At 45.0% G+C, this 134,424-nt stretch overlaps 1 protein-coding gene across 2 annotated transcripts; it reads right to left on the bottom strand.

Annotated features, from left to right (window-relative positions):
- Nucleotides 1-42,594: 42,594 nt before the first annotated feature.
- LOC124048999 (ephrin-A5b-like) lies at nucleotides 42,595-103,917 on the bottom strand. Of its 2 annotated transcripts, XR_006841338.1 has the most exons (6): nucleotides 102,836-103,917; nucleotides 53,804-54,096; nucleotides 46,828-46,893; nucleotides 46,607-46,687; nucleotides 44,482-46,306; nucleotides 42,595-44,435 (listed from the first exon to the last, which is right to left on the bottom strand). XR_006841338.1 is itself a non-coding variant. In XM_046370259.1 (5 exons), exons 1-5 carry the CDS (start codon nucleotides 102,943-102,945, stop codon nucleotides 46,182-46,184), a joined length of 675 nt encoding a protein of 224 aa, XP_046226215.1. In that variant the 5' UTR covers nucleotides 102,946-103,917; the 3' UTR covers nucleotides 42,595-46,181. The 2 variants fall into 2 exon arrangements, 1 of the variants encoding a protein (XP_046226215.1); XM_046370259.1 differs by having other exon boundaries at nucleotides 42,595-46,306.
- Nucleotides 103,918-134,424: the final 30,507 nt, after the last annotated feature.

Genomic DNA, 134,424 nt, shown 5'->3' with positions numbered 1-134,424 from the left:
GGGCTGCCACCGGAGGCCTGGTACGTGGAGGAGGCACCGGATGGACCGGACCGTGGAGGCGCACTGGAGGTCTCGAGCACCGAGCCTGCACAACCTTCCTGGCTGGATACTCCCCGTAGCCCGGCAAGTGCGCCGGGTTGGAACAGACTGCACTGGGCTGTGCTGGCGAACCGGGGACACCGTGCGTAGGGCTGATGCCATATAACCCGGGCCGAGGAGATGCACTGGAGACCAGATGCTTCATAGCTCCTGGCTCAATGCCCACTCTAGACCGGCTGATACGAGGAGATGCGATGTAGCGCACCGGGCTATACCTGCGCACTGGGGACACCGTGCGCCTCACGGCATAACACGGTGCCTGCCCGGTCCACCTCTCTCCACGGTAAGTTGGCTCAGGTCTCCAACCTGACTTAGCCACACTCCCCGTGTGCCTCCCCCAATAATTGTTTGGGGCTGCCTCTCGTTCCTGATGCTTCATAGCTCCTGGCTCGATGCCCACTGCCGTGCTAACTCCTCCTCCGCTCTGCTTTGGCTGCCTGTGCCCAGGGTCCCTTTCCGTCCAAAATCTCCTCCAATGTCCAGAACCCTCTGCTCCTGGTTACCACGCTGCTTGGTCCGGTTGTGGTGGGTGATTCTGTAACGGTTTTCATCTTCCTCTTCTGAGGAGGAATAGGAAGGATCGGACCAATATGCAGCATGGTAAGTGTTCGTCATATTTTTAATTAAAACTGAACACTACACAAAATTAAAACGAAACAGTTCCGTGTGGAAAAACACAGACACAGAAAATAATCACCCACAACCAAAATGGGGAAAACAGGCTACCTAAGTATGATTCTCGATCAGAGACAACGACATCGACAGCTGCCTCTGATTGAGAACCATACCAGGCCAAACACAGAAATACAACATAGAAAAAAGAACATAGACTACCCACCCCAACTCACGCCCTGACCAAACTAACAAAAAAGACATAATAAAGGAACTAAGGTCAGAACGTGACAGCTGAATGGGGCCTGAGTGACAAACCAAAACATTACACAAAATGAGATGTTTATCGGGCGTCATTTTAGAATCATATGTTCCAGATTTAATTCAAACTCGTTGGATCCATTTTTCTGAGAATGGATAATGAAAATGATAAAACTCATTTGTGATGGGATCAGTCAGATGCTGCAGTTTGCGAGGTCAGCCATAACTCAGACATTAAAGCACAGTGGGAGGTGATGTGCAAGAGGAGAAGAGACAGGAAATATTCTCCCATAGAGGAAATGTCATTTATTTCTAAATGAAGAGAATGTTTTGTTCTCCATTCACTCCTTATCTTCCTCATCAAAATCTTTAATGTAAATTATATATTTTGTCATAATTACGATCATTATCATGCCCATTACTGTCATTATTACCCTCTTTATGGTCTTCACCATCTTTACCATCGTCATCATCCTCCTCCAAAGTCTCCCTATAGGACACACAGAATGTTGAAGTACATGTAAATGTTAAGGTAACTTATAGAATACATGGTTATGTTGCAGTAACTGACCGAATAATGCAAATATAGGCTTGGCCCTAATCTATGTACTCTCTGTCACCTCTGGGTCTGCATGGCAAATGTTGCAGTAACACGTGGAAAACACAAAGGACAATGATTTAATGACCAGTACATACCTACTCTGAGGGCACAAAATGTATCTCTCTTTCTCACACACAGTATCCAGATAACTGATTACTAGAATGTGTGATAGAATAATACTACTGCAGCCATCCTTGATTGAAAGCCTCGCTTGGTTCACCAACGACTTCTCTGATAAAGTTCAGTGTGTCAAATCGGAGGGCCTGTTGTCCGGGCCTCTGGCAGTCTCTAAGGGGGTGCCACAGGGCTCAATTCTTGGGCCGACTCTCTTCTCTGTATACATCAATGATGTCGCTCTTGCTGCTGATCCACCTCTCCCCAGACGACACCCTTCTGTATACTTCTGGCCCTTATTTGGACACTGTTAACAACCCTCCAGACGAGCTTCAATGCCATACAACTCTCCTTCCGTGGCCACCAACTTAAATGAAAGTAAAACTAAATGCATGCTCTTCAACCAATCGCTGCCTGCACCTGCCCGCCCGTCCAGCATCACTACTCTGGACGGTTCTGACTTAGAATATGTGGACAACTACAAATCAAATCCATTTTTATTTGTCACATACACATGGTGTCTGGTTAGACTGTAAACTCTCCTTCCAGACTCACATCAAACATCTCCAATCCAAAGTTAAATCTAGAATTGGTTAAGTAATCCCTCTCACCCCACCCCCCCTAAGTTTTAGATGCACTATTGTTAAGTGACTGTCCCACTGGATGTCATAAGGTGAATGCACCAATTTGTAAGTCGCTCTGGATAAGAGCGTCTGCTAAATGACTTAAATGTAAATGTAAATGTAGAATTGGCTTCCTATTTCGCAACAAAGCATGCTTCACTCATGCTGCGAAACATACCCTCGTAAAACTGACCATCCTACCGATCCTTGACTTCGGCGATGTCATTTATAAAATAGCCTCCGATACCCTACTCAATAAATTGGATGCAGTCTATCACAGTGCCATCCGTTCTGTCACCAAAGCCCCATATACTACCCACCACTGTGACCTGTACGCTCTCGTTGGCTGGCCCTCGCTTCATACTCGTCGCCAAACCCACTGGCTCCAGGTCATCTACAAGTCCCCCCCTTATCTCAGCTCGCTGGTCACCATAGCAGTACCCACCTGTAGCACGCGCTCCAGCAGGTATATCTCTCTGGTCACCCCCAAAACCAATTCTTCCTTTGGCCGCCTCTCCTTCCAGTTCTCTGCTGCCAATGACTGGAACGAACTACAAAAATCTCTGAAACTGGAAACACTTATCTCCCTCACTAGCTTTAACACCAGCTGTTAGAGCAGCTCACAGATTAATGCAAAGTACATAGCGCATCTATAATTTAGCCCAAACAACTCTCTCTTCCCCTACTGTATTTATTTATTTATTTTGCTCCTTTGCACCCCATTATTTCTATTTCTCCTTTGCACATTCTTCCACTGCAAATCTACCATTCCAGTGTTTTACTTGCTATATTGTATTTACTTCGCCATCATGGCCTTTTTTTGCCTTTACCTTCCTTATCTCACCTCATTTGCTCACATTGTATATAGACTTATTTTTCTACTGTTTTATTGACTGTGTGTTTGTTTTACTCCATGTGTAACTCTGTGTTGTTGTATGTGTCGAACTGCTTTGCTTTATCTTGGCCAGGTTGCAATTGTAAATGAGAACGTGTTCTCAACTTGCCTACCTGGTTAAATAAAATAAAAAAAAATAGAACTCTAATGCCATCTACAGTGTGTGGATGTATTATTTCTATGGTAATTTGTATCTATTTGTACAGAGTGAACTCTAAGTTACTCTATGCAAAGGGATTATTGTCTCTAGGAATTCTATCTTTTTACATTGGTCTCATCCCCCACACAAGCCTTTAGATGCCGTGACATCCTGTTGAGATTGGGCCTGGGTGATCATGTTACTGTAAACTATCGTTTGATTGGTCAATGGTGGTTGGTCTTGGTCTTTTACCAAATAGAGGTATCTTCTGTATACCATCCCTACACAACTGATTAGCTCAAACGCATTAAGAAGGAAAGAAATTCCACAAATTAACTTTTAATAAGGCACACCTGTTAATTAAAGGCATTCCAGGTGACTACCTCATGAAGCTGGTTGAGAGAATGCCAAGAGTGTGCAAAGCTGTCATCAAGGCAAAGGGTGGCTACTTTGAAGAATCTCAAATATAAAAATATATTTTGATTTGTTTAACACTTTTTGGTTACTACATGATTCCATATGTGCTATTTCATAGTTTTGATGTCTTCACTATTATTCTACAATGTAGAAAACAGTAACAATAAAGAAAAACCCTTGAATGAGTAGGTGTGTCCAAACTTTTGACTGGTACTGTATATACTGTATATAATTTTGTTATACGATCAATATTACCCCACTAAAGAAACACTTGAGTAATTGAGGAATACAAAGTATATTGAAAGCAGGTGCTTCCACACAGGTGTGGTTCCTGAGTTAATTAAGCAATTTACATCCCATCATGCTTCGTTTGGGTCATGTGTATTTTGACCATTATTTTGGCTACCATGGCTATGCTCCAATCGGATGACAATGCACCTATCAACAGGGCACGAGTGGTGACTGAATGGTTTGATGAGCATGAAAATGATGTAAACCACATGCTATGGAAGTCTCAGTCACCAGATCTCAACCCAAATGAACACTTGTGGGAGATTCTGGAGCGGTACCTAAGGCAGCGTTTTTCACCACCATAAACAAAACACCAAATTATTGAATTTCATGTGGATGAATGGTGTCACGTCCCTCCAGTAGATCTCCAGACACTTGTAGAATCTATGCCAAGGTGCATTGAAGCTGTTCTGGCTGTTCTGGCACCTATTAAGACACTTTATGTTGGTATTGCCTTTATTTTGTCATTTACCTGTATGTTGAGAAAAGTTCTTCCCAGAGAACAATATCAAACATCAAACACAAGCCCTAACAACCATGCTAAGGCTACATACATGTTTGTGGCCACACAGTGTCGGAACTAGAGTTTTATACATGGGGTGGCCAGGGGGTGGCCAAGGCTACTTCAGGGGGTCCATAGACCATGACAGAAAATGAGTGTGTAACCCTAACCTGGCATCTAAGGAGCATGAATGAATTCTATGATTTCTGATTAGAGGTAGAAGTAATTCACTTAACCCTGAGTTCCTCAATGTGGCAGATAGTGAAGTAACCCTTTTGGACCACAATCAAATTCTTTAACACACTATGGACAGTCAGTGTCTCTACCTCGGAACTGCAACTCAATGTATTTCACACACACACACACACACACACACACACACACACACACACACACACACACACACACACACACACACACACACACACACACACACACACACACACACACACACACACACACACACACACACACACACACACACACACACACACACACACACACACACACACACACAGAGAGAGAGGGAGTACTGTACTCACATACTGGAGAGACTTGGGTCACTCTGTTTTCATGAATATATTATCTGGGTCTGTAAGTGTTGAACATCCAAAATATTTTCAGAAAATAAAGCTCAAGCACCAAGGAGATAAGATTGAAATGTTTGTAGCCCACAAATGCTTATTTACAAAAAAAATGCATTTACAATAAATCACACTGCAATTTGACATAACAGGTATCAAGCAGAAATGGACATGAAATGTCCATCCATATTACAAACGTACAGTATCATATTTATGCTCATATATATTATGTTAACTAATAGCAAAGACAAGTTTTGGAATTGGCCTAATCAAGACCAAATTAAATCTGTGTGACATGATTTTCTTTGGATGAATCATTTTAGAATGTCAGTGTACTAGTTAGTACACAGTGCAGGTTTTAATCATGACCAGAAGGACCGCCTAAGTGCCAAATTATCCTAGGTAGATTGAAAATAGCAGAATTATGCAGTTCTGGTGAGAACTGGCTAAATGTTTCACAAACTCATACATGTTGAGGGAGTGTGCCCTTCTTGACTCAACACTGAGAATTCCGAGGTGACTTAACCTGTGATCAACCATTGTTGTCCTAAGGTGGGTTTTTATAATTTATCATTTTTCTTCTCTTGCAAGAATCACTGCTGACTGGTGTTACAACAGAAATCTTACAAAGTTGAAATAGCTCATGAAAGACCTATGTATAAGGTTCTAGAAAGACAACAAAGTCAATGAGAGTAGATGGTCTGTCCCTTTTCACTCCCCTATCAAGAAGCCTCTTGGTTTGATGAACCTCATGTTTGAGGTCCTCTAAATCTGACTCAAAGGTCTGAGCAAAGGAAAACAGAGGCGCCTCACTAAAAACTGTTGTACTTTTAGGGTTGAGAGACTGGACCCCTTGCATTATCTCACAATTCTTCTTTGAAAAATGCCCCTGCTGCACAGCTGTGAGACTGTCAAGCACCTGATGAAAGATAGCTGTTTGGAAGCTCTCACCATCACTCTGGTCACTATTTTTCTGTCCTACACTGCTCATCATCAATGAGTTGTGAATTCTTAAGCTGGTTTTAGGCTGTCTTTTACACACTGTTTGTACACTTGTTTTGCAGTGCTCTGCAATCTCTTCAACCTCTTTCCATAGTTCTCCAAAGTAACCCTCACTTCTGTAGTCCTGTAATGTGTCTGTAAGGGCACCTACTAGATCCACAGCCCATGCTAGGTCAAGAGAGCTTGATTGGAGCATGTCAGAAAGACAGTTGGCATCACCAAGCACTTTGCAAAAGGTCACCAAAAGCCCTATGAAATGTACATTTTTTCTGAGAACAAAGGCCCCTTGCCTCCACTGATCTATCACCCCTATTTTCAAGTGTGATATCCTGTAGCACTCTCAGAACTGCTGGAAGCCTGTCCCTCAGATTATAGCATGCCATGTATCTGCATGCCCACCTTACATCAGTAAATCTCTGTAGTTCCCTGGGCTGCTGCTGTGGATACAGCTCTTTCTGAACTGCAAGCCACTTGAGATGAACGTACAAGCCAGATACAAAGTTATAACTTTTTTACTCTCCTGCAGAAGCTTTAACTGCCTCAGGCACTGATTTTACAGCATCGACAATAAATAATTTCAAACAATGTGCATTACAGTGCACATAAAATGCTAATCTTGCACTGTTTTAATCCGTGCAGACACACCAGAATGCTTTCCAGTCATGACGGATGCACTGTCATAGCTTTGCCCCACAAGATTATTTCTCTAGTCCAGACCATGTTTTTCAAGACAATCAATTATCATTTTGTTAGACCTGCTGCATCTAAGCTTTCAGCTGACTGAAAGTGTAAAAGCTTCCGTGGATGGCCCCGTTGTAATAGCACCTCACAACTAAAGACATCTATTATTTTTTCTTTAAATCTTTGGTTTCATCGGCAATTACACTAAAAACTTCACATTCTTTTACTTCTCTTATTTCACATTGTACCGTCTCAGCTAAGCCCTCAAGAACTTCGTTCTGGATTTGGTGGCTTGTGTACTTAGCATTGCCAAATGCAATCATCCTTTCTCTATATGAATCGGTCATGCATTGCTGTTTCTTCTAAGATTGTTAAAAAAATGATGCTTGCTGTGAGAGTCATCAGACTCTCAATGACCTCTCTGCGCTATATTTTGAGTGGCAGTTAATAGGAGCACATCTGCAATTGTTTTAATGTAAGTACAGTTTTTCTCCACTTTCTTTTTCCGGTCCTCCTTTATGACATCTAACATTTATGAGTTGCTGTCAATATCCCTTTTATGCTGATTCCAAGCATACATAGCAGGGATATGATGCTCTGCTTTCGAATGGAGCTTAAACCCAGGATCTTTAAACAGCGCCTTTTTCCAGTTACAAAAAACCTGACTGTGATGTGAAGGCAGATTCAGGTGTATTGAACAGAGAAACCTGACTGTGATGTGAAGGCAGATTCAGGTGTATTGAACAGAGAAACCTGACTGTGATGTGAAGGCAGATTCAGGTGTATTGAACAGAGAAACCTGACTGTGATGTGAAGGCAGATTCAGGTGTATTGAACAGAGAAACCTGACTGTGATGTGAAGGCAGATGCAGGTGTATTGAACAGAGAAACCTGACTGTGATGTGAAGGCAGATTCAGGTGTATTGAACAGAGAAACCTGACTGTGATGTGAAGGCAGATGCAGGTGTATTGAACAGAGAAACCTGACTGTGATGTGAAGGCAGATTCAGGTGTATTGAACAGAGAAACCTGACTGTGATGTGAAGGCAGATTCAGGTGTATTGAACAGAGAAACCTGACTGTGATGTGAAGGCAGATGCAGGTGTATTGAACAGAGAAACCTGACTGTGATGTGAAGGCAGATTCAGGTGTATTGAACAGAGAAACCTGACTGTGATGTGAAGGCAGATTCAGGTGTATTGAACAGAGAAACCTGACTGTGATGTGAAGGCAGATTCAGGTGTATTGAACAGAGAAACCTGACTGTGATGTGAAGGCAGATTCAGGTGTATTGAACAGAGAAACCTGACTGTGATGTGAAGGCAGATTCAGGTGTATTGAACAGAGAAACCTGACTGTGATGTGAAGGCAGATTCAGGTGTATTGAACAGAGAAACCTGACTGTGATGTGAAGGCAGATTCAGGTGTATTGAACAGAGAAACCTGACTGTGATGTGAAGGCAGATTCAGGTGTATTGAACAGAGAAACCTGACTGTGATGTGAAGGCAGATGCAGGTGTATTGAACAGAGAAACCTGACTGTGATGTGAAGGCAGATGCAGGTGTATTGAACAGAGAAACCTGACTGTGATGTGAAGGCAGATTCAGGTGTATTGAACAGAGAAACCTGACTGTGATGTGAAGGCAGATGCAGGTGTATTGAACAGAGAAACCTGACTGTGATGTGAAGGCAGATTCAGGTGTATTGAACAGAGAAACCTGACTGTGATGTGAAGGCAGATTCAGGTGTATTGAACAGAGAAACCTGACTGTGATGTGAAGGCAGATTCAGGTGTATTGAACAGAGAAACCTGACTGTGATGTGAAGGCAGATTCAGGTGTATTGAACAGAGAAACCTGACTGTGATGTGAAGGCAGATTCAGGTGTATTGAACAGAGAAACCTGACTGTGATGTGAAGGCAGATTCAGGTGTATTGAACAGAGAAACCTGACTGTGATGTGAAGGCAGATGCAGGTGTATTGAACAGAGAAACCTGACTGTGATGTGAAGGCAGATTCAGGTGTATTGAACAGAGAAACCTGACTGTGATGTGAAGGCAGATTCAGGTGTATTGAACAGAGAAACCTGACTGTGATGTGAAGGCAGATTCAGGTGTATTGAACAGAGAAACCTGACTGTGATGTGAAGGCAGATTCAGGTGTATTGAACAGAGAAACCTGACTGTGATGTGAAGGCAGATTCAGGTGTATTGAACAGAGAAACCTGACTGTGATGTGAAGGCAGATTCAGGTGTATTGCAGAGAAAAATGCCTACATGCGAAACAATAAGTTGACTCTTGACTTACAGAATATTCAAGCCATGAATTGTCCTTATACCAGGAGCTTTTGAAAGCCCTTTTCCTAGTACCATGCTCTGGGAAATGTTTTCAAACATGGATGTTTTCAAAATTAGATCTTGAATGACTGAAATACATGTTAAATAATGTGTCATATCTCTATGGAAATGTATAATTATGTGATCCACAAGATTATATACTAACAGCTGCTAACTAAAATGTGTAGTTTAAAGTATAGGCCTGGCCTACTGTTGGGTCCTTCTGGAACAGCATATCTGGTGCTTGATGCAGTTGGGAGGGACTCGATGACATCTCCTGGCAGCTCTGGCTCACTGTTTTGCTCAGAGCCAGAGGTCTCTGTGTCATCCCTTGATACATCTAATTACATTAAAATAATATAATAACCATTAGTGTATAATCACAATAAAATGCCACAGCCATCAAAACAAGAACACACATGAATCAACAACCAACATTTTAAAGTGAGGCTTAATCTGACAAAATCATCTACTACAAACTGAAGCTAAACTTACATTCTGAACTGGGCATGTGACTGACTGCCTGGTAGATGCTCTGGTGGCGGTAGACTGGGTCCTTGTGAAGTCTGACCACACTGACTCTGACTAGCCTCAGGTAGGGAGTTGTTCTGGGGTCTGTTTGCACCTGATCTGCCTGTTTGTGCTTCTTTAAAAATAAGTCTCTCCCTTTCTTTTCATGTTGAATTGACCCTATGCAAAAAATAAGACAGTCTATGGTTACATCTAAGCATCCAATTACCCTTATTTTAGTCCAATCTCAATCTTAATTACAAATCACATGATCATAAAAGTACCTTAAAATCAACTACCAGCCTAAGTTAGTAGTTAGATCATGGCTAGCCCTACTTTGCAGTAAGTAACTTACTGCTATACATTTATTCCCCCTTACGATAGCAAACATTTTATCTGCAAATTGTGGTAATCTTTTGAGTAACATTAACAGATTGATAATAACAATCGTTCGATTTGAGTTCAAGTACGAAAATCTAACTGAGTTAATGGATTTCAAATTTCTGAATGTTAACTTGCTGAACACTGACAGCTGTAGCCTACTAGTTAACCCACATTAGCTAAACATTCGTATACTGTAACTTAAGACACTGCACTGTATATGCGTGTACAGTGCATTATGTAAACATAATGTTAGGCTCTCTCTTATCTGACTAACTGTCTGTTAATGGAGCCAAGGGTCTAACGGTAACTTACACAGAGACTCAACTTTCGTAAAAGCTGTTCAGGAAACCTAAACCCGATGCTAAGCTTTAAAACTTACTTCAAATATGATGCTTTCACCAATCGCGAAAAGAGCTTGTAGAGCCGTGGAAATATTCTCTCTTCTTCTTCTGTATGTTCTTCTTATTCTTATGTATCTCGCAACCAACATTAATATTCTCTCTTCCTCGTCCTTGATTTGAAAACTTCTAAATAAACGCTTCCTTCAACAAGAGGTGAAATGAGATGTCAGTCAACATCAAACTGCCACCCCGGGGAACTCAAATCAGATGTCAAGGGTGTCCAGTGCCACCCCGGAGACCCCTCTGGCTGGGCGCACCCCTGCCTCCACAGCCCCTAACATTGGTTGTGAAGGTCAAATGATCTTGCATTTCTGCTCACCAGTCGCTATTAAATGGCCATGACAGTCATAAGATACACCAATAGTTTCATTCTGGAGTTGTTTTCATACGTTTCTGATAAACGTTTTTCTCCCATAGTGTGTGTTAATGTTCACCTAAGGAGTCTGTACCCAGGAGCATACCAGACAATATGTGACAATAGGTATATACTGTAAATGTTCCCTCGTTTCATTTTAACCAGACCCCGCTAGACTGTTTATAAGCTTTTAAACATATTATGTCTGGGCCTAACTCAAAACATGTTTTTTTGTATCAGCTAACACAGTTGAGTGGCATTCCTGTGAAACGTTATTCTTCCTTTTGGAAGTTCACTCTCGGTCTACCTGGAAAGTGTTTTTTCCAAATTCTGGGAATGACCAGAGATACATGATCCCATTCCAGGCACTTTGTGATCTTCCCAGCCAAAATTAAGCTCTTGTTTTATGGATAAATAAGGGCCAGGCTTGCTCCACGGGATCACAGGAAACATGATTTGAGTTAGTTATTCGCAGGAAGAGAGGACATAGATACTGCTGGGGATATATGATAAGAGTAGAAATAACATTTATGAGGAAGAGCTAACCATACCGTACATTGTCAAAACCCTGCATAAATCAAGACAGATAAACGGTGTGTATTTGATCTGAATGGAGAGCGATTCTTGTGCTATAAACATGACAGTGATATCATATGAGCTTACAACCTAAAGTATGATAAATCATGGATCTATAGGGAAATGCATATTCATCATACAAAGTCAGCAATTCAGATAAAGGGAGTTATTTTCATTACTATTCGTATGTGAACAAGGGCCTCCAGGGCCCTTATACACCAGACCTGTGAGGGTTCCCTTGTCACAACCCTTTACTGTGACCCTCATTGCTTACCACTTCCTGTCAGATATTTTCCCACCACTCATGACCCGCTCACCCTGCCAGGATGACCTCGATGGTCATTTTGACGTGACCGCTCGCACCTCAATTAATCGAAACCTAACCTTAGTTCAAAGGTCAAAGTCATTTTGATGATTCCCTCTTTTTGGTATTTGGAATATAAACACTTTCCATGCCTTTCTCATGAAAACAGATGACAATAAACAAATTATTAAATGGAAATGGAACACAAACCTTGTGAAAATTGTAATTTGCAGATAAGGATCAAGTGTTTAAGTTTTACCATTGTTAAGATTGCAGGTGAAGTGTTTGTTCACAGGTCATTTCGTGGTTTACACATGGTCAAATAAACATCAAGTTGTAAAAGTGTGACCATTTTACCTTCATTTCCTCAGAGTTGACCACCAAAGTCAAACATGGACTAGACATTTTTTATGATTCCAGTACGCACTTCCCTTGTGATTTTCATATAGATATGAAGTATTGCAGCTAAATCTTAATGACTATGCATGATGAATATTTCCTGAAAGGAAGGATGTAAGAGAACTCTCGTTTAACGAGGCATTGTGTAGTTTAAGTGTCAAACAAATCACCTCTCTAGCCGACCACCAAATAGAAGACTCAGGAGATGTATGTACAAACATACAGTTGAAGTCAGAAGTTTACATACACTTAGGTTGAGTCCCGAGTCATTAAAATTCGTTTTCAACCACTCCACAAATTTCTTGTTAATAACAAACTATAGTTTTGGTAAGTCGGTTAGGACATCTACTTTGTGCATGACACAAGTTATTTTTCCAACAATCAGAAGTTTACATACACTAAGTTGACTGTGCCTTCAAACAGCTTGGAAAATTCCTGAAAATGTCATGGCTTCAGAAGCTTCTGAGCTTCTAATTTACATAATTTGAGTCAATTGGAGGTGTACCTGTAGATGCATTTCAAGGACTACCTTCAAACTCAGTGCCTCTTTGCTTGACATCATGGGATAATCAAAAGAAATCAGCCAAGACCTCAGAAAAAAACTGAAGACCTCCAGAAGTCTGGTTCATCCTTGGGAGAAATTTCCAAACGTCTGAAGGTACCATGTTCATCTGTACAAACAATAGTACGCAAGTATAAACACCATGGGACCACGCAGCCATCATACCACTCAGGAAGGAGACACGTTCTGTGTCCTAGAGATGAACGTACTTTGGTGCAAAGTGCAAATCATTCCCAGAACAACAGCAAAGGACCTTGTGAAGATGCTGGGGGAAACAGGTACAAAAGTATCTATATCCACAGTAACACGAGTCCTATATCGACATAACTTGAAAGGCCGCTTAGCAAGGAAGAAGCCACTGCTCCAAAACTGCCATAAAATAGCCAGACTACGGTTTGCAACTGCACATGGGGACAAAGATCGTACTTTTTGGACAAATGTCCTCTGGTCTGATGAAACAGAAATAGAACTGTTTGGCCATAATGACCATCGTTATGTTTGGAGGAAAAAGGGGGAGGCTTGCAAGCCGAAGAACACCATCCCAACCATGAAGCACGAGGGTGGCAGCATCATGTTGTGGGGGTGATTTGCTGCAGGAGGGACTGGTGCACTTCACAAAATAGATGGCGTCATGAGGCAGGAAAATTATGTGGATATATTGAAGCAACATCTCAAGACATCAGTCAGGAAGTTAAAGCTTGTTCGCAAATGGGTCTTCCAAATGGACAATGAGACCAAGCATACTTCCAAAGTCGTGGAAAAATGTCTTCAGGACAACAAAGTCAATGTACTGGAGTGGCCATCCAAAGCTCTGACCTCAATCCCATAGAACATTTGTGGTCAGAACTGAAAAAGTGTGTGCGAGCAAGGAGGCCTACACACCTGACTCAGTTACACCAGCTAAGGTCAGAAGGAATAGGCCAAAATTGTGGGAAGCTTGTGGAAGGCTACCCAAAACGTTTGACCCAAGTAAAACAATTTAAAGGCAATGCTAACAAATACGAATTGAGTGTATGTAAACTTCTGACCCACTGGGAATGTGATGAAAGAAATAAAAGCAGAAAGAAATCATTCTCTCTTCTATTATTCTGACATTTCACATTCTTAAAATAAAGTGGTGATCCTAACTGACCTAAGGGATTATTGTTAGGATTAAATGTCAGGAATTGTGAAAAACTGAGTTTAAATGTATTTAGCTAAGGTGAATGTAAATCTTCGACTTCAACTATACCTCCAGACTTACATATACTGTAGTTCTACTATACATCTGTAAGTAATGTACTTTGTAGCCCTTTCCTGCAGTCAAATTACATTGTGGCCCCATGAGTGGAATGTCATTAATATTATTCATAATTTCATAATTAATCATCTTTTTTTTTTACACCGAAAATCGGGTGTTTCTATGTCAAGCAGTTTTGTTATATTTCAGTCTTCTGTGATGTATATAAAGTTAAATATTTGAATGTATACTTTTATTTCAAAATAGATTTGTTTATGACTACTAAGAAACACTATGTGACCCTGATTTAGCCCACTTAAGAGTTCATTACAATGATTCACAGGTCTTTTCAATGGTACACTTTTGCTTGTATTAGACTGTTTCAGTGTACATGTTCAATCCACATGACAGCTATTCATCCACACCATGGCTTGTTCTGTAATATGAATATTCACATGTTAGGTTCTGTAGGCCATTACAAGCCCCCTACCCACCTCAGCAGCATCAATCAAACTAAACATTGAGTTTAGGAGCCCACGTGCTGATGGATTTTGTTTTTGTACATGCAAAAGGTCATTTGAAATGCTATAATCAAGCGACTATGACCATATCTGTGATTGTTGGTGTTGTTGTTGGAAGGCAGAGCTCTCCACTTTAGCAAACCTGAGCAGCCTATATTTAGAGGAACAGCATTGTAGGTAAAAGAGTGATAAATAGTCTTAGCGAGGACTTATTTCATGGGGCAGGAAATAGCAGGAAAAAGCTAAACGTTGAAGACTGTAATTATCCTTGGGGATAGATCACTCAATACAGGACAGGAAATGGATGGCACATGTATCATGGAAAAGCAACATGTTGAATTATACAGCCTATATTTCACATCGTAATGCTAATGTGCTCATGCCCAGTTTTCCCTAGACAGATGGTGGGTTAATACATATATTTGCTCGGACATTGGAGTCATGTAGCCATCTTTGGTCTCACATCAGCTGCAGATTGATATTATGGTTTTACAGTAGGACCTACACTGGAGGACGTGATGTATTACTCAGCCAGAAGAGGGCGCCTTTCTTTATCAATCAGAATGATCCCAAACAAATCAAATCAAATTGTATTTCTCACATGCGCCGGATAGGTGTAGACCTTACAGGGAAATGCTTAATTACAAGCCTTTAACCAACAATGAAGTTGTAAGAAAAAATGTATTTAAAAAATAATAGATAAGTACATTTTTTTAAAAATAAAAGCAACAAATGATTAAACAGCAGCAGTAAAATAACAATAACAAGGCTTTATACAGGGGGTAACGGTGCAGAGTAAATGTGCGGGGCACCGGTTAGTCGAGGTAATTGAGGGAATATGTGCATGTAGGTAGAGTTAAAGTGACTACACATAGATAATAAACAGATAGTAGAAGCAGCGTAAAAGAGGGGAGGGGCAATGCAAATAGACTGGGAAGCCCTTTGATTAGCTGTTCAGCAGTCTTATGTCTTCGGTTTAGAAGCTGTTAAAAATCCTTTAGGACATAGACTTGGCGCTCCGGTACCGCTTGCCATGCGGTAGAAGAGAGAACAGTCTATGACTGGGGTGGCTGCAGTCTTTGACAATCTTTTTGGGCCTTCCTCTGACACCGCCTGGTGTAGAGGTCCTGGATGGCAGGAAGCTTGGCCCCAGTGATGTACTGGGCCGTACGCACTACCCTCTGTGGTGCCTTGCGGTCTGAGGCCGAGTAGTTGCCATACCAGGCAGTGATGCAACCAGTCAGGATGCTCTCGATGTTGCAGCTGTAGCACCTTTTGAGGATCTGAGGACCCATGCCAAATCTTTTCAGTCTCCTGAGGGGGAATAGGTTTTGTCTTGCCCTCTTCATGACTGTCTTAGTATGTTTGGACCATGATAGTTTGTTGGTGATGTGGACACCAACAAACTTGAAGCTCTCAACCTTCTCCACTACAGCGCGTTCGATGAGAATGGGGGAGTGCTCAGTCCTCCTTTTCCTGTAGTCCTCGATCATCTCATTTTTCTTGATCACGTTGAGGGAGAGGTTGTTGTCCTGGCACCACACGACCAGGTCTCTGACCTCCTCCCTATAGGCTGTCTCAACGCTGTCGGTTAACAGGCCTACCACTGTGTCATTGGCAAACTTGATGATGGTGGTGGAGTTGTGCCTGGCCATGCAGTCATGTGTGAACAGGGAGTAAAGGAGGGGACTGAGCACGCACCCCTGAGGGGCCCCCGTGTTGAGGATCAGCGTGGCGGATGTATTGTTATCTACCTTTACCACCTGGGGGCAGTCCGTCAGGAAGTTCACGATCCAGTTGCAGAGGGATGTGTTTAGTCCCAGAGACCTTTGAGGGCACTATGGTGTTGAATGCTAAGCTGTAGTCACTGAATAGCATTCTCATTTAGGTGTTCCTTTTGTCCAGGTGGGAAAGGGCAGTGTGAGTGCAATAGAGATTACATCATCTGTGGATCTGTTGGGGTGGTATGCAAATAAGAGGTCTAGGGTTTCTGGGATAGTGGTGTTGATATGAGCCATGACCAGACTTTCAAAGCAAAGCATGGCTTCCGACATGAGTGCTACGGGTCAGTAATCATTTAGGCAGGTTACCTTAGTGTTATTGGGCACAGGGACTATGGTGGACTGCTTGAAACATGTTGGTATTACAGACTTAATCAGGGAAAGGTTGAAAATGTCAGTGAAGACACTTGCCAGTTTGTTAACGCATGCTCGGATTCACGTTCTGGTAATCTATCTGGCTCTGCGGCCTTGTGAATGTTGACATGTTAAAAGTCTTACTAACATCAGCCATGGAGAGTGTGATCACACAGTCATCCGGAACAGCTGATGCTCTCATGCATGTTTCAGTGTTACTTGCCTCAAAGCGAGCACAGAAGTAATTTAACTCATCTGGCATGCTCGTGTCACTGGGCAGCTTGTGGCTGTTCCCTCTGTAGTCTGTAATAGTTTGTAAGCCCTGCCACATTCAACGAGCGTCGAAGCCGGTGTATTTCGATTCAAATTCCTATGTTAACGCTTTGCCTGTTTGATGGTTTGTTGGAGGGGATAGCCAGATTTCTTGTAAGCTTCCGGGTTAGTGTCCCGAACCTTGAAAGGGGCAGCTCTACCCTTTAGCTCAGTGCGGATGTTGCCTTTAATTCATGGCTTCTGGTTGGGGTATGTACATATGGTCAATGTGGGGACGATGTCATCAATGATGAAGCCAGTGACTGATGTGGTATACTCCTCAATGCCATCGGAAGAATCCCGGAACATATTCCAGTCTGTGCTAGCAAAACAGTCCTGTAGCTTAGCTTTTGCTTCATCTGACCACCTTTTTATCGACCGAGTCACTGCTTTAGTTTTTGCTTGTAAGCAGGAATCATGGAATTATGGTCATATTTGCCAAATGGAGGGCGAAGGAGAGCTTTGTACACGTCTCTGTGTGTGGAGTAAAGGTGGTCTAGAGTTATTTTCCCTCTGTTTGCACATTTAACATGCTGGTAGAAATGAGGTAAAACGGATTTAAGTTGTCCTGCATTAAAGTCCCCAGCCACTAGGAGCGCCGCCTCTGGATGAGCGTTTTCTTGTTTGCTTACGGCCGTATACAGCTCATTGAGCACGGTCTTATGCCAGCATCAGTTTATGTTTGGAAATAGACAGCTACGTAGAATATAGATGAAAATTATCTTGGTAAATAGTGTGGTCTGCAGCTTATCATCAGATTCTCTACCTCAGGCGAGGAAAACTTAAAGACTTCCTTACATTTCGTGCACCAGCTGTTGTTGACAAATATACATAGATCACCACCGCTTGTCAGATCAAATTAAATCAAATCAAATCTTACCAGAGGCCACTGTTCTATCCTGCCGAAAATGCGTACATCCTGCCAGTTGCATGTTATTCATGTCGTTGTTCAGCCATGACTCGGTGAAACATTAGATATTACAGTTTTTAATGTCCCATTGGTAGGATATACATGATTGTCTATTGTATTATCCATTGATTTTACGTTGAATAATAGGACTGATGGTAAAGGGAGATTACCCACTTGCCAACAGATCCTTACAAGGCACCCAGACCTTCGTCCTCGATATTTCAGTCTCTTTCTCCTGCGAATGACGGGGATGAGGGCCTTGTCGGGCATCTGAAGTAAATCCTTTGCGTACGACTCGTTAAAGAAAAAGTATTCCTCCAGTACGGGGTGAGTAATCACTGTCCTAATATCTAGAAGCTCTTTTCGTTCAAAATACACAATGGCAGAAACATTATCTACAAAATAAGTTACAAATAACGCAAAAAAAACACACACAATAGCACAATTGGTTAGGGGATCGTAAAACAGCAGCTCAAGTGCCATTATCCGCCAAATACCACTGCCACCTACCTACATTGTCTGTGTTTTAAGTGGTAAAAAGCTTGGGCCCTGCAATTGTTATTTCGGTCCAAAGGCCATAAGGGGTATTTTCTCAGCAAATCTGTTGATCTGTGTGTGTGTGTGTGAGTGTGAGTGCGTGTGTGAGTGCGTGTGTGAGTGCGTGTGAGTGCGTGTGTGAGTGCGTGTGTGTGTGTGTGTGTGTGTGTGTGTGTGTGTGTGTGTGTGTGTGTGTGTGTGTGTGTGTGTGTGTGTGTGTGTGTGTGTGTGTGTGTGTGTGTGTGTGTGTGTGTGTGTGTGTGTGTGTGTGTGTGTGTGTGTGTGTGTGTGTGTGTGTGTGTGTGTGTGTGTGTGTGTGAGAGCAGCATAAGTAATGTGAGCTGTTAGGGTTAGCTTTGTGTTTGGCCATTGTCGCTCTGAAGTAAATATGAAAATAAAGCTCTTCACAGGAAGACCCTAATTAGTCTGTCACACCCTGCTTACCATGGAGGTTTTTGTCCTCCTCTTTCATTTTCCCCCTGTCAGGCGCGGTCACAAGTGTCAGATTTAATCTGGCACAGGGGTCGACTGAGCCCTGAGGTGTGTGAAGAAACCCATACTTTTTGACACTTTGGTGTGCGTGTGCGTGCATGTATGTGACTGTGTGTGTGATGGATAGACCAGAAAGAGTGAGGGATGTTGGGTAGTTAAACGGAAACAACCTGCTAAATTCAATGAAACACCATAGAGGAACTCATCTTCTTCCCCGAAAAAATATAAGGTTTGTCTAAATCTGTGCATTACCATTGTAAATAATTGACTCATTCTTTCTGGATAGTTTCTTGCCTGTTGTTTCACAAACTGAATCTAATTACAGGTGTCACCATCAGTCAGGGCCCTAGACAGGACAGATGATGTAGAGATCTGGGGGATTGATTAGTTGTTTTCAGTGAGATCACATTTATTACCCATAAGACAGACAGACCAACAGAATCCATCACTCACTCCCCAAAATGAGGCTCTGATCAGGCCCTACACCCAAACAAGGGCCCCATATCCTGCTACCACTGAAGGTCCCGCTCACCCAGTCAAAACTGTAAAGCAAACTCCCTAAAGGTACGGAGTCAATCACCAGGGAGACACCTGAAATGGGGTTTTATCAAGTTTTAGATGCCAGACTGTCCCACTGGATGTCTAAGGGGCACCAATAGGGGATCAGGGCCAGGAGAGGAGTATGGAGTTTGGGATAATATGACATAAGAAGCATGAGAAACAATCACTTGTGTATGTCACAGGGTCCAAAGCAACAACAAAACATGTTTAAAACATTTTAGGTAACATATGCCAAGTCCCACTCCAGAGCCCTGTTGACCTCCCCTGGGTGACAGGGGTAAGTGATGGGGGTGAGGCCGTAAGGGGTTGGGGCCAATGGCTCCCTCTCAAGGTTACAGGGGGCAGGGTGTGGGGCAGGGCTCCGATCTCACCCCAACAGGTCCGGTACTGAAGGGGGATGGGTGAGAAGGTGTGGACACAGCATGTTGCTACATTCTTTTTATAGGCTCAAATTGTAACCAGTGATCTAACCATATAAATAGAATCATGATTGTATTTCTGTGGATCTAAACATGCTGGATAAAACCATAGTTCTCCCTGTTGATGACCAAGCACAATGTTCTATTTTGACCAGCCCTTGGTCCTATTAACATCATCTCGAGAGTAAACTATTCATTTTTGTTGCAATAATGAACATTTTAATGCATTCTCCTTCCTTTTCACACTTCCTCCATCCATCCTGGACCAATAAGATCAGCTGTATGAACATACACTACCTTGACCTGTTCATAATCAATGCCCATCACATTAGAGACGTACACTGAGTATACCAAACATTAGGAACACCTTCCTAATATTGAGTTGCAACCCCACCTTTTGCCCTCAGAACAGCCTCAATTTGTCAGGGCATGGATTCTACAAGTTGTCGAACGCGTTCCACAGGGATGCTGGCCCATGTTGACTCCAATGCTTCCCACAGTTTGGTCAAGTTGTCTGGATGTCCTTTGGGTGGTAGACCATTCTTGATACACACGGGAAACTGTTGAGCATGAAAAACCCAGCAGCGTTGCAGTTCTTGACACAAACCAGTGAACCTGGCACATGTCATGGAAAGAGCAGGTGTTCTTAATGTTCTGTTGATGTGTCTTACTTATGATATCCAGCATGCAGAGATGTGCTCGCCCCGGTCCTGAGGGGATCAGTAATCGTCTGGAATAACTTCCAATTAATGAACCAGATGGTATTTTCACAGTAACACCTGGTATGTCCTGGCACTCACAGCCCAACAATTAATTTCACTTACAGTAATATTTCAAAGTGTGTTAGCCCCTACATCACAGTGTCTTGTTTTTGTACACTGGTTATATGAAAGCTGATAGATAGGTGCAAGGGTATTTCTAATACTCTGTTTGATCCGGCTAGCCTCGTTTTTTTGGCGTGTCTGGCATGTTTTTCCCCCTGTAATCCTGTTGAAAGACACAACTGTCTGCGATGACTTCCAGCGAACCATAGGGGCACAAAATGGAAATAGCAAAATTACATTTTTTGGGGTGCATATATCTTAATATGCAGCTCGAGCCCTGCAGTGGGGAGCTGCAGTGGCTGGCCCAGTGCACGGGGTCAATTGTGTTAGCTGGGCAAATACAGTGATATGATAGGAATACAGATGGAGTTAGAGTGAAATTTTAGTTTTGGTCTTCTACTCATATTCATTATTTTGTCTCCTGTAAAATGAGCAATTGCTCTTAAGCCTACTCAATTTGTCGATTACATTGGTATGTACCTATGAGAATGAACACTATTATGTTGCAGTTTACTTATAAGGGCCTTTATGTCATTTAATTCATTGTACTGTATGTAGTTGAGAGCAAAGTGAAGGAGGTACACTTAGAAAAAGGGTTCCAATGGGGTTCTTCAGCTGTCCCTATTTTGGTTCCAGCTAGAATCCTTTTTTTTCCAGGTAGAACTATTTTGGGTTCCATATTAGAACCCTCAGTGGAAAGGGATGTACATGGAACCCAAAAGGGTTCTACCTGGAACCGAAAAGGTCCTATCTGGAACCAAAAGGAGTTCTTCAAAGGATTCTCCTATGGGAACAGCCGAAAAACGCTTTGACGTTCAAGATAGTACCTTTTTTTCTAAGAGTGTACGTACTGTATGTTCTAGAAAACAGAACACCACTAACTGGCCTACATTTTATGGATGATTGACACTGTGTATGTCACAGGCGGTCAGATTGATTGGAGATAGGGGAAATGACCTCAGTATGGGTAGTATGTCAAAAACATTATAGACCAGAGAATATGGTGGAGCAAATGATCGGATGGAGCTCCCAGCCACAACGTTGTGGTTAGCCACTTCACTGTGAACTCTAGGGAGCCCTGCTGCATGTTCCCCAACCCATGGTGATTTAAGATCATCTGGCAGAGCACTGTGGGACAGTTTAGGAGGATACTATGAGAGAGACTTGGACGACAATGTAATATCCCTCTCTGAAAAAAAGGTCCGCAGAAGAGGTTTCAGCAGGAAATGGAGAATGAGTTTATGATGAGAACATCCTCCTGGCTTCTTCTCCTCATAACATCATTAAAGTTCTCCTTTGATATGAATCTCAGTCAGGGTCACCCAGCACCGTCAATTTGATTTGTCTAATGCCAGCCCTCCTACAGATGGCCTTAAGTATGTCTGTAATGGAACAGGGCAGGGGAAGGGGATGACTAGCCTGACATTTCAGTGATTAGGTTGTGCCCTAGAGTATGACTGGAATCCAACCATTTTCACCACAGCAACAGGATAGAAAGTTGGAACAGATGACTTACCTAAAGGTGATAACGGTATAATCAGAGGTCTTATGAAAAGTAATCTCCCACAGAATAATAATAGCTGGCTTTTAAGGTGATAGGCTGAATGATTGCATTAACTTTTCTCACACAACCACAGGCTTTTGAATGTATTACATTCACAATTTTATATAGCACGATGTCTTTGCAATTATATTATGTTCATTGTTGTGCAGAAAATGTGATCTCAAAACAGATTGATTAATAACTATGGACTATGAGTATTTTTCACAAGTTTTTCATCACCCACATACAGTAACGGCAATAGAAACAAGAAACTAGTATTGTCAGTATGGAGGGCACATGCACACAGCTCTTTACTTTCCTGTTCATATTGAAACAAACTTAGAGGCTGAATGATGTTATTAGTAGCTTGCTCTGGTAAGGATGAGGTTACTGTTGATCTAAGATGACCTCTGTCCATTAAATCCTTATTAACCAACATAATGCAACAGGTGATCACATGTGACCAATCCAGTGTCTGATGACCAAATATTGGTTGCCTCTGAGTGTCCAATAATTGATAGCTCTGGCTTTCCGTAAAGAGTGGTTAGTGTGCTGCGGCTTCCATAGGCTCGAAACGAATGGAAGCATGAGCTAAAGGAGCGTATGAGTCATTGAAGGACACAATATGTCCACGGACCGGTCATATGAGAGGCAGAGGAACCATTAGACGTCAACTCTGTTTCTCCGTATGTCACTCCTGAACATATTAGAGGGACATTAGAGGGACACTCCCAGGGTGGGAGGGAGGGAGGAAGTCGAGCTTTTTTCTCTACATTTATTTGTCCACTGTGGCACAACACAATACTGAACTTATCTGTACTTAATACAAGGACACTCAAATCTGACCTTTAAGTGATGTCCATCAAGCCTGTTTGTTTTGTTGAAATCGAGGCACAAAAATATGCATCTTGAGTACATGGATTTCCATGTACTTTGGTGCATTATTTAAAATGTTATGTTATGTACTAACTACATCCGTGTGACTCTGTAGAAGAGTCTGAGGATGTCCAGGTTTGTCTTCAGTGTCCCTAAGTGGTCCTAAGTGGTCCTAAGTCTGGCTCTGTAGGCACCATGCAGTGAAGCATGCTGGGAACCTGAAGCTTGGAGATTTTAATTAGAGAATGGTAAATAATATTGCCATTTAACTGACTTACTGTGACTGTACGGGGGGATGCCCAGCCTTTCAACAGTTTGAAAAAGTTCCTTGATTTAGTGGTTGGTTACACGTTTTTAATTGTGAGGATTGGCAAAGGAAGTTGACATCTTAAAATGCATCTGCATAATTCTGTAATTAAGTATTTTCCAGTGGATCCATTTATGACTGAACACTTAGGATTAATCTAATGAAGAATGAAGCTCTGAATTGGAAGTTGATACTTGCTTCTTACGAAAATGAACTGCTTTAATTGCAGTGCAGGGAAAATGCACTCATGTGGTCCAGAGATTGTTCTGAAAGCCCCACAATCTAGACCTCTCAGCATTTTGTGTGGCATCACGTTTCTCCCATTGCCACTCATTACTCATCAATTTATGGAAATGCAACACATCATGAAAATCTGGCAAATCAACATGGAAGATTGACTCAGAGTTAGGCTATTTATGAAAATGCTTTGCAGAGAGACCATTTGTATTGAAGATGGATGGCCATTTATTAGAGGGCATTTGTTTCAAGTGCATTTCAGTAATTTAGCAGTCAATCTTATCCAGAGCGACTTACGGGAACAATTAGGGTTCAGTGTCTTGCTCAAAGGGACATTGACAGATTGTTCACCTAGTTGGCTCAGGGATTCAAACCAGCAACCTTTCAGTTACTGACCCTATGCTGTTAACCGCTAGGTTACCTGCCACCCACACATTTTCCACGACACTGAAGCTTTTCTGAATGTTTCACTGCCAAGGCCTCCTCATAAAATGTAGGCCTACTAAGCACATTGCTCCTTGAAGACTGGAGTGTTCATATATTATTCGTGAACCCCAATTGCAATCACAAGACTTTCTCATAAAGCAAAGCTTCCTTGTGCTCTGAAGGGTTTAGGCTCGATGAATAGTCACCTGGAACATCGTTATTGATCTCTTGAAGTTTTACTGGCATATGCCTATTAATTTAGAAATGATTCAAGCTTGGATCTTGTAAAAAAGAAAATAAATAATGACTAATCTATGAGTCATTCCTCTACTTACACACCTCATTGTGAGTGTTTTGTTACTACCTGCTCCTCTTCAGCCTGTGAACCTAATGATTTAAGCACTAGAACTCCCCACTGGGCGCACAACATAATTTCAACGTGGAGAATTTAGTCATATTTAGTTGAGACATTGATCAATGAGATTAAATCCCATATTTACCCATTACACAGCCAGAAGTTAGTTGAAATGTATAATGTGTTATCACTATGCATTCGACCATGTAAAAGCACAACAAAATTCCAATGAAAAAACAATGTTTAGTTGTCACCCAAATGTCTATCGCTGCGCTATCACCCATTTAAAAGACAGAAAAGTTCAAATGGGAATACAATGTCTGATATTTTGTTTATATATATATCTAATAGCAGAACCAAATTACCTGGATTGTGCAGATTATTACAGCAATTGTGAAGATCTTCACAGAGCTGCGATGAACTATCTTGGATATACACCTTTTATAAGATGAATGTATAATGTTTAATAAGAAGATATGTATAGTTACAGTAACCAAAGAATGTGACCATGGATGTCTTACTCCTTTTAAGGTTGAATGTTACATTCGTTTGCAAGATAGCCTTATCTTGATTTACTGCATTATTTACTGTATTATTTACTGTAATACAAAATGAATAACCAGAGCTTGAAACCCGAGTCCTATTGTACTGTCTATATTTTGTTGAATTCTAGGTTGAATTGAAACAATAGCTGTTGATGACTTGGCAAATGCTACATAGTTGATATTTGAGTTGATATTGCTTTAGTGTGATTAAGTTTAATTGGAGTTAGGATTTAAGCCTTTGAGATGTTTTGGTGTATGAAGCCATAGTATGACATGAAGACTAGACCGGCATGTTGATTTTGTCCACCCACACCACTAGCGATCAGGACACGCATGTCACGACTTCCTCTGAAGGTGGCTCCTCTCCTTGTTCGGTCGTCGTCACCGGTCTACTAGCTGCCACCGATTCCTTTTTCTTTTCTGTTGGTTTTGTCTTGATTGTTTTCACCTGTTCCGCCCCCCGGCACTCCTGCTCCAACACCCATGGAGTTAGGGGGTGCTGCATCTAGGGGAACCGGAGGAGGAGTCTCCTTCTGCATCAGTTGTGGTCAGAGAGGGCACACTGCCGATCGGTGCTGGAGGATCTCGTCTGGGAGTTGAGAGGGCAGGCAGAGCACTGCTCGGACACCCCAGGTGAGTCAGCACCAGACTCACTCAGAGCTCCCTGTTAGTCACAAGTTCATACTCATCTCTTTTCCTGAGTTTTCTCCCTCTTTCCAGCATAAGGCGCTAGTCGATTCAGGTACAGCTGGGAGTTTTATGGACCATGTGCTCGCTCATAGATTAGGGATTCCGCTGGTGCAGATTGGCCAACCCTTCCCCGTGCACTCCCTAGATAGTCGACCGTTAGGGTCAGGACTGGTGAGGGAGGCCATGGTTCCACTGGACATGGTAACGCAGGGGGGTCATAGGGAGCGGATTAGTCTCTTCCTCATTGATTCTCCTGCGTTTCCAGTGGTGCTGGGGATTCCCTGGCTATTCACAATCTTAAGATTTAATGGAAACAGGGGGCTCTAAAGGGGTGGTCAGAGGAGTGTTCAGGTAAGTGTATAGGAGTTTCCGTCGGTGCAACGATGGTGGAGAGTCCAGACCAGGTTTCAACTGTGCGCATTCCCTCAGAATATGCCGATTTGGCTATCGCTTTCTGTAAAAAGAGGGCGACCCAATTACCACCTCATCGACGAGGGGATTGCGCGATAAACCTCCAAGTAAACGCAGCATTTCCCAGGAGTACTCGCTGTCACAGGAGGAGACAGTGGCTATGGAGACATATGTCACTGAATCTCTGGGACAGGGGTACATTCGGCCTTCCACGTCACCCGTCTCCTCGAGTTTCTTTTTTGTGAAGAAGAAGGAGGAAGGTCTGCATCCATGCATTGATTATAGAGGTCTAAATTCCATCACAGTGAGGTTTAATTACCCGCTATCCCTCATCGCTACAGCGGTGGAATCATTTCACGGAGCGCGCTTTTTCACAAAACTGGATCTCAGGAGCGCGTATAACTTGGTGCGTATCCGGGAGGGAGATGAGTGGAAGACTGCGTTTAGTACCACATCTGGCCATTATGAGTACCTCGTCATGCTGTATGGGTTGTAGAATGCTCCAGGCGTCTTTCAATCCTTCGTTGACGAGATTCTCAGTGACCTGCACGGGCAGGGTGTGGTGGTTTATATCGAGGACATTCTGATCTATTCTGCCACACGCACCGCTCATGTGTCTCTGGTGCACAGGGTATTTGGGCGACTGTTGGAGCATGACCTGTACGTCAAGGCTGAGAAATGTGTGTTCTCCAAACAAGCCGTCTCTTTCCTGGGGTATCGCATTTCCATATCTGGGGTGATGATGGAGTGTGACCACGTTGCAACCGTGCGTAATTGCATGACTCCGACCACGGTAAAGGAGGTGCAGCGGTTCTTAGGGTTTGCCAATTACTACCGGAGATTTATCCGGGGATTTGGCCAGGTGGCTGCTCCCATTACCTCACTGTTGTTCAGCGGAGGCGGGCAGAGCTTTTAGTCATCTGAAGGTGCTGTTTACCGATGCTCCCGTATTGGCTCATCTGGACCTCTCTTTGGCATTCATAGTGGAGGTGGACGGGTCTGAGGCTGGGGTTGGAGCCGTGCTATCACAGCGCTCGGGCAAGCCACCGAAGCTCTGCCCCTCTGCCTTTTTTTAGAGGAAGCTCGGTTCGGTGGAGTGAAACTATGACGTGGGGGCCCGGGAGTTGCTAGCTGTGGTAAAAGCTCTGAAGGTGTGGAGACATTGGCTTGAGGGGCTTAACACCCTTTTCTCATCTGGACTGACCACCGTAATCTGGAGTACATCCGGGCAGCGAGGAGACTGAATCCTCGCCAGGCAAGGTGGGCCATGTTTTTCACCAGATTTCGGTTCACCATCTCCTGTAGACTAGGTTCCCTTAACACTAAGGCCAACAAGCTGTATCATCTCTATGATACTGAGAAGCGGTCCATCGATCCTACTCCCATACTTCCGGCCTCATGTCTGGTGGCACCGGTGGTATGGGAGGTGGAAGTGGACATCGAGCGGGCGTCACGGTTAGAACCTGCGTCACCACAGTGTCCACCGGCCCGGAAGGACGTGCCGCTTGGTGTCCGGTCCTGGCACTGTGGCATCAGAGAGAGACCGAGGCTCCTGCGGTGGAGGATTGGGTGCAGCGCTCAAAATAAATCTGTAGAGCCGTCCAGGAATCGGTCAAAAGGGCGGGTGGGCGGCAGAAGGTGTGTGCTGACTGCCACCGCAGTGAGGCCCCCGTGTTCGGGTCTGGCTCTCGACTTGAAACCTGCCCCTCCGCCTGCCCTGCCGGGAGCTGGGGCCGCGGTGTGTGGGGCCATTCAAAGTCCTGAGGAGGATAAACGAGGTGTGTTATAGGTTACAGCTCCATCCTTACTATCGCATTAACCCCTCGTTTCATGTGTCTCTCATCAGGCCGGTGGTAGCTGGTCCCCTGCAGGAAGGTCTACTAGCTGCCACCGATTCCTTTTTATTTTATTTTGGTTTTGCCTTGATTGTTTTTACCTGTACCTTATTTGTTGTTAATTCAGGGCTATTTAAACTTCCAGGGCCCGCCTGCTTTTGTGCGGGATTATTCCCCTCTGTTAGTGGTAGATTTTTGTTTTGCTTACACATATTTTTTGCTGTTCGTTATTTTCCCTGGTTTTGGGGGACTTAACTGTTTATTGGTCATTTTGCCTGTATGTTGGCTAGACTCTGAATAAATATGTCGACATTGGAAGCTTTGCTCTCTGCGCCTGACTCCACACCCACCACTCCTAGCTTTCGTCACAACGCAGGTTGAAATAAAAAACAAACATTTATGACAATTTAGCTAGCTATGCACAAGGTCCTCTACTTCATCAATTAATCCACAAATAAAAGGGTAAACTGATTTTGCTTCTAGTAATTTCTCCTCCTTCAGGTTTCTTATTTTTCTTTGGACTGTATATGGTGGTTGGCACCAACTTTAAGGTCCATTACCACCAACAACTGGACTGGAGTGTGGACCTCAGTTCATATTTCAATCACCCACTATGGTATATGCTCCTAAAAACCTATGAGGAGATGGGAGACTTGCAGTGCATCAAGTGTCAAAAATAGAACCAAGTTCTATTTTAGCGCCTGGCTACGCAGACGCTCTTGAAGCGCACGGGTAGTGTGGATGCAATGACTTAATAACATGTATGTGTACATTTATTTTGCAACTTGAATGGACGTAATTCAAGCGGGTGTAACGCGAGCGCTGTGGTGAGCATGTGGAAGAGAGGCGTGTTGCGGTATTAGTGAGCATGTTTGGGAAAGTGTTTGTGTACGTACCCCTGTGACCTGAAATCAATGATGTGCTATCTGGCTCAACTGCAAGAGGAAGTGTCCCCAAGAGCTATTGAACCCAGATGATAAGAGCCAGTGGCCCCAAGAGCTATTGAACCCAGACGATAAGAGCCAGTGGCCCCAAGAGCTATTGAACCCGACAAGAAGAGGAAGTGGCCCCAAGAGCTATTGAACCCAGAGGAGAAGAGGAAGTGGCCCCAAGAGCTATTGAACCCAGACGAGAAGAGGAAGTGGCCCCAAGAGCTAATGAACCGAGAAGAGTAGAGGAAGTGGCCCCAAGAGCTAATGAACCCAGAAGAGTAGAGGAAGTGGCCCCAAGATCTATTGAACCCAGACGAGAAGAGGAAGTGGCCCCAAGAGCTATTGAACCCAAACGAGAAGAGGAAGTGGCCCCAAGAGCTATTGAATCCAGACAAGAAGAGGAAGTGACCCCAAGATCTATTGAACCCAGACGAGAAGAGGAAGTGGCCCCAAGATCTTTTGAACCCAGACGAGAAGAGGAAGTGGCACCAAGAGCTAATGAACCCAGACGAGAAGAGGAAGTGGCCCCAAGAGCTATTGAACCCAGACGAGAAGAGGAAGTGGCCCCAAGATCTATTGAACCCAGACGAGAAGAGGAAGTGGCCCCAAGATCTATTAAACCCAGATGAGAAGAGGAAGTGGCCCCAAGATCTATTGAACCCAGATGAGAAGAGGAAGTGGCCCCAAGATCTATTGAACCCAGATGAGAAGAGGAAGTGGCTCAAGATCTATTGAACCCAGACGAGAAGAGGAAGTGGTCCCAGGGATATTGAAACTATGGAAATGACTGAAAAGGTCTTATATCAGGGTGAAATGGTTTATGTTCAGTCAGAAAACTACTGAAGTATATCATTGTATGGGCGTGGGTGAGCTTTGCTTGGATATGAGAGAGCTGTGCCTCTCGAGAGGTACATATAGAGTTGCACCACTCGAGGGGCGCATATTCAGCCGTTGCGTCTTTGGTAGTAAACAATTTAACTTCATTCGGAGTTGACTCTGTTCTTGGCAATATGTTGATTGCACATTGAATCAGACTTATCAAATGCTAAAGTTTGGTCTTTAAGTGGAGATCTCTAAACTATCATTCTCATTATAGCACATTGGTCATAGTCAGTGACAAATATCATAGCTAAACAGGCTGGGCTTAGTTAAAATCATGAATAGGAGACCATAGGGTAGCTGTGGATGCTGCCCAGCCTATAGTTTTTCATGATAGTGGATATAACGTTGAACATCTCTGATGTTGTTTTAGAGGTGCAAATTCAACATATTTTATGCAAGGTTGGTCTATGTTAAAACCTCTTAGGTCGACCCGACACGCAGGCGTCCCATCTAGACATCTGGAAATGCAAATGCACTACGCTAAATGCTAATAGCACTCCTTAAAATTCAAACGTTCATTAAAACACGCATGCAGGGTACTGAATTAAAGCTACACTCGTTGTGAATCCAGCCAACAAGTCAGATTTTTAAAATGCTTTTCGGCGAAAGCATGAGAAGCTATTATCTGATAGCATGCAACACCCCTAAAGACCCGCAGGGGACGTAAACAAAATAATTAGTATAGTCGGCGCTACACAAAATGCAGAAATAAAATATAAAACATTCATTACCTTTGACGATCTTCTATGTTGGCACTCCTAGATGTCCCATAAACATCACTATTGGGTCTTTTTTTCCGATTAAATCGGTCCATATATAGCCTAGATATCGATCTATGAAGACTGTGTGATCAAGGAAAAAAACAGTGTTTTATAACGCAACGTCATTTTTTTAAATTAAAAAAGTTGACGATAAACTTTCACAAAACACTTCAAAATACTTTTGTAATGCAACTTTAGGTATTAGTAAACGTTAATAATCGATCAAATTGATCACGAGGCGATGTATATTCTATAGCTCTCCGTCTTGAAATAATGTCTGGATAAATCTCAACCAAAATATCTGGTCGGAGACCGGAAGAAATGGGCTGTCTCTTCTTCGTTTGACCAAGAAACAAAGCCTAGGCAATTGACAATACTGGTGACATCGTGTGGAAGCTGTAGGAATTGCAATCTCGGCTCCAGGTAATGTAGTTTCCATTCAACAGTACATTCAAGTGGCCCATTGATATATTTTCCAATTTTCAGTGATCAGATTTTCCTGCGCTTTTCGATGAAACGCACGTTCTGTTATAGTCACAGCCGTGATTTAACCAGTTTTAGAAACGTCTGAGTGTTTTCTATCCACACATACTAATCATATGCATATACTATATTCCTGGCATGAGTAGCAGGGCGCTGAAATGTTGCGCGACTTTTAACAGAATGTTCAAATAAAGTAGGGGTTAGGATCAACAGATTAAAATGTAGTTACCATGACAACATAATCCTGTTGTTGAAATTATACACTCAAAACTACAGTTTGTCAAATCCAATGTATTTTCCACGTAGATTCCACGTCACAACACGTTGACAAATTATGTTGAAACAAAGTTGATTAAACCAGGTTGTGCCCAGTGGGTCTAACACACTAATAAACAGCAGTCTGAATAGAGAGCTCCTTGTGATTACAGTATAACCCTGACTTTTAAACTGTCTTCGTAAACAGTCAAAGTGATATCCTGCCTCCACTGCTGATGAATTGCCACATTCATGAATCTGTAGATTGAAGGGTTCAGCCAAATCCTGTCAATCATGCATTCAGAAATGCAAGCTAACTGTCTGCAGCAGAGCACTTCCGCAGGTTCAGAGGGTCTAAATGGGAGGGTAGAATGAACCTTCAGCATAATGGGATTCTTAAGGCTTCACTTTCCCAGGTGGGTCACTTTTGTGGTGACTAAGCTGATGATAGCTGGAGTTTAGACAGATGCACGGTGCTCAGTGGACTCAGTGATATGTCTACATTTCCATGAACAATGTTGACACCTGCAGTCAGCGGATGGCTACATAGAAAGGCTGTGGAAGCAGGGAGAGAATGAAGCCGGTGCATTCCTGTGCCGAGGTGAGAGCCATTCTCAAGAGATGGCATAACAAGCTGCGGCCGCCTGCGACCGTAGCCGCGATATCCGCCCATTAAACAGAAACCCCGGGTTCGCCATCGTTAAGAAGCAGCTGTGTTTGCGTGGGTCAGGACTGACAAAGCGCTGGCTGGCTTCTGATAAGCTAATTTTGAAAGGCTCATTATGTCTGATAAAGACTCACATAAATCACAGAGCAGCGCTGACCTGCGGCCGGCCTCAGACGTTTGGCAGGGGAAGCAGGGGGGAACTCTCAACGGGGCTGACTCGGAACGCCTCACATCTCATTACGTTTCTTTCTTGACAGAGTTCCAGGCGCATCTTTGATTCGATGAAGGGTTCCAGCTTTACATACCAGTTCTATTCTGTTCTGTGAGTCTAGATAAAAGGAAGCTGAGAATGTTATGATACAGAATCGCCTGATTTGTGGTTGGTGGATGTGTTCCTTGTTGACATGAAAGACTACGATAAAGACCTGTGTAGGAGTTGGACAACCATTAGCGCAAACATACCGGCCAGATAAAAAGAAGTAATAGACAGTGAACTAGGTCTAGCCTTTCCTTGATCTAAAAAAATAAGGATGGTGTTTTGAGTTCCTTCACAGTTCTTCTGCAGTTTAACCTCTGTAACTTTCCACTGACATGTTCCCTCTCAATGGCATAGACCACATACTGCAGATCATTTACTGTTCTCATGTATGAGAGAACATTGGACTGAGGATAGAGAACACTGATGAATGGAGTATTCATTCACTATCACTAGATATGAAACACTGGCTTTTTCCTTCTGTAGCTCAGTTGGTAGAGCATGGCGCTTGTAACGCCAGGGTAGTGGGTTCGATCCCCGGGACCACCCATACGTAGAATGTATGCACACATGACTGTAAGTCGCTTTGGATAAAAGCGTCTGCTAAATGGCATATATTATTATTATTATTATTATTATATTATTTGCTTTCTCCTGAGTTTTGTCCATCTGAAGGCTGCACCCTATTGGCAGTAGTACCACTGGTATGAGCCCAGAGAAAGATATTAACTGGCTCATTAGAAAACATGCTGGGAGAGGAAGCCATAACTGGCTCGAAGTACAACATGAGACTTGACTCATTGAGTTATATATCTGATTATTTACTAATGGTCTGTTTCCTGAACAGATACAAATGGATCCGGTTGACTTCTGTTACTGGGCTTTATTCACCACTGAAACATGTTTTATCACAGTGCTGTGAATTGTGAATGGGCATAAAACAGTTGGCTGTTTCCCTACTTGTGCTGTAAAAATAGAGCGAAAAGAAATATAGTGGAAAACTAAATGTACCGAAGCCTCTGTCTTAGTCATCATTCTTGTGGAAAACCAAAGTGTTTCCCTAATGCCAGAGTTGTGGTGAGTGGGAGAGAGGGTAGCCTTTGTGTGGGAATACCACTACACACTGACTGGGTACCAGAAAGCCAACAGCCTCCAACTGCTCCTTAACACTCCTCCTCTCTTCTTTCACTAATGGGACATTTCAACATTACGGCGGAACTTTGACATGCCTTGTTATTCTTAAACATGCCTAATTTCTGCCTGGCACATTTGAAGCCAAGACAAATATTCTCTTTCACTCGCCTCTGTGAGTTTAGATTATCGAGGAGGTTTTGACAAGGTATGGAAAAAGCATTGTCAGACAGAAAGCATATGCTGTGTGTACATTGCTTCAACCCAGCTGAGGGAGCTCAGATCTGGACAATGCCTATATTGAAGAGGAAAGACTAAAAGTATCATTATGTCTACCCAGTATTATATAACACCTGGCTTTTCCTACCTTCTCCTTTCCACCTTTTCAGCAACTGTGTTCATAGGTAAATGGTAATATTTGGGGTCTGAGGGAAGAACTGTTACTGTCTCATTTATAACATTTGAGTCATTTAACAGACACTCTTATCCAGAACAACTTACAGTACTGAGTGCATACATGTTTGTACTGGTCTCCTGTGGGAATCAAACCCACAACCCTGGCATTGCAGGCGTCATGATGCAGGACCCTGTATGACCCAGTAGTTCTCTCAGTAACAACACATCTCATTGGCTGTGTCCATAACTCCCTACCTGCTCCCAGCATGCACTGGGAGTTGTGCCTGTGAGTAGCAATGGGTGAGTAATGAACCATAGTCAGTCATCTGTCAAACCCTACAGCCTCTGTCTGCTAGCCACAACACCCTTCTGGACCACAGCTCACATGGAAACTCTGTGTGTCACTTCTGAACATGCATTTTGGTCAGGTGTCACCAAACTGTAAAGCCATGCTAATTAACTGAGCAATAAAATCATTCACCCTAATTAACAAAGGACTGGCCTATAAAAGGAGGGAATGTCAAACACTGGGAAGATCACTGGATTTCTGCACACAAAGGAAGGAATGCAAAGTAAGTGTGTGTGTGTGTGTGTGTGTGTGTGTGTGTGTGTGTGTGTGTGTGTGTGTGTGTGTGTGTGTGTGTGTGTGTGTGTGTGTGTGTGTGTGTGTGTGTGTGTGTGTGTGTGTGTGTGTGTGTGTGTGTGTGTGTGTGTGTGTGTGTGTGTGTGTGTGTGTGTGTGTGTGTGTGTGTGTGTGTACCTACTGTATATATTATCAGTCAGTAAAGAGAATATCTACCCCTTAACAAGACAGTATAATCTGTGCTCTGCCATTTAACAACTGAATCACCGTTAATTTACCATCTTTTTGACTCTCTCTTTTCTCACACAGACACAAGCACTACAGACTGGCTCCGATACTTAAACTCTGTCTGACACATACCACTGACTGTCCCATTTACCTTTGTTCTAATTCTGCAGAGCAGAGACTGTGGCTGTTTCCTCCGTGAATTTGTGTGTTGTTGAGCTGTTCTGTCCTGTCTGTGAGCCGGCTCCTGGGATGTGTGTGTGAGTGTATAGTGGGCCAGGTGGCCCCTTGGGGCCCGAGGCTGCTGAGAACACCTGCTGCTGTAGCCTAGAGGACTCTGCTATCCCAAGTGCCCGAGCTTGTGTAAAGCAAGTTGTTTGTGGTCTTGTTATGTTATTATCCCACAATGCAAAGCAAAAGTGGAATCATACTGGGAGCAGAAACTCCTCATGACCCATCAGTACTGCCCAGAGCACTGTAGGATGACTTTCACAATCTAATACATGTGATGTTACTACAGAAGTTGAACTATCTCCCCTGTTAAAGTGGGAACTTCCGAGAATTAAAACGTTCCACGCCTGAAGTAATGCCTTATCACAGGTACGTAGGAGAATCAACCATTCTAGTTCAAAGTGAAAACATTTCAGCAATTCTCATCGATCAGAAAAAGAGGCCATTCTTCACTTATTTTTCTTGTCCAGACCTACATGTGTCTGTCTGGATTATAGATTTAGGACTCCAGTCAATCTGAGAAATGTATTCTCTGTTTTCTCTGTTTTCTCTTGCTCTGTCTCTCTCCTCAGAAATCCCATTCAGCTCAGGGCCATCTCTGCCATTGAGAGAAGTGGGAGATGAATACCCCATCTTATTTATAGAGTTTTGAGTAGAGTTCCAGATGGCCTATATAAAACTGAATACAGTACCACTTCATTTCAGTAATAGGGCCTAAGATTAGCCACTGAGCCATTGTGAAGTCTATTATCTAACGTCCAGTAAGCTGTCCCTAGCCAAGTACAGTATGGCGGTAGGATTTCTGAGGATGATTTTAAAACAGGCTTTCTCATCATGGGAGTTTCCTGTCACTCAGCCATAGGGGGCAAACGTGTTGTCTTCTAAAGAGATGATACCATCTTTTGGCTACTGGTTTCACATCTTATTCCTGGACCATTCTTTTTCCTATGTCAGTCAGAGTGAGAATCCCATCTGCTTAAACCATTAGCCAAATTGAAGAGGACAGAATTAAAGTTTGAAAATGAAGTGTCTAGAATTAAAGTAGATATTATAAGCTTCCCCGGTGAGATCAAATTAAGTAGCCATGTGAGGCGTGACAGTGATATGAGGCGGAAACAAGAATATCAGAAATTAGAAGACATCTAATATAAATCTTACCACTCAGTTAATTATGTTTCACATAAACAAAGTTTGTTCATCAAATCCCATTTTGCTCTCAAGATACAGTGTATCTGCAACTGGATCCCTCAAAAGACATACTTCAATCAGAACATCCAGCTGCTAACTATTGCGAACATGCTCCTATATGCATGGTTAATGAATACTTTCCATAAGTCTCTCCTTCATCTATGCAGGATGCAGATCTCTAGTCTTAAGCAGCTGACCTTCCATTGCTGACTGTTTAGATCCAACAAAGCTGTGATATCATGGTGCCCCACGGTTATCGGCCAGACTAAACATCAGGCAGACAGACTACAGTACGCTTCCTGTTGTTGACATTTCTCAAGGCGGCAGGTTTTCCTTGCGACTGAGTTAATGAACGTGATGCTCCCGAATGTCGCAGCGGTCTAAGGCACTGCATCTCAGTGCAAGAGGCGCCACTACAGTCCCTGGTTCGAATCCAGGCTGTATCACATCCGGCGTGATTGCGAGTCCCATAGGGCGGCGCACAACTGGCCCAGCATCGTCGAGGGTAGGCTGTCATTGTAAATAAGAATTTGTTCTTAACTGACTTGCTTAGTTAAATAAAGGTTAAATGCGCTCATACCTCCCGCTAAGGCATCTGTTGGGTGAGACTCACCACAGATGGAGAAAGACAGAAAACAGCTTCTAGGCTTTCATTTCAAAGAAAGATGATCCAGCTATACCACCTCTCATCTTTTTCCTCTCTCTCTCTGTGTCTGTATCTGAGGTGGTTTATATTTAATAACACATTAATAGTAATCCAATCTTTCACTGATCATGTCAAATTAAGTACGACACACTCCCATGGGTGGAAACATATCCCTCGCATTCATCACTGGAGCTTCATTGTCAGAAGTTGATCCACAGAACAGACATAAATCTCTCTGCCAAATCCCGTTGAAGAGAACAGGGCAATTTACTCATCTCAACCAGAGAGAGGATGGATATGGAAAGTGATTATACTTCACCTGACCCTCCACAATGCAATACAGAGCTATTTGGAGTCTGGGTTACTGTACACACTGTACAGACATTCATGAGCGAGGATAACCCTTATCCATTGTTTACTAAAAGTAAATTACATTCTGTGAGTTAGCATACCAGACCACAGTGCTGGCTGAGAATTGCAGTGTGGATGCCACCCTCGGGAATATGATGAAGTGTGATCATGGGTTTAGGTGTCACTGGATTAGGAGAGAAAGAGAGGGTCAAAGAAACCAATGGGCCTCTCGAGTGGCGCAGTGGTCTAAGGCACTGCATCGCAGTGTTAGCTGTATCACTATAGATCCAGGTTCGATTCCAGGCTGTGTTGCAGCCAGCCGTGACTGGGAGACCAATTAGGTGGTGCACAATTGGCCCAGCATTGTTTGGGTTAGGGGAGGCTTTGGCCCGGCCGGGTTGTCCTTGTTCCAAGGCTCTCTAGCGACTTCTGTGGCAGTCCGGGCACACTGACATGGTTGCCAGGTGTACAGTGTTTCCTCTGACACATTGGTGAGGCTGGCTTCCAGGTTAAGTGGGCATTGTGTCCAGAAGCAGTGCAGCTTGGAGGGATTGTGTTTCGGGGGACGCATGGCTCTTGACCTTCGCCTCTCCCGAGTCCATACGGGAGTTGCAGCAATGGGACAAGACTGTAACTACCAATTGGGGAGAAAATGGGGTGTAAAAAAAGATATACATTAAAAAACTATTCACAGGTCTTCTGCCTCAATCTTGTATACTGTTGTTCAACTGTGTCTTGTTGTTGAAGACAAAACACATGATCGTTATAATGATTCTCTCTTGATTGAGAACTCTGTTCTTTTTCTTTAGTTGTTGTCTGGTTCCCAAGGTCTCTATTAGGATGTAGCCTAAATGTCTGATAAGGTCTCTGAAGATCTCACTTGTATTGTAATTGGCAGAGATATCAGAACATGAACTACACTGCTGTTTGGCAAAGGGCTTCAGTGTCAAAACCACGGTCTGCTCTCATGAGAGAGAGAGGGGGGGGGTGAGAGACAGCACAGAGAAAGCAAGGGTAGTGAGAGCGAAGCCTAGCAGCTTTTGGCAGAGATCCTAGGAAATCACTCAACACATTGCAGGTTCAAGCATGATTGTTTGAAGTTGTGTTGTTTTTCTATTTGTGAATTCGTTTCAGATAATAGAGTGACAGCTGTTCAGTAGTGGGGCGTGTAATTAAACAACTTTGTATGCCTAATGCATACTGCTAATTGACAGTTGTTGTCATCTCCTCAATTTTTGTCAAAGAGCAATGAACAAAAGCTTGGCATCTATTGGATTTTCCATCCATTAGGCAAAACAGTTGGGATTCAATTTACATAACAAGGAAAAGATCATACAAGTGAGAGACACAATAATTACAACAATGACAAATAACTTTTATTAAATCTTTTTTTGTAGTTAGTCATAGCTGCTCCAACACAATTGTGTATTTACAAATAATGGCCTTCGTATGAAATACAGTACATTTGCAGAACATTCTGGTGAAGAGAGTTGGACCGGGGAGAGAGGGAGGAGTTACAACAGTCTGGGGAGGTGAGGACGATAGGGCTGGGATAACAGACAGTCACTGGGGACAGGGACAGAGGATAGGGCTGGGATAACAGACAGTCACTGGGGACAGGGACAGAGGATAGGGCTGGGATAACAGACAGTCACTGGGGACAGGGACAGAGGATAGGGCTGGGATAACAGACAGTCACTGGGGACAGGGACAGAGGATAGGGACAGACAACAGGGACAGACAACAGGGACAGAGGATAGGGCTGGGATAACAGACAGTCACTGGGGACAGGGACAGAGGATAGGGCTGGGATAACAGACAGTCACTGGGGACAGGGACAGAGGATAGGGCTGGGATAACAGACAGTCACTGGGGACAGGGACAGAGGATAGGGCTGGGATAACAGACAGTCACTGGGGACAGGGACAGAGGATAGGGACAGACAACAGGGACAGACAACAGGGACAGAGGATAGGCTGGGATAACAGACAGTCACTGGGGACAGGGACAGAGGATAGGGCTGGGATAACAGACAGTCACTGGGGACAGGGACAGAGGATAGGGCTGGGATAACAGACAGTCACTGGGGACAGGGACAGAGGATAGGGCTGGGATAACAGACAGTCACTGGGGACAGGGACAGAGGATAGGGCTGGGATAACAGACAGTCACTGGGGACAGGGACAGAGGATAGGGCTGGGATAACAGACAGTCACTGGGGACAGGGACAGAGGATAGGGACAGACAACAGGGACAGACAACAGGGACAGAGGACAGGGCTGGGATAACAGACAGTCACTGGGGACAGGGACAGAGGATAGGGCTGGGATAACAGACAGTCACTGGGGACAGGGACAGAGGACAGGGCTGGGATAACAGACAGTCACTGGGGACAGGGACAGAGGATAGGGCTGGGATAACAGACAGTCACCGGGGACAGGGACAGAGGATAGGGCTGGGATAACAGACAGTCACTGGGGACAGGGACAGAGGATAGGGCTGGGATAACAGACAGTCACTGGGGACAGGGACAGAGGATAGGGACAGACAACAGGGACAGACAACAGGGACAGAGGACAGGGCTGGGATAACAGACAGTCACTGGGGACAGGGACAGAGGATAGGGCTGGGATAACAGACAGTCACTGGGGACAGGGACAGAGGATAGGGACAGACAACACAGGGACAGACAACAGGGACAGAGGACAGGGCTGGGATAACAGACAGTCACTGGGGACAGGGACAGAGGATAGAGCTGGGATAACAGACAGTCACTGGGGACAGGGACAGAGGATAGGGCTGGGATAACAGACAGTCACTGGGGACAGGGACAGAGGATAGGGCTGGGATAACAGACAGTCACTGGGGACAGGGACAGAGGATAGGGCTGGGATAACAGACAGTCACTGGGGACAGGGACAGAGGATAGGGCTGGGATAACAGACAGTCACTGGGGACAGGGACAGAGGATAGGGCTGGGATAACAGACAGTCACTGGGGACAGGGACAGAGGATAGGGACAGACAACAGGGACAGACAACAGGGACAGAGGACAGGGCTGGGATAACAGACAGTCACTGGGGACAGGGACAGAGGATAGCGCTGGGATAACAGACAGTCACTGGGGACAGGGACAGAGGATAGGGACAGACAACAGGGACAGACAACAGGGACAGAGGACAGGGCTGGGATAACAGACAGTCACTGGGGACAGGGACAGAGGATAGGGCTGGGATAACAGACAGTCACTGGGGACAGGGACAGAGGATAGGGACAGACAACAGGGACAGACAACAGGGACAGAGGATAGGGCTGGGATAACAGACAGTCACTGGGGACAGGGACAGAGGATAGGGCTGGGATAACAGACAGTCACTGGGGACAGGGACAGAGGATAGGGCTGGGATAACAGACAGTCACTGGGGACAGGGACAGAGGATAGGGCTGGGATAACAGACAGTCACTGGGGACAGGGACAGAGGATAGGGACAGACAACAGGGACAGACAACAGGGACAGAGGATAGGGCTGGGATAACAGACAGTCACTGGGGACAGGGACAGAGGATAGGGCTGGGATAACAGACAGTCACTGGGGACAGGGACAGAGGATAGGGCTGGGATAACAGACAGTCACTGGGGACAGGGACAGAGGATAGGGCTGGGATAACAGACAGTCACTGGGGACAGGGACAGAGGATAGGGCTGGGATAACAGACAGTCACTGGGGACAGGGACAGAGGATAGGGCTGGGATAACAGACAGTCACTGGGGACAGGGACAGAGGATAGGGCTGGGATAACAGACAGTCACTGGGGACAGGGACAGAGGATAGGGACAGACAACAGGGACAGAGGACAGGGCTGGGATAACAGACAGTCACTGGGGACAGGGACAGAGGATAGGGCTGGGATAACAGACAGTCACTGGGGACAGGGACAGAGGACAGGGCTGGGATAACAGACAGTCACTGGGGACAGGGACAGAGGATAGGGCTGGGATAACAGACAGTCACTGGGGACAGGGACAGAGGATAGGGCTGGGATAACAGACAGTCACTGGGGACAGGGACAGAGGATAGGGCTGGGATAACAGACAGTCACTGGGGACAGGGACAGAGGATAGGGCTGGGATAACAGACAGTCACTGGGGACAGGGACAGAGGATAGGGACAGACAACAGGGACAGACAACAGGGACAGAGGACAGGGCTGGGATAACAGACAGTCACTGGGGACAGGGACAGAGGATAGGGCTGGGATAACAGACAGTCACTGGGGACAGGGACAGAGGATAGGGACAGACAACAGGGACAGACAACAGGGACAGAGGACAGGGCTGGGATAACAGACAGTCACTGGGGACAGGGACAGAGGATAGAGCTGGGATAACAGACAGTCACTGGGGACAGGGACAGAGGATAGGGCTGGGATAACAGACAGTCACTGGGGACAGGGACAGAGGATAGGCCTGGGATAACAGACAGTCACTGGGGACAGGGACAGAGGATAGGGCTGGGATAACAGACAGTCACTGGGGACAGGGACAGAGGATAGGGCTGGGATAACAGACAGTCACTGGGGACAGGGACAGAGGATAGGGCTGGGATAACAGACAGTCACTGGGGACAGGGACAGAGGATAGGGACAGACAACAGGGACAGACAACAGGGACAGAGGACAGGGCTGGGATAACAGACAATCACTGGGGACAGGGACAGAGGATAGGGCTGGGATAACAGACAGTCACTGGGGACAGGGACAGAGGATAGGGACAGACAACAGGGACAGACAACAGGGACAGAGGACAGGGCTGGGATAACAGACAGTCACTGGGGACAGGGACAGAGGATAGGGACAGAGAACAGGGACAGACAACAGGGACAGAGGACAGGGCTGGGATAACAGACAGTCACTGGGGACAGGGACAGAGGATAGGGCTGGGATAACAGACAGTCACTGGGGACAGGGACAGAGGACAGGGCTGGGATAACAGACAGTCACTGGGGACAGGGACAGAGGATAGGGCTGGGATAACAGACAGTCACTGGGGACAGGGACAGAGGATAGGGCTGGGATAACAGACAGTCACTGGGGACAGGGACAGAGGATAGGGACAGACAACAGGGACAGACAACAGGGACAGAGGACAGGGCTGGGATAACAGACAGTCACTGGGGACAGGGACAGAGGATAGGGCTGGGATAACAGACAGTCACTGGGGACAGGGACAGAGGATAGGGCTGGGATAACAGACAGTCACTGGGGACAGGGACAGAGGATAGGGACACACAACAGGGACAGACAACAGGGACAGAGGACAGGGCTGGGATAACAGACAGTCACTGGGGACAGGGACAGAGGATAGGGCTGGGATAACAGACAGTCACTGGGGACAGGGACAGAGGATAGGGACAGAGAACAGGGACAGAGGACAGGGACAGACGATAGGGCTGGGATAACAGACAGTCACTGGGGACAGGGACAGAGGATAGGGACAGAGAACAGGGACAGAGGACAGGGACAGACGATAGGGCTGGGATAACAGACAGTCACTGGGGACAGGGACAGAGGATAGGGACAGAGAACAGGGACAGAGGACAGGGACAGACGATAGGGCTGGGATAACAGACAGTCACTGGGGACAGGGACAGAGGATAGGGACAGACAACAGGGACAGACCACAGGGACAGACAACAGGGACAGAGGACAGGGACAGAGGACAGGGACAGACAACAGGGACAGAGGATAGGGACAGACAACAGGGACAGACAACAGGGACAGACAACAGGGACAGACAACAGGGACAGAGGACAGCGACAGACAACAGGGACAGACAACAGGGACAGACAACAGGGACAGACAACAGGGACAGACAACAGGGACAGAGGACAGCGACAGAGGACAGGGACAGAGGACATAGGAGGGCACAGTGGTGTCAGGTTCAGGCTACATGGCTACAGTAGCAGGTGCCAGGTGAAAAGCTCCTCCTAAAAGACTCAATTCACCCTGTAACACAACTGCATCTCATACTGTACATCAACTTTTGAATGGAAAATTACACAAGTTAACTGATTCATGACATTGTGATATGGACAGAAAACCAACACTTAACAAGCTTTACAAAATCTCCTGAATTCAGATAACAACATGGTGCTGCTGACTACTGAAGCTTCCTCTGAAACCATTGTAGTGAAGATTAAGAGGGACCACAGACAAACTAAGCATGTACAGGGACTCAAAACATTAGGCGCCTAAACCACATTTCAGATGCAAATACTACTAAGCTCTGGTCAAAAGAGGAGGGCGATGGGAGTGCAGTATGGTTCTTGGATGAGCATGGATGGATATAGTGCACTTCCAATAGTGGAGCCCTTAACTTGGGCACTTCAACCTCCGCACACACACTATAACATTGATATGTGAAAACCTTTACACAAAAGATATGGACTGTAACATTGATCATGTTTCTCCTACTAAAAGATATTAAACAAATGTAATCAACAGTTTTTGATATCCAACATTGACTTGATTCTCTCACTAACAGCATTAACAATGTGTCTTTGTTAACTGCGGTTGTCCTTCAAAGAGGTGTGAGATCCACTGCTCTAACACTACGTTATATGAGACTACAGCTGGATACACAGTATCCATGAGACGAGCTGATCCGTGTTTCCCAACATTGACTGGCTGAAGTGAATGATGTCAGTCACAATGAATTTCAGCTTTTCTTATTTAAAGACTTTTTCAAACTGAATCCCACACTTGCAGCCAACAGAGGCAGAGGCTAATGTATTTCTCAGTGATAGTCCATCCCCTTTACAAAGGATGTGAGTTGGTGTCAGTACACTAAATAGACTGTGTATCAGACAGTGGAGGGAAATATTTACCGTGTTCCTGTGTTTGAGAAGCCCACTATTGATCTCAGCTGGCCTTTTCTCTCTCCTCATTACTCATTCCAGTCCTCTGGTGGTAAAAAATTACCTCTGGGCTGAACAGGACACCTCTCTCTCCCTGCTAGTGAACCTATCCAGAGGCTGAACAGGACACCTCTCTCTCCCTGCAAGTGAACCTATCCAGAGGCTGAACAGGACACCTCTCTCTCCCTGCTAGTGAACCTATCCAGAGGCTGAACAGGACACCTCTCTCTCCCTGCTAGTGAACCTATCCAGAGGCTGAACAGGACACCTCTCTCTCCCTGCTAGTGAACCTATCCAGAGGCTGAACAGGACACCTCTCTCTCCCTGCAAGTGAACCTATCCAGAGGCTGAACAGGACACCTCTCTCTCCCTGCAAGTGAACCTATCCAGAGGCTGAACAGGACACCTCTCTCTCCCTGCTAGTGAACCTATGCAGAGGCTGAACAGGACACCTCTCTCTCCCTGCAAGTGAACCTATCCAGAGGCTGAACAGGACACCTCTCTCTCCCTGCTAGTGAACCTATGCAGAGGCTGAACAGGACACCTCTCTCTCCCTGCTAGTGAACCTATCCAGAGGCTGAACAGGACACCTCTCTCTCCCTGCTAATGAACCTATCTAGAGGCTGAACAGGACACCTCTCTCTCCCTGCTAGTGAACCTATCCAGAGGCTGAACAGGACACCTCTCTCTCCCTGCTAGTGAACCTATCCAGAGGCTGAACAGGACACCTCTCTCTCCCTGCTAGTGAACCTATCCAGAGGCTGAACAGGACACCTCTCTTCCTCACTCTCTCTCGTTCTCCCTCCTGGTGGTCGATTTTTCTCATTCCAGAAATAACTAGCGCATGGCCCCCCAGCATGTGGTCTGCTTGGACACCGCTCCTCACGACATCAAAGACACGGCTAAATCACACTAGAGCTGCAGCTGCTACAGATGAAACCAACGTTGCCACAACCTACCTTCAACTTTTGGAGAAACGTTGGACCTTTTGGAACGTGTGGGTTGATCATCACTGAATGGTCGCTAACCTATCAATATCAATGAAGGTTTTTGTTGTTTGCTTGGGGAAAAACTCAAGAATATTACTAAGAACATAATTGAAACTAATCGTACTAGTTATAGAGTCATCCCTGAACTTTTTGTTTATGTACAGTACATAATTGTAGTTTTGTAGAGATTATGACAATGTTGAAAAGAAGTAGTGGATGGTAATATGGGCTGACTTGTTAGGACACATAGAGTTTGTGATTACTGTTACAGGGAAGAAACACATTTATAACACACATTCTTACACCCTGATACAACATCCAACTATGTCCTCTTCCCTGAACTCTGTTAGATAAAAACAATCCAATTCCATTTTGTGTCCAAGCCCAGATATTACATGTGTATGAAATATAACTACACCTTTCCAAGATAAAAAGAGAGACTGGTGCTTTTAAGTGGTGGGATGTTTTGGGCTTGTCTCTGCACTAGTTACAGTGACTGAACCAGAACAATCAGAAAAGGGAAAGAGCACAAGGACTCAACAATAAATAGGAAAATACATTTGCCTGACAAAATACCATATCAACTCCCAGGCTCCTCGCAAATATACACCCGTGTTGCTTGCTAAATTTGAATTACGTGATTCATTTAAAAAATACATGAATTGATCACTAATTCTCCTAAAAGGACACAAATTGCTAAACATGAGTGCTTCTTTTTTTCCGGTTCAGCTAAGATTGTTCTCTCCCAGTCTCTGAACCATCAAATCCAACCCCCATCTCATGAACTTCTAATGGACTCTTCAAAGGCAAGAAAATGACAGAGCCCCCTCCCCTTGGCAACAGGACTTCTCCAAGCAACAACCATGGCTCTGGATCCTTGATTCACCATTGATTGACCAGCATGCCTTGTTCTCATTTGATTGGCCAGTATGTCTTGGCCACATTTGATTGGCCAGTATTCCTTTGCTTCATTGCCATTGGCTGATCTGATCAGTCACAAGCCATCTTCAAATGATCATAGTTATTCGCTGTAAAACTTCATCATATTCTCAATCAAAGTCATTTGGGGGCTTGAGAAAAAGTTATTTTTAGTAGTTCTTGTTCCATCTTGAGAGAGAGAGAGAGAGAGAGAGAGAGAGAGAGAGAGAGAGAGAGAGAGAGAGAGAGAGAGAGAGAGAGAGAGAGAGAGAGAGAGAGAGAGAGAGAGAGAGAGAGAGAGAGAGAGAGAGAGAGAGAGAGAGATGAATGATGGGGACGGCAAATGATGGGGACCTTCAAATATTAACATCTACAGGAAAGTAAAATGACAAAATGAGAGTCAAAAGGGCTTTTGGCATCTTAACTCCCCAAAGCAAAGTTTATAAAAAGGTCTTCCCCCTTAGAAGTCCACCTCTCCCCGGCACTCAGACTGCCTTTTAAAAAGTGCACCTTGGGGGTTGTATGTTCCAGTCAGGTCCGCCCTGTCTAAAACCCTCAGGCTGGGCGCTATAAAGACAAGATGGCTGCACAGAGAACAAGGGCGGAGGTGACCAGCAGACCAGTGGTCTGAACCCGGCCCACCGAGTTGACGTCACCTCGGGACGGCTCGGCTGATTCGTGACTGGTATCATCTAGATGGAGGAAGAAAGGAGGGAGAGAGGAGATAAGATAAGAATCCCTGAGACATCAAGAGATATCATCATTTAGCTGCAACGACTGAAACATTAATGTATGAAATGGAGTGGTGGCTTTGTCATTCCATCAACTTTCTATGTGACTGACTCATCCATTCAGCTGGTACAATGGGAAACTATGAGCCCCTTCGGAATTCTGTATTAGGAAATAGAATTTGTCATGCCCGGGTACACAGACACTCTCAAGCATGCAGGCAGGCACGTACCCCTACACACAGTTTATGGAGTCTTACAAACCTCTTGGTTCTAGGGAATTGTCCACCCTCTCATTGACGTCAAAGACCCGATCGTGAACACTGACAGTTTTCACACAATTGTCTGCAACAAAAGGAAAGGGTGGGACGTGAACATTCACAGCGAGCCCAAGATTGATATTCGACTCTCACACAATTCATTTAAAGTTTTTTCACAGTTTGAAAGAAATAGAAAATAGAATGTTCTTTCAGAAATCCACTTACTTGCTGGTCTGACGAACACCTTCAGTCGAAGGCAACTTCTCCTTCCATTGTCAGCAACGGTGGATGCTGTGAAAACAGTTCAGTTATGTTAGGAACAATGCTTATAGACATATACGTCAAACAGAGAGCTATCACACCCCAAACAAGGTGAAGATTCCACTGACTTGAAGGTTCTCAATGGATGCAATTTGTGATAAATGTAGCATACTGTCTGTCGATCAAACGCCTGAAACACATCTTTCTATTGGCTACTGAGCGAGGGCGACATCTGCACCTCAGACTTCCATTAGCTTCCAATAACAAAAACACATGCTCCCGAGTAACATCCACATCTGCTACTCAAACTTCCATTGGTTCAAAGAACAGTCTGCACCTGCCACTCAAACTTCTATTGGCTCCAAATGTCATCCACATCTGCAACACAGAAATCTATTGGCTCAGAGTAACATCACCATCTGCTATGAAGTATTTGATTGGCTGCAGAGACCATCAAAACCTGACACTGAGTTCTATTAGCAGTAAATTAGCACAACCCTGCTACACAGACGTCAACTCTGGATAACTGGAATATGACAGCTGCTTCACTAAATCTCAGTGGTGGCAAGTCACTTCGACTCAGGCCGCTCCAACTTCTGACCTGCAACAACTAGACAATGTCACCTAGGACATAGTCACCAAACAAGACTGCGGCGGTTTCATATTGTGTGATGTCTTGAGAAGCAATAGTTCTGAAGTCCCTATCACTCTTCTATACGGAAAGTAGGTTGTGACTGAGATCTTGTTCTTGTTGCTAGTTTGACTCTGACCTGTGCTTGTATTAATCTATAGAATGGCTCTGTTCTTCTCCCACCCCACCCAGACAGTGCTCTGTGGGCCTCTGTGTTCTGACCACATCATTTCCGGGCCTGCCTGGGGTCTCAAGCTGCTCTCAATCTAGTCATAAACCCCCACCAACCCCTCAGGGCACCATCATGCTGTGTGTGTGTGTGTGTGTCTCAGAGAAAGCGCGAGAGAGAGCGAGAGGCAGTTTGTCCTATAGACTATCCCATATCATGAGATTCTCTTCTTCAAGCAGCAGTCACCGAAATTGTTAAAATGTTTTGAAAACAATTCTAAAAAAATACAACAGGATGAAGATACTCCAAACGTTTAGAATTTAAAACATCTATCAGATATTGACAAAGCACATAACACATTTTACTTGTACGGGCAAATAATGAGTTCAGGGATTTGTGGGAATCCAGGTATTCAATTTATGGTAAAAAAAAAAATATTATTTTATACACTGCCGATTTTGCAGGTTTTCCCACTTACAAAGCATGTAGAGGTCTCTAATTTTCATCATAGGTACACTTCAACTGTGAGAGACGGAATCTAAAACAAAATCCAGAAAATCACATTGGATGATTTTTAAGTAATGAATTAGCATTTTATTGCATGACAAAAGTATTTGATACATCAGAAAAGCAGAACTTAATATTTGGTACAGAAACCTCTGTTTGAAATTACAGAGATCATACGTTTCCTGTAGTTCTTGACCAAGTTTGCACACACTGCAGCGGGGATTTTGGCACACTCCTCCATACAGACCTTCTCCAGATCCTTCAGGTTTCGGGGCTGTCGCTGGGCAATACGGATTTTCAGCTCCCTCCAAAGATTTTCTATTGGGTTCAGGTCTGGAGACTGGCTAGACCACTCCAGGACTTTGAGATGCTTCTTACAGAGCCACTCCTTAGTTGCCCTGGCTGTGTGTTTCGGGCTGTTGTCATGCTGGAAGACACAGTTACGACCCATCTTCAAAGCTCTTACTGAGGGAAGTAAGTTGTTGGCCAAGATCTCGTGATACATAGCCCCATCCATCCTCCCCTCAATACGGTGCAGTCATCCTGTCCCCTTTGCAGAAAAGCATCCCCAAAGAATGATGTTTCCACCTCCATGCTTCACATTGGGATGATGTTCTTGGGGTTGTACTCATCCTTCTTCTTCCTCCAAACACAGCGAGTGGAGTTTAGACGAAAAAGCAACATTTTTGTCTCATCAGACCACGTGACCTTCTCCCATTCCTCCTCTGGATCATCCAGATGGTCATTGGCAAACTTCAGATGGGCCTGGACATGCGCTGGCTTGAGCAGGGGGACCTTGCGTGCACTGCAGAATTTTAATCCATTACGGCGTAGTGTGTTACTAATGGTTTTCTTTGAGACTGTGGTCCCAGCTCTCTTCAGGTCATTGACCAGGTCCTGCCGTGTAGTTCTGGGCTGATCCCTCACCTTCCTCATGATCATTGATGCCCCACGAGGTGAGATCTTGCATGGAGCCCCAGACCGAGGGTGATTGACCTTCATCTTGAACGTCTTCCATTTTCTAATAATTGCGCCAACACTTGTTGCCTTCTCACCAAGCTGCTTCTCTGTCTACCCTACCTGCACTGTCTACCCTACCTGTACTCACCTGCACTGTCTACCCTACCTGCACTGTCTACCCTACCTGCACTGTCTACCCTACCTGTACTCACCTGCACTGTCTACCCTACCTGTACTCACCTGCTCTGTCTACCCTACCTTCTCTGTCTACCCTACCTGTACTCACCTGCACTGTCTACCCTACCTGTACTCACCTGCTCTGTCTACCCTACCTGTACTCACCTGCACTGTCCACCCTACCTGTACTCACCTGCTCTGTCTACACTACCTGTACTCACCTGCTCTGTCTACACTACCTGCTCTGTCTACCCTACCTGCTCTGTCTACCCTACCTGTACTCACCTTCTCTGTCTACCCTACCTGCTCTGTCTATCCTACCTGCACTCACCTGCTCTGTCTACCCTACCTGCTCTGTCTACCCTACCTGTACTCACCTGCTCTGTCTACCCTACCTGCACTCACCTGCACTGTCTACCCTACCCGAACTCACCTGCACTGTCTACCCTACCTGCACTCACCTGCACTGTCTACCCTACCTGCACTCACCTGCACTGTCTACCCTACCTGTACTCACCTGCTCTGTCTACCCTACCTGCTCTGTCTACCCTACCTATACTTACCTGCTCTGTCTACCCTACTTGCTCTGTCTACCCTACCTGTACTCACCTGCTCTGTCGACCCTACCTGCACTCACCTGCTCTGTGTACCCTACCTGTCACGTTCTGTTTGTGTTAATAGCAGTGTGTCAATAGCAGGATACCCTCGGATTAAAAATCAACACGCTTGGCTACATATTACACCTATCTATACATACTTTACATTGTTTGCGAGATCAGACATAATATCACTATAATCTGAGTATTCATTTTTGGAAGTTGCTTTCATTTCAGTGCATCTCATTTGTATGCATTTCAACTGTATTAAATTATTACTTTTTAAAATTCCACCCAATAAAATAAAGTAATCTTTCTTGTGATATAAGTGTTAAGATGGTGCATCATCTCCCTGACAAAGCTTTATTGTTCTCATAAATGCAACGGAAGACTGTATTCCATTGAGCCCATTTCAGCCATTACCGGTGTGTTTGGCAGGTGATTACAAACATTTCCGCAGTCGTTACGTTAATGGAAATAAACGACAGCCACACGCAAGAGTATGAAGGAGTTGTAGGAGTGAAATGAAAGCAATAAATCCAGCGGGATTTAAGTGACAAGTGGATTTTGCACCCCTCAGACACATGAAATAGGCAGAAAAAGACAGATCCTCAGGTGGGTGGGGCATGGTCGTTGCTACTTCTTCCCAGTGAATGATACTGGCAGTAAATTACAGATAAAAACTAGCCTTGTCAGTATTTCCACAGCGGAAGACTGGACTTCCCATTTCAAAGCACTTAGCGTGACTATGAAACAAGATAAAAATTGTCTTTAAAACTTGATGATGAGAGTTATATTGGCAGTGTGTTGGGGGAAAAACAGCCAGGGGTGTCAATCATGACTCTTTTGTCTGTGTCAGCAAGTATCATGTAACTTACCTCACACCCCTACAGTGGCAGGCACACAGGCCAGAATGCACTAGCTCCCTTGACAGACAGACAGACAGACAGACAGACAGACAGACAGACAGACAGACAGACAGACAGACAGACAGACAGACAGACAGACAGACAGACAGACAGACAGACAGACAGACAGACAGACAGACAGACAGACAGACAGACAGACAGACAGACAGACAGACAGACAGACAGACAGACAGACAGACAGACAGACAGACAGACAGACAGACAGACAGACAGACAGACAGACACGACAGTCTGGGCTCCACAACAGACACCACACAGCCAATAAACTGCTTTTCTACGACTCTGCCTCGCGCGCTGCGACACTGGATCTGTGGTTAGTCATGCCATGCAGCCCAGCAGAGAATAAACTAGCAGGGCAGAATAGACAGACTGGAGGACAGTAAACCTCATGCAGACACTCAGAGTATACAAATAAAGTACAAATTCAGAAAACATCCTCTCATGAACACACACCATCCTATGAACGTGCCGAAGATGCTTCCACATACACACTTAAAAAAAAAAACATTTAACCTTTACTTAACTAGGCAAGTCAGTTAAGAACAAATTCTTATTTACAATGACGGCCTACACCAGCCAAACCCAGACAACGCTGGGCCAATTGTGCTCCATCCTATGGGACTTCCAATCACAGCCGGTTGTGATACAGCCTGGATTCAAACCAGGGTGTCTGTAGTGACACCTCTAGAACTGAGATGCAGTGCCTTAGACCACTGCACCACTCGGAAGCACAGACATACGCAACACCAGACACATACAGACATAAGCAACACCAGACACATACAGACATACGCAACACCAGACACACACAGACATAAGCAACACCAGACACACACAGACATACACAACACCAGACACACACAGACATACACAACACCAGACACACACAGACATAAGCAACACCAGACACACACAGACATAAGCAACACCAGACACACACAGACATACACAACACCAGACACACACAGACATACACAACACCAGACACACACAGACATACACAACACCAGACAAAAGCTAGGGGCTCAGATGCCGTGTAACTTAAGTCTGAACAGGGTTCATCTCATTATCTATGTAGATCTTCAGACTGTATCTACGGAGCAGGACCTGGGCTTTTGAAGCCAGGGCTTTACAGCAGACAGTCATCCCCAGACACACAGGGAGAGCCAGACTCTCAACTGTCTCCCCAGAAAATTGGATTTCTATCCCCTGAGATTAGGATCAGACTTCCCTATTGGCTCTATTAGAAAAACATGCAGCCCTAAGCCTGGGAGAAGCCCGGGTTCACATCCAGACATCAGGACAGGCTGAACTCTGACCCCCTCAGGCCACCCCTTCTGATCCCCCTGATGGCTTCCTGCAGGCGTCTGTCTGCCAGACGGACGGAGACCCAGAGCCAACCAACCGCAGGTGTCATCCATTTGATTTAACCTACCCGTTACTCTCTTCTCCTGGGGGGTTAACTATCCACAGAGGGGTCCAAGGGGTGTCTGTCTGTTGTTGGCACTGAGTTGTTGACACCAGCACACATCAATTCCCATACATTTGACGTACTTGTTGCAAGATCACAGCTCCATTGTCCAATAGTGTTAGAACATGTGCTAGTATCATCTAATAATGTAACTCTTTTGTTAAACTTGACAGATCAGACGCATGCAATGTGATACTGAAACGAATATCACATGGTTTATTGTGAGATATCCAGCCTTTCTGGAACTACATAGAGGGACAAGAGTTCAGAGGATGTTGGAGCAGATTAGTGTACACCTCAGTCTGTTCCCCGGGTGTGATTACGTACACCTCTGTTTGTTATTTCATCTTCCTCTCAATGTTCTGGGTGAAAAACAGCCTCTTTTCTGGGTGAATCTCTAACTGTCTAACAGTTGATCTCTAACTGTTGTCAAGGAGGGAAATGCCCTTAGGCCGTGTGGCCTGTCTCTCTTTCTCTTTCGCTCTCCCTTAGTTTCACTGTAAAAGCCCTACTGTATATATACTTGATGGCTATTTAGACTTCTTGGCTCTCCTATCTGCACATTAAACAGTCTGATAGACATCCTAGGGTAAAGTCCATTACCTTCTCACAGATATACACAGAAGCACCACACCACGCTCTGTATATTCAATCCAGTAGAATAACATCCTAGGAGATTAGGCAAATCAGTAGATCATGTGTCTTTGAGGACTGGCGATTCGTCAGGCAGCTTGGGTCTGAGGCGTGCGGCTGAGGCCGGGGCTGATGCTACTCAGGAGTGGGCCTAAGTGAAGCCATCTCTGTAGGGGGAAGGAGACATACTGTATCCTAGCAGGCCACCCCTTGCTCTCCTATTTAGTCTCAGCTCTCTGCTCTGTAGGGCGCCGAGTCCTCTTGTAAAAACATGGCTTCAGATGCTTGTGTTCAAGAGGCCTTCTCACAAGCAGCAGAAAGCTGAGCCTGGCGAGTTTGTAACAAAGACTCTTCAGAGGGAGACCACGTGAACGGAGATGTTTTCCCCTCGGGCAAATGTTTAGGTTTGAACCTCTTTGCCAGGGCTTGCAAAACAAAGTTCTACTTTGCTACTGTTTCCCCGTTGTCAGTTCCATTGGATGGACTCAAAATAACGTTTTCTCACATCATACCCTTATATCATCTAAGTATGTTCTGCTCTGCCCAGGTAGACTGAGGTCACAAAATACTGTGTTAACTCTCCACTGATATCATATATGTCTATACCATGCAGGATAACTGTGGTAGCCCTCTGTCTCTCTCTCTCTCTGCCTTTAAGCGAAGCTTTCACGTATCCCATATCATAGTACTGTAGTAGCAACAGCGTTAACTCAGTTTGTTGGGGCATGGTGCTTGCAACAGCAGAGCTGTTGGTTTTGATTCCCGCATGGAACATGCTTCATACTGAATGCTTTTGTTAACTTGGTTTATTTGAATATAAGCACGTGCTAAATGACCATAAAGATGTCAATAATGAAATGTACTCACAGATGTAGTAGTACTCTCTGCCGGAGCGGAACTCGAAGCCCAAAGAGAAGGGGGTGAAGAGCTGGAACTTCTCGGAGAACTTCAGGGGTCCGTTGGGGGAGTGGGGCCTGTTACACTCCCAGCGTTTGAAGCCCTTGGCGGTGTGGTCACAGGAGCTGTAGCCGTCGTAGTTGACCATGTAGAGGACGTAGCGCTCCATCCGCTCTTCAGGGACATAGTCCAGGTAGTGGGGACAGAAGACGTCCAGGTAGTCATTTATACACACGTCGATGTGGTAGTCACCCCGGTAGAACCTGAAAGGAAATCAGAGAGGTTCTGAGTAAGATTCTTCAGGACTACAACGTCTAATAGTACTGATACTAACATGCATTTCCATGATTCTACCTTTCTGGACGTCATCACTGACCAAACACTATAGGGCAGGTATAAGGCAAGGGCTTCATTGTGTAACTCTCATCTACTGTATCTAGTCAATGTCAGATCAGTGATGTCTTCAAGAAGGGGCGTATCATAAGATGCATACTAAAAGTATGTGACCTAAAGCCCTAGACGAGAAAAAATGTAACCAGATGTGTCTGACAGAGACACTGCAGACCGATTTACAGAAGACACATCTACGTCCTACTATCTAGTTTTGTTTACAGAATCCCACCATGTCATTCTCAATCCTCTCACCGCTCTAGAGCGGGTGCTCAAACCTCTCCTCTACCGCCAGCCAAAAAGTATCTTCCGACAGACTGCTAGTCAGTCATAAGCCACATATCAATGTTTGAGCTGGGCCGCGATGACTTATGAGAGTGCTGAAATTAAAGTCCCCCAGCGCCAAAGTCCAAATCCTCTGGTTAGCACGGGCCTTTGGCAGATTTAAGAGGATCCCCTCAAAAGAGGGAAATTTTCATTAGACCAATATGACATGCTGATGGAGGAGACCCGGTGGAATCTCTCTCAGCGCTGGGAAAAAAAGTGTGTTTCTCAAGGCCCCAGAAACAGCCCCAACCAGATACACATGGAGCTTCAGGGTAAACCGAGCGGCCCTCCTGAGGAAGGAGGACATCAGCCAGATATGCCAGGTATTCATTCCTGGGGAGTGATGCGATACACATATTCCCATAGGCCATATACGGTTGCATTTCTGATGCGTTTATTGGAGACAGATTGGTGTAGGTTGGCCAGCGCATCTCAGAGTCGCTAATGGCCGAGCTTGATATCACTGACATACTGCGGATGTCTTCAATACTCCACCTCTGTTCATTGACACACTGGGGCCAGGGGAACAGGCTGGGGACCGTTACTGTGCATACTGTGCGGTGATGATTTGATACGGATGAACTCACTCGCGCTCTGTGGGAGGTTTCTCAATGTAAGGACTGAGATTCACTGACCGAGGAGCAGATCTTACACCCACCTAACAACCTCTTCAGGGGGAGAGAAGCAATCTGAACTGATTCAGGGTCAGGTGAGAGAGGAGGTTGCGTTGGACGGCAGTGCAGCTGTTCCCACTGACACGTACATTTCCAGGCTTTAAGAGGCGTGAGGAGTATAAAGGTTGCTGTGTGTTGGCTGGGACCTGCTGGGAGTATCAGGTTGTCCTTATACGGATTGCAAATGTGCTGCAGGATTAGTGACTCTCCTACTGGGTTTAGTGCGGCCACAGAGGAGGGTGTGTGTGTGTGTGTGTGTGTGTGTGTGTGTGTGTGTGTGTGTGTGTGTGTGTGTGTGTGTGTGTGTGTGTGTGTGTGTGTGTGTGTGTGTGTGCGTGCGTGCGTGCGTGCGTGTGTGTGTGTGTGTGTGTGTGTGTGTGTGTGCATTCCATGTGTGTCATATAGTCTGTGTGAGATTGTGTCTTTGTGTGTGATTTGTCAGCTAAATTCTCATATTTTTCTCTAATTATAGCCTGGTCAAACATGAAACTGTAGCCTTGTTTTCTCTCTAATTATAGCCTGGTCAAACATGAAACTGAAGCCTTCTTTTCTCTCTCAAAGGCCCACTTTTCATGCTCCAGCTGAGTGCTGTGACTCCAGGCAGCAAAGCATGGCCTCAATCAGCCTCAGTTTCTTTGCCTTTCACTGATACCATAACTGACAGAGAGCAACCAAACCCCAGAGAGCCACTAGCAAGTACTGTATCACTTCCTCAGCCAGCGGCACTGTGGGATAGCCAGCTTGGTCTGTCCATCTCTCTAAGCTTGTAATGCTACCTTTCAACCTGTGTGTACCTTTAGCTGCTCTCACCTGTCACTCAAATCTGACCTGGGACCTGCCATAAAGATTAGCATGGATTAGAGAAGAGAGTTAGACAGAGAGGTGTGGGTGGTCACCATTCTGAAAGTGATGAGCAGACGATTTATGTCAGGGGAGGTAAGCAGGGACCACAGAGAGGATTACTCTGACCCTCCTAGAGACACCTGAGAAAGCTTTGTGACGGATAGTACCAAATATCAATCCACACTGAGCCATAATCCTGAACCATAATGCTAAAACATATGTCTCGGTCTGACACTCAATATCACCGCAAGTGTGAGTTTTCAATCTTTAAGTGAATGTCTTCAGACTACAGTAACGCTTCACAATGTACCAACAGAGCTCAATGGGGAAATCAGCATCAGGGTTTTGTCAGAGTTATTGTGTGATTTCGCTCAAAGTCTCTCACAACGAACATCAATGTGGCAGACAAGGAAATAAAGAACTTTAGCTGTGAGGCTGACAACTCAAAAACTAATGACGTCATTAAGAAATCAACACCTTCATTTGTTAAATTCATTCATGTGACGCGATGAGCCAATAGAGTTTAAAAAATGAAGACACACAAATCCTATATCTATCCGTCTTTGGGATTAATGATGCCTGATTGGCTGAATTACTCACAGCCACTTAGACAGGCTCATGCATGATTCAGGCACTACCACTTTTAACGAAGCACTCTCATAACAATAATCCTTATTTTCACTCCTCTCCTCCTCTCTTTCCCCCCCTTCTCTTTCTCTCTGGTGACCAAACACAGGTAATGAATGGTTTGCACCCTGGTTCAGTGGAGGGGAGGATGAGAGGAGGGGAGGAGGGAGAGAGAAAGCCTTCCTGGTGTTTTCTATAATTCATGATTACAGTGGTGTCAGAGCGAGGTCAAATTCCAATGGTTTTATAACAATAGGAGAAAAAAGGAGCCACTTTCCCTCCACAGACCACATGAAACCGCCGACCTGTTCCAAGCCACATAATGGAACAAACAACTAAATACAAACTAAGCGGTTGTGCGGGCAAACATTACTGGTTTCAACTGCACGTGTGTCTACACACACACACACACACACACACACACACACACAGACAGACAGACAGACAGACAGACAGACAGACAGACAGACAGACAGACAGACAGACAGACAGACAGACAGACAGACAGACACACACTCCGTAGTTCATGTCCCTGACCTTAGGGGGAGCTCTTTAGGTAGGTAATTACACCACTGTGGCTAACAGGCTAATGCATCTCTGGCCATTTGGCCCTGGGCACTGATGTCACCATATGGAGTCTATTTATCCCTCTGCCTGGTGTTTCCCCCTCTCCCTCAGGGCACCAGGCCTGACCTCCATCTACCTGGCAGATCATTCATAGCCCTGTGCCACCAACACCACCAGCACCAGCCATGGTTCAGACATCATTACCTCCACTGATCACACACATCTGTGCAGACACACGGACCGAGCTGTCTGCCAGGGTTCAGAGTCAGACTGGGCGTTGACAGCAAAAAGAGATGAGAAAAGAGAAAACTATCAAATAGACACTTTTCTCTTTTTTGTGGTACATTTCCCTGAGAACAAAACGTTTTGTCTGAGCTGCTCAGACAGAGACGAAAGTTATTGAGTTTTAGATTGAAAACACATGGCTGTTTGTGTGAGGTAGGTCCTACATGGCAAGAACATTACAATGTGTTACAGTCAGTAAAAGCAGGAGACAGAGTATTTAGAGTATGAGAGTGAGAACCAGAGTGAGAACCAGAGTGAGAACCAGAGTGAGAACCAGAGTGAGAACCAGCGTGAGAACCAGAGTGAGAACCAGCGTGAGAACCAGAGTGAGAACCAGAGTGAGAACCAGAGTGAGAACCAGAGTGAGAACCAGCGTGAGAACCAGAGAGAGAACCAGAGTGAGAACCAGAGTGAGAACCAGTGTGATTACCAGTGTGATTACCAGTGTGAGAACCAGTGTGAGAACCAGTGTGAGAACCAGTGTGAGAACCAGTGTGAGAACCAGTGTGAGAATCAGTGTGAGAACCAGTGTGAGAACCAGTGTGAGAACCAGTGTGAGAACCAGTGTGAGAACCAGTGTGATTACCAGTGTGAGAACCAGTGTGAGAACCAGTGTGAGAACCAGTGTGAGAACCAGTGTGATTACCAGTGTGAGAACCAGTGTGAGAACCAGTGTGAGAATCAGTGAGAACCAGAGTGAGAACGAGAGTGAGAACCAGTGTGCTAATGAGAGCGACAAAGAGAGAAAGAGAAGTTAACAGTGATTCTCAACTGTTTTCTATGAATGACATAAGAAGTTAACTCACAGTACAGGACAGGTTAATGAATGATGATGCTATTCTGGTGGTCAAAGGGTGAAAGAGGCAGCACGTGGTGAGTGTCACTTAACACACACGCACGCACACCGCGGGGCTCGGTCACTCACTGCTTAACACCAGGGGCTGACAGTCAATACCATTACCCTCTGGTCTGAAGGCCGACCCTAACACAGGTTGCCATCACACTGACTTACGACAATGCTATGTTCTACCTCTTTTTACATGCGTGATGTGCTCAAACCCCAGGGCACACACACACACACAGATCTCAGGGTGCTCTCTGTCTATCTCAGAAGCCACATAGCTCAAGAGGCTCCAAGTCTTGTTAAAATAACCCCACAAAGAATGGCACACTCAGTACCTTGGACCAAACTACCAAGTGTAGCATATAGCCCTAGCCTAGGTCATAGAAACACAGACACCTAGATCTACAGCAGATAAAGACATTGATGGAGCGTGAGCTGGGAGCACTAATAGATGCCTGTCTAGATGGCTAGACGCTACCTATCATTATCAGACAATCCACTCCCATAGGACAGGAGAATATTGATCTGACATAAGAGCCAGGCGAGGGGTTAGAGGTCACTGACAGACCATTATTCAGCCAGGGCCTCAGTATTTGGCCAGTGTCTGAGTGAGGTGACGGGTATGACCCCGGGGTCGTCCATCTTAGGAGCTGCTGAGTAGGTGGCGGTGCTGCTGAAGGAAGGAAGGTGAAGTTTAATATGGTGGATGGATGAGGCTTCACCTTAGAGCAAACAGAGCTGCCCAGCCCTCTCATTAAACACAAACTTGCACACACGCATGCATGCGGACATGAGCGCGCACAAACACACTCACACTCACACACACACATACGGTAATGGTATAAGCAGCAGCGATCTGTACAGGAAGGGTCTACCTCATCCCTTGTTTGACTATGGTGACCCTGACCCCCCTCACAGGCTTTGACATCTGACCCCTCTCTCCGGGGGCGATTTGAACCCCTGCACCGCCCTATCACTTTACTGCACCCCAGGGAACTCCAACCCGCCCTGCCCTGTGCCAAACCAACCCTGAACCCAGTATAGCAGGGAGGGGGCAGTGGTGAGAGAGAGAACCACAATGTCTGGAATCAATCACCCAACCATGACAAGGCTCCACAGCATTCACACACACCACAAGTCATCCAGTAGGGAGGTCTCACACAAATCATAGTTGGGTGAATTTGACTAAGGCGAGTGATAGTGTTCTGTGGGGAGATGGAAGAAAAGTAGGCTAAGTGCTTCTGTTGGATATTTGTTCTATTAAAGGTTGTATTCGTATTGGTTGTATTCAAGGTTGGGAAATGAAGGGATACGACATCTGCTTGTGTTAGATGTAGCATGGGTACAGTGGAACCAGGGGGGACGGTAGATGCCAGTGAGAGTGTGAGAGGGGGTGGTCTTTCCCCCACTCTGTCCCCTCAACAAACACCAGCAGCCCCAGGAAAAACAGCACATGTAAAATCATGTAAGGGCTAAACATAGAATGTCTACTGAGTGCCAGGCATGCCAGTGCCAAGCCACAACAGCTGGCACCCTCAATCTCACCCCTCTAGGCCCCCTAACCCGCCTCTACTGACCCCCTCTCCTCGACACCAAATGTCTGTCAAAGCCTCCTCCATCAGTCCACAACCAGAGCCCCACGGATGCATCCACATCCACACAAACCACCTTAAGAGGACCAAGCTCAGATTCACACATACCACCTTAAGGGGACCAAGCTCAGATTCACACATACCACCTTAAGAGGACCAAGCTCAGATTCACACATACCACCTTAAGAGGACCAAGCTCAGATTCACACATACCACCTTAAGGGGACCAAACTCAGATTCACATATACCACCTTAAGAGGACCAAGCTCAGATTCACACATACCACCTTAAGAGGACCAAGCACAGATTCACACATACCACCTTAAGAGGACCAAGCTCAGATTCACACATACCACCTTAAGAGGACCAAGCTCAGACTCACACATACCACCTTAAGGGGACCAAGCTCAGATTCACACATACCACCTTAAGGGGACCAAGCTCAGATTCACACATACCACCTTAAGAGGACCAAGCTCAGATTCACACATACCACCTTAAGAGGACCAAGCTCAGATTCACACATACCACCTTAAGGGGACCAAGCTCAGATTCACACATACCACCTTAAGAGGACCAAGCTCAGATTCACACATACCACCTTAAGAGGACCAAGCTCAGATTCACACATACCACCTTAAGGGGACCAAGCTCAGATTCACACATACCACCTTAAGGGGACCAAGCTCAGATTCACACATACCACCTTAAGAGGACCAAGCTCAGATTCACACATACCACCTTAAGAGGACCAAGCTCAGATTCACACATACCACCTTAAGGGGACCAAGCTCAGATTCACACATACCACCTTAAGGGGACCAAGCTCAGATTCACACATACCACCTTAAGGGGACCAAGCTCAGATTCACACATACCACCTTAAGGGGACCAAGCTCAGATTCACACATACCACCTTAAGAGGACCAAGCTCAGATTCACACATACCACCTTAAGAGGACCAAGCTCAGATTCACACATACCACCTTAAGAGGACCAAGCTCAGATTCACACATACCACCTTAAGAGGACCAAGCTCAGATTCACACATACCACCTTAAGGGGACCAAGCTCAGATTCACACATACCACCTTAAGAGGACCAAGCTCAGATTCACACATACCACCTTAAGAGGACCAAGCTCAGATTCACACATACCACCTTAAGAGGACCAAGCTCAGATTCACACATACCACCTTAAGGGGACCAAGCTCAGATTCACACATACCACCTTAAGAGGACCAAGCTCAGATTCACACATACCACCTTAAGAGGACCAAGCTCAGATTCACACATACCACCTTAAGAGGACCAAGCTCAGACTCACACATACCACCTTAAGGGGACCAAGCTCAGATTCACACATACCACCTTAAGAGGACCAAGCTCAGACTCACACATACCACCTTAAGGGGACCAAGCTCAGATTCACACATACCACCTTAAGAGGACCAAGCTCAGATTCACACATACCACCTTAAGAGGACCAAGCTCAGATTCACACATACCACCTTAAGAGGACCAAGCTCAGATTCACACATACCACCTTAAGGGGACCAAGCTCAGACTCACACATACCACCTTAAGGGGACCAAGCTCAGATTCACACATACCACCTTAAGAGGACCAAGCTCAGATTCACACATACCACCTTAAGAGGACCAAGCTCAGATTCACACATACCACCTTAAGAGGACCAAGCTCAGACTCACACATACCACCTTAAGGGGACCAAGCTCAGATTCACACATACCACCTTAAGAGGACCAAGCTCAGATTCACACATACCACCTTAAGAGGACCAAGCTCAGATTCACACATACCACCTTAAGGGGACCAAGCTCAGACTCACACATACCACCTTAAGGGGACCAAACTCAAATGAACACATACCACATAATAGACAGTGTTTCACATTCACACCTTCTGCAGCATTACAAGTGTGTTCAAAAAGGTGTTTTTTGTTGTGTTTCTTTGCTAGCTACCTTAGTAGTATACATCCACATCCACCACACACACCACTCCAAGAGGACATATCTAGAACTCAGCCATTGTGACTTTTCAAAGGGCAAGTTCATCTTCACATTTCAAATGGATTTAAAATGCCAACCCATGGCTAGTATATACACATTGGGCCCATTAAAGAGTTTCATAGCCAAACGCTCACACAGGGAGTTTAGCGATGCAGCTCATATTGTTCTGAGCTCCAGACCAGAGGACAGCAGGAACAAAGGCTGGTCCAGAACCACAGGCCAAGACCCAGTGGACCAAAGCAGTTCACCCTGATATCATAGATGGACCAGCCCAGACATTACCAATACCAGCTGGTCACATAGCCCTATAGCACCTGCTCAGGCCTGGCTGAAGCCAACACTGACTCCTCCTCATACTCTGCTCTTCCAGCCCCAATCCTAACACTGACCATTAAAAATAAAGCAACAAATCTGATCCTGGGCAAGCTGTCTAAGGGCCAATACGAATCACATGTCACTGGCTGTTCATATCCATTTGTCCAAGGATTTGCAGTGTCTTTCTGATGATAGACGAGGTAATAACAGAGCGGGATAGCTTCTTTTGATAGATCACCTCTTGACAGGCCAGTTTCCATCCCAAAGAACACTGAGTCAGGCACTTCTCTGTCTGAGGTACGACGCCAGAGGAATAGAGACATACCGTAAAACAGATGCTCTGTCTCCCTCAGTCCATCCATCCACTTAGTGTTGGATCAGTGTATGTGTGTTTTTAAACCTGGCCTAGAGGTTTGGATCTCATCTCGGTATCGTCATGGACGGCAGAGTTGAGCACAGGTTAAAGAGCCTTCATTTCATCTGGGCATCGTTCCATCTATTCCCTACACGAAAGGAAAGCTGTTGGAAGATGTGTGTAGGCTATGTGTACAGGTGAGTGAGTGAGTGAGTGAGTGAGTGAGTGAGTGAGTGAGTGAGTGAGTGAGTGAGTGAGTGAGTGAGTGAGTGAGTGAGTGAGTGAGCGTGCGTGCTTGCTTGCGTGCGTGTATTCAGTGTGTGTGCACATTTTCGCATGTGTGAATGTGCATTCATATGTGTGGTGCAGACTCTCTGTGTATCTGCTGATAACAGTGCAGGACTGTGTGTTAAATCAAGCATTGCCAGCAGCAGCTGAATCCTCCTCTGCCTACTGCCTATCATTATCACTGTGTTCTAGTTAGCAGAATGTAGAGATTAGCCCCAGTCACTGAACCATGGGCCACCTCATTTACCACACCACTTGATGTGATTGTTATTGGAGTGGAGATACTACCCTGATGAGCAAACTGCTGACACCACCTCTCCTCTCCTCTCCTCTCACTTCCACATTGTCACTGAGTGTTCTTGCCTCAGAGAGAGAGGGGGGGTGAGAGACAGAGAGAGAGAGAGAGAGAGAGAGAGAGAGAGAGAGAGAGAGAGAGAGAGAGAGAGAGAGAGAGAGAGAGAGAGAGAGAGAGAGAGAGAGAGAGAGAGAGAGAGAGAGAGAGAGAGAGAGAGAGAGAGAGAGAGAGAGCGGACGGACTATAGTAATGCTTTAGACGAACACAGGTAAAATCATGGAGCCCACTGGACCAAAACATTTTATCAACCTGTTTTGTTTGACGTAGATTTGACTGAAAATAAACCAAACCACCATTGAAACTCTATCATTGATTTTGTGGTTTGAAAAGACACATTTCACCCAGGCAGAAAGGGCCTTATGTTGTGTGTCCCTGGGATTGTTCTGTGAGTCAGTAGAGGACAGAGGGGCTTATTTTAGGTTTGCATGTTTCTGTGTAAAGCTGTCACTCAATTAGCGTACACATCTGTCCTTCCTTTCAGGAGCACAAGGTGAGCAGTGACCTGCGTAAGGACTATGGCTGAACGCGTCAGACCAGGAGTCTCGAAGACCACCGCATCCATGACTACCAACGAAATAGTATCTCCACATGCGTGGGCATGTGTGAGGGGTGGTGGGGGCAACGTTTAAAATCACTGTGAACCCACGTCAGTCAACATGTACGCGTTGAACACACAACGCACTCATCGCACACCCAGGAACACACAGTGAACACTTGACGTGCTCAAAACGTTGTAGATGGTGTTTTATCCTTATAACAACACCCAATTACAACAACATGAAGGCTTTTCACCAGCCCATATGCACTGTATCCCTGTTATACTGATGCATAGGGACATAGTGGACATGTCCTATAGGGTTAGAGTCAATGGGTCTATCATCATACATAATAAGGATTTTAACAGAGAAAGGTGACTCAATAGACTCCAATATCTCATTTAAAGGCCTATCAAGGTGGTCTTGATCATGTGACCTGACCATGAAAAACGCTGGCCATAAATCAAAACCAGAACAGTGTTATACATTTGACACCCCAGAAGGAGACTGGACTCTACAGCCACAGGTCAAGAGGTCATCATTAGGGTCTAATCCAGCCTATCCCTGTTAGTAACCCTAACCCAGCCTATCCCTGTTAGTGACCCTAACCCAGCCTATCCCTGTTAGTAACCCTAACCCAGCCTATCCCTGTTAGTGACCCTAACCCAGCCTATCCCTGTTAGTGACCCTAACCCAGCCTATCCCTGTTAGTAACCCTAACCCAGCCTATCCCTGTTAGTAACCCTAACCCAGCCTATCCCTGTTAGTGACCCTAACCCAGCCTATCCCTGTTAGTAACCCTAACCAAGCCTATCCCTGTTAGTGACCCTAACCCAGCCTATCCCTGTTAGTAACCGTAACCCAGCCTATCCCTGTTAGTGACCCTAACCCAGCCTATCCCTGTTAGTAACCCTAACCCAGCCTATCCCTGTTAGTAACCCTAACCAAGCCTATCCCTGTTAGTGACCCTAACCCAGCCTATCCCTGTTAGTAACCCTAACCCAGCCTATCACTGTTAGTAACCCTAACCCAGCCTATCCCTGTTAGTAACCCTAACCCAGCCTATCCCTGTTAGTAACCCTAACCCAGCCTATCCCTCTTAGTAACCCTAACCCAGCCTATCCCTGTTAGTAACCCTAACCCAGCCTATCACTGTTAGTAACCCTAACCCAGCCTATCCCTGTTAGTAACCCTAACCCAGCCTATCCCTGTTAGTAACCCTAACCCAGCCTATCCCTCTTAGTAACCCTAACCCAGCCTATCCCTGTTAGTAACCCTAACCCAGCCTATCCCTGTTAGTAACCCTAACCCAGAATAATCCACCTTTACAACGCTCCTCTCTCTCAGACAGCAGTGGTGATAAGCCCTCAGGACAAATACACTCAGCTGGTCCACTCTACACACAGGAGCGATTACTGAACAAGCTGTGTTACTGGGAGAACACTCAATGGGGACAGGTAGGAGGATGTGGTATAATGTGTGTATAATGGGGTTGGACATGATCTGTGAGTGAGTGTTGAAGAGTAGCGGTTTGTAGGTGTAAGGGGTTGGATGATGGCTGTGTTGTGTTGTGTGAATTAATTATGATCTGTGTGTGCACATCCATTTGTGTAAGAGGGGTAGTAGATGGGTGAGAGACAGGTTTGGGCTTGTTATAACTTTACAAAGCCAGCAGACCGTACCCTGGGACTGCATCAGGCCTGTCACAGGTAGACTGATGATTTTGCCTTTTCTCACAGTAGGTAAAGACTCTAATACCCATAATCCCCTAAACAATCTGACCCAGGTCAGAAGGGATAACACACATACACTCACGCACGCACCAACGCAGGCAGGCAGGCAGGCAGGCACTACAATGAGGAATAGAGAATTTGTCATGCAGAGGAAATGGAGAGGGACATTGTACATAGAAACATAGAGCTGGTTGGTTAGGGAAACAAGGCTGATAAAGGCAAACAAGCAGTACTGCAAACCAAACAAGCCAGTCAGTACAATTCCATTCAAAAACCGCACACAGAAAGAGACAAACACACACGCACACGCACGCACGCACACACACACACACACACACACACACACACACACACACACACACACACACACACACACACACACACACACACACACACACACACACACACACACACACACACACACACACACACACACACACACACACACACACACACACACACACACACACACACACACACAAAGTAGGGTCTGGCACACAGTGTGCACTGCATTCCTCTGTGCCTGCTGGCTCTTGTCCCTCCACACTTGTCACCGGGCGGTTCTGGCCCAGTGTGTTGGAGTTTCTGAAGAGCCTCTCACAGGCCTGTTAGCAGGCGAGGGGTGTCAGCGGACAACTCTGGCCTTGAGGACACACAGGAGGGGACCCTATGGCTGCCTTGGCCACTCCCGTATACAATACACACACATATACACACAATACACACACATAAACACATGGGTCGCACACACACCCTGCAGGCTAAGGCTAAGACAGGCTGACTCCTTAGATATACACAGTTCTGTGAATCCTACATTAGATGAATCCTGATTCTGGCCCAGTGTGTATACATCATGACCTCTGGTGCATCTTCCTATGTACGTGCGTCTTCCTGTCCAGGGCTGGAGCTGTCTGAGTGAAGACAGACGGCTTGACGGGGGGACAGAGACGGACGCATTCGCTGAAACTGAGACGTAGTATTTGGTTTGGGGCTTAGTTGGAAGAATAACAGTGCCCTTTCAACTCTCAACAGATGTGGAACAGGGCTTTCCACTGAGGCAGGCAGGACGTGGAGAGAGTGCAAAACTACAGTAGTGGGGATTTGACCTTATCCCTCCTCACCCCATTCTCACCTTCTAAAAACACATGAACATCTTTCTCTGTGTCTAACATCCTGTCTCTTCTCTGTCTCTTCTTTGTCTCTTCTCTGTCTTCCCTCTGTCTCTTCTGTCTTCCCTCTTTCTTCTCTGTCTCTTCTCTGTATCTTCTCTGTATCTTCTCTGTATCTTCTCTGTCTCTTCTCTGTCTCTTCTCTGTCTCTTCTTTGTCTCTTCTCTGTATCTTCTCTGTATCTTCTCTGTATCTTCTCTGTCTCTTCTCTGTCTCTTCTCTGTCTTCCCTCTGTCTCTTCTGTCTCTTCTGTCTTCCCTCTTTCTTCTCTGTCTCTTCTCTGTATCTTCTCTGGATCTTCTCTGTCTCTTCTCTGTCTCTTCTCTGTCTCTTCTCTGTCTCTTCTTTGTCTCTTCTCTGTCTCTTCTCTGTCTCTTCTCTGTCTCTTCTCTGTCTCTTCTCTGTATCTTCTCTGTCTCTTCTCTGTCTCTTCTCTGTCTTCCCTCTGTCTCTTCTGTCTCTTCTGTCTTCCCTCTTTCTTCTCTGTCTCTTCTCTGTATCTTCTCTGGATCTTCTCTGTCTCTTCTCTGTCTCTTCTCTGTCTCTTCTCTGTCTCTTCTTTGTCTCTTCTCTGTCTCTTCTCTGTCTCTTCTCTGTCTCTTCTCTGTCTCTTCTCTGTCTCTTCTCTGTCTCTTCTCTGTCTCTTCTCTGTCTCTTCTTTGTCTCTTCTCTGTCTCTTCTCTGTCTCTTCTCTGTCTCTTCTCTGTCTCTTCTCTGTATCTTCTCTGTCTCTTCTCTGTCTCTTCTCTGTATCTTCTCTGTCTCTTCTTTGTCTCTTCTCTGTCTTCCCTCTGTCTCTTCTGTCTTCCCTCTTTCTTCTCTGTCTCTACTCTGTATCTTCTCTGTCTCTTCTCTGTATCTTCTCTGTATCTTCTCTGTATCTTCTCTGTCTCTTCTCTGTCTCTTCTCTGTCTCTTCTCTGTCTCTTCTCTGTCTTCCCTCTGTCTCTTCTGTCTTCCCTCTTTCTTCTCTGTCTCTTCTCTGTATCTTCTCTGGATCTTCTCTGTCTCTTCTCTGTATCTTCTCTGTATCTTCTCTGTCTCTTCTCTGTCTCTTCTCTGTCTCTTCTCTGTCACTTCTCTGTCTCTTCTCTGTATCTTCTCTGTCTCTTCTTTGTCTCTTCTCTGTCTTCCCTCTGTCTCTTCTGTCTTCCCTCTTTCTTCTCTGTCTCTTCTCTGTCACTTCTCTGTATCTTCTCTGTATCTTCTCTGTCTCTTCTCTGTCTCTTCTCTGTCTCTTCTCTGTATCTTCTCTGTCTCTTCTCTGTCTCTTCTCTGTCTCTTCTCTGTCTCTTCTCTGTCTCTTCTTTGTCTCTTCTCTGTCTTCCCTCTGTCTCTTCTGTCTTCCCTCTTTCTTCTCTGTCTCTTCTCTGTATCTTCTCTGGATCTTCTCTGTCTCTTCTCTGTATCTTCTCTGTCTCTTCTCTGTCTCTTCTGTCTTCCCTCTGTCTCTTCTCTGTCTCTTCTCTGTCTCTTCTCTGTATATTTTCTGTCTCTTCTCTGTATCTTCTCTGTATCTTCTCTGGATCTTCTCTGTATCTTCTCTGTATCTTCTCTGTCTCTTCTCTGTATCTTCTCTGGATCTTCTCTGTATCTTCTCTGTATATTTTCTGTCTCTTCTCTGTATCTTCTCTGTCTCTTCTCTGTCTCTTCTCTGTATCTTCTCTGTCTCTTCTCTGTCTCTTCTCTGTCTTCTGTCTCTTCTGTCTTCTGTCTCTTCTGTATCTTCTCTGTCTCTTCTCTGTATCTTCTCTGTATCTTCTCTGTCTCTTCTCTGTCTCTTCTCTGTCTCTTCTCTGTCTCTTCTCTGTCTCTTCCCTCTGTCTCTTCTGTCTTCCCTCTCTGTCTTCTCTGTATCTTCTCTGGATCTTCTCTGTCTCTTCTGTATCTTCTCTGTATCTTCTCTGTCTCTTCTCTGTCTCTTCTCTGTCTTTCTCTGTCTTCTGTCTCTGTCTCTGTCTCTGTCTCTTCTCTGTCTCTTCTCTCTCCCTCTTTCTCTCTGTCTCTTCTCTGTCTCTTCTCTGTCTCTTCTCTGTATCTTCTCTGTCTCTTCTCTGTCTCTTCTCTGTCTCTTCTCTGTCTCTTCTCTGTCTCTTCTCTGTCTCTTCTCTGTCTCTTCTCTGTCTCTTGTCTCTTCTCTGTCTCTTCTTTGTCTCTGTCTCTTCCCTCTGTCTCTTCTGTCTTCCCTCTCTTCTCTGTCTCTTCTCTGTATCTTCTCTGTCTTCTCTGTCTCTTCTCTGTATCTTCTCTGTCTCTTCTCTGTCTCTTCTGTCTTCCTCTGTCTCTTCTCTGTCTCTTCTCTGTCTCTTCTCTGTATATTTTCTGTCTCTTCTCTGTCTCTTCTCTGTATCTTCTCTGTCTCTTCTCTGTCTCTTCTCTGTCTCTTCTCTGTCTCTTCTCTGTATCTTCTCTGGATCTTCTCTGTCTCTTCTCTGTATCTTCTCTTCTCTTCTCTCTGTATCTTCTCTGTCTCTTCTCTGGATCTTCTCTGTCTCTTCTCTGTATATTGTCTGTCTCTTCTCTGTATCTTCTCTGTCTCTTCTCTGTATCTTCTCTGTCTCTTCTCTGTCTCTTCTGTCTTCCCTCTGTCTCTTCTCTGTCTCTTCTCTGTATCTTCTCTGGATCTTCTCTGTCTCTTCTCTGTATATTTTCTGTCTCTTCTCTGTATCTTCTCTGTATCTTCTCTGTCTCTTCTCTGTCTCTTCTCTGGATCTTCTCTGTCTCTTCTCTGTATATTTTCTGTCTCTTCTCTGTCTCTTCTCTGTCTCTTCTCTGTCTCTTCTCTGGATCTTCTCTGTCTCTTCTCTGTCTCTTCTCTGTCTCTTCTCTGTATCTTCTCTGTATCTTCTCTGGATCTTCTCTGTATATTTTCTGTCTCTTCTCTGTCTCTTCTCTGTCTCTTCTCTGTATCTTCTCTGTCTCTTCTCTGTCTCTTCTCTGTCTCTTCTCTGTCTCTTCTCTGTCTCTTCTCTGTCTCTTCTCTGTCTCTTCTCTGTCTTCCCTCTGTCTCTTCTCTGTCTCTTCTCTGTCTCTTCTCTGTCTCTTCTCTTTCTCTTCTCTGTCTCTTCTCTGTCTCTTCTCTGGATCTTCTCTGTCTCTTCTGTCTTCCCTCTGTCTCTTCTGTCTTTTCTCTGTCTCCCCCCTCTCTTCTCTGTATCTTCTATGTCTCCCCTCTCTTTTCTCTGTCTTCCCTCTGTCTCCCCCCTCTCTTCTCTGTATCTTCTCTGTCTCCCCTCTCTTTTCTCTGTCTTCCCTCTGTCTCCCCCCTCTCTTATCTGTATCTTCTCAGTCTCTTCTCTGTCTCCCCTCTCTTTTCTCTGTCTTCCCTCTGTCTCCCCCCTCTCTTATCTGTATCTTCTCAGTCTCTTCTCTGTCTTCCCTCTCTTTTCTCTGTCTTCCCTCTGTCTCCCCCCTCTCTTCTCTGTATCTTCTCTGTCTCCCCTCTCTTTTCTCTGTCTTCCCTCTGTCTCCCCACCTCTTCTCTGTCTCTTCTCTGTATATTTTCTGTCTCTTCTCTGTCTCTTCTCTGTCTCTTCTGTCTTCCCTCTGTCTCTTCTGTCTTTTCTCTGTCTCCCCCCTCTCTTCTCTGTCTTCCCTCTCTTTTCTCTGTCTTCCCTCTGTCTCCCCCTCTCTTCTCTGTATCTTCTCTGTCTCCCCTCTCTTTTCTCTGTCTTCCCTCTGTCTCCCCCTCTCTTTTCTGTATCTTCTGTCTCTTCTCTGTCTTCCCTCTCTTTTCTCTGTCTTCCCTCTGTCTCCCCCTCTCTTCGCTGTCTCCCCTTTCTTTTCTCTGTCTTCCCTCTGTCTCCCCCTCTCTTCTCTGTCTTCTCTCTCTTTTCCCTGTCTTCCCTCTGTCTCCCCCCTCTCTTCTCTGTATCTTCTATGTCTTCCCTCTCTTTTCTCTGTCTCCACCCTCTCTTCTCTGTCTCTTCTCTGTCTTCCCTCTCTTTTCCCTGTCTTCCCTCTGTCTCCCCCCTCTCTTCTTTGTATCTTCTCTGTCTCTTCTCTGTCTTCCCTCTCTTTTCTCTGTCTTCCCTCTGTCTCCCCCCTCTCTTCTCTGTATCTTCTCTGTCTTCCCTCTCTTTTCTCTGTCTTCCCTCTGTCTCCCCCTCTCTTCTCTGTCTCTTCTCTGTCTTCTACCTCTTTTCCCTGTCTTCCCTCTGTCTCCCCCCTCTCTTCTCTGTATCTTCTCTGTCTCTTCTCTGTCTTCCCTCTCTTTTCTCTGTCTTCCCTCTGTCTCCCCCCACTCTTCTCTGTCTCTTCTCTGTCTTCTCTCTCTTTTCCCTGTCTTCCCTCTGTCTTCCCCCAATCTTCTCTGTCTCTTCTCTGTCTTCCCTCTCTTTTCCCTGTCTCTTCTCTGTCTTCCCTCTGTATCTTCTCTGTCTCTTCTCTGTATCTTCTCTGTCTCTTCTCTGTCTCTTCTCTGCCTTCCCTCTCTTTTCTCTGTCTTCCCTCTCTTTTCTCTGTCTTCCCTCTGTCTTCCCCCTCTCTTCTCTGTATCTTCTCTGTATCTTCTCTGTCTCTTCTGTCTTCTCCCTCTTTTCCCTGTCTTCCCCCTCTCTTCTCTATCTTCTCTGTCTTTTATATGTCTTCCCTCTGTCTTCCCCCTCTCTTCTCTGTCTCTTCTCTGTCTCTTCTCTGTCTTCCCTCTCTTTTCCCTGTCTTCCCTCTGTCTTCTCTGTCTCTTCTCTGTCTCTTCTCTGTCTCTTCTCTGTCTTCCCTCTTTTTTCCCTGTCTCCCCCTCTCTTCTCTGTCTTCCCTCTGTCTTCCCTCTGTCTCCCCCCTCTCTTCTCTGTTTCTTCTCTGTCTTCCCTCTGTCTCCCCCCTCTCTTCTCTGTCTTCTCTCTCTTTTCCCTGTCTTCCCTCTGTCTTCCCCCTCTCTCCTCTGTCTCTTCTCTGTCTCTTCTGTCTTCCCTCTCTTTTCTCTGTCTCCACCCTCTCTTCTCTGTCTCTTCTCTGTCTTCCCTCTCTTTTCCCTGTCTTCCCTCTGTCTCCCCCTCTCTTCTTTGTATCTTCTCTGTCTCCACCCTCTCTTCTCTGTCTCTTCTCTGTCTTCCCTCTCTTTTCCCTGTCTTCCCTCTGTCTCCCCCCTCTCTTCTTTGTATCTTCTCTGTCTCTTCTCTGTCTTCCCTCTTTTTTCCCTGTCTTCCCTCTGTCTCCCCCTCTCTTCTCTGTCTTCCCTCTGTCTTCCCTCTGTCTCCCCCCTCTCTTCTCTGTTTCTTCTCTGTCTTACCTCTGTCTCCCCCCTCTCTTCTCTGTCTTCTCTCTCTTTTCCCTGTCTTCCCTCTGTCTTCCCCCTCTCTCCTCTGTCTCTTCTCTGTCTCTTCTGTCTTCCCTCTCTTTTCTCTGTCTCCACCCTCTCTTCTCTGTCTCTTCTCTGTCTTCCCTCTCTTTTCCCTGTCTTCCCTCTGTCTCCCCCTCTCTTCTTTGTATCTTCTCTGTCTCTTCTCTGTCTTCCCTCTCTTTTCTCTGTCTTCCCTCTGTCTCCCCCCTCTCTTCTCTGTATCTTCTATGTCTCCCCTCTCTTTTCTCTGTCTTCCCTCTGTCTCCCCCCTCTCTTCTCTGTCTCTTCTCTGTCTTCCCTCTCTTTTCTCTGTCTTCCCTCTGTCTCCCCCTCTCTTCTCTGTCTCTTCTCTGTCTTCTACCTCTTTTCCCTGTCTTCCCTCTGTCTTCCCCCTCTCTTCTCTATCTTCTCTTGTCTTCCCTATGTCTCCCCCCTCTCTTCTCTGTCTCTTCTCTGTCTTCTACCTCTTTTCCCTGTCTTCCCTCTGTCTTCCCCCTCTCTTCTCTATCTTCTCTTGTCTTCCCTCTGTCTCCCCCCTCTCTTCTCTGTCTCTTCTCTGTCTTCCCTCTCTTTTCTCTGTCTTCCCTCTGTCTCCCCCTCTCTTCTCTGTCTCTTCTCTGTCTTCTACCTCTTTTCCCTGTCTTCCCTCTGTCTTCCCCCTCTCTTCTCTATCTTCTCTTGTCTTCCCTCTGTCTCCCCCCTCTCTTCTCTGTCTCTTCTCTGTCTTCCCTCTCTTTTCTCTGTCTTCCCTCTGTCTCCCCCTCTCTTCTCTGTCTCTTCTCTGTCTTCTACCTCTTTTCTCTGTCTTCCCTCTGTCTCCCCCCTCTCTTCTCTGTCTCTTCTCTGTCTTCCCTCTCTTTTCTCTGTCTTCCCTCTGTCTCCCCCTCTCTTCTCTGTCTCTTCTCTGTCTTCTACCTCTTTTCCCTGTCTTCCCTCTGTCTTCCCCTTATCTTCTCTGTCTCTTCTCTGTCTCTTCTCTGTCTCTTCTCTGTCTTCCCTCTCTTTTCTCTGTCTTCCCTCTGTCTCCACCCTCTCTTCTCTGTCTCTTCTCTCTTTTCCCTGTCTCCCCTCTGTCTTCCCTCTGTATCTTCTCTGTCTCTTCTCTGTATCTTCTCTGTCTCTTCTCTGCCTTCCCTCTCTTTTCTCTGTCTTCCCTCTCTTTTCTCTGTCTTCCCTCTGTCTCCCCCCTCTCTTCTCTGTCTCTTCTGTCTTCTCCCTCTTTTCCCTGTCTTCCCCCTCTCTTCTCTATCTTCTCTGTCTTTTCTATGTCTTCCCTCTGTCTTCCCCCTCTCTTCTCTGTCTCTTCTCTGTCTTCCCTCTCTTTTCCCTGTCTTCCCTCTGTCTTCCCCCTCTCTTCTCTGTCTCTTCTCTGTCTTCCCTCTGTCTCCCCCCTCTCTTCTCTGTCTTCCCTCTCTTTTCTCTGTCTTCCCTCTGTCTCCCCCCTCTCTGCTCTGTCTCTTCTCTGTCTTCCCTCTGTCTTCCCTATTTCTCCCCCCTCTCTTCTCTGTCTCTTCTCTGTCTTCTCTCTCTTTTCCCTGTCTTCCCTCTGTCTTCCCCCTCTCTTCTCTGTCTCTTCTGTCTTCCCTCTCTTTTCTCTGTCTCTTCTCTGTCTTCCCTCTCTTTTCCCTGTCTCCCCTCTGTCTTCCCTCTGTCTCTTCTGTCTTTTCTCTCGTTACATTCCCTGGCCCGACCTCCTCTTCTCTTTTTATTATCCCCTCTCGTCTGCCTTCATTCTTTTCTTCTACCTACATCCTTATCCCTGTCTCACTCAGCCTGTTCTTTTACACTTACATTCCTCTCAATTCCTTTTTACTCCTTCCTTCTTTTTTCTCTTTGTCTTTCTGTCACTCTCTGAAGCCATTCTGTGTCTCATTGATTGAAGCAGTCCTTATTGAATCCTGTGTGTGTGTGTGTGTGGGGGGGGGGGGGTTGTTTTCTGGGTACAAATAGAGGCGGAATCGAGAGGGGTTTAGGGATTCCAGGAGCATAGAGAGACCCTGGTGAAAGGTTACAGAACAGCTGTGTACACTCTACCCAATTTCACTCTGGAAAAGATGGTGAGAGCGAGGGAGTGGAGAAAGAGAGAGACACATAGGAAAGGAAAGGGGAGAGGCTGGGGAGAAAAGTTGACTGACGTTGCAAAATGCAGGGATCTTACCAAAAACAACTAATCATCCTAAAAACTTGGCAAGGTTCTTTTTTTAAGCAAGTTTGAAATATTGCTGATTGAGATTGCAAATTCAAAGAGATGGAAAAAGAGGCTGATCCGATGTAATCCTGTACAGTATATCTTTCCCTGAGCTATGCTGATGAATATTTGTGTCCTAGTTGTGTATGTAATTTAGATGTTGAGTGGTGTTTCATCCCAGATTCCTCTTTAAGAAGGGGATTCCCCCGTAAATGAGAGCCTTGTTTGGAGTAAACATGTTCTGTTGTTACCACTATCATCTTCCTCTTTCTGTCTCCTGCATGAAATAACACTGGATATGAGAAAGCTGAGACACCTTTAGGCTGGCACCACATCTCATGTAGTCTAGCAGTTGGAGCTTTAGACCAGTAACTGAAAAATCTGTAAATGTGCCCTTGAGCAAGGCACTTTACCATCATTTGCTCCAGGGGCCCGTACTACTATACCCTGTAAAACAACACATTTCACTGCACCTATCCGGTGTATGTGACAATAAAACAATGATTTAATTAACACTCTACCATATCCAGATACAGGTCGCTAACACATTCACGCCCACTACAACCCAAATGTGGCTCTAAATCCTAGCAGAGATCAGAGATACTGTGACTGTACTGTAACTAACTGGCAGTTTACCTGGACAGAGCAAGGGTAGGGAATGAGGATTAAATGTGTGTGTTGTCATAATAGCCTGGAAACTCTCAACACCATCCACTTACCACAGCCCAGCACTTCTCCATAATGTAGCCTGCTCTACCCTGAGTTTATCCCCAGCTCTGACTTTATCACCAACCCCCTGAGGGATGGAAGACAGGGCAGAGAAAGAACAAAGCCTCACTGTAACAGATCCAAGTGTGAATATTTCCCAAACAAACTCTGATGTGAGCGCGACCGCCCGCTCGCGGGAACTACAGCTACATGGTGGAGAAGTGCTGGGCTGTGGTAAGTGGATGGTGTTGACAGTTTACAGTATAGGGGATAATATTACACTCAATAAGATCTTAAATGCCCTCGAGTGGTTTCTGAAACACACAGGGCGTCACTGTTTATGCTTGGGTCGTCATGACACTACGCATGGACACTGTTAAGGGCACACATCATGTGGTCAGAGGACAGAGAAAAAAAGGAATGAAGGAATGGAGAGATAGAGAGATGGATAAATGAGTGAGAGCGATGGAATTGATGGCTTCCATATGATACAGGCATTCCGTCACCCATGTCATCATATCCTGCAAAAAGAAAGGGGGTTCTCTCTCTCTTATCTCTCTCTTCTCATTCTCTGTGTCTTGGTGGTTCTCAGTTGCACACCATGAGCTGTCAGGGCCAAATCCAGGCAACAGATCCAAAACAAATGGGTTTTGTCTGGCACACATGAGGGAGGGAGATATGCCTTATCTTAGCTTTAGTGGGGGCTTTAGGGACGCACTTCCAGAGCACACACAAGCTTCCCCAGCCCCGATCCCTCAGCCCCGAGCCGGAGGAGGAGCAGCTTCCAACCGCTTTATCAGAGGAATGTGGGAATGTGGTCTGTGGAGGGTTGGGACGATAGAGGGATGGAAGAAAGGGAGAGAGGGACAGGGCTCACTGGGAGAGAGGGATTGGGGGTGGATGGAAGACCCCTGTGTGGTGACAGCCCCCCCCACCCACACACCACCCTACCTCCCCCTCTTCCTATCCCATCCCTCAACGCATGCCCCAATGCTGGGACCCACAAACCACGCCCGTGACATAGAGCAGCTGTTTCAAGAAGACCAAATGCTCTCATAACCCTCAGCTTGGAAAGAGCAACTATTAAGAGAGAGAGCGGAGGGAGAGAGAAAGACAGTTTGTCCTATAGACTATCCCTTATCCTGAGATTCTCTTCTTCAAGCAAAGTCGTCAAAATTGTTAAAAGGTTTTCAAAACAATTCTAAGGAATGCAAGAGGACAATGGATTAGGATACTCCAAAAGTTTAGAATTTTAAAAATCTATCAGATATAGACAAAGCACATAACACATTTTACTCGCCTGGACAAATAATAAGTTGAGGTGAACCTGAATAATGAGTGAATAATGAGGTGAGAGGAGAACCTCTATACTGGTTTTTGTATGAGCCCTCCCTCTCTCCGCCCTGATCCCATTTCGGTTGATCTCTCTGCCTCTCATCCCTCATAATCCGTTATCCAAACAGCGAAGTGTAAGTATTGACACACGGCCACATTGTCTGTCTCTGCCCTATCTGCCGGGGATTCACTTCCTAAACACATGCCTGAAGATAGAAGGTACGGACTGACTAGCCCCGACACACACACACACACACACACACACTTACAGTTTGAAAATACCCACACACTCCCTGCACACATGGAAACACATTCACATACACATACACAGAGGTGTGCTCACAGCAGAGCCTTTACAGCGGCAGGACTGTGTGTTATTGTCCGAATTGGGACGCATTTCTCCTTTAGAATTCTGTTCCAGTGGCGTAAACAGGTCCTTTTGTGATAAATGGCTCCCAAGGGGGCTACTGCTACTTCAATCTCTCTCTCTCTCTCTCTCTCTCTCTCTCTCTCTCTCTCTCTCTCTCTCTCTCTCTCTCTCTCTCTCTCTCTCTCTCTCTCTCTCTCTCTCTCTCTCTCTCTCTCTCCTCTCCTCTCCTCTCCTCTCCTCTCCTCTCCTCTCCTCTCCTCTCCTCTCTCTCTGTTCCTGTAATGACCGTGCTGGTTGCTGGCACACGGACCCTGCCCATCCATAACCACCCATCTGGCAGATGGAAACCATTGTGTGTGTGTGATATGGAACCATGTGTGTGAATGTGAGTGTGTGCGGTGCAACTTCACACCACACCTGCCACAAACACCAGCGTCTGGCCTGTTAGCTCATCTCAACACGCCGTGTTCTGTGTGAGCCAGCATGGCGTTGCTAATCCATACCATTAAGGGTTAGCTAGCGGTTATGGCGCTGCTGCTGTATTTACAACAGGATCCTCCACATGTGTGAATGGGAGCGGAATGCACCACAGATGTTAGCCTTATGCATAGCCTACTGTAACAGTACTTAGCCATGGAGGCTTAAACCAGTGAGACCCATCATGTACAATTGGCCTATATTAGTAGGGCAAAATGATAGAAGAGTCATATGTATGCTAAAAAGAAATGCCACTAAGTCAGTGTGTCCAATTTCATTTCTGGAGAGCCACACATTTTGCAGGCTTTGACTCCAGCCCAGATTTACAGTAACACACCTGATTTCATTCATTGTTTTTGAGATTAAAGACCATGCTAATCACAATTAGCTGAATCAGTTGATTTAGTGCTGGGATGGAACAAAGGCCTGCACACACTGCAATTCTCAAGGACCCAAATAGCACCAGTAAAAAGACACTGAGACAATGGGAGCTATAACTCTTCTCTGACTGTTTGAGTGTCGTTATGGCAGGAGGTGCATTAGCTAAATGGAGAAGATGTACATACTGGAGCAGTAGCCCTAAATGAGCAGTAGCCTGACCCTTAACACACAGCACTCTGTAGAATCAACCCGGACTAATTCCACACAGCCCATAATAATCCCAGCAGGTCAGGCCACAGTAAATCTCAGGGTGATCAAACTGAGGTGACACCCAGGAACGTCCTAGCAATGACATATTGTCACACGCCATGAGATATGCCAAGGACTTCTGGGGACCAAATGTGATTAGTAGAGTCGATTGGTCAATGACTCACGTGGGCCATTCACTGTAAAAAGTAACTGCCTAACAAATTTTTTTAAACATAGTAGTTGCTACTCATACATCTCCAATGGTCAGTGGAATTAAAATCATAAAAATGGTAAAAATGGTAAAAACTCATATGTCAATAAGATTTATTATCACTTAATGTTTTTGAGTACTGTTAACAGATAGTAGGTTATTGAGTAAATATCACTTTCTTTATTTGTGTTCTGCTAATGGAAAGTTATTGAGTTTTTACAAGTTATGATTCTTTTATATTTCAAATTTAATCTAAGTTGTTCTTACTTGATTCTTTTACGTTTTACATCTTTACTTAAAATAATAAGGTTGTAGTCAATCACATTGCCATTTGATTAAAAACACTTGATTTATCTGTGTTGTACTGATATATAATTATTACGTTTATGCAAATTATGAATACTTAATAGTGCCACATGGCTGTGTTTTAAGAGGATTTTGGGTAATTCACCATTTTTTGACTTTATAATACTTTTACACAATATTGTATGCATATTTGAAGAAAGAAAAGTTTATTTATAAAATGTCTAAAATGATGAGCGTATATCAAAACTTTCGGGCAAATTGATGTTCAATATTGAGATAAGTCATTCCCACCGTCAACAAGGTGTGCAGCACTCTTAATGAGAGGTATATGTAGCATCCTGTAATGCTCACAGCTCTACCTCCACTTACTGATAGAGGAATGAGTACTGTGCTCAACAATGCCTGCTAAGGTGGGTTAAAATACGAAATCTTCAAATACATAAAAATGTTAAACATTAAAGACAAACTATGCAGAAATGCTCTGCTATCCTGGTTGCTAAAATTCTACCCATCACACCACGATCTGAGAGCTCACAGGTCAATGCATGGACCAAACCCATCACACCACAATCTGAGAGCTCACAGGTCAATGCATGGACCAAACCCATCACACCACGATCTGAGAGCTCACAGGTCAATGCATGGACCAAACCCATCACACCACGATCTGAGAGCTCACAGGTCAATGCATGGACCAAACCCATCACACCACGATCTGAGAGCTCACAGGTCAATGCATGGACCAAACCCATCACACCACGATCTGAGAGCTCACAGGTCAATGCATGGACCAAACCCATCACACCATGATTTGAGAGCTCACAGGTCAATGCATGGACCAAACCCATCACACCACGATCTGAGAGCTCACAGGTCAATGCATGGACCAAACCCATCACACCACGATCTGAGAGCTCACAGGTCAATGCATGGACCAAACCCATCACACCACGATCTGAGAGCTCACAGGTCAATGCATGGACCAAACCCATCACACCACGATCTGAGAGCTCACAGGTCAATGCATGGACCAAACCCATCACACCACGATCTGAGAGCTCACAGGTCAATGCATGGACCAAACCCATCACACCACGATCTGAGAGCTCAGAGGTCAATGCATGGACCAAACCCATCACACCACGATCTGAGAGCTCAGAGGTCAATGCATGGACCAAACCCATCACACCACGATCTGAGAGCTCACAGGTCAATGCATGGACCAAACCCATCACACCACGATCTGAGAGCTCACAGGTCAATGCATGGACCAAACCCATCACACCACGATCTGAGAGCTCACAGGTCGATGCATGGACCAAACCCATCACACCACGATCTGAGAGCTCACAGGTCGATGCATGGACCAAACCCATCACACCACGATCTGAGAGCTCACAGGTCGATGCATGGACCAAACCCATCACACCACGATCTGAGAGCTCACAGGTCAATGCATGGACCAAACCCATCACACCACGATCTGAGAGCTCACAGGTCAATGCATGGACCAAACCTATCACACCACAATCTGAGAGCTCACAGGTCAATGCATGGACCAAACCCATCACACCACGATCTGAGAACTCACAGGTCAATGCATGGACCAAACCCATCACACCACGATCTGAGAGCTCACAGGTCAATGCATGGACCAAACCCATCACACCACGATCTGAGAGCTCAGAGGTCAATGCGTGGACCAAACCCATCACACCACGATCTGAGAGCTCACAGGTCAATGCATGGACCAAACCCATCACACCGCGATCTGAGAGCTCACAGGTCAATGCATGGACCAAACCCATCCCACCACGATCTGAGAGCTCACAGGTCAATGCATGGACCAAACCCATCCCACCACGATCTGAGAGCTCACAGGTCAATGCATGGACCAAACCCATCACACCACGATCTGAGAGCTCACAGGTCAATGCATGGACCAAACCCATCCCACCACGATCTGAGAGCTCACAGGTCAATGCATGGACCAAACCCATCCCACCACGATCTGAGAGCTCACAGGTCAATGCATGGACCAAACCCATCCCACCACGATCTGAGAGCTCACAGGTCAATGCATGGACCACTCACGCCACATTGCATTGAAGTCCCTCTGTTATTATAATCAGCTGTCTGGCTGCCTTCCTATACACTGCTAGGTATCGTATGTTCTCATAAAGTGTCACTGTGATGTATTGACCTGTTTGGGAGCGTTGCCTCTGATCTAAGGTAACACCACAGGCACATGAGCCGCCCAGGTTGCGCGAGCGTGAGTAAAGTAACACTCCCTATATTTTCAATGCATACTTCCACAAAAGGAGGGTAAACTTTCGCCCAAATAAAAAAGTTAAACTGTGTGTGTGTGTGTGTGTGTGTGTGTGTGTGTGTGTGTGTGTGTGTGTGTGTGTGTGTGTGTGTGTGTGCGTGCGTGCGTGCGTGCGTGCGTGCGTGCGTGCGTGTGTGTGTGTGTGTAAGAGAAGAAGTCAAAGTTACTCCCTATGATAAGGTCCACGCATCTCTGTTTGCGTATAAACAGAATACACACACCTACACACACTGTCTACACAGCCACACCAAGCATCAGAGCAATGATAAGAAACCTCTTACAGTATATCTCCCTGTTGTGTTCCCCAAGACTATAATACAATGCAATACAAAATAAAACACTGACGTGAAACAGGAAAGGCATTTCAAATCAGCTCTTTACATGAGGAGGCAATCTGGGCTTATCCAGCCCAAATCCTTTCTGTCAACTGTTTTTTCCTTTGAGGTCAACACAATTCTGATGGAACAAAGCACGGTATCTGTCAGAGTTCATCTGTTAACCTGGTCTGGGCTGATACTGTATTTACTATGGCCAACTGTCTCATGAGATTCCCTTTGAACTGTTTATAAACCGTTTATAAAACACACATATATTTAAGAGCCAACCCAAGCCATTGTGATCCTTTTACAGATAGGATATGAGGTTGTCTCTAGGAGATGAGGTTGGACAAATTCCACAATCACATCGTGCCGTTAGAAACTAATCTCACATCAGCTTTGACTGCTGCCAGTGCCAACGTTCATCATTCTGAGGCTCAACAATAAACCTGGCGCCAGGCCAGTTATTAAGGGCATAAAGCAATAACATTAGTGAACCTAATTCCTAAGGATGCCCTGGAACACAGAGGGGCAGTGCCATCCGATCCTGGAGCCGCCAGACTGTAAATCAGGAGGGCTGTGAGACGCTGATCCGGCCGTGAGACGAAGACGAGGCGAGACAGACAGGAACGCTGATCTCTGTCTCTAATAGCACAACAACACAGAGCCCCCGACTCCTCCAGTTCTCACGCGACTGACAAAAGGCCAGGCGTAAAGAGACAAACAGGGAGATCACACCAGGATTGACATAGTGGTGTACACACTAATTATCTCCGCGCCACGCTGGCAGGGACACAATGGGCTTTTCATAGCCGCCTCGTACACTACACACAGGAGACGCTGGTATCAGGGTCGGGACCGCTGGCATGTATCTGATACCCCCTTTGATCTAATGTGAGTGGTGCTCTGCCCCTAAATACTACACTACACAGAGAGGGGAGAGGGGGGAGAGAGAGGTGGCTGGCCTTGTTCGAGGGGTTGTGACTGTCACAGCGTGAAAGGGGGATGCTGAGTTTTGTTTGGGGGTTGACAGGCATGTTATGAAAAGACGTTGCTGGTTTGTTCGGCAGTTGACATTCGCACAAAGAGAGGGCCAGAGGGGGCTTTGTTGTCTGTGTCCAATGATATGAGTGACATTCAGGACCTGGTCCACCGCCAAAGGGAAGAGGTCAGCAGGTTAGTGCCTGATGACATCACTTCTGACCTACAAATATGGCACTCACACTCTGTGATACGATTACAAATGATGCTCTACTAGTATGTACTTAACTTGTTCAACCAAACGGATTTTTTTTTTAAGTATTCAAGATAAGATAAATGCATAATCTAAGCAACTATTTGTGTATAAAAACAACTACAAGGAAAATTGTGTTTAACTTACTCAATGTTCATAATATTTCCTTTCAACTTAAGAATTGTTAAGAAGAACTTAAGAAGTTCTTCCAACAAATTGCCATGTGGCTCTGTTTTTAGGGGATCGTAGGTAATATATTTTTTTTAAAGCTTGACAATACTTATATAAAATGTGGTTTGCATGTTTGAAGAACGAAAAGCACATTTCTATATTAGTATCAAACATTTTGTTATGCTATGCGGTGAAATGATTCATGATGAACGGATATCAAAACCGTCTGACAAATTGACGATCAATGATGAGATTACCCATTCTCACCATTAGTGCCTGGATACAGCCCTTAGCCGTGGTATATTGGCCAAATACCACAAACCCCTGAGGTGCCTAATTGCTACTGTAAATTGTTTGCCAATGTAATTAGCGCAGTAAAAATAAATGCTTTGTCATACCCATGGTATACGGTCTGATATACCACAACTGTCAGCCATTCAGCATTCAGGGCTTGAACCACCCAGTTCATAATTAACTTTTAGCGTTTCACAAACAGTGTTATATTAAGTCCAGCATTAAAAAAGATGGCCAAGATCCAAATGAATTTGAACAAATCCAGACCTGTTATTGTACATTAGATCTGATTAGTTACTTTCGTTGATCGTATCTTAGCCCGGTCTAGTCAGCATGTAAGAGCAGCCCTTAGCCGTGGTATATTGGCTTATTGCTTAAGTATATTATATGTAAAAATACATAATGTTGATGCAAATAGCTGACTCCATTTTTTAAAGTGGAGCAGTGCACACATACACACACCAACACATACACACACCAACACATACACACACCAACACATACACACACCAACACACACACACGCACAGATACTCATGCTCATCTGTGTATCCAACACTGAGTTTAATGAGTGACACCCTGCCAGCTGTATTTCTGTATCTGTTAACCAGAGGCTGATGGTTGTGATACGCTCATACTGTTCCATCACACACACCCAGATGGCTGGGATTGGGCCTAATCTAAAGGATTTTCTTCTCCTCCACAGGTGACCTAAATAACAGTCCACGCCAACATGAACACATCAGATGTAGAATATTTCAGATCAGACACTCAAATAGTGAACAACTTGGGTGGAGAGACATGTTGATAAAGGATGGGGTCTGGATTTGGAGAGCTCAGACTTTTTCCACTGTGGATGATTCAGGAAGTTAATAATGAATGTGTTTGTGTCTGCAGACAAAATCGAGATGAAAAGATCTTGAGAACAAGCTAGAAAGAGACACATATGTGTAGTTGGAAATATGAGGTTGGCGTGCCTGCTCTCCTCCACTCTCCAGGTGTTCCTATCCCTCTCTCCTGTTCTCTTCTCCCTCCTGAGGTAACGTCGGTCCACGAGCGGACGTCCAGTAGGGCCCTGCTCAGCCTCGGAGCGCCACTGATTTAAAAACCCTCATCCATCTAGCCTTACACCCCGCAAAAATAGAAAACTGTTGATTTTATTTACTGCTCATGGAAAATAGCTGTCCGTGAGCCTCCAGCGCTAGGTAACCTGGGTTATCAGTGTGCAAGCATTAAGGGAAAGCACATGTTTGGCCTGACATGAGAAAGGCCTGCCAGGAGGAATGGAGAGACTGGGGGAGAAAGAATGGAGAAGTGCAGACTGGTTTCACTGGTCCCAGTCCAGCCAACTGCAGCCAGGCATGCCTCATTTCAAATGGCTGCTACGCAGAATTTGACCAGTCTGAAAATAATTCAAGGTAAACGAGAAACACATTTTCTATGGTTTTTATTGGGTGTATAAAATACTGGGTGATAATAAAGAGAAGTTGGCTCAAGGAGATGGCTTTATGTTAGCTACAGATCTAGGGTCATTTTCCCATCCGGTTCTCTCGCTTAAAGGACCATTAAGAAGGACTGAGGACAACAGAGAGAGAGGGCTGAGAGGGGGTGACCCGGCATCCATCTCCCCACCGCTTCAAAGTCTGGCACAAGAGACTCACACCACAAAGAGGGCTAATGAAAGAGTGTGTGTGTGTGTGTGTGTGTGTGTGTGTGTGTGTGTGTGTGTGTGTGTGTGTGTGTGTGTGTGTGTGTGTGTGTGTGTGTGTGTGTGTGTGTGTGTGTGTGTGTGTGTGTGTGTGTGTGTGTGTGTGTGTGTGTGTGTGTGTGTGTGTGTGTGTGTGTGTGTGTGTGTGTGTGAAATCCTATCAATGTCACAAAGGTCACGCTTCCTCAAGATAACCCATGGAGATTGTTGTGGGCTCCTGGGGGATTTTTCTCCCTGTCTTCTTGTGATTAGGTGTCACGAGAATTTCCTTGGTGTAAAGACGAACCCTTTCATGGTGTGGGTTTCTCAGGATTTACTGGGCCATGTCTCAGGCCATTCAGCCCCATGCAAAGCAGGGTTGCAAAGCAAACTACACAATGTTCATTCATTCTACATTTGCACAAAGACAAATCCATATTTACCTAAGGAGGTGTTCTGCATCCTAATAGGTTTTTTGACCTGTTTTGGTTGTCAATGGGTGGATGGATGTGTTATTTCAAAGGAAACCAGGGCTGGTACAAGAGGCAACATGTGGCATTTACTGGTCACCATGATCATGCTTATATTCAGAGTGTCCTGTTTGTGAAGGCTTTTTAGGGACCAAAGTCAATGGTTCACACAGGACACGATGGCGCTGCAGTCGATTCCAAGATGGCGCTGCAGTAGAACGTGTGTATCTGTCTTTGTCTTATCCCTTGTCTTATCCCGTGTAAATAGCCTGTCTTTTTCATATATATCTTAATCTCACTTTCTATCTACAAACTAAATATACTTCCCTGAAACCCGCCTCACACAGTGGTACGGTTCTACTATTTTTATTCCTTATAACTGGAACGTCCATATCAGGAGCTAGCCAGCTAACTAGCTACTAATCTTTGTTAGCCACGGCTAGCAGTCCTCACATTTTTTCCTGTCATCAGCCAGCCTTAGCTCGGACAACACCTGGCAGTCTGCACAGGGCAAAATCAAACCAGAGCATATCGGACTGCTTCTCTCTACCATATCCCCGGATTCCTGCCGCTCTGGATCATTACACAGGCTCATCGCAGCTAGCTATCTGCAAACGATTGGATACTGTTAGCTAACGCCTCTGTCCCGAAGCAAGCACCAGCTAGCCTTGAGCTAGTCTCTAGCTAGGCCCATATACCTGCTAATTCTAGGGCTACAATACCTCCTTTGACAATTGGCCTGGACCCTTTATTGTCCACACGGAGCCCCGCCGAACCATCACGACTGGACTGCCGACGTGATCGCCTGATGTGGTCTCAACAGGCTTTTCTGTTACGATGTCGCCGAAGAACCAGGTACTAGCCCCAGCCCGCCAGCTTTTCTGAACACTGTGTCCCTTGCTCACCTAGCATAGTAGTGAATACCGAACAGCACCCTGACTCACCTATTGCTGCTCTTTTAACCCTATGATCACTCGGCTACACAGCTGATGCCCCCTGGACTGTTTCAATAACACAGTACCTCATTTTGTTTACCTGTCGGCCCCAGCCTCGAACTCAGGTCCTGTATGTACCTAACTGACCCGCTCTGTCCATTCATCGCCATTTACCTGTTGTTGTCTTAGCTCTGCTGATCAAAACCTCTGATTGCTTTATGCCTCTCTCTAATGTCAACATGCCTTGTCTACTGCTGTCTTGGCTAGTTTTTACTTTTTATTTCACTGTAGAGCCTTCAGTCCCATTCCAAATGCCTTAGATAGCTCTTCCGTCCCACCCCACACACATGCGGAGACCTCACCTGGCTTAACTTGTCCAGAGACGAAACCTCTCTTATCGTCACTCAACGCCTAGGTTTAACTCCACCGTACTCACATCCTACCATACCCTTGTCTGTACATTATGCCTTGAATCTATTCTACCATGCCCAGAAATCTGCTCCTTTTATTCTCTGTCCCCAACGCACTAGACGACCAGTTCTTATAGCCTTTAGCCGTACCCTTATCCTACTCCTCTTCAGTTCCTCTGGTGATGTAGAGTTTAACCCAGGCCCTGTAGCCCCCAGTTCCACTCCTATTCCACAGGAGCTATCATTTGTTGATTTCTGTAACCGTAAAATCCTTGGTTTCATGCATGTTAACATCAGAATAAATCAATCAAATGTATTTATAAAGGGTTAGGGTTACAACAGCTGATGTCTCAAAGTGCTGTACAGAAAGCTTCCTCCCTAAGTTTGTTTGATTCACTGCTTTAGCACACTCCATCAACCCTGATGTCCTAGCCGTGTCTGAATCATGGCTTTGGAAGGCCACCAAAAACAGTACTGTTAGGTGAACTGGGATATGCTTAACACCCCGGCTGTCCTACAATCTAAGATTGATGCCCTCAATCTCACACAAATTATCATGGAACCTACCAGGTACAACCCTAAATCTGTAAACACGGGCACCCTCGTAGACATCATCCTGACCAACCTGCCCTCTAAATACACCTCTGCTGTCTTCAACCAAGATCTCAGCGATTCCTGCCTCATTGCCTGCGTCCGTAATGGGTCCGCGGTCAAACAACCACTCCTCATCATCAGTTGTAGCGATGAGACAAGATAGTAACTACTAAACAATTGGATACCACGAAATTAGGGAGAAAAAAACTGCACTGAGGCAAACAAACACTGTTACCACCAATAAATCTACGATAATCGAGAATTTCAAAATTGATTTTTCTACGGCTGGCCATGGTTTCCACCTGATTATCCCTACCCCGGTCAACAGCTCTGCACCCCCCGCAGCAATTTGCCCAAGCCTCCCTCATTTCTCCTTCACCCAAATCCAGATAGCTGATGTTCTGAAAAAGCTGCAAAATCTGGACCCCTACAAATCAGTTGGGCTAGACAATCTGGACCCTCTCTTTCTAAAATTATCTGCCGCAATTGTTGCAACCCCTATTATTAGCCTGTTCAACCTCTCTTTTGTATCGTCTGAGATTCCCAAAGATTGGAAAGCTGCAGCGGTCATACCCCTCTTCAAAAAGGGGGGGGGGCACTGTTTGAAAGCCAAGTTAACAAACAGATCACTGACCATTTCGAATCCCACCGTACCTTCTCTGCTATGCAATCTGGTTTCCGAGCTGGTCATAGGTGCACCTCAGCCACACTCAAGTTCCTAAATAATATCATAACTGCCATCGCCATCGCCACCGCTGCAGATACTTACATTTCATCTGCCTGTGTGTGTGTGTGTGTGACTGAGGCTCTGCATAAATGTAATCTGTAAGCATCAGTCCTAGTTCTGAAACATAAAAACTAACTGAGCAGGGTCAGGAAATTTTAGAAGAAGTGATGGGGATTGTGGTGAGAGTGATGGAGTGAAATATTGAACTGGAAAGATAAAAGGAGGAATACAAGACAGAAAACAGGACTGACCAAGTGAGAGAGCAAGAGAGAGAGAGAGAGAGAGAGAGAGAGAGAGAGAGAGAGAGAGAGAGAGAGAGAGAGAGAGAGAGAGAGAGAGAGATCTAGGGAATGAGGGTGAGAGGAAGACATGAGGACAGGACAGTAGTGCGGAAGAGAGAGTGAGAGAGAGCGAGAGGGAGAGAGAGAGGTGGGATTTCCTCAGTGTGTGAAAAAGTCGGAACTGGTTGGAGCGGTTGTGGACTCTGCTACATCCCTCTCTGGCATCCGATCCCAATCAGTCATAGCGACACTGGCTGTTTATTTATCCTGCTCCACAATGGTACTGAGCTGGCAACTCATGCCTGTTTACTCCACAGTAAGGCCACAAGCCCACACGGAGCGACCCTGCCCCTACACTGGGTTCCTTCCAATGAATGGACAAAGCCATCGATCATGTGACACCATATATTCCTATGTGAAGACTCAGTGGCGTCTCATGGAGGCATAAAATGCGCAGTTTGAGCTACTCCAGGAAGTGACATTGCAGACTAGCTCAGGACAGCACCCTCTCATTGTAATTCAAGTTACTCAAGTTAAAGGCCAACCGGGGTACTGCAGGCTGCCATTAGCAACTCAATTATCCTCAGTGATTTTTAAATAATCGGTTCAAGGAAATACATCTGGTGTATTAGAAACAATTATTGGTAGCATGATTGTCTTCAAAACCTTTTTTTATTGACATGATTGACCACAAAGATTGCAATTTTTCCATATTCACTAAAACGATGTGTCAAAGGGGCAGAAGGCCATGTGTTGGTATGTTTCTGGATGGCCATATAGCTAGCAAGCAACAATGACAAGAAACGGCCATGTGGTGAATCGTAAGGGGCTCGTTTCAGCTTGTTGGATCTTGTTCTTGACACCATGTCTTGTTTTAAGGTGTTTGACTGATGTCACATCTATGCTAATATGGCAAAATAAATTATTGCCAGCTAGCTAACCAGCAACTGGAATGATGTATTTGAGAGACAAGAGCTCATTGTGCAACTTTATTTCTTTTCAATAAACATTGGACTAAATATAGTTGACATATTATCAACAATCTAAGCCAACCCTGTCTGTTTTGCCTGATAGTTGTGCGCGTGTTAGTCTTGTTGCTAAACAACCAACCCGTCTATAATGGGGGACCCTGTTTACTGCTAACAATGCCTGCTGAACCACAGTCGGCCTTGAACTACATACAGTGGATTCAGTGAGAGTGGGCGTTCTCCCCTGTTTCCTTCCCTCAGACACATGTACTGCTGCTGCTTATGCTAATATGACAGAATGACAAGCTAAATAAACAGAGTGATGTGATATAGAAATCCAAATAAATGCTGTGGTGTACACTTCCATACATCGGAGTGGAGTGGGATTGTAGCCCCTTGGCGATGTGCTGAAACATACAGGCCGTGCCACTGAGAAAGGTGTCAGACCCCGTTAGAGGCCTTTGGCTGGACGCAGCTCAAGTACAACTTGGACAAAAGCGCTGCCTGTCTCCCCTCATTAAGTGATTTAAGTCCCATGTTCCCTGGTTCCTTTCATCGGCCGCCAAAGTGAACACACTTAAAAAACCCAACAAGAATGCCGGGCCGCGGAGATGAATAGAACGAGGGGGAAAGCTGGAAGTTAGGGCCAGGGAACTGGGTCTAAAGCTGAGAGGCTATGCTAGCCATGCCTATTAGCGTCCCCAGTACGGAGGACCATATGTGAATGAACGGTATGGGCCTACAAAACAGCCCCTCACTGGGAAAAGGAGTGGCCACTTAATCCATTAACAGTTTTCTCCCTACAGAACCAGATTTTCCCATGAAGGTTTGGTTTAGTAAAGTGCTGCTATTTCCACATTCCTTGCTAACGAGACAAGGTTGTCACGGGGGAGACTATACTGCTCAGTGCTCCGACCAGCCCCAGGGGAGTGCTGCATCAGTGGACTGGTGTCATAATTACATCGGATTAACATAACCTATTGGATATCACACAGTTAGCATATGTACTCTAAAAACACCATTACGGTGCTGTGGGATGTGAGTGAAGTCCCTGGGCTTGGGAGAAGGAATGTGGCCAGAGAGAGTACATTAGCATTTGCTAGTTGGGATGAGCTCTCTGGCAAACACAGCCTGTTTCAATTAGCACCTGAAAGACAGCAGGCTCCTCCGGGCCATTATGTCATCTGTTTGTGAACTCTCTAATTGGAGCGCTGTGGTAGGAAGGCCCCCTCTGTTCAGCACGGGCGGCCTCGCCAATGCCTGTTCTGCTCACCATGCTGCTGCTGCAGTACAGTCCTCTGATGTATATTGGTAGTACGAGCAATTATCTCAGAATGATCTGGGATGATCTGAGATCAGTTTGTCGAGGGAAGGGATATATTCAGTGCTGGTCAACACCTCACTAGAGAGTCAGTCTCTGACACATAAGGTGGAGAGGGATGATGCATAATACAGTGCAAAAAGCAGCACTTCCACATAGTTCTGTAAGTTTCCGTAGCAAAGTCTCTCCAGCAGAGGCCCTAGCTATCCTCTGTAGTCCTGACCTTTTCAAGTTTAGTTTATTGGTCTTTCAGCATTTTTACAGGTTCTTAATAACAGTTGTGATTAAAAACACTACATTACTTTGCTGGTACAATAAGAAAACAACATTTTAAATAAATACAACAAATTTAAAGTGCTAAAAATGTCTAAGCTAAAATCTCAAATCCATTTTCAGACAGGCTCAGGGAGGGTTCCATAGTTCTACAGCCCACTGGGTGTGGCCACACCCGAGCAGCCAACCTCAGGCCCCTGACATTTCACCACAACCATGAGGTTAGAGAGAAACTCTTTCTTCCTCCTTACAAATAAGTGACTTTTAACTCTCCCCATGAAAAATGGAGACAAATAATGAACATTTGGACTGGAGATATCACGTTCACTTTCACACGCATCAACTCCATTCTGAACCGTAACAAAAGACAACAAGAAAACATTGGTGGGGAGGTAATGGGAGTCAGGGTATGATGAAGCGCATTTCTCTTTGTCAGACGTGAGTAATGGGATGGGGGGGAGAGTAATGGCATACAAGTTGGGAAAATGTCTATGTGTGATGGCCATACAATGCATACTATCAGTCCTGTGGGGTCACATACAGAGGGAAGAAATGACATCAGATGTGAACTATAGCCATTCCAGCTGGATCGGAGGTGGAGGGTTGAGGGGTGGAGAGTTGAGGGGTGGAGCTTTGAGGGGTGGGGGAGGAAGGCTGTGAAGTCTGAGACATCTTATCCCCTCTTCATATCTGATATCAGCCCAGGAGTGGGAGTCAGCATACAGTATGTGACAGACATCTGGACACCCGGGAGAGGAGGGGAGAGGAGGGAGAGATGGAGAGACAGTAAAAGAAAAGGGGGAGAGAGATATGGAGAGATAGGGATACATATAATTAATTAGAAAGAAAGGGGTAAAGGAAAGAAAGTGAGAAAAACCTGAGAGAGAGCATGGGTGGTTGGGAACCTGTTTTCTATAACTGTCTCACATTTACACCAGATTTCTTGGGCTAAGTGAGGGCAGCTGTGTGTGTGTGCATGTGCGTGTGTGTGTGTGTGCCAAAGCACATGGTTACCATGCGGCATGGACACAATGCTGCGGATACTGATTTAAAATGATTGCTCCATGCCTTTCAGTGGTTATATGCCCCAAAATAAACTCTCACTATCATGCAGCAAAAATCCAACAGTGCATTAATGTCCTGCCTCCAATCAGGCATGGGTACAGATGGAACACAATTCACACCCCAATGTATCTGCCACAGTTTTGGTAATCAGGGCTGATCTTCCAATGAAAATGCAGCTCCTCTACGCCTCATTGGCTGTGGCAGGTTCTGGCTTAAACCTTATTGGTGAGTTTCTGGCTGATCACACCTCCCACTTCCATTGTCTTTGGGCTTCAATTTGCATAATTCCTATCCCTTACACTAGTTTCGAGGATGTGAAAAATAAATACTCTGGGATTTAAATTACAGGAACAATGGTAACCAAATGGAGGAGCCCATTAGACCAGCACAGGCAAGCACTGCAAGCCACACTGTCAGCTGAAACTGAACACCAAAATTATTAACAAAATTATCTAAATCTATTATATATAAAGCCTTGATATATAAGGCTATATCTCAAATATCTCAATATTTCCCTGAACAATTGAGAAAAAAATCAGTTGGAGATGGTAAATCTTTAACTAATAGCAAAGGAGAATTGTAACCAGCAATATTAGGTCTGCCTACTATATTTCCTACCATGTTACTGGGTTGCTGGGCAAAATGTCAAATGAGCCTGCCTCCGTCATACTGTAGTAGCTTGGTTGGTGGATGGTAAATGTGTGTGACGTGTTAGCCGGTGCACTTATTTGGCCCCTTGTGTATCGCGTGTCTAGACCTCACTAACAGAACCTCTGTGTTGGACCATGTGACTGACCAAAGTAGCAGTCACAAGACTTCAGCACCTAACAGACCAGGGGCATTTTCAATCAATTCTCTTTTTAGTAGTAAATAAAGTAGAAGCCGTCACAAAACACCCGTGGTTGGTACCACGGTCCATTCAAGCACTGAAATGCCAACTTCCTATTTCTAAAACTACATTTTTCTCTTAAACTGAGAGATAAATAACAATTACATTTCAAATGCACCATTCACATGACTGTGGTATATAATCATTCCACAATATCTGATTAGGGCCTCCTTTACACAACTTAGCAAATAACTAACTCAGCATGGGAATCAAAATTAAATCATTTTTATTTATTTTATTACCTTTTTTATTTAACCTTTATTTAACTAGGCAAATTCTTATTTATAAAATGTTATATATCATTGATATAAAGTCTTTAAAACAATTCAAAGGTAATGTTTTGTATTGTCCACTTTTGTAACATTTTGCCTGGGGTCAAATGTACATTTAATTTTATTTATACCCACCACAAGACACTTATAAAAATGTATGTTACCAATACAATGTCATCAGTATCTTCCTTAATGAATACTCTGTCATTTAAATACATTTTAAATGTATATAAAAATTTATAATTGTGAACTATATTTAAAATGGTTGCATAAAGTTATCTTTCTCTTTTTTTAAATCCGTTAGTTTATAATAAAAAATAGTACTTATATTTTTGGGGAATGTAATTGTTGAAATATATCACAGTCCAATAATTTTTCTTTCGTATTTTTTTCTTCGCTTTAGTGTATGCCTAAATTTAGTTTATGCTTCAGCCAAATGTCGTATACCGAGTGCAAACCTTGATATTGGCATATTTTCCTCAGAAAATGTGATGACCAACATATGAAAACCATCAATTGTGGTAAATCCCACTAGTAGTATCATTCTATAAGCACTATCTGGGTTGGTCCATGTCTGGCCCTAAAAATCTCTGTCCAGAAGTGCACTTAAAGGCCATTGGGCCTGGGCTTTGGTCATTAAGATCATAAAATCCTGCTCATAAAGATGGTTTATTTTTTCCGGAGTGTGCTCACTGCTTAGGTTTACATCGGAAGTCTTTATGGCAGAGCGGTAATATTTCTGTCTCCAGACAGACCTGCCCATTGAGTTATTATGGAATACTGTAACTGGCCAAACCATAGCATGGCTCAGAGTTCATAACTGAAATATAAAAAGTATTTTTTAAACTCTAAGAAAGTGCTATAATATACAATCCCCTGAGAATCTAAGTAACATTTCTTAAAATATGCAGTAATAAATATACAGTACATTGCTTGCAGGTCTGATGAATTGATTCCATCAAATAGATGTTAGGATTTAATAAACACAACTAAATATAATTGCCTTGTTAGATCACTATTGTTCATATTCAAATGACATTTTGATGGAAATTCAATTGCTATCAATTTCTAACTACTAACTACTTTTTTAATATTAAAAGATACGTTAATTTATCAATCGAAACCGAACGCTTGTTTGTTGATAAGAAAAATGTGCAGCCGGATGAAAAATGACTACATTCTTTTTTATAAAAATGTATAGAACATAATTGTAATTCTCTCATACATCTATCTGGCACATCTGTTCTCTCTTGTCTGTCCCCTGGTATAGCGATACCAGGAACATGGGTATTTCAGATGGGTTTCAGGTGAAGTCCTGCAGCTTTTATTGCAGGTTTTTTGTCGTGAAAGGTAGTTGGCTGCTTTGAAGAGGGACGGGACAGGTAATCTGCGACCTGGCCTCTTTGTTTAACAGACAACAGAGGGTTGTTTGCCCATTAGTGTCTCTTTGTAGTTCCTTGTCTAGGTGTGATATACACCCTGTCACTGCTACATCTACTAACTACGTGATGAGGGAACAAAGATGTTGGAAAGAATGCCTTGTGACTCAACGTACCACATAAATACCACAGTCCAGGCCTATTCAAATGACCACTAAAATGTTAAATTACTTCAATTATAACACATTTTATGTAACAAATGCAATGCTAGTCATTTTCTGCCTCAGTTGAATTTAGTCTGAGAAAGGGCTAATAAAACCTATTAATATCCTAGCACATAATCTGCAGACTGCGGACTAATAACTGCGGTCGGTTGTCTGATTCATGGGGAACATAGTATTCTGCTTCAGCGTAGACATCTTATTGGGGGGGAGACGCTGAGCTGTGATTGGCTGGGGGATGACATTTTGTGTTGACTCTGCGTGCCAAAGCGCAGGGACCTGTTACTCCAGATGCCCTCTCGTCGTCCCCTCCAATGTTTGCAGCCCCACGCACGCGATCCCTCGCTCCGCCTGGCTGCACCCTCTCATCGCATTACTTCTGCTATTCTAACTCCTCCATCAATTATGCACTAGAATAACTGAGGGCCCTGGCGGAGCAAAGACATAAAGGGAGATCATCAGCCCAGGCGCTGCCAGCGTCTGCCTGCGTGTTCCCACTGTGTTGCCACGAAGAGTGATATGGGTGCCAGGCCGCCAGCTCAGCTAGGGCACAAGCAGCCATGGCATAGATACGGCTAGGCAAGCTAGGCTAGCTAGGGCACAAACACAACGTGCCTATGACACAAACACAGCCAAGCAATGACCATGTCGCCTCGAACATTGACTTATGGCTGAGCGAGACCCCTGGTTTGCGTCATTTTGTTGACCCCCTCCTCACAGCCCCTAACCCCCTTTACCCCAAGATTCAATTTCACTGTAAATTAATGTTGTAAAGCAATGCATTAAAATTGCAATATAAAAATGTAGTTTTATCATATCTAAAGCTGTTCATTGTGTCCTATGTATCTTCATGTTGAATTCAACACGGGGTGGAGCCTGTTCACTTAAGGGTCCCAGGATTTTCAACCGACTTTTGTTTCTTGGAAACAAAATGGAGTCTGATTTGGAGGGAAATGGCGGTCTTTGCTTCCCCCCCTGTCACAAGACACAGCTGAAAGTCAGGCAAGAGAAGAGAGCCACGCCTATGAAGACAGAACAAATCCTAGCAGTCTGAGATTTCAATCAACAGTGCTTAACTTAGGGTGATGGCAAAATCATATGATTTCATCGAAGTTGCTTATTAACTTCAAAGAAACATGGGGGGTGAGAAACCATGTATGAAAGATGGAGTGAGACTAAATGTCGACCCCTGCATTAAAGTCACGGTGGTCCTGACCTGGATTTCTTCTGGTTGCGTGTCCAGGCTCTACTGTCAGATCGCAAACAGCTTTTTAATATTTCAGGGTCCCAAAGCACCAAGCATGCTCAAATCCAACAGGAGGAAACTCCCTCTGTCTCCATGGGCCAGTAAGCCACACTAAAAGTCCCGCAAAGTGACAACAAGTTCATGAAAATAACACTGTTCTTTCCACACATCTAAATGTCACTTGTGGTTTTTGTATTGACTAAAAAAAATCACATTAGCAATGCACTTTACCTAATTTGTCCACGGGTGCCTGAAATGACACAACTATGCTAAAGATTACGGCATACACTGACAACACCCTAGACATGTTCTGGAATGCTATGGAAAATGATGCTACAAGGGGGTGGCAGGTGGTCTAGGGGTTAAGAGCGTTGGGCCAGTAACTGAAAGGTTGCTGGTTTGAATCCCTGAGCCACCTAGGTGAATAATCTGTTGATGTGACCTTGAGCAAGGCACTTAATCCTAATTGCTCCTGTAAATTGTTCTGGATAAGAACATTGATAAATGTAAAGATATTATTACCTGCTTTGGTTTTTCTATTTAGGTTTGGACTTTAGCATGTATAGCTCTTCAGCACATAGGGCTCACCGATTGGTGTCACCTCGTTAGTCAGTATGTGTTACACCTGTGTTGGTTGCCATCTTGTTAGTGGGAAGGTGATTCACCTGTGCTGGCCCAGGTGCTATCTCAGAGTGGCTGGCCCAGTGCCCCAGGTGTCTTGATGGATGTGGAGGTGCTCCCTATTTTTATTTATAGAAAAACATTCCTTTGTCTGATTTCCCTGATGTTGTTTTGCTCCACCTTTTTGGTTTGTTTCCTGTCTTTACATTTGGTGTGGGTTTTTCTTTTGTTTCCTTCTCCTTGGGCAAATTTGGTTGGCGCCCATGGTGGGTCTTAGATTCCACTTATTGTTGCTAGTCAACTTTCAGCGGACACTCCCATCAGAACCCCTCCTAAAACCACACCTGTTTTGTTTTGGTTGTTGGTCCGTGACTCTTTGTTAGTTCCACCTTCTGTTTGAGTGCCATTTTTGGGTTTTCTTGCTGGGGAACGTAACACTATCATCAGGTTTCTTTTTTGAGTCTTATACATAATGTCAATTTAAAAAAACATCTACTCTTCATCTACTCTGGTTTTAAAAAATCATGATTGGAAAAGTCTGATGCAATCACAGTAGAAATTCTGTAGAAGCAAAAGGTATTTTTTCCTCTCCAAAAGTTTGCCACCAATGACACAGGGAAACATTGCCTCATGGAGAGGGATATTATCTTTTTCCGTCATTTCAAAAGCCACATTGAACCAAATGAAGTTCCAGAAGCATTTCACGGATGCTTGGCTGTACCGTCACATTTGTTTTACATCGTGCATACTTTCCTTTCAATTTGGATTCATTTTGAATAGATTATACTGGGGTCTATATACAGCTCCGCGTGCCAATATGCTTGATTGGTGCCACTTGTGTGCCATAGACTGGAGAGACAGCCCTGCCATCGTCCCTCCCCATCAGTAGAACTGGGGAGATTCCAGCAACACTAAAACAGCCGTCATGGCTGACCACACCCTTCTGGAGCTATCTCAGACTGAGCACTACTTACAACAATCATTACTAACTAAAGACAGAGGATGAACCAGTCATCTCTGACTAACCTGGCTCTAGGTACTCCAGCTGCAGAGAGAACTGCTGTGCTCAGAGGGAGAGGAGACGGAACACAGAGGAGATCATTCCAATTCTCTTTCTGCTTCTCTCTCTCTCTCTATCCATCTTCCCCTGAATTGTAATCTAGTGGTCCTTCTGTAGCTCAGTTGGTAGAGCATGGCGCTTGTAACGCCAGGGTAGTGGGTTCGATCCCCGGGACCACCCATACGTAGAATGTATGCACACATGACTGTAAGTCGCTTTGGATAAAAGCGTCTGCTAAATGGCATATATTATTATTATTATTATTATTATTACTCAGCCAATTTGTTCTATCCATTTATTTGATCCATTTGAAACCTGCAGTGCAACATACAGCCTTCATTTCCTTTATCTTAGGGAATGTTCTGTAATAGGAGGCACGCAGTCGATAATACAGCTAACTGCAGTTTAAAGTGTTCAGACCTTACACTTTCTTTGTGGAGTCCATTTTCATTATCTTTGCCTTGGCCTGCTGTATAAAGTTATCTTTCATGGGCTTGTTCTGCAGATAGCCACTCAACACACTGATAGAGAGTGTGGTGCATAGAGGCCGTCAATACAGCAGCCTTCCCAGGCCACCGCTATACTGTCTGTCTGTCTGTCTGTCTGTCTGTCTGTCTGTCTGTCTGTCTGTCTGTCTGTCTGTCTGTCTGTCTGTCTGTCTGTCTGTCTGTCTGTCTGTCTGTCTGTCTGTCTGTCTGTCTGTCTGTCTGTCTGTCTGTCTGTCTGTCTGTCAGTCAGTCAGTCAGTCAGGAGGCCTTTTAGCAGCAGTTCCAGAGGCTTTACTGCAGTCATTAGGGGCTGGCCCTGATTAATGTGAATGGTCAGGCAGGCCCTGGCTTTCTGGGGGAAGAACAGAGCAGGGTGAAGGGTCCCACAGGAAGTGTTTTGTGTCTCCACACAAAGGGAGACTGACCTCTTAAGCCCCTTAGAGCCTCTCTGCTAATACCGTCACCGGTGCCTACAAAGACACAGGGATGCCATTTCACCACTCACATTTAAACAGCACACAAAAAGCCCAGTCGAGAGTTAAACCTTAAGAAACGGCAGAAAAGTGAACCTTGGAGCGCTGGAGTGAGACTTGGAGATTAGGGACTGGAGGGTTGGCTCTAATCCATTGACTGACCCGCGCATATGAAATGGAGGATGCCGACTTGCTGAGCTATAACACCGATCGAGAATTAACTGAAAACAAGTTTACAGAAGCTGCTGAGAATGTGATCTATACAAATCTTAACAGAAACAGCATGGCAAACACCTTATATCCAAATCCAAAGGATTAATTGTGTGGCGCTATGAATATTGAGTGTTGCTGTAAGGTAACAAAGAAATCCTTACCTACACACAGTAAACACAATAAATGTTCACCAACAAGACACCGACTTTAGTTGCTGTCAGTCAAACAGAGGCAGCCTTGTTAGTTTGAAAAGAGCAACAGAGGCAAGGCACCTCTCTCTGCGTGCAGGGTCGCAGAACAGTGGACCTTGCTTTCTCCACAGGAGGACTATCTTCCTCTTCACAGAGGGCCAGAATATATCACCTCACTCTCTGACGCCAAGACATCCCTGAGAAGATGGCTGCAACATGCCTGTCTCCATCAGCAGGCTAAGCCGGGGCAGGGGTGGAAATACGGGTTTTGACCTCATGCAGGGGACCCATGGCATGGCCACTGTTTCCCTGTGTAACCCTGTGACCCCTCTCCGGAAGCTTCTGTTAACCCTGTGACTGTGTGCCCCTTCCCCTTCGCCTTGTAACATATTCACCCTCACAATAGTCCGTCACAACTACCTCTCTCTCTCTGCCACTCACCTCTCCTCCCTCTTTCTGTTTGTCTCTCTCTAAGAGCATGCTGGCCATGGGCCGCTGAGTACGATAGGAACAATAGTGTCCTTTCACACTGTCCGAGCCAGGGCTGGGAGAGGGCTGCGGTCCTGAGACCCAGTCAATATTTGGACTCGGCTGCTTTTATATGTCCGTTTTTAATCCAAGCGGAACCACGCAGCAGGGAGCCGAGAAAAGGCTGAGGGGGAAAAGCGAGGGTAAACACTCTGAACAATGCAGACGGAGCAACTCTCAATGCCACTGGGAAACTATCACAACATCAACTTGCCACAAACTGAAAAATGGTGTATTGTTTCTTAAGTGGAGATTAAAAATGAGCCGGAATAGAGAAAGCAAACGGCCAAGGTCATTTCGCTCAGTGGAGAACTATCTGTGTCTGTCAGGGCAAGGATGTTATGAGGTGGAAAGAGATGCCACGGAGGCATTTTCACATTTCTGAGGTGTCCGCTAAAGGACTGCAGAATCAAATCAGAGTATAACTACATCCAACAATTTCCTCAGAAAAGGACGAGCACTTTTGATCACTTTTGATAGTTACCACAGCTACCAGAGTAGTTGACCACAAGGCAAATAGATGAAAGTATTTCGATTGTCTTCAACAGAAATATGTCACATCTGTTGTAGAAAGCATTGAGGGGCATTATCGGAGCTTAAACTGCAGCCCCTGGGGTGACAGTGCTCTTGTAGAATGCTGGAATCCCTCTCCCCAGCTGTCAGGTCGTTAGTCCCACCCCAATGAGGCTCTTTGATGAGGAAGGGTATCGGTTTCCATGGCATCGGAGACACAAACAGCAGGAAGATTAGGGACGGAACTCAGCCCTGATTCTTCACTGATCCCACCTATCAGCAACAAATAAACACCTTCGCCACGGCGATAGGTGCATGTGTCCCATATGGAGCCTGACGGTTTTAATGAAGTAACTATCAAACTTAATACAGGCCAGGTGGGGAATTGTCTAATGCCAACTGATTAATGGGCAATAAGCCGATCATTTACTTTATTTACTCATCTTGTTGTTAATTACACATGTATGAACAGAGTATTACTGAAGAAAATGCCTGAGTGGCCCCTCAACCCTGTATTACCTACATTTACACAGCATTCACACATGTATGTATTTTATTTGGTTATTTTTATTTAACCTTTATTTGTGTTAACCAACATCCATTCAAAGACACCGCAGCCCATCTCTTCCCATCCTTAAAAGACATGATATTATGTCTTCTTTAGCTAATTACTACTAATATAGCACATATTTTAAAGATGGGCATTTCAAATGATGCTGTCTTTAAATCAAATCATTTTCAAATAACAAGTCAAACACTCTCACTTATAATATTCATTGTGGCTCAGTGGTTTTATGTCTCCTCAACCAGATTGTGTGTCATTCAAGCACTTCATTTTTTTTAATTAAGGAGATTATAATGACTTGAGCGCCTCACTGTCACTAATTGAGGAATTTGTACCTCCAAGCATGACTGAATCATCATCATAGTTAAACTCCTGCTCCACTGCTTTTGAATCCCACTGTTTGAGTGAATCAACTAAGTGCATCAGAATGTTGAGGTTTTGGGAGGAAAATAGGAATAATGTTTATTAAGCTTGCAACAAACTTGACACCATTATCAACCTACATGTGTTTGAGACAATATAAAATACGTGAAAATGTCTTCACCATTTCCATTTTTCACGAGTCACTTCCCATTTCAATTTCAGAGTCCCTGTAGGGGATTTCATGAATGGCTGAGTATGGACTGCAGGACTACTGCATTGGGTGCTGTTTTTCTCCTGTGGTCATAAAAAAAGCCTCATCTGGAAGTTGTGACTATACCCCAGCAGGCTGCGAGCTCTGATGGCTGAGTATGGTTACATTACCCAGCAGGGGCCAGGGGCCCAAGGTCTAACACAGAGTATGGTTACATTATACGGCAGGGCCAGGGGCCCCTGAGTCTTTGCATGGTGCACGGTTACATTATACTGCGGGGTCGGGTTTGGATTAGGCCCCTGAATAAGAAAAAGGAGACAGTCATTTAGTTACTTATTTATTTACCCGAGGAGCGCTATTCTCCTCAGACAAAACCCAGGCAGGGAGCCGTTGCATGGCCGTCACAGAGCCTCAGAGGAGAGGTAGGTTCTGCCCCAGCTTTAACCCTAACTACAGTCCCCTCTGTGCCGCTCTGTGATGGTTATCCCAGGGCCAGTTTGGTTACCGCAGAGTGTGTGACCTCAACATGTGTGTATCTCTCCCAGGAGCATGCACCACGCTGGGCCTGGGCCACTGCTGAAATACCCCTCTGTGTTCCCCTCATTGTCTGTCACACACTGGGTGTGGGGGGAGCAGGGACGGGGGGCATGGCAACGGAGGAGCAGGACTTGGGAAGTTGGGAAGCTTTTCCTTTTTTTTTAGGCAGGAGCTATAGGAATGAGCTGAGGCCACTATGGGAGTATATCAAAGATGTTATCTGTTTCAGGAAAAGAGCCGCCACACTTGCGTTTATATCTCACCTGTTCCCTTTCTTTTTAATTTAACTAGGCAAGTCAGTTAAGAACCTATTTTTATTTACAATGATGGCCTAGGAACAGTGGGTTAACTGCCTTGTTCAGGGGCAGAACCACAGATTTGTACCTAGTCAGCTCGGGGATTCGAGCTAGCAACCTTTCGGTTATTGGCCCAACGCTCTAACCACTAGGCTACTTGCCGTCTCCTAACTAGTTCATTGCACCCACTTTACCTCAGAGTTACCACAGAAAGACAAAACAAGTACAGCATCATCTGTTGACTCTGTGCAATGCAAATCACCCCAAAGGACCAGTTTCTTCGTCCCAAGTAAAAACCAATTTTTTAGAGGAGTCATGTCGATACTATAACTGTCAGGATAAATCTGATCAGGTACAATGGTGGTGCTGTGTTAAGTATGACACAAAACAAAGTGATACACTCATTCTACAAACTATTTGCTAAGGTGCAAGTCATCCAGTGTGAATAACTGTTGAGTTACCAGAGCTGTAGGGTTGATGGGATTAGAAATTCACAATTAGCACCTCTGTCAAATAGAAGTCACATCTGTCCATTCATTACAGTGGGTCATTCCAGCTATTATGAAGCCATTGCTTTACCCTTGTGAACATACTAATTGGCAACTTTAACTAATTATAATAAAATAGAAACGGCAGATGGCAACCTAACCTACTACTAAATATTTTGTGAATTTTATTGTAGAACGACATGCGAAGGCTTCAATCACATGTTATAAGCACACACAAGCTTGCAGTTTATGTGCGTCATAAGCAAAACGCCTTATATTTTTCCAAGTCAAACTGGCAGATACTATTTAATTTCATTCAAGGAAACATTTGAGATGTTTAACGCTTCATATGTACAGCCATTGGTTTAATCGACACTGGGATACAGTCGCAGAGAATTCTAACAGAAATGAACAGAATAATTTTCCTAATGCCGACGCACTAAAAGTGGACGCGGTAACAATCCGCCACAACAACACATATCTTAAATTATCACACTAACATTCGATTTATCTCATTAAAGAGATAAAACACGTAATTTTCCATTAGTAAAATTATAGCTAAGGATGCCTACAAGGAAAACCCTTTTCGGCGCATTCAGCAGAACCAGGATAATATTATCTATGGATAATCATTCTGGTGTATTTACAGTAGAGGATATAAAACACTATTGATGAGAAGCGTTGTTTTTTTTAGATAACATGTATGTCACCCAACATACAATTTTTGTAGATTATTGCCGATAAAATGTATGTTTATAGGCTATTGCCAAGTGACCATTGAACAATGAATCATGATGAAATGCTGTTACAAATGTCATATATGGTCCAGGGGCCATCCACCTCTAACCTATGTCAACAATGAAGTTGATGCCACATGAAGTTGGTGACCCGTGGCCCGTCCTTGACACAATTTGCGATTACGCACGAGACTCACCTGGGGTTGGTCCGGTTCCAGTAGACGGCATAGCGGTCGGACACCACCTTGGACGCCGGCTCTTGGCCATATGCACACATCCATAACACCAGGGAAACGAACAGGATCATTTCCACCTGCGCCAAAGTCCCTCTCGATGCAGCGTCTCGCGCGATAGAATTATTCGAATGAACAGACAGAATGAAATGATATTCCCATCTGAAGGCTTTTAAATTATAATTGCCTTATATCTCAGTTGATTCCTCTCTAGTTATAACGAACTGATTGGATTACTTCGCGAGGAAGTTATTGTGCTGAAGCTTGAATTGGCATTTGGAAAAAGTTCAGTATTTGCATTCAGTTTTAGAAAAGCACAATCAGTTTTTTGTGGAATACAAAATAATTGCAATCAGGTGAAAAAAAATTGCTGCAATATTAGTTGAGGGTCCGTTTGAAATAAATATTATTTCAGTCAATGCTCGTATAATGTATTCATAGCAACAAGCGCATCCTCTTCAACCGCAGATGTGGAATGCCACAAATATTATACACGTGAATTTAGAGCCTTAAAAAAGGTATCCTTCAGTAGGTCTACCATGAATAGCCTTTTAAACACAATGAGGAATAATGATCTCGGAACAACTCTTATTTGCGCACTAATAGTTTCTGCAACTATAGGTTACGCGGCTATATAATTGCTGATATTAAAGGTAATAACAGGGTAGTCCATGCATAAATCTGTTCAATTGTTCCAGAACTTTGGAATAATAAGTAACTCCAAAGAACCTGTGCGCTACAGACAGTTCCGTGTCTTCCTTGACGTTGTCCTCCCTCGGATCTGTGTCCGTGTCTTCGGCGTTGTCGCTGGATTGTCACGGCTGGATAACTAGGATCAGCTCTTTCCTTGCTCGGACCGGAGTCATTCAAATGTGCCGTGGCATAAACCGAGTTAATAAAAACCTCAGCATGGACGGAGATACTTCGATGTGTCGCATAAAACGAGGCAAATGTAAGCAGGCTCGGTGGAAAGTCGTATAGTTCGGCCTGAAGAAAACCAAGTCAGCGCAGCGCCGGCTCCGCCATGCATGCTTCCCCACTGTGCGTTCGCGGGTACGGTTTCAGGCTTGCGCACAGTCTCATTGGTTTGAAATGTGAATGATGGGCGTTTCGCTTACAAAAACAACATTACCTCCTCATGAGGAGGTGCATCTGCTTCCTCAAGCGACAGATCATTTATTTCACAAGGTAGACCTACTAGGTATTAGGGCCACGGATCCTAAACGAGATAAGAACGATCTGATATTAGCTCTGCTCTGTATGTTGGTTTACAGGTTTACACCTTTCACCGAGGTCCACTCTGTCTTTACGCACACAAAGTATTTTGAAATCAACAATGTTTTGCATTATCCAGAATTGTGGAAAATTATGCTACAACTAACCACTGAATCCCTATTGCCCACGACTGTCTAGTATCATCCATTGAGCTCCAGGAGTTGATTTACTACAGTTTTTGATCCTATTCAATTCCATGAGGTATGCCACTGTGTGTCTAATAATGAACAGTTCTGATAAAGATGTAAACGCAGTGCACTCTGCATTACTTACCCAAATATTTGTTAATGTTTGCCTACTACGCATTCAAAATTCAAACATTGGGCAAGGGCATTTGCTTAAATGTTTCTGTCTTGTAGATTTTGTAGCCTGTCAGACTGGTTCGCCATCTTATCGGTTTGCGCCCTTGACATGCTTTATGCATTAGCCTTTCAATGTTTATTGGCGCCCCGCAGTGGAGATAAGGAGAAGCGCTTCCTGGATAGCAGAAAGGTAGGTTATAAATTAAGTAATTAGATCATAGACCAGGTAAACAAAAGGCATTTGATATGTGTTCTATATTATTTGATCAAGATGACTATTGTATAACTGTATAACATCATAGGCCTGTAGTAGGGCCTATTGTTAAGGTATTTTCTTGTTATTGTAGTAACATGCCATCTGAGAGACAGCATGAGGTCCATTAAGGCAGTGCTAGACACAGGAGGGTCTGGTGTGTCAAAGATAATTCCTAGTATAACCAGTACCACGAAGGAACCTCATCTCAAAGCCTGGATAGTCAACTAGAACAGTATGCAGTCATTAATCGTTCAGGATCAAGAATATCTCAACATTCCTAACCCTCAAAACAATCATTAACTCTTGAGTACCATTTTCTTTTTAAAATTTTACTAGGCAAGTCAGTTAAGAACAAATTCTTATTTTCAATGACGGCCTAGGAACAGTGGGTTAACTGCCTGTTCAGGGGCAGAATGACAGATTTGTACCTTGTCAGTGCGGGGATTTGAACTTGGTTACTAGTCCAAAGCTCTAACCACTAGGCTACCCTGCCACACCACTGAGAACCATTATCATGGCCAGTGTTCCAGCTGGAATTGAACTTAGCTCTTTCATAGTCACATGCACTTTCCAAGGCTGAGATCCCACTCACACATGTTGCCCGGTAATAAGGCAAACACTATATTTTTGCAGAATAAATAGCCTGTACACAAATACACAAGACCAATCTATTGAGGAAATCTAAGAAGGGACTTTTATGTACAAACTATTAGCACAATCACACAGGACAATTTGTGTAATATGGTCCTCTTTGGATTGTGTTTAACTCACACCGTTTTTGTTTGGTTGACCAGTCTGGCTATATGACCAGTCTGGCTATATGACCAGTCTGGCTATATGACCAGTCTGGCTATATGACCAGTCTGGCTATATGACCAGTCTGGCTATATGACCAGTCTGGCTATATGACCAGTCTGGCTAAATGACCAGTCTGGCTATATGACCAGTCTGGCTATATGACCAGTCTGGCTATATGACCAGTCTGGCTATATGACCAGTCTGGCTATATGACCAGTCTGGCTAAATGACCAGTCTGGCTATATGACCAGTCTGGCTAAATGACCAGTCTGGCTATATGACCAGTCTGGCTATATGACCAGTCTGGCTAAATGACCAGTCTGGCTCTATGACCAGTCTGGATATATGACCAGTCTGGCTATATGACCAGTCTGGCTAAATGACCAGTCTGGCTATATGACTAGTCTGGCTATATAACCAGTCTGGCTATATGACCAGTCTGGCTAAATGACCAGTCTGGCGAAATGACCAGTCTGGATATATGACCAGTCTGGATACATGACCAGTCTGGGTATATGTGATGTGTATGTATTGGTCACACCAACAGGCCCAGCCTCTCACCCAAATAGACTAATCCAAGCCTTAACCACCTCATCACCCCCCTATAGCGCTTGTCCTTCTTCATTCACACCCCATTTATACCCCATATACATCCATGTTACCAGAGACAATGGACTCATTATAAATTAGGGTCAGGGCTGCATTATGCAATGATACACAGCGTCATGTTCTAATGTCCTCTCTTTCTCATGATCTTGTGTGGCTGCCTCTGTCACACACACAAAGCAATGTGATCTCTGTCTGTCTCCACATATGAACTACATGTACATATCACACACACAGTGGGAGAAGGAGGAGATTGGATCTGCCTTGCACAACTGACAGAGATTGCACACAAAGGGCAGCGATGGGGAAAGGGCTTGTTTTGACCTTTTTTTCTGTGGAATATAAATATTCCTCATAGCCCATTGCTATCCAATGTGTTTTTGTTGTAATACACTCATAATGCCCCTAGAGTCCTATTCCATTAGCAAGGGATAAGCAGGCAGTAATCACATTGTAGCTGTGTATAAAACCAGATTCCCCCAACACATTTCATATCCTCTGATAATCTCCACTGTAATGGTTATGAATTCACTGAGGGACATCTCCCTGTTCACCAATTGGTGGGTATTGAAGATGTTTGACACAGCAGTGCTGTGTTGTTCTTGCCTGGCTAATACCTGGAGAGTCATTACAAAGGATGGTCATATGATCTATGCTAGAAACTGAATGATGAATGTAAATGTTTCTGTCTTTTAGTTTCTTTCTTTCTCTCTCTTACATTTTTGTCTTCGCCTCTTTCCCCCCTTTCTCTCCTCCTCTTTCCGTGTCATACTAATGCTAGCTCCTCATGGAAAAGTAAATGTTTATCTCTCCCCCGGTGGAGCAGTTTATTTCTTGATCTCTCCCCATCACTCCTCTGTCTAAAACTCCACTGTGACCCATTCCAGCTGGCCACCCAGCTCATACAAGTCTATAGCAGAGGTAAGACGACGGATAGCCACTAATGAGAGAGAGAGAGAGGCTGAAAATACACAAGTGGTAGAGTAACAAAAGTTCAGAGAGAGAGAGGATTGTATATGAGATGCAAGCTATGGGAGGTCTGATCCATTCATGTTGAGCTGGCACTTACAGGTCTGTGTGTGGCACCTAGGTGAACTCCTTTCTATACATGACCTCTGGAATACAAACATACACACACAAACACACACACAAACACACATGCCTTGCATGTTTATGGACAAAATAATAACTTCATTCCATACATGTTTTCATAAGTGATGGTTCCCTGATCCAAGGTCAGTAATGCCCGTGAGCCACTACTGCTTTGCTGTTTAAAGTCACTGTAAAGAAAATTAGGACTGCTGACATTGGAATGCCAGCTATTTCAGTGGGGGAAGTTCTCACCAAATTTATACATTTCCAGATTTCTACATTGGAGAGTAAGAGTGGGTCAGAGCCAATCAGCCTCAAGCAGTCACATATCACATAGTAGAATCATTTGATTTGTTCATCATTGTTATATGCTTTGTAAACAACAGGTGTAGGCTAACAGTGAAATGCTTACTTACGGGCCCTTCCCAACAATGCAGAGAGAATAAAACGATAAATAATCCAAAAATAGGGGGCAGCCCGTCAGGAAGTCCAGGATCTAGTTGCAGAGGGAGTTGTTTAATCCCAGGGTCGTTATCTTAGTGATGAGCTTGGAGGGCACTGCAAAGTTGAACGCTGAGCTGTGTCAATGAACAGCATTCTCAGGTGTTTCTTTTGTCCAGGTGGGAAACAGCGGTGCAGAGTGCAATAGAGATTGCGTCATCAGTGGATCTATTGGGGCAGTATGCGAAATGGAGTCGGTCCAGGGTGTCTGGGATGGTGGTGTTAATATGAGCCATTACCAGCCTTTCAAAGTATTTCAAGGCATTCTTGGGCATAGGGACTATGGTGGTCTACTTGAAACATGTAGGTATTACAGACTGGGTCAGGGAGAGCTTGAAAATGTCAGTGAAGACATTTGCCAGCTGGTCAACACATGTTCTGAGTACGCCTCCTGGTAATCCATCTGGCCCTGTGACCTTGTGAATGTTAGCCTGTTTAAAGGTCTTACTCACAATGGCTACGGAGAGCGTAATCACACAGTCATCCGGAACAGCTGGTGATCTCATGCATGGTTCAGTGTTTCTAACCTCGAAGTGAGCATAGAAGGTCTTTAGCTCGTCTGGTAGGATCATCAGCTCATTCATACATTCATATTGCCCTCTGTCCACTGATGACATTGTTCTCTCATCAGTTATACAGTTTGTTAAGTGAAATTAGCTTTGTTCAAGGACACAATATAAGATCAGCTTTGTTCTAAGAATACAAAATTGTGCACTGTTGAGTGGTTTAAAATGTCATACAGGCCCCCTAAAACACTAGGAGACTACTGATCCACACCCAGGTTTAATACAGTCTGTCTGGGGTTTTGGTTGCTTCTGATGACCGAATAGAGATTGATCCAGCTCGGAAACAAAGCAGAAAATGGCCCAGCCATGGAATTACCCTTATAAGCAGCTTTTGTGTTTGCCAATCTTTAATAACTGATTAATTATGCATCATACACTCAAACACACATCTAAACCTCCTTAATGAAAAGGCCTAGAAATTAGTTTTGCCCGCTTTTATTCATTGCCCTTTGATCTGAAGAGTCTCAAGTTGAAGTATATACTTGTTCATAACAGGACTGTAGGGAGATGTTATGAATTAGATGTGTAAATTAAGAAAACTCAAAGCGGTGTAAAATTGATCTAAGGCCACTAGTGTTGAAGGGACATCAGTTGTCCAATGAAAGGAGAGGGGATCATGTGGCGCAGGGTCGTGATCCAGGCCTGACAGGGTCTATTGGAGAACAGGAGGGAATACATGGAGGAATATGAATGTCTGGTTTCACTTCCGACAGATACCTGATCCTCCTTGTGGGGATGGCCAATCGGCTGTGTGTGAATGAAACAGACACTTTTCAATTAAGAAAAGAATCCAAAGTTGGCCTTCAAAACACGCTCTGAAAACACATGCCTTGTGCTCCGGTCACACATGTATAATGGGCCCAAAATTGGTTTAGAAAAATCTAGGCTTAATAAGAATGCCTATTCAAAGGTACACTGTAGAACATAAGATATGTTGATGTAAGGCTATGATACAGCCATGGAGGGAAATTAAGATACCCCTCTAGCCTGTGGCTAATACTTTTCAGACTTGTAGACAATGTGCCCAACGAGCCCGCCGGCAAGAGTCATTTTGTTCTCTTTTCAAATTGTAGTCTACTAGCGCTGCTGGCCAGTTTTTAAAAATCAATGAAACAGTATTTTTGTTCCACATGTGCTACGTTGTTTGGTGTAAGAGTTGTACAAAATCCTACAAAGTTCTTTTAACTACACAAAATACATGTAGCGGTATATGCTCAATACAACTGCAGTGAGTATGGGTAGTGCATGAACCTATACTCCCGTAGCAGTGCAGCAGTATTGACCTCATAGGAGTCAGACCTCATAGGAGTGAGTGGATCGAGTCTTCTGTTATGGCCTTAGGATCGTTTTATTAAAGCCTTGAGATGGAGCAGCCTGCCAGGTGAAACACTGAATGGTCCATATGGAAAGGCCAGACTAGCCATTTGGAAGTCAAGACCATCTTATTTATCTTATTCATGAGCTTATTTCACAGTTCTAAAGCATACAACTGACATGTATTCCCATTCAATATATAAAAGTGTAATACCCTGTTAAAACCATTTATTGGAAACACTTTGTTTTACTACAGCTTTTGCTGTTGAGCCTATTTTCTAATTGCATTGGGAAAGGGAAAGGGCATCAAACAAACGTGTTTACTTTCATGTGCAAACTACAAAGAAACAACATGTAAATCGTTTGACAGTCACTGTTGTTTGAATTCTGTAATGTGATGTCCACTTAATTTTATTAACCTTTACGTTACAGTAAACTAAAGTAACCTGGTTTGGTTTAGCAAACGGCCAATCGTGTGAATTCTGGGTTTGCTGTGACACGGGAGACTTTTACGTTTCTGCTCAAGACGTTAGAAGAGAGACACGGATGCTGCCGTTGTTAAGTTTAAAGTTTTACATCTGAAGAGATTATGAACTGAATTAGCAAACAGACTGTTGCTTAGTTTTACTCACCTGTTACAAATCTATCAAACCTACTTGAATTCACCTGCTGTGGAGGACTCTCAGATTGAGAGTTCAAGAGGACGGTTTTGTTTTGAGATGAGTTGAGGACTTATTTCGTGACCTGGACATCTCTTCTTTTATTTTATTTTGCATTTTACCCCCCTTTTCCTCCCCAAGTTCAATCTTGTCTCATCACTGCAACTCCCTAACAGGCTCGGGAGAGACAAAGGTGGAGTCATTCGTCCTCCAAAACCCGCCTATGTCATGTTTTGTCTTATATTGTCTTGTCATTATGCTTTCCCTTCTGTTCGTTTCCCCCTGCTGGTCTTATTAGGTTCGTTCCCTTTTTCTATCCCTCTCTCTCTCCCTCCCTCTCTCTCCTCTCTCTATCGTTCCGTTCCTGCTCCCAGCTGTTCCTCATTCTCCTACTCACTCATTTAGTCTTTCCACACCTGTTCCCTATCTTGTCCTCTGATTAGAGTCCCTATTTCTCCCCTTGTTTTCCGTTTCTGTCCTGTCGGATCCTTGTATATTGTTCGCCGTGCTGTGTCTTTGTCTCGCCCTGTCGTGTCTTGTTTCCCTCAGATGCTGCGTGTGAGCAGGTGTCTGAGTCTGCTACGGTCTGTGCCTTCCCGAGGCAACCTACAGTTTATGGTCGAGTCTCCAGTCTGTCCTCGTCACTACGAGTGGAATTAGTTTTTTATGTTTTGTTTTCTGCTCCGATTTGTCTAGGAGTATTGCCTATTTCCTTTACTGGAATAAAGACTCTGTTTTCGCCAAGTCGCTTTTGGGTCCTCATTCACCTGCATAACAGAAGGATCCGACCAAAGAATGGACCCAGCGACTACAGATGCTCGTAACACTGCCGTCGAGATCCAAGGAGCCATGCTCGGCAGACACGAGCAGGAATTGTCTGCTGCTCGTCATGCCGTGGAGAACCTGGCCGCTCAGGTTTCCGACCTCTCTGGACAGTTCCAGAGTCTTCGTCTCGTGCCACCTGTTACTTCCTGGTCTGCCGAGCCTCCGGAACCTATGGTTAATAACCCACCTTGTTACTCCGGGCAGCCCACGGAGTGCCGCTCCTTTCTCACCCAGTGTGATATTGTGTTCTCTCTCCAACCCAACACATACTCTAGAGAGAGAGCTCGGGTTGCTTACGTCATATCACTCCTTACTGGCCGGGCTCGAGAGTGGGGCACAGCTATCTGGGAGGCAAGGGCTGATTGTTCTAACAATTACCAGAACTTTAAAGAAGAGATGATTCGGGTTTTTGATCGTTCAGTTTTTGGTAGGGAGGCTTCTAGGGCCCTGGCTTCCCTATGTCAAGGTGATCGATCCATAACGGATTACTCTATAGAGTTTCGCACTCTTGCTGCCTCTAGTGACTGGAACGAGCCGGCGCTGCTCGCTCGTTTTCTGGAGGGACTCCACGCAGAGGTTAAAGATGAGATTCTCTCCCGGGAGGTTCCTTCCAGTGTGGACTCTTTGATTGCTCTCGCCATCCGCATAGAACGACGGGTAGATCTTCGTCACCAAACTCGTGGAAGAGAGCTCGCGTTAACGGTGTTTCCCGCTCCGCATCGCAACCATCTCCCTCCTCTGGCTCAGAGACTGAGCCCATGCAGCTGGGAGGTATTCGCATCTCGACTAAGGAGAGGGAACGGAGGATCACCAACCGCCTGTGCCTCTATTGCGGACTTGCTGGACATTTTGTCAATTCATGTCCAGTAAAAGCCAGAGCTCATCAGTAAGCGGAGGGCTACTGGTGAGCGCTACTACTCAGGTCTCTCCATCAAGATCCTGTACTACTATGTCGGTCCATCTACGCTGGACCGGTTCGGGTGCTACATGCAGTGCCTTGATAGACTCTGGGGCTGAGGGTTGTTTTATGGACGAAGTATGGGCTCGGAAACATGACATTCCTTTCAGACAGTTAGAGAAGCCTACGCCCATGTTCGCCTTAGATGGTAGTCATCTCCCCAGTATCAGATATGAGACACTACCTTTAACCCTCACAGTATCTGGTAACCACAGTGAGACTATTTCCTTTTTGATTTTTCGTTCACCTTTTACACCTGTTGTTTTGGGTCATCCCTGGCTAGTATGTCATAATCCTTCTATTAATTGGTCTAGTAATTCTATCCTATCCTGGAACGTTTCTTGTCATGTGAAGTGTTTAATGTCTGCTATCCCTCCCGTTTCTTCTGTCCCCACTTCTCAGGAGGAACCTGGCGATTTGACAGGAGTGCCGGAGGAATATCATGATCTGCGCACGGTCTTCAGTCGGTCCAGAGCCAACTCCCTTCCTCCTCACCGGTCGTATGATTGTAGTATTGATCTCCTTCCCGGGACCACTCCTCCTCGGGGTAGACTATACTCTCTGTCGGCTCCCGAACGTAAGGCCCTCAAGGATTATTTGTCTGTGTCTCTTGACGCCGGCACCGTAGTGCCTTCTTCCTCCCCTGCCGGGGCGGGGTTTTTTTTTAAGAAGAAGGACGGTACTCTGCGCCCCTGCGTGGATATCGAGGGCTGAATGACATAACGGTTAAGAATCGTTATCCGCTTCCCCTTATGTCATCAGCCTTCGAGATTCTGCAGGGAGCCAGGTTCTTTACTAAGTTGGACCTTCGTAACGCTTACCATCTCGTGCGCATCAGAGAGGGGGACGAGTGGAAAACGGCGTTTAACACTCCGTTAGGGCATTTTGAGTACCGGGTTCTGCCGTTTGGTCTCGCCAATGCGCCAGCTGTTTTTCAGGCATTAGTTAATGATGTTCTGAGAGACATGCTGAACATCTTTGTTTTTGTCTACCTTGACGATATCCTGATTTTTTCACCGTCACTCGAGATTCATGTTCAGCACGTTCGACGTGTACTCCAGCGCCTTTTAGAGAATTGTCTCTACGTGAAGGCTGAGAAGTGCTCTTTTCATGTCTCCTCCGTCACTTTTCTCGGTTCTGTTATTTCCGCTGAAGGCATTCAGATGGATCCCGCTAAGGTCCAAGCTGTCAGTGAGTGGCCCGTTCCAAGGTCACGTGTCGAGTTGCAGCGCTTTCTAGGTTTCGCTAATTTCTATCGGCGTTTCATTCGTAATTTCGGTCAAGTTGCTGCCCCTCTCACAGCTCTTACTTCTGTCAAGACGTGTTTTAAGTGGTCCGGTTCCGCCCAGGGAGCTTTTGATCTTCTCAAAGAACGTTTTACATCCGCTCCTATCCTCGTTACTCCTGACGTCACTAAACAATTCATTGTCGAGGTTGACGCTTCAGAGGTAGGCGTGGGAGCCATTCTATCCCAGCGCTTCCAGTCTGATGATAAGATTCATCCTTGCGCTTATTTTTCTCATCGCCTGTCGCCATCGGAACGCAACTATGATGTGGGTAACCGCGAACTGCTCGCCATCCGCTTAGCCCTAGGCGAATGGCGACAGTGGTTGGAGGGGGCGACCGTTCCTTTTGTCGTTTGGACAGACCATAAGAACCTTGAGTACATCCGTTCTGCCAAACGACTTAATGCACGTCAAGCTCGTTGGGCGTTGTTTTTCGCTCGTTTCGAGTTTGTGATTTCTTACCGTCCGGGTAGTAAGAACACCAAGCCTGATGCCTTATCCCGTCTCTTTAGTTCTTCTGTGGCTTCTACTGATCCCGAGGGGATTCTTCCTTATGGGCGTGTTGTCGGGTTGACAGTCTGGGGAATTGAAAGACAGGTTAAGCAAGCACTCACGCACACTGCGTCGCCGCGCGCTTGTCCTAGTAACCTTCTTTTCGTTCCTGTTTCTACTCGTCTGGCTGTTCTTCAGTGGGCTCACTCTGCCAAGTTAGCTGGTCATCCCAGCGTTCGAGGTACTCTTGCTTCTATTCGCCAGCGCTTTTGGTGGCCTACTCAGGAACGTGACACGCGCCGTTTCGTGGTTGCTTGTTCGGACTGCGCGCAGACTAAGTCAGGTAACTCTCCTCCTGCCGGTCGTCTCAGACCGCTTCCCATTCCTTCTCGACCATGGTCTCACATCGCCTTAGACTTCATTACCGGTCTGCCTTTGTCTGCGGGGAAGACTGTGATTCTTACGGTTGTCGATAGGTTCTCTAAGGCGGCACATTTCATTCCCCTCGCTAAGCTTCCTTCCGCTAAGGAGACGGCACAAATCATCATCGAGAATGTGTTCAGAATTCATGGCCTTCCGTTAGACGCCGTTTCAGACAGAGGTCCGCAATTCACGTCACAGTTTTGGAGGGAGTTCTGTCGTTTGATTGGTGCGTCCGTCAGTCTCTCTTCCGGGTTTCATCCCCAGTCTAACGGTCAAGCAGAAAGGGCCAATCAGACGATTGGTCGCATACTACGCAGCCTTTCTTTTAGAAACCCTGCGTCTTGGGCAGAACAGCTCCCTGGGCAGAATACGCTCACAACTCGCTTCCTTCGTCTGCTACCGGGTTATCTCCGTTTCAGAGTAGTCTGGGTTACCAGCCTCCTCTGTTCTCATCCCAGCTTGCCGAGTCCAGCGTTCCCTCCGCTCAAGCGTTTGTCCAACGTTGTGAGCGCACCTGGAGGAGGGTGAGGTCTGCACTTTGCCGTTACAGGGCACAGACTGTGAGAGCCGCCAATAAACGTAGGATTAAGAGTCCTAGGTATTGTTGCGGCCAGAGAGTGTGGCTTTCCACTCGTAACCTTCCCCTTACGACAGCTTCTCGTAAGTTGACTCCGCGGTTCATTGGTCCGTTCCGTGTCTCCCAGGTCGTCAATCCTGTCGCTGTGCGACTGCTTCTTCCGCGACATCTTCGTCGCGTCCATCCTGTCTTCCATGTCTCCTGTGTCAAGCCCTTTCTTCGCACCCCCGTTCGTCTTCCCTCCCCCCGTCCTTGTCGAGAGCGCACCTATTTACAAGGTACGTAGGATCATGGACATGCGTTCTCGGGGACGGGGTCACCAATACTTAGTGGATTGGGAGGGTTACGGTCCTGAGGAGAGGAGTTGGGTTCCGTCTCGGGACGTGCTGGACCGTTCGCTGATTGATGATTTCCTCCGTTGCCGCCAGGATTCCTCCTCGAGTGCGCCAGGAGGCGCTCGGTGAGTGGGGGGGTACTGTCATGTTTTGTCTTATATTGTCTTGTCATTATGCTTTCCCTTCTGTTCGTTTCCCCTGCTGGTCTTATTAGGTTCGTTCCCTTTTTCTATCCCTCTCTCTCTCCCTCCCTCTCTCTCCTCTCTCTATCGTTCCGTTCCTGCTCCCAGCTGTTCCTCATTCTCCTACTCACTCATTTAGTCTTTCCACACCTGTTCCCTATCTTGTCCTCTGATTAGAGTCCCTATTTCACCCCTTGTTTTCCGTTTCTGTCCTGTCGGATCCTTGTATATTGTTCGCCGTGCTGTGTCTTTGTCTCGCCCTGTCGTGTCTTGTTTCCCTCAGATGCTGCGTGTGAGCAGGTGTCTGAGTCTGCTACGGTCGGTGCCTTCCCGAGGCAACCTACAGTTTATGGTCGAGTCTCCAGTCTGTCCTCGTCACTACGAGTGGAATTAGTTTTTTATGTTTTGTTTTCTGCTCCGATTTGTCTAGGAGTATTGCCTATTTCCTTTACTGGAATAAAGACTCTGTTTTCGCCAAGTCGCTTTTGGGTCCTCATTCACCTGCATAACAGCCTAACCACACTTCTTAACACCCGCCAGCTTAACTCAGAAGCCAGCCACACCAATGTCTCTGAGGAAACACCATTCAACTGGTGACTGGAGTCAGCCTGCAGGCACTCGGCCCACCACAAGGAGTCGCTAGAGCACGGTGAGCCAAGTAAAGCCCCTCTGGCCAAACCTTCCCCCTAAACCGGATGACGCTGGGCCAATTGTGCGCCGTCCTATGGGACTCCCCGGCCAAGGCCGGTTGTGGCACAGCCCGGGAATGACTCTGGGTCTGAAGTAACGCATCTAGCAATGCAATGGAGTACCTTAGACCGCTGCACCACTCGGGAGGCCCCTGGACATCTCTTCTGTTGCATGCAGGGCATTTTCCGCCATGGGTTATAGATGGGCATCGGCCTTGGAATTATTGTTTCAGGGAGTTCGGTACCGTGAGTAACATTGGGTTTCCATTCCTTTTGCTGGATCATTCGTGATGTCTTTGTTGGGCTCCACAGTGTGCCTACTATAGTTTGCCAGTTGGCTATGTCGAACAGTGTCAATAACTGAGGTTTATAAGCGTGGACTCTAATCACCGGAGGTTTTCTACTTTTATTTCTATACACATGTCCATTGATTGTATTGTGTAACCGATCATTTCTATTTGTAATACATCCAAGTCAAATTGCAGTCAGTGTATGGTTGTATTTCATTGTCATACTGCAGTTATTCTTATTTGATGGGAAAACATTCTGGAAACAGTCATCTAAACCTTTAAATATCTATTAGTTATATCCCTAGCCTCTTGCAGTTTTCATACAAGTTCATTTCTTGAGTTGTCCTTATTCCCATGCTGATTTAGGCGAGTCGTGGTGAGAGAGCAACACACGATATAAGATGTAACCCTATTTGTTTTGTTCATCCAATCTTTTTTTTTTTAATGTCTTTATAGCCACATCTTTTATGAGTCTTTAACTATCTTTAAACACATCTTAAGTCCCCCGAAGGTGGTGTATTTGTTCAATTAATCTCCCAGGGAATCCTAAAGCCGCTCATATGGTGAACAATCAATGGGGATTAAGGGCAAACCGAGAGGTGCACCTTAAGGTATACACAGGGGGCAGAGGTTTTGGGAGGAGAACCTATGCTTTCGTACGCACAGTGAACAAATTCAATTTCACCCCTGGTTTGTGTCCCACATTGGTCACATGACTGTAATAATGCAGTGAGAGGTGAATAGGAGGAGGCAAGAACAGGACCACAGTCATGGGGAGAGGGAGGACCTGGATAGTGTACCATGCTATGAATGGATTCCCATAGTGGGCTTTGTTAGCTAGTTACAAAGATTAAGTTCCTCTTCTACACCCCGATATCTCAGAAAAAAACTGTGTGCCAGTGTGTGAGGTTAGGTAAATGGTTCAGACTAGGTTGCTTTAATTCAGGAAGCAGTACTACATAAAGTGTTTTTGGCCTACATGATGAGAAATAATGGAAGACTGTAGCGCACAGCCATCCTTTGAACCATTCAAGCAGATGCATATAGTCATTTGCATATATTCACATAAACACACACATACACACAGTGTGAGAGAGTGACACACCACACACATGACCTCACAGTCACCGTTAACGATTGTTATGACCTGTGGATCAGCAACAGTCTGAGTGGAGCTGTGGTTCACCTCTCCTCCTCCAGCTGTGCTCCCCAGAGGCTTACACACACACACACACACACACACACACACACACACACACACACACACACACACACACACACACACACACACACACACACACACACACACACACACACACACACACACACACACACACACACACACACACACACACACACACACACACACACACACAAACAAAGGAGAAGGGGCTTTAACAGGGCTGTGTTTTCCTTTCACAGGAGACTATGAAACGTGCTCCCCTGGGTTAGAGTGAGACTCTAATGAGGATAAGGTGAGAGCCGGGTCACGGTGACTAGTCGCTCTGGCCCAGCTCGGCCAGGTCCTTTCCTCAACAACCATGTCTGTTCTGTGGTGGGAGAACAGCTCTGAAATCATACTTTGGTATTTTCTGGTCTAAATGTGAGTTCCATTTGACAATGACAAATGGAAGGAGAGTGATCTAATCCTGTAGGTCACAGTGTTACAGTTTAGAATTTGTACATTTGTAGGTGTAAATTTAGATATGATAATTATATGAAATTAAATTATATACTGTGTGGATATGCTATACACATTGAAATTGTTTCAGAATACAGATAAGTATGCTGTAGATATAGCTTGAACCCTTTTGGGTTTAATGTTTAAAAAAAGGGGTTGTACATGGAACCCAAAAGGGTTCTTCAAAGAGTTCTCTGTGGGGACAGCTGAAGAACCCGTTTAGGTTCTAGATAGCATCTTTTTTTCTAAGAGTGTATGTGACTATACTGTAATAGAGAGCATGTCAGACACACAGTAGAACAATCAGAGGGGCAGCAGCAGGACTATTATGACTGCATTTCCTCCCTCGCCTATTGGCACTTTATGAATATGACTGTGATTACATTTTTCAATTTGATCTGAATAAAATTATAATACATTGAGCGGGCTATTGTTGTTTCCCCCTCTGCCAGTTGTGATGGAAGATGAATGCTGTCGCAATTTCAATCTCCTTCCTTCAACTAAATGGTCAAATTAGATCTGGGCATGGTTATGATACACTCTTTGGACCATGATGGCTTCAGCAGTACATGTCTTTGGGCCAGTAACTGAAAGGTCGCTGGTTCAAATACCAGAGCCGACAAAGTGAAACATTTGTTGATGTGCCCTTGAGCAAGGCACTTAGACCTATAAGCTCCAAGGGTGCCGTACTGCTATGGCTGACTCTGTAAACCAACACATTTCCCTGCACCTATCTGGTGTGTGATCCTAAAACGGCTTCGTTTTATTTGTATTATTATTGCAGAAGGCCGTGTTTATGTGTGTGTGTGTGTGTGTGTGTGTGTGTGTGTGTGTGTGTGTGTGTGTGTGTGTGTGTGTGTGTGTGTGTGTGTGTGTGTGTGTGTGTGTGTGTGTGTGTGTGTGTGTGTGTGTGTGTGTGTGTGTGTGTGTGTGTGTGTGTGTGTGTGTGTGTGTGTGTGTGTGTGTGTGTGTGTGTGTGTGTGTGTGTGTGTGTGTGCGTGTGTGTGTGCGTGCGTGCTTGGGTCAGGAAAACAGTGGGAGTTTGCATATGATGTATACACATCTCCCTGTCTCCAAATTGCATGAACAATAATATGTTCTCAGCTCAGACAGAATTGAGCATCACTTTGCACTCACTTCTGAACATAAGTATTCTCTGAACTTTTTTCTGGTGCGTTTTCCAAAGCCAACTCCGTCTCTAAAGCCAGGAGATAAGAGAGACAAGCAGATGAAACATCACAATTATTAAAATAATGTGCCTCTTCTTGCCTCTTATTGTCAACTCTGAGTGAGGAGTCAGTCTTTCTCCGCTCGATATCACCTCTGTTTTCAAAATGAAAAGTATTGATCCCTTTTACCTCAAGCAGCTTGGCTGATTGAGCCTGAGAAAACCTGTATCAGCTGCCAACACTCACAACTAGGACCTAGAATGATACACGGGGCCACAACCATCTCACAGTTCATTTCAGGCGACACATTTCCTGTCAATATGATTTGGGGCTGAGTAGAGCCCAGTCCGCTGCTGTCCTATATGTTACCATGATAACAACCTTATCTATGGGATGACGAAGGCTTCTCACGTCACACCTGGACATCCATGGTGGCTGAGATTGTGGCGTTGCCCAGACGTGACCACTTGTTTCCCCTTGCATACCTCGCAAGTGAGATCTGCTGCTATGTTGACTGGAACTGGGTTCACACTGTAATCTCTATGGGAAGCAGACAGCCTATTTGAATCATCACAAACCGACCTTGTCATTGAGGAAGGTAATGCGGTAAGTCGGTGACAGGCCAGATTCTGCTCTCTCCGGACCTCGCTTCCTGACTGTCATATGGCTTTGGCTCGGCTGTGTTTCTGTTCTCTCAGCTCACTGGCTTCCACTTAGATTTGTGTGACCTGTAATCAACTGACAAGGTCTGGTGACCAGCAGTAAGACTGGCACACATTCCTACCATGTATATACGTATGAATGAATAAGTAGTGAGTAATGTCTCTGTCACCAGTTCCATATTGATGAAGTGTGTGGTACACAGTGCAATACATAGGCCACAGTTCAGTGTCTGACCAGCAGAAGTATCTTATGGAGTTTGCAGGGTGTGGAAATGGTGTACCCATGTGGGCTAAATTCCACTCCAATTCTGTCAAAACATACATTTGCATATGTGTGTCATTCTGAGTTGACACCATGGAACTAACCTCAAACCCTGGTACCCACATTCTGACTCGTTGATAGTATATTACTGTTAAATGGATGTTACACTGCACGCCATGTGGCTGATGTAGCTGTGCATGTGTGAGTGGCGTTGGCATACAGCAGTCTGATGGAGCTGGACAAAGTGAGGAGGAGGAGGACAGATGAAGCCCATTTCAGGCTCTGTTGGTGGCTTCAGACACTAGGTTAGTGAGGTCACAGCTGAATCCACAGATTACTCCGCTGCTCAGTGAAACGGAAGGATTTGATGGTGATGGTGATGGGGATGGTGACCCCCTCCCTGAAAGAGGAGGTGATTCATCCTACAGGCTATAAATCACCCAGACTGACCCCTCAACCTGTTTATTTTACCGCCCAAACTATCCATTATACTACAACTGTCAGGAGGACCACAGCATAGATACATGGACCAGCCGGACTGAGATGTGAGTACATGTACATTCATGTTTGCGTGCGTGCGTGCGTGCGTGTGTGTTTGGGCTCTCGAGTAGCGCTGCATCTCAGTAATAAGACACTGCATCTCAGTAATAGAGGGGTCACTGCAATACCTGGTTTGAATCCAGGCTGCATCCCACCTGGCTGTGATTGGGAGTCCCATAGGGCGGCGCACAGTTGGCCGGGGTAGGCCGTCATTGTAAATAAGAATTTGTTCTTAACTGACTTGCCTAGTTACATTTTTTAAAAGAAGGCATGTTCCGACTGTATGTGTGCTCAAAGTGCTAATTAAGCTAAGCTAATACACTTGAGCTAATCAATGTTTATTACCTGAGAAACGGAGAAGGTAAACAAACACTTACAGTGCCTTGCGAAAGTATTCGGCCCCCTTGAACTTTGCGATCTTTTGCCACATTTCAGGCTTCAAACATAAAGATATAAAACTATATTTTTTTTGTGAAGAATCAACAACAAGTGGGACACAATCATGAAGTGGAACGACATTTATTGGATATTTCAAACTTTTTTAACAAATCAAAAACTGAAAAATTGGGCGTGCAAAATTATTCAGCCCCTTTACTTTCAGTGCAGCAAACTCTCTCCAGAAGTTCAGTGAGGATCTCTGAATGATCCAATGTTGACCTAAATGACTAATGATGATAAATACAATCCACCTGTGTGTAATCAAGTCTCCGTATAAATGCACCTGCACTGTGATAGTCTCAGAGGTCCGTTAAAAGCGCAGAGAGCATCATGAAGAACAAGGAACACACCAGGCAGGTCCGAGATACTGTTGTGAAGAAGTTTAAAGCCGGATTTGGATACAAAAAGATTTCCCAAGCTTTAAACATCCCAAGGAGCACTGTGCAAGCGATAATATTGAAATGGAAGGAGTATCAGACCATTGCAAATCTACCAAGACCTGGCCGTCCCTCTAAACTTTCAGCTCATACAAGGAGAAGACTGATTAGAGATGCAGCCAAGAGGCCCGTGATCACTCTGGATGAACTGCAGAGATCTACAGCTGAGGTGGGAGACTCTGTCCATAGGACAACAATCAGTCGTATATTGCACAAATCTGGCCTTTATGGAAGAGTGGCAAGAAGAAAGCCATTTCTTAAAGATATCCATAAAAAGTGTTGTTTAAAGTTTGCCACAAGCCACCTGGGAGACACACCAAACATGTGGAAGAAGGTGCTCTGGTCAGATGAAACCAAAATTGAACTTTTTGGCAACAATGCAAAACGTTATGTTTGGCGTAAAAGCAACACAGCTCATCACCCTGAACACAACATCCCCACTGTCAAACATGGTGGTGGCAGCATCATGGTTTGGGCTTGCTTTTCTTCAGCAGGGACAGGGAAGATGGTTAAAATTGATGGGAAGATGGATGGAGCCAAATACAGGACCATTCTGGAAGAAAACCTGATGGAGTCTGCAAAAGACCTGAGACTGGGACGGAGATTTGTCTTCCAACAAGACAATGATCCAAAACATAAAGCAAAATCTACAATGGAATGGTTCAAAAATAAACATATCCAGGTGTTAGAATGGCCAAGTCAAAGTCCAGACCTGAATCCAATCGAGAATCTGTGGAAAGAACTGAAAACTGATGTTCACAAATGCTCTCCATGCAACCTCACTGAGCTCAAGCTGTTTTGCAAGGAGGAATGGGAACAAATTTCAGTGTCTCGATGTGCAAAACTGATAGAGACATACCCCAAGCGACTTACAGCTGTAATCGCAGCAAAAGGTGGCGCTACAAAGTATTAACTTAAGGGGGCTGAACAATTTTTAAGTTTTTGATTTGTTAAAAAAGTTTGAAATATCCAATAAATGTCGTTCCACTCCATGATTGTGTCCCACTTGTTGTTGATTCTTCACAAAAAAATACAGTTTTATATCTTTATGTTTGAAGCCTGAAATGTGGCAAAAGGTCGCAAAGTTCAAGGGGGCCGAATACCTTCGCAAGGCACTGTATCTCATGGCCAATGGGGTTTGATTGTGTTCTCACAGAGAATGGCTCCGCTAGTGACTGTCTGCTACCTCTGTCTTATTGTCATCAGGGACTTCAAGTAAACACACTGAAACCTTCTTACGACAAACTAATAAAGCAGTTCAGACTATGAGGAGAGAACTAAGATATTCATTCCATCAATAAACTCTTCATTGGCACAGTAATCTCCACTGAATTTTTATAAGGTGAAGGGAAATCAAATAAAATAGGAGCGAGAGCGAGAGAGGGAGAAATAGAGGGATAGAGAAAAGAGAGAAAGAGAGAGAGAATTAGGAGAGAGACTCTGTAGACCTCAGCAAAGCGCTCAACTGTTATTGCTTGTGTCCAGTGACTGTGACTTCTCGTGACTGTGAGGCACACAGAATGTGCCCCACTCATTTTTAGCAGCTCTTTGTAACTTTTCCCATGGGAACGCATGGTCTGGGCGCGGAGTGATGACATGGCTGTTCCACTCTGTTTCAGTTGGGATCAACACACACACAGTACTCTTTCACTTTGTATTCAGCCTCTGCTACTGAGCCAGGATATGTGTGCTCTGAGATCATGAGAAAGGCTCACAAACTTGAAAGAGATTACATCATCTTTGTCTTCATTCTGGTCCTAGTCCCAGTCCCCATAGATTCACAGTGCGAGCAGCGCCTCCTGGTTGGGAGATTGGGTCACTGCAGGGCAGGCCATGGCAGGACAGGGTTCAATAGATCCTTTAACTTTTAAAGTATCCACACACATGCACATGTCCATGCACAAACAAGAATCACACACAACCAAAGCATTGGCAGAAAGAAAACTCCATAAACCCTCTTGTCAGAAATGTTGACAAATCTAATACATGGACAACAATCACTCATCCAGTAATTACATTTCCTCATAAAAGTTGTTCCTAATAACCTTTCCCCTGTGTGTATGAAAAGTCCACATTCCACAGCCTGGGCTCTCTCTGTCTATGCAGAGAAGGGTCCTCATTAGCGATGATCTTTCTGTTAATAGCTCTTCATTTCATATGAGCGCACCGACCTTTAGCACCACCAAGTCAGGGATCACGACCTGCCTCTTGTTTGCTCTCTGAGGGGACATTGGCTACATTTGATATCCCAGTGATTAGAACCAAGCCTCGGCTTTTGCCCTTTATAAAGGCTCTTTCTGGCAATCAGGCGCTCCCTGTGAGTTTACCTAACCCTAACACTCTGTTTCGGTCCACAGTGCCTTCAGAGGGAGAGGTGACCTCAAAGCCTAAACCCGGAACTTGGAGAAACTGACCCACCGCTGACACTGAGCCTACCCCTACCCCATAACGCTCACTGTCAAAGAGGGATACAACCCCTAACCCTAACACAAACACTTTCACACACAGACGGATAGACCTTCAACCCTAATGAACGTAAGACCCACACGGCCCTTATACAGACACCCATTCACAATAATTGCAGTGCCTCAAAAGCTATAGCTTTCATATATGGATACATGTATTTTTCGGATTCTCATCCTTAGTCTGAGGAAGAGTGAAATGAAAAGAGTGTTTTAAGGATTGTTGGGGGTTTTGATCCTAGTCAAGAGTGCATCTCTGGGCCTCCCAAGTGGCACAGCGGTCTAAGGCACTACATCGCAGTATCACAACCGGCCATGATTGGGAGTCCCATAGGGCGGCGCACAATTGGCCCAGTGTCGTCCGAGGTTAGGGGAGGGTTTGGCCAGGAGGGCTTTACTTGGCTCATCACTCTCTAGTGACTCCTTGTGGTGGGCCGGGCGCCTGCAGGCTGACCCCGGTCGTCAGTTGGATGGTGTTTTCTCCAACACATTGGTGCGGCTGGCTTCCGGGTCAAGCGGGTGGGTGTTAAGAAGCGGATTAGGCAGGTTTCGTAGGATGCCTGGGTTGACCTTCGCCTCCCGAGCATCTCTACAGGATTCATGATTGGTTAGAATGGGTTAACATGTTTACAGGTATGATGCATGTCCTCCTATCATCTGATACAGCATTTGTGCATACTGTGCATTCAGGGATGACCGCCTGTGTGTGTGTGTGTGTGTGTGTGTGTGTGTGTGTGTGTGTGTGTGTGTGTGTGTGTGTGTGTGTGTGTGTGTGTGTGTGTGTGTGTGTGTGTGTGTGTGTGTGTGTGTGTGTGTGTGTGTGTGTGTGTGTGTGTGTGTGTGTGTGTGTGTGTGTGTGTGTGTGTGTGTGTGTGTGTGTGTGTGTGTGTGTGTGTGTGTGTGTGTGTGTGTGTGTGTGTGTGTGTGTGTGTGTGTGTGTGTGTGTGTGTGTGTGTGTGTGTGTGTGTGTGTGTGTGTGTGTGTGTGTGTGTGTGTGTGAGAGAGAGAGAGAGAGAGAGAGAGAGAGAGAGAGAGAGAGAGAGAGAGAGAGAGAGAAATATGGAGATTGAGAGAGAGAGGCTACTGTAATAACACAGACAGAGTGTTGTCGCAACCTGACCATCTATAGCCATCATGCATCATCCATTTCCACGTTACTGACACAATGATCTTGGTAGAAATAACATCATCAGTGTGGACAGATAAGATGGAGAGAGTTGAGTTTGGACATAGACGTGTATCTCAGTTGGTGGTGCAGAGGAAGAACCCACACTGTTCTAAGACTGATAGAGAACATGGTTTTGCATACACAGTGGTGATATTAGCGAACGCTTGCGCTTCTGCACAGCAGGAGTATAAAACACTAATGATGTTTGCAAATGCAAGCTACAAAATCATTAAACATTGTGACAAATACTGTTTGTTCTATTTAATGTGTACGCATCATATATGGTGATTTTTTTATTTGGTCCGCGTGTTATTTTATGCCCCAAGACCAGAGAGAATACAAGAAGATGAATTATAATTAATTTGATGACAACAGCAGTTAAGACATGGGACTACCGAACTCTCCAAATTGGAAGAGTTTTGACGATTGAGGTGGATCAGAAATGTTACCATATGTAGAGCTGTGTGACCTGCAGAACAAAATAAGTAAATATTTGATTTCAGACTAATATCATGGATATTAGATTAAAAGTAATACAGTGTGTCCTTATAGGCATGGAATTCTCTCTCTTCCCTAATCAGTTCTTGTTTCATCATTCCATTATGCTTTGGATGATTAGGGGTGCAGTCTTTGTGGATGTGTTTTCTTCAGGGAAATTGTATGTCTATCTCTCTCACAACATCAGATTGTTACTAATATGCCTTATTCATACAGCTCTACTCTACCATAACATATAGATGAGACTTGTTCATGTTACTAAAATACATACTGCATCCATGTATTCTAGCTAAAAATCGAAGCGAGAAATCCTGTTGACTGCATTGAGAGAATTACCATAGAACATCAAAGGTCACTCTGCAGAGGACAGCACTGGGGGCCTGGGTAATGCATTTACATTGACCTACTTCAATATAATGTTGATCAAAACAACCAGATGTACTCAGTGTCAATATTTATGTAACTAATGCTAATGTGATCTTAGAGGAACGTGGAAGATGGTATGGCTGATTAATATGATGCTGAGGGGGAAATCTGGGCAGAAAAACAGGCAGACATGCAGTGTTGGATGTTTTTAGGGAAAGTGGAACAAAAAGCTTTGGGACTGCAGGCACTTGGGTTTGAGAACAGGGGAGGGAAGCCATTTTAGGAGCACATCAGCGCATCAAGGCAGAAAGGAATTCGGCATGAAATGGAGGGGAGTCCATCATCTTATAAAAGGCTGGTGTTTACACACCTGCACAGTGCACACATGCATGCAGGCACACACACACACAAGCATGCACAGTGCACACATGCATGCAGGCACATACACACAAGCATGCACAGTGCACACATGCATGCAGGCACACACACACAAGCATGCACAGTGCACACATGCATGCAGGCACACACACACACAAGCATGCACAGTGCACACATGCATGCAGGCACACACACACACAAGCATGCACAGTGCATTCAGGCACACACACACAAGCATGCACAGTGCACACATGCATGCAGGCACACACACACAAGCATGCACAGTGCACACATGCATGCAGGCACACAAAGCTCATGCTTCGCTCTACTGAGGGTTATATAACGACATTAGGGAGGATCTTTTTCTGTCAGTCTGGCTGGACTGACATGTAATGTAACAGGTGACAATAATGTAAATGCCTGCACCAAAGCTTGCCCCCTTATCCTCCAATGGAGACGTTTCTTTATGAGTACCTGAGTGTTCATTTATCTACTGTACTTAGTTTTTTGTTAATGCATACGTGCGTATAGACTACCTAATGTATAATAACTCAAACCAATGTATAAATGATGTGATGTATTATAGATGATGCCAAAGTCAACACTGTACCATGTTTGAATATGATTGTTTTTGATGTCTCAAAACGATTTCTGAGTGGTCCACAATGTGTATTTTGTGTTGTCAATTATTGTATCATTGTGGAGTGATACTATAATACATTTTTCTAACTCGAACACACACAATCACACACACAGCCTCTTAGGCCTTACAGTCAGTCTCAAAAGTCTCTCTGAGAGGCTAATCCAAACATCCCCTTCGGCCAGCAGTCTGATGATGCCCAGTAGAAGCAGCCAGTCTTACTGTAAGCAGGAGTAGCAGCTTGGGTTGTGTACGTGTGTTTGCAGGCCAGCACTGCTCTTCCCAGGACCTGGATCTCACAGTCTCAGCCCTAAGCAGGATTCAAGGCTTTAGGCTGGTTTACTTTATCCAGCCATGTAATGCTGAGAAGCCTGGGTAGACATTCCTTTGGAAGCACAGAGCAGCATGGTGAACTGATGTGGTTGGGCTCTATATACTGTTAGGCCATACACAGAAATGACAGGGCCTTCAAAAATCCATTATATATACAAAAGTACGTGGACACCCCTTCAAATTAGTGGATTCAGCTATTTCAGCCACACCCATTGCTGACATGTGTATAAAACCGAGCACACCGCCATGCAATCTCCATAGACAAACACTGGCAGAAGAATGGCCTTACTGAAGAGCTCAGTGACTTTCAACGTGGCACCGTCATAGGATGCCACCTTTCCAATGAGTCAGTTCGTCACATTTCTGCCCTGCTAGAGCAGCCCTGGTCAACTGTAAGTGCTTTTATTGTGAAGTGGAAAAATCAAGGAGGAACAATGGCTCAGCTGCGAAGTGGTAGGCCACACAAGCTCACAGAACGGGACCGCCAGGTGTTGAAGCTTGAAGCGTGCACAAATCGTCTGTCCTCGGTTGCAACACTCACTACCGAGTTCCAAACTGCCTCTGGAAGCAACTTCGGGAGCGTCATGAAATGGGTTTCCATGGTTGAACAGCCGCACACAAGCCTAAGATCACCATGTGCAATGCCAAGCATCGGCTGGAGTGGTGTATAGCTCACCGCCATTGGACTCTAGAGCAGTGGAAACGCGTTCTCTGGAGTGATGAATTACGCTTCATGATCTGGCAGTCCGACAGACAAATCTGGGTTTGGCGGATGCCAGGAGAACGCTACCTGTCTTAATGCAACTGTAAAGTTTGGTGGAGGAGGAATGATGGTATTGGGCTGTTTTTCACGGGTCGGGCTAGGGTCCTTAGTTCCAGCGAAGGGAAATCTTAACGCTACAGCATACAATGACATTCTAGACAATTCTGTGCTTACAACTTTGCGGCAACAGTTTGGTGAAGGCCCTTTCCTGTATCAGCATGAAAATTCCCCCCGGCACAAAGCGAGGTCCATACAGAAATGGTTTGCTGAGATCAGTGTGGAAGAACTTGACTGGCCTGCACAGAGCCCTGACCTCAACCCCATCAAACACCTTTGGCATGAATTGGAACGCCGACAGTGAGCCAGGCCTAATCGCCCAACATCAGTGCCCGACCTCACTAATGCTCTTGTGGCTGAATGGAAGCAAGTCCCCTCAGCAATGTTCCAACATCTAGTGGAAATCCTTCCCCATAGAGTCGGGGCTGTTATAGCAGCAAAGGGGGGACCAACTCCATATTAACGCCCATGATTTTGAAATGATATGTTTGACGAGCAACGTGTCCACATACTTTTGGCTATGTGGTGTATCTGGCATGAATCCTCAGTGAAACATATTTTCTACTTCATGTATAGTAAATACAGTAACAGTCTGCTCACTGCGATCCATGTGGACCTCAAGGTCATTTATATTGTATAGATATTAGATCTTAATTTTACCTATATTGTCACAGCAAAATAATCCTGCAGCAACAGGATTTTAACATTTAGTCCATATTGTTGCTTGATTGGTGATTAGGCTATTAGCTGGCCAAAAGGAGGCTGCATGAAAAGGTCAATACTGTTAATATAACCGTGTGTTAGTGTGGATTTTAGGTGAATTTATGTTCATCACAAAGCTCATCTGCATTTCCTGCGGTGCAGGAAAATTCTGTCACAAAAAGATATTCTAATTCAGATCCTACATCTGTACTGCAGCATAACAAGCTGTCAACTGGTGCTTTACTTGCGTATGGGCATGAATGCACGTGCCTCATACATGAGTATAAGCGTGCATGTGTATGAAACGGTGGCAATGAACTGGGCACCGTGCTTTATTCTGTGCAAGACTTAAGAAGAATGTGTGCTCACGTGTGCTCATTTCTGCCAGTAACGTGAATAAACAATCATTATAATGGAACCTAATAGTCTCTCCAGGACCGCTCACTTACACATACAGTGCTCTCTGTAATTATTGGGATAGTGAACCATTTTTTCTTCTTTCTGCTATTTACTTCAAAACTTGGGACTTGAAATCAAACAATGACTCTGAGGTTAAAGTGCAGACTGACAGCTTTAATTTGAGGGTATTTTCATCCGTATCGGGTGAACCGTTTAGGGGGAAAATGTAAGCATTTGGTCCCATATTCATAGTACGCAAATAATACATGATTTACCATTCATTTCTATTGGGCACAAAATAATCTGAAACACAACGAAAACAAACAGCACATGCATCCAACAAATTTGGAGTCACAAGCTTGATAATAATATGGGACCAAATACTAAACTTCTGACTACTTTAATACTCATATAAGTTCATTCGTCCCAATACTTTTGCTCCACTAAAATGGGGGGACTATCTACAGAAATGTCTAAACGGTTCACCCGATATGGATGAAAATACCCTCACATTAAAGGTGACAGTCTGCACTTTAACTTCATAGTCATTGTTCGATTTCAAATCCAAAGTTTGAAAGTATAGAGCCAAAAGAAGAGGACACTATACATGTGTGTGTCTGCCTCCTCAGTGTTAATGACCAGAGCCTTTCCCCTCCTCTCCTGCCCCTGACAACATGGCACCACTGTGTGAGGATAACAATGATTACTCATATGTACACTGCATGCATATTGGTGATATTGATCATTCTGCCAATTACACTACATATGGACAGGTGGGGGATTGAATGTTTTCAGTGTCTCATGTCCAAGCCAGGGCTCTACTACACATTGCTAACACTAACACCCTCAGGCTAGCATAAGGTTTGACCTGTGATCTAAGTGGCATGCTCTCAGAAATGCACCTTTTGTGTTTATCAGGACGCCATAGGGGGTTTTCTTGTTTCGCTATAATTTGTCAAATTCACTGTGTAATTGGCTAACATGAAGTATAATTCTGTATCCATCAGTAACTTCACCTACAATATTATGACTGTTCAGCAAGGTATTTATCTTCTCTCTAATCTACTGTCTTCGTTATGCAGTCCGGCCCCTGTAGTGCTGTCCTTGTTATGCTCTGGGCTACTGTAGTCCTCTCAACAGTACAGTCTTTGTTCAACACTGACTTCTATTCCTCTTCTATTTGGTGACCTACTTCAGCTCTTTGTTTCTTCACCTGGCCTCTCTCTCTCTCTCTCTCTCTCTCTCTCTCTCTCTCTCTCTCTCTCTCTCTCTCTCTCTCTCTCTCTCTCTCTCTCTCTCTCACTCTCTTGCCTCCTCTGGCGCTCCTCTCTCTAGGCCCCAGATCACTGCAGGAGAGGCAATCTAAACCAGCACAGGAATCCAGTCAGCCTGTTATTCCTGGCAACCATTTGTGCTACAGTGTTTTAATATTTATTCACCAAACCCCTGGTACCACATAAATCAGGAGCACGAAGGGGCAGTACCAGCTCTAACACACCATTACACAGACCACAAATGTCCTTGGACAAGCGGGAAGGTAAATATTTGAATGGATTGGCTGAGTGGAGGGGGATCAGTGTTTTCCAAGATACAAATCTGGTTGTTAAATCGAGAAAAAGGGAAGGGGTAAAAAGAGGAGAGAGAAGATATAGGAGATTGCTTTGCAGGGCTGGAGTGATTGAGAGACACTCCTTGCCTCTTGATTGAGAATCAGACCACATGTGTGGACTCAGGACAATCATATGACACAGAGGTCCACTGGGGCAAGATAATGTAGAGTAGCTCAGGGGTGAATCACGTCTGGGAATGTATCATTCCACACCGCATGTACTGGACTGGCTTATTCTCTGAGTTTATCCATCATCCTCAATGTGGAGAATGTCTTAGATGCAGAGCCAGTCAGGGTATATGCAGGGCCTCAGTCGGCCAATAATTGCACTAACACCTCTCCTCCTTTTCAGATCTTTCAGATAATATATTGCTATGAAACGGTAGTGTCTGTAGTTTAAACACATAAAGCCAATAGCATGTCATATGTGAGTTAGCGGGTCCCTGGGTCCTATCCTCAGTGTCAGCAGTGATCAGGAGCAGGGATCAGGAGCTTTCAGTGTGTTAACTTGAGCCCCAACATGGACCCTGTCACCAGGTAATATGTCAGTCACTGCCTTTTAATCCTACACCTAACAGAAGGGAAAGGCTTCAAGCCCCCGTCCCTCCAGGAGGCCTTTTGCTTCTTGGTAGGCCGTCATTGTGAATACACATTTGTTTCTTAATTGACTTACCAAGTTAAATAAAGGTTAAAGAAATGAAATAAATACAACAATTTACCCTCAACAGACCAAAGCTGAAGGAATGTTTTGTTTTTCAGCAACTTCCACTTCTCTCCAGGTCAGTGAAAGGCCTGTATATCTGAAAATCCCCAGAAGCGTATAATATAGTGTTACATAGAGTAATTGATCAAGAAGACAGACATTATATTTTTTTATTTTCAGTTGTATATAGATTATAATATGAAAGGGGCAAAGGTGTGTGGAAACATGGTGCACATTTCCCCCATAAAAAGTTAGCCAGAGTAACACAGGCTGCTGAACCAATCTGAAGGACAGGAAGTTGCTCCTAGGTGTCCTTAAGCCTGTGTGTCAGAGGGAGTATCAGGTATCCTGCACACGGTCAGCCAGCCCCTTTTATAGAAAGCACAGATGTTTTTGGAGAGATTTATATGGCTTTCAGCTTCAACTAAGGTTCTATAGCTGACACTGAACCAGACAAGGGCAATATCCAGTTCTCCATGACTGTGCACGTGACAAATAAACTTTGATTTGATTTGATTTGTTAGGTTACCAGCTCTGTTAGGAGCATGCAGGGCAAGGAGGTTATTGGGTGCCAAGGAAAGTAGTGACCCTGGGGATAAATAATGTCAAAAGCACCCATAATCAAACCTGGAATTGTTTTAAGAATGTCCTTAACAGGATAATTTTGCTATTTGATTTAGAGTTTTAAGAAATTATTTGATGAACATTTTTGATGGACCTTACTGCAATCAGCCTATACAAACACATTGAATAACAGATTCACTACAGATAGTCCCCCCCCCAATTTTTTTTTTTTTTTTTAAATGTGTATTCAACTCCTTATTATTGGCACTAAACTGATATATTAACAGTGCCTTCGGAAAGTATTCAGACCCCTTGACTTTTTGCACAATTTGTAACATTACAGCCTTTTCAAAAATGTATTCAATTGTTATTTTGTCCTCCTCAAGCTACACACATACCCCATAATGACAAAGAAAAACAGATTTTTTTCAATTTGTTTCTAATTTATAAAAACAATAAACTGACCCTTTACTCAGGTGTTGAAGCACCTTTGGCAGTGATTACAGCATCAAGTCTGCTTGGGTATGACTCTACAAGCTTGGCACGCCTGTATTTGGGGAGTTTCTCCCATTTATCTCTGCAGATCCTCTCAAGATCTGTCAGGTTGGATGGGGAGCGTTGCTGCATAGCTATTTTCAGGTGTCTCCAGACATGTTTGATCGGGTTCAAGTCCAGGCTCTGGATGGGCCACTCAAGGACATTAAGAAACCTGTCCAGAAGCCACTCCTGCATTGTCTTGGCTGTGTGCTTAGGGTCGTTGTCCTGTTGGAAGGTGAATCTTCACCCCCAGTCTGAGGTCCTGAGCGCTCTGGAGCAGGTTTTCATCAACGATCTCTCTGTACTTTGCTCCGTTCATATTTGCCTCGATCCTGACTGGTCTCTCAGTCCCTGTCGATGAAAAACATCACAGCATGATGCTGCCACCACCATGCTTCACCGTAGGGATGCCAGGTTTCCTCCAGGCGCGAAGCTTGGCATTCAGACCTAAGAGTTCAATCTTGGTTTCATCAGACCAGAGAATCATGATCTGAGAGTCTTTAGGTGCCTTTTTGGCAAATTCCAAGCGGGCTGTCATGTGTCTTTTACTGAGGAGTGGCTTCTGTCTGGCCACTCTGCCATAAAGGCCTGATTGGTGGAGTCATATGTGCCCCCTCTCCGGCCTCTAGGTCACCGGGCTGCTCGATATGGCGCACACCTGTTACCATCGTTACGCGCATCAGCGCATTATGACACTCACCTGGACTCCATCACCTCCTTGATTACCTGCCCTATATATGTCAATCCCTTTGGTTCCTTCCCCAAGCGTCATTGTTTCTGTTTCTGTTTCCTCTCTGTGCATTGTTCGTGTTTTATATTATGTTTTCATTTATTTATTCAACCACTCACTCCCTGAACTTGCTTCCCGACTCTCAGCGCATTCGTTACAGGTGGAGTGTTGCAGAGATGGTTGTCCTTCTGGAAGGTTCTCCCATCTCCACAGAAGAACTCTAGAGCTCTGTCAGAGTGACCATCAGGTTCTTGGTCACCTCCCCCGATTGCTCAGTTTGTCTGGGTAGCCAGCTCTAGGAAGAGTCTTGGTGATTCTTTCACTTAAGAATGATGGAGGCCACTGTGTTCTTGGGGATCTTCAATGCTGCAGATATTGTTTGGTACCCTTCCCCAATCCTGTCTCGGAACTCTGTGGACAATTCCTTCAACCTTCTGACTTCGTTTTTGCTCTGACATGCACAGTCAACTTTGGGACCTTATATAGACAGGTGTGTGCCTTTCCAAATCATATCCAATCAATTGAATTTAACACAGGTGGACTCCAATAAACTTGTAGAAACATCTAAAGGATAATCAATGGAAACAGGATGCACCTGAGCTCAATTTCAAGTCTCATAGCAAAGGGTCTGAATACTTATATAAATAGGATATTTCTGTTTTTTATTTGTAATACATTTGCAAACAGGTTTGTCATTATGAGGTATTGTGTGTCGATTGCTGAGGATTTGTTTTTATTTAATCCATTTTAGAATAAGGCTGTAACTTAACAATATGAAAAAATGAAGGGGGCTGTACCGGGGAGTCTTGTGAGGCCTGTGGACGTCCTAGAGCAAAACAACCAACAGGTACGCGTTTGTGAGAGTCTCACCTTTACACAGAAGGGTATGCGTGTGTAGCCAAAACTATTCTGACGCTACAGAAAGAAGTTGGCAGATCGGCTGTACCAACTTCAAATGGGTCCCAAGACACCATCATGTTCGTGAGAGTCTCTTCTTTCCATAGAGGGGTCATAATAGTTTGTGGGCCA

The sequence above is a fragment of the Oncorhynchus gorbuscha genome, linkage group LG11 (genome assembly GCF_021184085.1).
Source record: "Oncorhynchus gorbuscha isolate QuinsamMale2020 ecotype Even-year linkage group LG11, OgorEven_v1.0, whole genome shotgun sequence".
Classification (NCBI taxonomy): domain Eukaryota; kingdom Metazoa; phylum Chordata; class Actinopteri; order Salmoniformes; family Salmonidae; genus Oncorhynchus; species Oncorhynchus gorbuscha.
Note: the sequence above shows the minus strand (reverse complement) of the source record. Positions and strands in the feature narration are given on the sequence as shown.

Bases quoted from the DNA above. Each gene is read 5' to 3' on its own strand.
- LOC124048999 (XM_046370259.1), bottom strand. From the start codon at position 102,945: ATGATCCTGTTCGTTTCCCTGGTGTTATGGATGTGTGCATATGGCCAA. The intron at 54,097-102,835 runs GTGAGTCTCGTG...ATTTCCTTTCAG, and splicing joins TGGAACCGGACCAACCCCAG to GTTCTACCGGGGTGACTACC. The intron at 46,307-46,606 runs GTTTGTAAGACT...TCCTCCATCTAG, and splicing joins CAATTCCCTAGAACCAAGAG to ATGATACCAGTCACGAATCA.